Raw genomic sequence first — 144,179 nt, 5'->3', positions numbered from 1 at the left:
GATTGGGTTGCTTTATATGCTGCACTTTGACAAAATGGCACTTTGACGGTACACGGGCAAAGTGAAGCGTCATACTCATGTATACCTGTCTTGATATTCCAAGATACTGTAGTATTTTGATTTCATCAAAAACTGCATAGACACTAGCCTTTGCATCAGATGCACTGATGTCTTTGATCAAACCTTCATCATTTAGGCAGGGAAGGAAATCCAAGTCCTTAAGCAAACATGAATTTTCAATGACTCACAGTTTTTCTCTTCGCAGTGTTACTTGCAGTTTCTTATACTCTTCATGTACCTGCAAACTCTGTATGCGCATTCGATTTGAATTCTCATTAACAGCAGCAAGTTTCTCTTTCCATTTAGGTTCTGTAGAGATGCTATTTTGTAAGCTATCATCAACTCCTTGACACTTGACTTGATAGAAATGCAGTGAGTTATTCCATTGTGAGGCCAAGTGTGACCTATTTGATAATTCCCGAATTTGGCATACACCCAATCGACAACTCCAAAAACTGTCATATCAGGCCTATGCGCCACGCGCACACCCAACGTGCCGCGCACGTCCAGACTATGTGCCAAGCACCTTCATTTTACCACATTTCAACCTGTCAAACGTTGTTTCGTAACAATTACAAAACTTCATAAACCTGCTCGGAGCATAGGAAATTGGGTTGATTTGAAATTTATTAAGTGATGACAAAGTTTTGGTGTTCCGGCCCTGTGATCCGCACCCCAGCCCAACGCACCGCGCAGGCTGGATGCGCCGCGCCAGTGTAAATTTACATTGTCAAAATGTCGCTCTATGCGCCACGTCTGCTCCCAATGCGCTGCGCAACTCTGTTTCAACACAATTTCGACCTCCAAAAACTAAATTTGCTTCTCCACGTTTTTGCTTCAGTTCTCTGATGTTATTTGGCACGCAAATGAAATGCTGGAACACAAAAATGTCTCTTATGGCAGGGATTTGATTTTTGACTTGTGCACACCCACTTTCTGAACGTTGGCACTTTTTCATTTAATACAACTCTGTCTTTTGGTTTCCTCACTGATTTTCTGAGCTTGAATGATGAAATTGTTATTGAGTTTTTGCAGGGATGGTGGCATCGGATTTCAGCAAAAAATGACTAGAGGCTGCATTTGAACATTTTCAATCGAATAACCTTGAAAATATACATGGCAATTATTTCAAAAGACGAAAAGACGACTTTTTCTTCAAAACAGGGTTTTGAAGAAAAGCCATGATCAATCAGTATGACAATGAAATTTTCGAAATGAAAACATATTTTGAACCTCCCTCTGGCCTGTTGGAATTATTGGACATTTTTGAAGACCAAATCGATGAACCCGAGACCTAGTGACTGAAATGACTCTTGTTGACCTAGTCATCAAACAAGACTGTAAATGACCTTAAAATTGATTCAACAAACAGACCTAAACCAGCAAGATAAGGCATGAGGGGAATGAGTAACAAGACCCTTCCGTCAGATAATGGCATGTCCCTAGTGGAATGTAACTGAGTGAATCGAGCGAAACACCTAAAAAATGAAATGCAAAATAGAACTTTTGATCGCTGACGGAGGGCTGACAGGACTGACTCTAACAGTGCCTATGCACAATTCGTTGAAAATGAAAAAAAAAAATGAAAAAATGAAAAACAAATAAAGCGAAAGAAGAGAAAGGCTTCCTATGCAGAGAGGTGATGCAAGTAACTCTGCTGGGGTATTGTCCAGGCTCGTTGGTAGCGGAGTGATTCTTGTGTTCTTGTGTGACTCTTTCGGGATACTATCCAGGCCTGCTGGCAACAGAGCAACATCAGAGATAAAACTAAAACTCTGACAAATATATTACTTGTGTATCAATATACCCCTCATCCCAATCAAAAAAACTCAACTGACTTGGCTTGGAATTTTTGTTGACCAATTAAGAGAATGATAGGGACTACATCTTTCACACAAGCTAGTGAGAAAGACACGATGTTCAAAGAATCGAAAAATACTTTCGGACGAGTTAGACTCACTTTTCACGAGATAAGGTCCATATAGACAGTTGGAGTTCTACCAATGTGTCGCCATTGTTGTAGCAGCTACAACCACCCTCCAAAATTTTGGCTCACATGCAAATTTCGGAGCCTTCCGTGGATCCTGTGATCGATCATTCCTTGGTCACTTATTGGTAAGATTATGATCTCAAGCCCCCCTCCTTGATCTTAATAAATTTTCACGTTTTCATATTTATGCAGCATGTGTCATCTTTGGGCATAGGGATGATCGTTTTTCATGCAAAGGGACATTGTTCTCCTTCAAGGGGAAATCTTCGTGCATATGGGTTGTTCTCATCACATAGACATGTTCACACTCAGTTCACGCACTCTTGTCACGAAGGTTATTGCATCAAGAAGAGTATGTTTTATATGTTCTAGATGGTATATGTTGTATCATGAAGTGTTCATGTGTGATCATAGTCAATTTATATCACGGTTTACATCAGTTTTACTGATCTCACACTTATCAAGTTTCTTGAGCAACCTAGCCTCATCTAGCTTTCCAGAACTACACAATTTTCTTCTGCAACCCTCAAGATTTCTCCCTTGCCTATTGGGACTGCACAATGCGCAGATACCCTAGCCTCCCTTAGCATCGAAAAATGAGTAATGGTTTCGTCCAGTGTCCTTCCCCAGCTGGAACCCACTGCCTTTAGAAATTGTGCAGTGTTGTCCCTCAGCTACCCAGTCTGACTTGCAACTTGAAACTGCGTAGGGTGGTCCTCCTAGGACCCCATCCTGGAGCAGTGTATTTCATCTCAAAATTGTGCAGTATTCTCCTAGATGTCCAGTCTATCTTGCATTCAGAAACTGCGCAGATGGACCTCCAAGGGCCTCATCATGGCAATAGTCACTACCCGTTGAAACATCGCAGATCTATCTCTCAGTGACTACAAGAAAATATGACATGCAAGATCACTCTCAAGGAGTTGAGGAGGACCAAGAAACCGAGTGATGAAAAAAGATAGGGACCACATGCAACCTTTGTCGGATGCATAATCATCTCAAGGGTAAGTATGGTAAGTAAAGTACATATCTTAATGTAGCTTAAAGTATTGCTTATCATTGTTATATCATTCTGTCTTCAATAACATGCATGTTTGCAAGCACTAAAATTCATTCCATGTGTTCCCCCTACGTGTCTTGCTTCCTTTTTGCTTGTTGGACCAACTGTTGTCTTTTATCATGTTTATTGCTATATCACGCTTGTGATCCTGTTATGGCAATTTTGAAGGTTTGTCTTTGTGTGCATGAGTTTCTTTTTCTATTTGAACATTGGTCGTACTCACACACAAGTTTGTAAGCATTGTGGCACAAGTGTCAGCATGGTCATTCAAAGATCTATCTCAAGTGCCACACTTGTCACTCTTAACCTTTAGACAGTCCGACTTAGCACATGTTTGTCTTGTTGATTTGAGGTATCTTGTTGTCGAGTCATGCTAAGTGTGTAGAATTTCCCACTGTAGATCACCAGATAATGCAATATACTAAAGAAAAATACTTGATCTACTTCTACAAACAAACTTGCGGAAGCTTAATCGATTTTGAGCAAGATCAAATAGAACACATATAACGGAGAATGAAAAATCAATCACACATGAACACAAAAGAATACTCTGGGGAAAGCCTTAGCTAAAAACCCCGATCTCTGTATTATCATACAAGTGGAAATATGTCTGGGTTACACAAAGCTTTAGCTCTCAAGCTATCCATCTCTCAGTACAATCCCTCAAATGTTGCTCATAGACTGAATAAACACAACATATGCCTTCCCTCAATCCTCCAAGCCTCCCATTTCCTTGCGTAATTTCTCCTGGGTCCTCTAGCTGCAACCTGTGTGAATAATCCTCTCACACGCAACGTTGTCCTCTGAAATAACTACACAATACTGAAGGAGATAATTCCTTCTGCATGGATGAGTTTCCTATATAGGAAATATCCTCCAACTGATAGTACATTGTCCCTTCCTCTGATCTCAACTAGGTCTCTGACTGAACTGACATGCATGAGTTATTTATGAGAGAATATTCAGTTATCTAAAGTATAGTAGTTATACATGCATGCATGCATTAACTAGCTGAACTCACAATCAGTTCCACAAACTGTTGGAACTAATCTAACTAGACTTAACTCTATTAACTGAACTAACTAATTACAACTCAAAGTACAACTCATCCTGATCTCCTTAATCAAGGGATAACTTCCTCAATCAAAGGGAAAATTGTTGCATGTCTTCACATAGACTTCATGTTTGATTTTCTCCAGCTAATTAACTTAAGATTACTTAATTAATTGTTTGTCAAATAGCTGCTAAGATCAAATTCGAATTTTAATTCTAAATTTTAGTTCAGGGACTAACTAAAATTGGAATGTATCCCGAAATGCTATTTATAGTAATGCTATTTTTAGCATTTCTATTTTATCATTCCTTGTTGCTATTTCCAACATTGGAAACTGATATGTTATTTATAGCAGTGTTATTTATAGCATTTCTTGTTGCTATTTTCAACACTCCCTCTCAACAAGAAATGCATTCAACTCGAACCCAATCTTGAACCTTTGGAATGTTCTACATGCAACACTTCTCCCTAGTGTTGTTGCTCCAACAACTCTAGAAAAAAAAAAATATCCAACCTGAATCAGAATGATGCCTCTGTCATCAAAGTCTATGAATGCTATTGCCTCTGTCGACTGAAAACTCTGCACCTTTATTCTCTTCAGTATCTGACTGCTCTAGCCTCTGTCACTTTGATCTTTGACTGCATCAATCACACTGATTCCTGCTGCTGCATCTGTGTTGTTGCTGGTCCTGTTATCACTGAAAAGATTTCAAAGGAAAAGGGTAAGGTAAGGGAAAATTGGTCTTGGTTATTCTCATGCTCCTTTCATGCATATGAAGCACTTGGCAAACTCAGGGTCAGCATACATCAGAGTTCTTTGAAGGCTCAAGCAAGGCATGTAAGGTAATCCTAAATTTTGATATAGATTACATTTTGAAAGTTTTCCTTGAAGAATGGTGTTTATTATATTCAGTTTTGAACAAGCTTCATGACATGTGGAGAAAGCCATTTCAAGAAAAAGGAAAGACTCTTATGAACTCCAAAGTTTCATGTTATGAAAACAGCAGCCAACTTCCAAGGGGATTACCAAGCAATGGAAAACTCATCTCTGAAAAGTAAAAGAGGTTTTCATTCTTAAGATACTAAAGTACAAAAACCTCTTCCACTTTCTTCAAATCCATTATTATTTGAGAGAAATGAATGATCAAACTTGCGCTACGAAACTGCTGTAGGTGCAAGTTTTCCACAGGCATATTTCTCTGTTTGAAAAGGTAGTCAACTTCCAGGAGGTCTCTAAAGCAACTGAAAGCCTATTTTGGGAAATGGAAAGAGGTTTTTATTCCTAACAGACTGAACTAGAAAAACCTCCTTCAGTTTCCTCAAATCCATTACGAGCTGAGAGAAATTAATGACCAAAGTTGCGCTACGAAACTGCTGTAGGTGCAGTTTTTCATCTTCTGTTTTACACCTCTTTTTCAAAGACAGATTCTGGGCAGCTGGAGTAGTTTTTCAAAAACCCAAAAGAGGTTTTTTTTCAGCATGGATTGGTTCAAAAATGCCTCCTTCAGTTTTTCGAAATACATTTTTTATGAGAAGTTATGAGCTCTGTCCCAAGACCTATTTTTCAGCCAGAACAGAGCAAGGGACAGCCTCCTAGTTTCTAGGAACAGCAAAGGGATGAGTCATCAAGGGCCAGATGGAAGGATATGAGCACCATCAAATCCGACTTCATGGAGTGTTAGGTGTCAAAGAATGCTTTAAATGTTTAGATAAGGTTGTTTTAGTCATAATAAGGAGTTACACTCCTAGTTGTATTAGGTCTCTAGGACTACTAGTTAGTTGTCAAATGCATTTAAAGTTTTGTTTTATGGTTAGAATAGGTGTCAAGGATGGAAAATTCGAATTCCCCTCATGATGGAGGAAGGAATCTAAGCATGTAAAGAGCTCTATATATAGGAGAAGAGCTGATGTACAAAGGGTTGGAAATTTCAAGAGAAACAGTGCATATTATGTTATTGCAGAACACTGTATGTTTTATGTTAATGCAGAAGTTTGGCTTTACTACTCAGGATTCAGAGAGGGTTTTATGTGTTTTATTTCCTCATGGATTTCTTCATTTTCTCACTTGCAGTGGTATGAACACATGTTACTTAGAATTCATTGATAATGCTCTAACTTCCTTCATGTGTTCATAGACTGTGTTTCCTATATCATGTCTCTGTTTTGCTAGTAGATTAAAACTCTTTATGCCCTGACTTCCATGTAAGCTGATCTGTTGTTGTACTAAAACATACTCTGACTCCATAGCCCAATAGATGCTTGTTGATTGGCATTTCAACCATTTATACATTTTCATTTGATTTCAATCTATAGAGTTAGCCATCTTATTCATTATCCAAATCTTTAATCTTGTGAGAGAGCCCTCTCAGGTTGGGGAGGCTAAGCCTCAGCCTAAAGTAGGTTTGAAAGAGTTACACAAGGTCTACCTGATCAGCAGCCTTCCAGGGCCTGATTTTGTGATAACATTTTGGTGTGTCTGCCGGGAGCCTGAAGTCTATTCATTCCCGAAATTAAGAGGTTGAACTTCTGAAGGTAGCAGGAGCTCAGACATCTATTTGAGGCTGCAAAACTACCTTGGCGACTCCACACAACAAATAAGAAATTGGAAGGTGACTCCACTGCTAGAAGATCAGTAGCTTGATGAAGTTTCAAGATGAATTCCACTGCAAGAATGAATGCCAGGTATGCTCCTATGAATTGGTCTCATATCCCTGGTTTTCCAAATCCTATGCCAGAGGTTGATTGGTTAGAGGATCTTCCGATATTCAAAGATGAAAAGAAAGACAATGCTGCTCTTCATTTGGTTAGGTTTCATATGCATGTACGCAGTCTTAAGGTTCATTTTCCTGAGGATTGTCTCATGAGGATGTTTATGACCACTTTAGTAGGAAAAGCATGGTCTTGGTATAAAAGTTTGGAAAATGGATCATTATACTCTCTTGCTGATTTCCATGATATGTTCTGTGACATGTATAAAGAGTGTCATCCCTCCTTATTGCTGGTCAAAGATTGTTGTAAACATTCTATGAGTTTTATTCAGTACTTGGAGGATTGTTATGATGATGATGAATTTATGGATGAAGAAATTTTAGAGGCTCTTCATAACAATGCATTTCAATACCAAGAAGAAAGGATAACATCTCATGAAATGCACCATGAAGATCAGCAGGGGTTTACTTATGAAAACCATGTTCAATCCCATGACATGAATGAGAAGATGCAACAAACTTGCCAGTCTTTTGGTCATAAAGAGTATGAAATTGATTGCAAACACCAAGAAGAAGTACTGGAAGATAGCTTTTACGACCCTCAGGCAGAGGAAAAGGTTGGTTTTTTATGTCAGGTTGGTTTTTTATGTCAAACTTCTCAGCAGCTTACAACAATAAATGATCATAAGAAAGAGGAAAATTACATTGTTTGTAGGCAGCATTCAGAAAAGCAGTTTGATAGCATATCAAAAGAATCTTGTGTGGTTGAGAATCAGCTGTCTAAAGATGTAGAATGTTATGATGATCATCAACATAACCATGTATTCTATGACCCTATAAGTGAATATATGGACAAGCTTTGCACTCCGGTCTTTCATTTTCATTTGCATTATGAAGATCAAGTATATTATGAGTTGATGTGGTCATCTCACTACCATGGTTATTTTGAGGTCAGATGCAGTCAAGAGCCTCCAATATCAGATAAGACAATTGATTGGCTTTATTGGAAATATCATGTTGCTTGAGCTACAAGTGGAGCTTGCAGCTGATAGGGTAGGTAGGTAGGAAAATGAAAATAAGCTCAAGGTTGACTGAGCATTTTTCTCAGTAGATATAGATTTCTTTCTCCTACAGTCATCATCAAGCTTAAGCCCGAGGTGAAGGCCCAAGAAGCTTGAAGAAGATGTTTGTCAAATAAATTTTTGTTTATCATAAGAGGATAAGGCACTGGAACTGCAGGTTCTTAGTGTACCACAAGGGCACACTATCCCAAGTGGAGCCACTGTTATCACTGAAAATATTTCAAAGGAAAAGGGTAAGGTAAGGGAAAATTGGTCTTGGTTATTCTCATGCTCCTTTCATGCATATGAAGCACTTGGCAAACTCAGGGTCAGCATACATCAGAGTTCTTTGAAGGCTCAAGCAAGGCATGTAAGGTAATCCTAAATTTTGATATAGATTACATTTTGAAAGTTTTCCTTGAAGAATGGTGTTTATTATATTCAGTTTTGAACAAGCTTCATGACATGTGGAGAAAGCCATTTCAAGAAAAAGGAAAGACTCTTATGAACTCCAAAGTTTCATGTTATGAAAACAGCAGCCAACTTCCAAGGGGATTACCAAGCAATTGAAAACTCATCTCTGAAAAGTAAAAGAGGTTTTCATTCTTAAGATACTAAAGTACAAAAAACTCTTCCACTTTCTTCAAATCCATTATTATTTGAGAGAAATGAATGATCAAACTTGCTCTACGAAACTGCTGTAGGTGCAAGTTTTCCACAGGCATATTTCTCTGTTTGAAAAGGTAGTCAACTTCCAGGAGGTCTCTAAAGCAACTGAAAGCCTATTTTGGGAAATGGAAAGAGGTTTTTATTCCTAACAGACTGAAATAGAAAAACCTCCTTCAGTTTCCTCAAATCCATTACGAGATGAGAGAAATTAATGACCAAAGTTGCGCTACGAAACTGCTGTAGGTGCAGTTTTTCATCTTCTGTTTTACACCTCTTTTTCAAAGACAGATTCTGGGCAGCTGGAGTAGTGTTTCAAAAAACCAAAAGAGGTTTTTGTTCAGCATGGATTGGTTCAAAAAAGCCTCCTTCAGTTTTTCGAAATACATTTTTTATGAGAAGTTATGAGCTCTGTCCCAAGACCTATTTTTCAGCCAGAACAGAGCAAGGGACAGCCTCCTAGTTTCTAGGAACAGCAAAGGGATGAGTCATCAAGGGCCAGATGGAAGGATATGAGCACCATCAAATTCGACTTCATGGAGTGTTAGGTGTCAAAGAATGCTTTAAATGTTTAGATAAGGTTGTTTTAGTCATAATAAGGAGTTACACTCCTAGTTGTATTAGGTCTCTAGGACTACTAGTTAGTTGTCAAATGCATTTAAAGTTTTGTTTTATGGTTAGAATAGGTGTCAAGGATGGCAAATTCGAATTCCCCTCATGATGGAGGAAGGAATCTAAGCATGTAAAGAGCTCTATATATAGGAGAAGAGCTGATGTACAAAGGGTTGGAAATTTAAAGAGAAACAGTGCATATTATGTTATTGCAGAACACTGTATGTTTTATGTTAATGCAGAAGTTTGGCTTTACTACTCAGGATTCAGAGAGGGTTTTATGTGTTTTATTTCCTCATGGATTTCTTCATTTGCTCACTTGCAGTGGTATGAACACATGTTACTTAGAGTTCATTGATAATGCTCTAACTTCCTTCATGTGTTCATAGACTGTGTTTCCTATATCATGTCTCTGTTTTGCTAGTAGATTAAAACTCTTTATGCCCTGACTTCCATGTAAGCTGATCTGTTGTTGTACTAAAACATACTCTGACTCCATAGCCCAATAGATGCTTGTTGATTGGCATTTCAACCATTTATACATTTTCATTAGATTTCAATCTATAGAGTTAGCCATCTTATTCATTATCCAAATCTTTAATCTTGTGAGAGAACCCTCTCAGGTTGGGGAGGCTAAGCCTCAGCCTAAAGTAGGTTTGAAAGAGTTACACAAGGTCTACCTGATCAGCAGCCTTCCAGGGCCTGATTTTGTGATAACAGGTCCTATCATCACTGCATCTGCACTACACCTCCTCTCATCATGTTGCATCGTGCTACCCCTGTTGCACTGCAACTCAATTACTAAGAAGTAAGTAACTGATCTCCCAACTAACCTCCCTGTTGGGCTAGAAACATCCTCTGATGCTAAAGCTTCCTCTGCCGCTCCATCCACATCTATCTCTACCCACTTAGCCAGTCCTGCTACTCCTCATCGGGGCTCCCGTAGCAAGGTATAATCAAAGAGGTTGGGTACCTCAAGGATCCTGCCCCTATTCCAGCCTTCTTGGGACTGTCACTCCACATTGCCCCACCTCCTACCTGGAGGTATGGATGCATGTGATCCCTCTGCCCACTTGGCTCGAAATTTCCCCCTACTAGAGGTCTCTGCATGAGTGGATGCCTCCACTTGGTCTCCTCTCAGCTTCTGCAGTTGTGGCTGCTCCACAACCTCCTAAAGATGCTTCACCAATTATGGCTCCTCCACAATTGTCTGAGACTTATTCTGGCGCTGCATGTTGAGAGGTAATGTACTCTCCCTCTCAACCACCAAGTCTCCTACAGTTGTCTTGCTCCTCAAGTCTTTGCATGCATCTTGAATCTTAAGAGCATACAGGTTCTTAACTTGTGAATCGATCTAATTCACCTGTCTCGTGGTGATGTGTCTAAGGAAAACCTTTCCCTTACTGAAGACTACATCATAGCCTTTGTCTTCCAGCATCGCGATTGATACCAATTTCTTCTTCAGTCCTGGCACATACTTCACATCTGTCAAGGTAATGCGAGCTCCATTCTCCCTCTGAAAAGAAACTGTGCCCACACCTGAAACACTATACTTTTCATAATTACCCATCGCTGTGAGTATCTTGAGGTCTTTCTCCTCCAAGGTACTGAACAGACTCTTATCGTCGGTCATGTGGAATGAGGCTCCACTGTCAAGAAACCAACCACAACCTATCATCAATGAAACCATGCATGTAATGAGGGTAAAATCCAATTCGAATTGAGAGGCCAGTGCCTCACCTTCAGATTCTTCCTTGGATCCCTTCTTGGATTTCTTCAATGGAAAATTTGTTGCATAATGGCCCACCTCATGACAATGAAAGCATCACACTTTCGATTTGTCAAACTTCTTCCCACCATGGGAAGAACTCGATTTGGGATGAGAATCCTTCTCCTTCCCTTTCTTTTCCTTACTCGCTATGGCGCAATTTTCTTCATCCTCCTTGGATGAAGAACCATCTCTGGTGCTTCTCCTTATCTCCTCTTGCATCAGATCCAACCAAAGTTGTTCCCAATCTGGCAATTTCTCTCTTCCACTTACCGAGTCTTAGTAGCTATGCCAGCTCTTATGATGACGGAGGAAAGCAAGACTCACCATGTCATCATCGGCTGTCGTGATCCTTACACTTCCAAGCTCATCCCTGCAGGTGGTGAGCTTGTTCAGATATGTAGAGACTGCGTCGCCCTTTTCACACTTGATTTTCCAAAGCTTGTCTTTCATCACCAGCTTTCTCCGATCGTTGTTGTTCTGATATAGATCCTTCAATGTTTTCCACATTGAAAATGGTGTCTCCTTCCTATGGAGACTCGAGACTATGTGGTCTCGAACTCCCTCCAGAAGGATTCTCCTCACTCTAGCCACACATTTCTTCCATTCCGCTAATTCTTGGACATTAGCAACTGCTGGCTTGGGGACTTCTTGATCAATTAATTCCTTCAAACCATTGTCCTCTAATACCACTTCCATGTGATCCTTCCAGGCTATATAATTCAAGCTACCATCAAGGGCATACTCAATTCTCAAACTGTTGAACGCCATTGGTGAATTTGAGATGTGATAAGAATTCAATTTCTATAATCAGGAACTTCAAACTTCAAAACTTCTCCCTTCTTTGTATATTGTTCTTCACTTTGATCACCTTTGCTTTGATACCATGTATAATTTCCCACTGTAGATCACCAGATAATGCAATATACTAAAGCAAAATACTTGATCTACTTCTACAAACAAACTTGCGGAAGCTTAATCGATTTTGAGCAAGATCAAATAGAACACATAAGAAATCAATCACACATGAACACAGAAGAATACTCTGGGAAAGCCTTAGCTAAAAACCCTAATCTTTGTATTATCATACAAGTGGAAATATGTCTGAATTACACAAAGCTTTAGCTCACAAGCTATCCAACTCTCAGTACAATCCATCAAATGCTGCTCATAGACTGAATAGACACAACATATGCCTTCCCTCAGTTCTCCAAGCCTCCTATTTCCTTGCGCAGTTTCTCCTGGGTCCTCTAGTTGCAACCTGTGTGAATAATCCTCTCACACACAATGTTGACCCCTGAAATAACTGTGCAATCCTCAAGGAGATAATACCTTCTGCATGGATGAGTTTCCTATATAGGAAAAATCCTCCAACTGATAGTACATTTTCCCTTCCTCTGATCTCAACTGGGTCTCTGACTGAACTGACATGCATGAGTTATTTATGAGATAATATTCAGTTATTTGAAGTATAGTAGTTACATGCATGCATGCATTAACTAACTGAACTCACAATGAGTTCCATAAATTGTTGGAACTAATCTAACTGGACTTAACTTAGTTAACTGAGCTAACTAATTACAACTCAAAATAAAACTCATCCTGATCTCCTTAATCAAGGGATAACTTCCTCAATCAAAGGGAAAATTGTTGCATGTCTTCACATAGACTTCATGTTTGATTTTCTCCAGCTAATTAACTCAAGATGAATTGATTAATCATTTTTCAAACAACTGCTAAGATCAAATTCGAATTTTAATTCTCAATTTTAGTTCAGGGACTAAATAAAATTGGAATGTATCCTGAAATGCTATTTATAGCAATTCTATTTTTAGAATTTCTATTTTATCATTCCTTGTTGTTATTTCCAACACTGGTACCTGAGATGCTATTTATAGCAATGTTATTTATAGCATTTCTATTTTTAACATTTCTTGTTGCTATTTTCAACAAAGTGTGTGATCACAATGTCATGCATGTATAAGTTCACTTGCTCCCACACTTAGCCATTTTTCCTGAAAATATGTTGACCATACAACCTTCTATTAACCATACGCAATTTAGCTACACTACGCAGTCTCAGCTCTCAGTGACCCTGCTCTACTGCGCAGAGATTGAGGTTGTACTCTGGGGTAGCTTGCATTGTGAAATCCTAGAAGTGAGCAAGCTCACTGTCTCCCAGAACTGCGCAGAAGTTGTCCCTAAGTCTGATCCAATCTGCGCTTCCCGCAAGATCACTCATCAAGCCTCCCTCTAGTCTACCGGAAACCTAAACTGCATTGTGACTCTAGGCTGCACTGCTCTCCAAAACTGCATAGAAATTCCCATCTACCTGCCTGACACTACCTCCAGAAGCTATGCAAACATGTGAGTTAGGCCTCTGCTACCTCGCACTACACTATTCCAAGAAATTGTATAGATCTAACAGGGAGGTCCCCCTTGTTGGCTTGCTCTACCCCGCCTCTAAAAATTGCCCAGTTTTGACCGGAAATCTCTATGTTTCTCCACTCTCTACTCATCCTAGAAACTACACATTTGTGTCAGGAAGGCCATTGTTGCTTATCCCGCACTGTCCCTCAAAACTGTGCAGTTGTGACCAGCATCTCCCTGCAACCCGATCCTACCCTACTCTGGAAAACTGCGCAGAATTGCTTGCTAATGCTTCATGCTACCTGGTCTATCCTCCTCAGAGAAATTGCACAGATTCCCAGCTAGACCCCAGATGACCTGCCCAGTCCTTATCCAGAAAATTGTGCAGAAATGTCCATCAGTTCCCCCGGACACCTTGTCTTGTCTTCCTCCCAAGAACTACACAGTCCTGCCTAGCTAGGCTCCACCTTGCAGTTGTCATTGCTATCCCTGCTATCCCAAATTGTTTAAATCAGCCTCCCAGTGACCTCTGCATAGTTTTTCCTGACAGTCCTATGGAGCATCTCATCACGGCCTAAGATGTGCCTTGCACAGTTTCAATGTCTTGTCCTCCCTCCTGGTCACCTCGACCTGAAACATGCGAACAATGCATCATGCTAGACTAGGGGGTTTTCGATTTGATGTTTTCTCATCATGAGTGAATTGCAAGAATAGGTACACTGATGGATCATGGTTCGATGATGAACATGATGAAGAAGGAGTGCGTGCTAGAAGACTTGCCCGCAGTTGAACGTACACATGAAGCACATCAAACAGCAAGCGAAAGAAACACATGCATGGAACCATCTTGCAAAGAACAAGACCATTGAAGACCCTGCAGCACCAAGCTATGAGGAGATGAAGACAAAGTACATTCAAGGACACATCCATCACTTAACAGCACAACAACTTGACATGGACACCACATGTAGTCGGTTCATGTCAGTAGTGTCATGTTGAGTTGTCACAGCCACCTCACTACTATGAGTCGTAATTGTTATAATCTAATGTAATGTGAAGTCAAATTCCAAGTGTCATTAGTGGAATGCAAATAGTAATATGTAATGTAAATATTTATATGTAATGAAGTTGAAGAGTCATGAGGGTAGTCCAAGAGTCAAAGGGGAATGTCAATGGTCACCCTACCCTTTGCTATATATAGAACCTCATGACTCATAGAATAGGATTTTGGGAGCCAAGATTTTGCTAGGCATTGCTTATAGATGGCTTGGAGAGTATTGTGATGAGCCTTGGCTTCTCCATGGTGCAGAGTGAGTATATCTCTTTAGAGGAGCAGGCGGTGTTGACTGTAATGTTCCACTATTGGGGCTAGTGGCTGTCATGGTTGTATGTATGGATGGAAATCTCACTTTATACAATATAACAGAGGCAACACGTTTTATTGTAATTGGACTATTCCAGTTGATTTAGAAATGTAAGTTATTTAACTTACGCATTTATGTATGAACTACTTTGTATATGATTGTATGAATCTTGTTGGAATCGTGTTATTGGTTTAATCCGTCACCTTGGATTGTGGACTATTCCGCTTCCAACCTGTGATGTCATTATGATCGTGTGTTCCTTTCAGGCTGCGTACTATTACAGGCTTTTAAGGGACACACTTCCTTTCCCCCTTCGTGTGTTAGAACCTCCCCATGCATCTCCCTTGACTTGTTGCAAGGTCACACCACTTGCGTCCGACAAAGATATCTTGCTTACCTTTGCGCTCTATCACAGTCAAGGCATAGCTTTACTACCCACTACTGGGACCCCTACTCCAAACAGTCTAAGGTCTAGTTGGGACTTCTTACTAGGGAGATCCCCTGACATGTTGGTGGGTTCAACACCGTCAAAACCATAGTACCTCCTTATTTTAATCAAAAGTTGGACACACTTAATGTATTGCACTAAAACCCTTGTTGAAACCTGTCAAGAGAATTTATTGACAACCTTCCTGCGACTTGCATGACCAACTAAACATTTCATATTAATAGACATGTCATTATGAATTATTGTTCAATGTTGTCAATTTTTTAGATTATTCCTCCAGACTTGGCTTCATTCTTCATGTTTGTCAATATTTTAAACAATGTTCTACAACTAGGCACCACTGCTAGTCATGCCACTTGGATTGTTCACAAAGTTGACTTAATTTCTCCTTGAAAAACACATATACTTATGAATCCATATAATTCTTAGGCCAACACTACTTCAGGATAATGATATCAAACAAGCCATTGCATATTAGACTGAAACACTTTAAAATACTTGTCACAATACTTGAGAATTTTTCGCATTGAATGGTCATGTATTACCAACAAGTGTACGCCAAAAGAATGCGCAAGAATTATACCAAAATTCAACGCTGGGGAGAATGGATGTCATATACTACAGTGACTGCTTCAAGGTCACTAGTTTTGTTATGCAACCTACTCACAAAATAGAAGATGAGATAGATCACTGAATTCCAAATAAGCCTCTTTGAGGGAGCAACCTCCATTACATTACACAAATAAACAATTCTTGGATGATTCAAATGATAAAACCTCCTTTATATATATAGGAGTCTAAAGGGTCACAATATAATCAAAGTCGACATAACAACAATAATGTAAGTGCACAACAATAACAATAAGGGGGCTACACTAATAACAATAAGGAATACACTAGTGTTATAGGGACCTACCATGCCCCTCCTTCAAAGAAATGTTTTCCTCAACGCTTGAGTAGTTCTAGATGCTTCTGTATAAAATTATCATCCTCCCATGTGGAATCTTCTGTGGGTAAGTTCTTCCACTTGATGAGATACTCTAAAATTGATCGATTTCCTAGTTGTCAAGTTCTTGTTTCCATGACTACTTCAGGTTCCAATACGATTTTTCCTTCCTCGTCAAGTTTTGGAAATATTATTTGAACTGGGAGCTTATCACCTATAACCTTATTTAAGCATGAAACATGGAAAACTGAGTGCACTCGGGAAGATGTAGGAAGCTCCAATTTGTATGCAATAGTACTAATCTTTTGCAACACCTTGTAACAACCATAATACTTTGGTGATAATTTATTATCCTTCTTAGCTTGCTTGAGGGACATTTGTTTGTATGGTTGTAACCGTAAAAATACTCAATCGCCTACATCAAAACTTTTTTCGTTGTGATGTCGATATGCCTGTTGTTTCATTCTATTCTACGCCAAAGTGAGGATATCCTTTAAGAGTTGGAGAACTTGTTGTTTATGCTCGATGTGATCTTCCACTGCTTGAACCTTAGAATTTTCTCATAAAGATGATGTGATGGATAGTGGATGATATCCATAAAGTTCCATAAATGGGGTCATCTTTGCTGCAGTATGGAAGGAAGTGTTATACTACCATCCAGCTAGAGGTAACCACTTGACCCATTGTGTCTGTTTATCAAATACAAAGCAACGAGGATATCCTTCCAAACATTTGTTCACTATCTTAGTTTTCCCATTTGATTGAGGATGATAAGATGATCTATGAGCTAATTGAGTACCTAGACAAGAAAATAATTCCGTCCAAAGGTTTCCAGTGAAAATAGGATCTCTGTCACTTACAATAATCTTTTGGTTTCCATGTAGCTTCTAAATTGTTTCCATAAATGCAATAGCAACTGCATTGGCTTTAAATGGATGAGATAATACACAAAAGTGTGCATACTTGGTAAGTCTATCAACTACCACCATGATGATACTCTTTCCTTCAGACTTGGGTAAACATGTGATAAAATCCATTGAAACATCCTCCCAACGTTAACTTCAAATTGATAAAGGTTGTAACACACCCAGGGTCTTAATTGTCTCAACTTTATTTTGTTGGCAAACCAAAAATTCCACCACAAACTTTTGAATATTAGATTTAAGTTCATCCCAAAAAAATTCCTTCTTAACCCTCTGGTAAGTTTTTAAAATCTCGAGTGCCCTCCTAAGGGAGAGGTGTGCAATTCCCGAAGAATCTTTTGTTTGAGTTAGAAAATTTTACAAAGGTACAAGCAATCTTTGTACCATAATGAATCATTATTCTAGTTGAATGTATCAGATGTACTAGGATCTTGTTGCAATTTTGAATGAGTGCCCACACTTCTTCATCGTTCTTCCATTCATCCCTTGCTTCAGTTATCCAATCTGGTTGGATAATAGAAATGGCACAAAGCAATGCTTCCACATCCTCATCCTTTCTTGAGAGTGCATCTACAACAACATTTTGCTTCCTTTTTTTGTAGATGATTTCAAAGTCATAACCCAACATCTTTGTGACCCATTTTTGTTCCTCTTCTAAAGATAATATTTGTTCTAAAAAGTATTTAAGACTATCATAATTTGTTTTTACCTTGAAGCGCCTTCCCATTAGGTAAGGTCGCCATTTCTTAAGTGCATGTAGTATTGCCAACATTTCCTTCTCATAAATAACTTTGTAAATACATTCCTTTGATTGGATGACTTTCAAAAGAAATGGGTCTTCCTTCTTGCATTAAAACAACACCAATTCCATTCCTTGAGGCATCACATTCCACAATAAAGGTTTTTGTGAAGTTTGGCGTAGCTAAGACTGGTGCTTGGCACATTGCCTCTTTAAGATGCTCAAAGGCCTTAGTTTCAAGAAAATACATCTTTCTTCAGTAATGTTGTTAGAGGTGCTACTATTCTCCCATAATTCTTAACAAACTTGCGATAATCCCCTGTCAACCCGAGAAATCTTCGTGGATGCTTTTTAGATGTGGGTATTTTCCATTCCTTAGTGGCTTTAATTTTGTTAGGGTCTACCTTAATAGCCTCATGAGATACAATATGACCCAAATATTCCACCTCTTGTACTCCAAAGAAACATTTGGAGGTTTTTACATATAATTGTTTCTCCTCCAATAGCTTGAGCACCCTGTCAACATGTTGAACAAGATCCTTCCAAGACTTGTTGTAGATTAGTATATCATTAAAAAATACTAACAAAAATTTTCTAAGGGTGGGTTTGAAAATGGAATTCACTAAAACTTGAAATGTAGAAGGTGCATTGGTAAGGCCAAAAGGCATGACCAAAAATTCATAATGACCCTCATGAGTTCTAAATGTTGTTTTCGAAACATCTTCAGTGTTCATTCTTATTTGATGATATCCTGAACGAATATCCAACTTGGTGAAGTAAATTGCTCCTTGTAATTCTTCCAATAATTCATCAATGACGTGAATGGGAAATTTATCTTTAATAATGAGCTTGTTGAGCTCCCTATAATCTGGAAACATGCGCCATGATCCATCCTTCTTGTGCACCAATACTACTGAAGCAGAGAAAGAACTTTGACTAGGTTGAATTATATCAGCCTCTAGCATTTCGGTAACCATACATTCAATTTCACTCTTTTGGGCATAGGGATATCTATAAGGCTTGATGTTTGGAGGAATACTTCCTGGAATCAAATGAATAGCATGATCATGATCACGAATAGGTGGAGGCCTTTGGGAGTCTAAAATACCTTGGAATGATTGTCCAAGACTTTTTGGAGGTATGGAGAAATAGATGATTTCGATGTTTGAACCTCTAGTGAACATAATTGTGCAATTACGCCCCGTTGTTCTTTCTTTATAATATTTATCATGCCATTAGAGATGATTATCTTTCACGGTTTCCCTACGATACCCCTTAATTCAACTTCATTTCCTTCCCCAAAAAAATTCAAGAAAAGTTTTTGAAAATTAAAAATTATCGTACCCAAAGATTGTAACCATTGGACTCCTACTACAACATCAACACCACCCATTGGAAAGGAAAATGTTGGACTATTCAATACATATTATCCCATGGATAGCTTGATATTATGACACTTTCCCAAGTAATTTATGGTTCCTCCATTTACAACCATCACTTGACACTTGGGTGTTGGATATAAGAAGCAATTTAATTCCGTGGCTATCTTACAATGAATACAATTATGGGTACTACCCGAATCAATCAACACTATTACGTGTTTCTTCTTGATATGTCCTTTTATCTTGAGAGTTTGAGGAGTGGTAATTCCTGCCAATGCATTACAAGATATGGTCAGATTCATTTCTTCTTTCTCTAGGGTTGGTTCCTGGTGTATATCCTCTTCTTTTGGTGTTTCTTATTCTTTTTATTCCTCCTCTTCACAATCGATGTAAAATAATTTCTTCTCCTCACACTTATGACCTTTAGTGTATTTTATATCACAACTGTAACAAATTCATTTTGATCTTTTTTCTTCCAATTGTTGTGGTCTCAACCTTGTAGGTTGTGGAAAGCTAGGAGCAACCACACTTCCATCTTTATAGTTGAGTGGTAGGCTTCCTTGTTGCCATAATTTTGCTTTCAATTTTTCTTTCCAACCTGATTACCTTTTCCAATGAATTAGGTTCCCAAAGGCGAACCTCATGTTAGATATTATTATTTAGAGTCCCTATGAAGACATCAATCCTATGCTGCTTTGGAATATCATTTACCCTTATATTCAATTTTTCAAAGTCTTCAATGTGCTCCACTATTGAACCCTTTTGTTTGAGATTTATCAATTGGCTAAAGAAGGTGTTTCCCTTTGTATCGTCATAATGTGTTATCATTTCTTCTGTAAAAATTAACCAAGTGACAATTTGTTTATTAGAGCAAAGCCATCGACACCATACAAACTAATTGGGTTCTAAATATAAAGTTGCAATGTGTACCTTTTGTGTTGCACGTTATGGAGATAAAATATTTATCCATTTGTAGTATCCATGTTACAGAATCCTTGCCATCAAACTTCCTCATATCGATCTTTGGAATATGGTGGGTCTTCAATCCAATGTTAGAGTCTATGAAATCATGATTAACATTTCTTTTATTCTCATCGTGTGTTTCTTCTACTACCTTTTCGCCATTAGGGATCATTTCTTATAGAAACTTTTCCAAACATCCCTTCAAACCTTCCATGTCTTTCTTCAAATCTTCAATGTTAGCTTCTGATACTTTTTGTGAGAGTGAAATTTGTTGCATTTGGTATCGTAATTTTGATATATCATGTCACATTTCTTCCTCTTCTTCATGAGTCATAGTAGAGATTTCGAGTTGCTTACTAGGTGTTTCCATTTTCTTTATTCAGGGCATCAATTAATGAAAATCATGCTTCACTATTCCCTTTGAAGCACTTCAAAATAGTTTTTCAAACAAAACTTATTCAAATTTTTAAGAAGACTACACACTTTTTTTTCTTTGTAGGAGCTTGATATTGAATCTAATGTATCTATGAAATTTCAGATCTCCAACGTCTAAAATTGCGTCCTGTGGTAACCCTTTAAGTCCTCTTTCCAACGCCACAAGCCTAATCGAGATTGGATTCTCCAAGAAAGAGTTATGCCCAATCTCCCAATATGACCTAATTATAGACTGGTTCAGTAGAGCGAAGTTGTACAAAGTACCACCTGTCACTGTTTTTCCCTTGGGCTCTGAAAATGATACCCAACAAACTATAGTTTGTCCTATTTCCGTCACTTTTTATGAAATTTGAATCGATGCTCAGAGAGAAATTTATGACGATTTTCCCAAGGTCGCCTATTTGAGATGGAATTCGAGAGCCTGCAAAAACCCTAACTTCCTCGGATCATATCTCTAAAAATATAGCAAGACAAGATTTGAAATTCGTACACAAGGTTCACCAAGATTTCGGCTCAAATGGGTTCTAATTTCAGCGTTTGAAGCTTTGTAGAAAAAAATTATAGCGAAAATGCCACGATGACCTGTTTGGAGCATCGAAAACCTAGAATCTAAAGCTCTGATACCAAATGTTATGTAACCAGCTCACAAAATAGAAGAGATAGACCAACGACTTCAAAATAAGTCTATTCGAGGGGGAAATCTCCTTTACATTACACAAATGAACAATTCTTGGATTATTCAAATGACAAAACCTCATTTCTATATAAAAGAGTCTAAGGGGTCATAATATAATCAGTGCCGACATAACAATAATAATGTAAGGGAAAAACAATAACAATATGGGGACTACATGGGCACAACAATAATAATAAGGGGGCTACACTAATAACAATGAGGGAATACACTAGTGTTATAGGGACCTAACAAGTTCGCAAAGGTAATTGCTCCAAATTGTATCACACACTCTGTTTTGAAGGCCGAAAAGTATCACCGAGTCATATCCCAATATACAGGTTTGAAAGATCATGAGAAGGATTTGAACTGTGCCAGAACCCTTACCCTAACAGAGGGCCGAAATATTTTTAAAAGAAATGCCTCACGTTATCTCTGGAAATGTTGTAGCGGACTGGTGATTAAGCCATCAATGTTGTGAGTTATGCCCTTAAGAACCGTGGCTAGGTCTACACTAAACATAAACAAATCCCCAAAGTATATGTTAATGAACCACAGACCCTCGCTGGTCTGAAATGCCGCAGAAACAAGAGATTGAAACCAAGCTATTGCCCTAACAAGGACCGAGCCTCAGAAATAACCCCTCTTCCTTCAAGAGACTAACGAATCCCTAAGCCAAAACAAACACAAAGACCTGCCCTCTCATATGATGTATCAATGTCTCCATAGGGGCCTAGAAAATTAAAGCTCAATCACAAAGAATAAGCATTAAATTGCATGTTTTTGGAGGTAAGATGTGGCTCCCTTTTATAGATTTTGGAGGGACTCCTAAGAGGCAACCAAATAATATTTGAAATTCAAAAGTAGTGGAGGGAAAAACCATATTCAAACATTTGAATTTTAACTTTTGGAGCCCAAAATATGAGGTTGTATACCTTTAGGGATGAGATTTTTTTATTTTTTTTATTGAATTCCAACATCCTTTGTAAATTCAAAATAAATTTGAAGTCCTCCATGAGATATTTTAGCCACAAGCCTTGATGAAAACCCTACTTGATTTGAATAATTTGTTGGCTAATGATAGGGTTCCACATCATCATCCTTTGGGGTTTTTACCCATAAATTGGGTCCTTCATCTTCAAACAAGCATAACTCATAAACTGTGAGGGCTCTCAAGGCATGCGACATACCACTATAATTGGATTGACGAGGAGAATCTAAGAAGGATGATTCTGACTCGAGACACCATTATTTTCCGTGTCATTTTGGTCAACAAGAGAGGGGCATCTCCTTGTGTTGCTTGGGTTGACATCAATGGCAACCACATTTCAACGCAACCACATCATCTCATTTGGGGGCCTTGACCAGAAGAAGGGGGCTTCAATTTTTGATGCGACATATCTCCTCAACTGTGAGTAGCCTTATGGCGTGCCACATACCGTTAGAATCGACATGACAGGAACATCAATTAATGAAGGTCTCAAGAGAAAATTCATTGATTTTTATCCTTAGAAACTTCAACAAGTGTGGGACTTCTAGGGTTTCCTTCCTCCCTTCTAGGGCTTTTTGTCTATTGGAGTTTCCAACTGATGTAATTCATGACATACATTAAGAGCATTCAAGACCGATGTTGACATCAATGATAATAATATTCAACATCCAATCACATAATTGATTGATGGCCGACCAACTCTTCTCTAGTCGTATCATATACAAAATTTGTCAAGTTGTGGGTTCGATTGGCCTATAACTAAATTTTGAATTTAATCCTACTGACTTTAATATTTAATTATGTTGGGTTCCTTTCAAGGCACTCAAGCTCACCAACCCCTCAAATCGTGTGTCATTGTGGCCCTTCCTTAGGGCTGAAACAAAACTTTGTATTTTAAAAATATTTACAAGTTTTCATAGGAATTAGACTCACCCAGTCGTGGCTTTCACGCTAACATACATAGTGATAATTAATTTTACAAAAAAACGAGAGGCAGGGATGTTACAACATAGCTTAGACATCATAAAATTCCATTTGTTCATGCAACTAATAAGCTCTTAACTATTTTCAATGACAACAATATCGCCTATTTGGAAATTTTTAAGATCAAAACCCCTCTTGAGCCTTGAGCTATATATATATATATATATATAGAGAGAGAGAGAGAGAGTTGGTTCTAAACTATGTGGTTTGGGGATGAAGCACAAATTAAGGAGACCAATGAAAGTAACCAAAATCTTGAAAGAAATAGATAAACCAAGATGGAAAAAATATTTTAATTAAGATATCAAAGATTTAAAAACAAATAGTTTATAACATAATATTAATATAATTTCATAACATAACCAATGAGTGTACTTTTTATGGAGAATCAATACTAGATGGCTATTGATTTGGATAGAGGTTGTCCAAACATCACGAACACTATCAAGTGGTAACTCCCACGCCTCATTTTTTGTAGGAAATATCTAGTGGACATGTGGAATGTCCCCCATATTACTAAGGGCATCCCTTTCCAAACAAGGAACTTCTTTTTGTTGTCCCCGAGTAAAAGGAAACATAGAAAACATCTCTCCCAAGTGTGGTCAAGGGCTCTAGCACAATATCAATTACAAGGATGTACCAACATTCAACAAATTTTATTGTTATAGATAAGAGACGCATCCTTTAAGGGCCACAATAGGTTTTAGTGCAATATCAATGTCAATGGATGGGTATGCCATCATTCAATGAATCTTATTACTATACTACAAGAGATCCAAAGCTAATAATTTCCTTTTATACACAATTTATTTTTATTTCAAGAAATATTTTCTTCTTTTCATTTAATTGTTCACACATAGATTTACCAACAAAAACATCAAGATTAACTATGATCACAACCCAACCCTTATTACTTATTTTTCACTTAATCATAAAATTCAATTATAAACAAATAAATTTAATAACACAATTTCATATTCCACTTTCTTAAGTAGTATAATCAAATCTTTAAAAACTAGCCTGCAAAAATTATTTATATATAAATGTTTTCAAACAAATTTAACCATTTATCAAATTTTATAAATTATCATAGTAAACATAACTTTAAATGAATGAATAAAAATATACTTTTATGTAAAAAATACTAAAAAAAAATTCAAATCACAAATCAATATGTACTTGACAAATAAAGTGAAAATAAATCTATATTAATCATTTTATTATTATTATTTTATATTTTTATTATCATATATCTCAATTTTTTTAAATTTATTTATAATCTTAATTATTTTTCAAATTATTTATAACCCTAATTCATTTATCGATGTTAAAAATAAGCTATAGTCCGTAAAACCGTCAATCAATTATACTTACAAAAAATAAAATGGTATTTTAAGATCCACAAGACTAAAAATAGTCTATTAAACCCAACCATATCACTGACCCAACTAAAAACCTGGGTTTGCATTATTTTGCTCCGAGTGCAACTTGCGAGCACTCACACGTCATAGTTGTAAATTTTCATGGCTCGGCAAATTTAACCCTCAAACCCAACTAAATAACCCCCTTGTCTACACATTTCTTTTTGAGGTATAAATTTTGAACAGTCGAGTAAACTATTATTTTTTTGAGTATGAATTTATAAATAGTGTACTAAACTATTACATCCATCATTGTGTTTGAGGTGATGTTAAGTTTTTTTGTTTTTTTAATAAAGGAGGCGCCAGACAGAAAATTGATTTTCATCTCTAAAACGGACCAGTACCTTTTCAAAATATGTTGATAAGTGATGCTTCCATGCAATTAATCAAAATAATGTGGGAGGGATCACTGGGTGAACTATTTTGAGACCCAAAGATGACACCTCCATGAAAGAGTTTCAACTGGTTCGGAATATCCTCCTTGCCAATAACAGGAATGGTGGCATGTGTTAAGATAAACAATAAAGATAAATGAAAATGCACACTTATCCTCCTTGCCAATAACAGGAATGGTGGCATGTGTTAAGATAAACAATAAAGATAAATGAAAATGCACACCACAAGTGATCATCTGCCCTTGTTATGTTGATAGGTCTGTTTATATTGGAAAGAGAGTTTAGATTTTAGAGTTTTTTTATTACAATTATATGTATGTTCAAAATTTAATTAAAAACAAAAAAAACAAAATCATCATTTCTATTTAATGACCATTTAATGAAGAGATGTGATTAAATTTATTTACTTGCATTTTATAAATGGAGATTTGTAACTATTTGTGTTATAGAAATGTATTTTAGACACATAAGTGACTTCTAATCCTAAAATTTGAGTCCTTGCCAAACCTGTTAGCACAGTTGTCTTCTTTCCTACATACATCAGTATCCTAAGCCTATCAACATTCTTCAACCATTCAAGTATATAATATTCACCTATCAATGTTAACCATGTGATATATATTGAGGTCCCCAACCAAAAAACTTCACTTAATATAAACTCCACTTCAAATAAGTGGAAGTAGAGTTCGCCACCTATCAGTGTTAACCATGTGATATATAGTTTGGTACCCAACAAAAAACTACACTTCATATTAGCGGAAGTAGAGTTCCTAATATCAACGGTAGGAATAGGAAACATCAAGAAAAATTAAAGAAATTAAAATTGAATGAGATCCCTGGTTCAAAAGATGTCCAGGTCAAGAAGCCTGGTGATAGTGTTAACAAAGACAAGAGAATGCACTGTCAACTATTGGACAAATGCAGCTTTTACATTGCCTTTCACCTGATTACATGTTTTCTCCCTCTTAATAATATCACAGAATTTATTTCCCTGCGTGGATTGGAAATTGAATAACCTATAACTAAACTTTCTTAGGCTGACAATTTAAAATAGCATTAAAACATGAGTTCGTAAAATTGCTTTTATCCAGTTAAATCCTTAGTGATAGATTATCTCATATTGCCAGCTCCAGACTGATCGCTTCCTACTTTGAGCCTTTGGATGGTCCATGCTGCATGATGCCTCTGTGAACAGGTTAACATTATGAAATTGAAGGCAGTATACACCTCACAGACCCCAGTGAACTGTCAGACCAAATCTCATCAGCAGTTTTTTCCTAGCCTCGTTAGAAGAGCTGCTGAGTGACAATGTGAATGTCCTCGGTCCAATCTTGTTTGGCTGTTACTGTCCTAGGACATAATATGTCCTGGCACCCTCATTTTAGTTGTCACATCTTTTTATCTATTTGGGCTTTCTTGTGCTTCACGTAGTTGTACAGCTTTATTGGATCTCCTGCACACTTTCTCGTTCTGCTCTTTATCGGAGCTGCTTTAGGTACTCCCCATGTACACTCTAGTCATTGTATATTTATTGTCTAACTGGCTATCAAAGAAATAAATGAAGGATGACACTTCTTGACAAGCTATGAAAATTCACCGACTCCCCACTATAACAGATGTAAAATATACAGCTAATGTTTACTCAAGGTTCGAACTGCCTGTTCAGCAATAATGTCCACCATGTTTAGTGGACTAGCAAATAAATTCCCTTCAGCAACACGGATTCAAAGCAACTATCTCCAATCAAATAACTGCACTTGCAAGGTCCAACTTCTTCGGTTCTAACCTAGGTCATGAAAAAAAGAGCAGTGAAATATGTGGGGACTAAGTTTTTTATAATTTTCCTTTTTATGTCGCCAAAAGGAAGACACCAATTTTCCTTTTTATGTCGTCACAAGGAAGACCTCTGTTTTGTCAATATCTGTATATTTGCTTTCCTTGTGAACAGTTTTCACCTAGTAAGATCTGTCATCACAAGGAAATGTTTTGCTGTGCTATCTGCATATTGCTGTCCTTTATCATGTACTAGTTTCAACCTTCTACCACATAACATTTGACTCACTGCCAGCTTCTTTATCGATTGTTTTGATAAATCCCCACTGATATGATTCCTCTTAAAGAGTGGACAAAAATACGATGCATATGACGTGCATATGACGTTCACTTTGCCGGGACAGAAATGTCATGAAAATTTCACTGATTCATAATGTTGCACTCATAATGTTGCGTTGCAGACAGAATAAGCCTGCCAAAGCACAAACATTCCAAGTCACTATTATTTCTCTTTATATCAATAGGGTTTAACAAATGCTGATGGATGAAAGAAAGATAACTCCATAACTTAAAAACGTAAAGAGTCTGAACACTTACAATAGCATCAATTGAAAGTTTTTACAGCAGAGATACAGCATTGATTCTGACAATATCTCAAAAGAAAAAGAAAAATATATACTATACAAACTCATTTCTCCTCACCAAGGAAAAACAACATACAAAAATCACAAGGTTGCTGCAGATTTAGCTTTTAGTTTAAGGTGTCATAGACTAAAGCAATGAAACATCAACTAGCACCCGCATGATCATTTCTACATCTTTTACCTGTTTATGCAGTTAACATGCTATAAATAATCCATAAGCTGAACAGCAATTTATAATGTCAGGCCTCATCAACGCTGCGTTCCAAATGATCTGAGGAAAATAACGGAAGGAGACTTTATCAATCAACCCACAAAAATTGAATTTGTAAAACAAAAAACATTACAAATACAATCATCACAATAGCTCTGTAACCAATTTTGCAAATTCTTGAAAGTTTGTCAGGAAACAGCCATACTATGAGAGAGAAATTAAGGCACCAATCTTGAGTTCCCTTGCTAAACACTATCAACATTGCACCTCATATATTCTCTAATAATAAGGAAATTGAATAGGGTCCATTCCAAGTCACTTTCCTTTTTAAGTAAAAGGCATTGTAAAACCGAAAGAGGACATTAAAACATACTAAAACATATGCAAAAAAACAATATAATACTCAAATCAATTAGCTAGAGAACCTTTCTACAGTAAACTTCAAAGATGAGTTGATACCACACTGGTGGTTCTGGTCCCCACAAGATCACAGACTTATAAGATACAGCACAAAAGTTTAGATAGGAACTTAAGAGTGTCATAGTTAATGCCAGTTGTTCGCTTCACTTGATTTTTGTATTAAGACATGCTTCTAATTGTTGATTTTTGGGTAGCATCAGATGTGCTCTAGCTCCAAAATTTTGTGGAGTGGCTAGAAGTTAGAACACATGAGATCTCCAAGACCCACAAATCGTTTGGTGAAATTCCACCCAAATTGTATTTTATTAAAATAATTAACATTTTTAATCGGGTTCCTAAGTCTAAACTTGGGAAAATTAAAGTATTAATGGGTATTAATAAAAATATGGGTGAGAAGCTTTTAAGAGATGAGGATCAAGTACAATTTAATCTTAGCTGTTGATTAGAGATTAGATCATGGCCATTGATATCTCAACAGAAAAAGTATAAATGAAGGCTTGAGAGTCATTTGGAGACACACCGGGCAAATACTCAGTAACCCGACGGAATTCGATTCTCAAGAAGAGTTCGATTACAGAGAGAGAGTTGTTGCGTGAAAGAGGAGGAGGGTATCAGCATCAATCGGAGACTGAGGAGGAGGAGACGTAGTGCATCAGAGGGACAGCTTAGAGAGGCAACGCAGCAAGGGACGCAGTCCTCACGCAGAGATGACGCAGAGGTGACGAAGTGAAGGCTGGAGGGTCTCTTGGGTGTCAGAATTTCTCCAAAGGGTGGAGGAAAATTATCTCAGGTGTTTTCATAAAGGTTTCTCTATGTTCTGCAAAATCATTCCTTGTAAAGAGATTGTTGCTGAAGAATAATAACAAACCCTCATCTGCTGCACAGGTTTTCCCGCATTGGGTTTTTCCAGGGACTATTGTCCAAAAACAACGGTGTAAATGTGATTGATTCTTGTGCTTGTATTTCACTGTTCTTTTCTCTATGCTATTATGTGACATATGTAGTAGAATTTACTTTAATGTTTATTGAAGGGTTTTGTAAATAACTTATTGTGGAAACTAAGTAGGAGAAATAACGCAGTTACTGCAATAGAAGTTCACGTTAAAAAATTTCACATGGTATCAAATCTAAGATCGGGCAACAGGATTAGAGAATCTACAATGAGTCGTGAACATGATGCTAGAGTAGCAAGTCAAAAGGACTCACGCAGTTCTCCCAAGAGAAAGGAAAGCATGAAGAATAAAATGGATCATGACAATTCTGTGTTGGCTTCCAGACTAGAAGAAGAAGTCGCATGCTTGTCAAGTTTTGCTTCCTCTGAGGTTTGGTATATTGATAGCGGGGCTTTTGCACACATGACGAGAATACGAGAATGTTTCTCCAGCTATCAAGAAGAACAAATGAACTTCCAAATCACCATGGGAAATAAGTCAAAATGTACCCCCATAGGAAGAGATAATATATTTTTCAAACAGAAGCAGGGGATCGACTTCGAGCTACCAATGTGTTGCATGTGCCTGGATTGGGGATGAACTTACTCTCCGTATCTTAGTTACAGAACAAGGTTATGATGTTTACTTCATTGGGAAGAAAGTATATGTGATACATCTGAGTTGGAAGAAGAAGGCCCAAATTGGAGTCGGAATTAACAAACAGTATAAGTTATAGCTAGAATCTCCAATGGCACTGATAGGCAGCAGTGGTGAAAAAATTTGAATGAACTGTGGCACAAAAGGATGGGGTACTTACACCATGGGGCTCTAGGAATTCTCAGAGGAACCATCACAAGAGTTCCGAAATTAGGTACCAAACAAAACGATGTATGCAGAGGTTGCGTATTGGGCAAGTACGTCAAAGCGACTTATTCTAGAAGTAACAATAGGGCAAAGAGTGTTCAGGGATTAATACACTCAGATATCGGCGGACCCATGTCCACAAAAGCTCTTAGTGGTGCTGAATACTTTGTCACCTTCATTGATGACCATTCCAAGAAGACTTGGATCTACTTTCTAAAAACCATGGATGAGGTTTTTGATCGATTCAAAGAGTTTAAAGCTCTGGTTGAGAATCTGACAGGGAAAAGCATAAAAGTTTTGCGCTCAAACAATGGTGGAGAATATATTGATAAAGACTTCACTGAGTTCTGCGCAAGGGAAGGCATCAAAAGAGAATGGACAACTCCATAAAATTTGGAGCAGAATGGAGTAGCAGAGAGGAAGAACATAACTATTGTTGAAGTAGCGAGGGCAATGTTGTATGATCAGGGTATGCCCAAATTTTTATGGGCAGAACCATGCAACACAGCAGTATGTGTTCATAACAGGACTCCTCACAAGGCATTAGGTAAGATTCCTCCGAAGAGTGTCTTCACCATAAGAAGCCTAAAGTGAGTCATTTCAAAATATTTGGGAGCTTGGCAAACTGCCATATACCCGAAGAAAAGAGGAAAAAGTTGGATCAAACTACATAAAAATGATATCTTGTGGGATATAGCGAGAATGCTAAGGCATGTAGAATCTACCTTTCAGGCAATAGAAAGATTGTAGTACGACGGGATGCAAAGTTCATGAAGGACATAGCTTTTAGGAAATCCTAAGAAATGCCTTCCGAAGAGCAGCCAAAGGATGATCCATTGGTTCAGCCACTTCGACCAGCAGAAACGATCACTAGTATTTCTTCAAAGGACAAGAATCCAGAGGCATCACGACGGGTGGAATCTCAGGAGAAATAGCAAATAGATCTACCCACTACTAGTGGAAGAACGAGCCGAGAACTTCAACAGATACTACGGCATGCAGAGGATTTTGTAGAAATTTTCCACTTTAGATCCCCTGATAATGCAATATATTAAAGAAAAATACTTGATCTACTTCTACAAACAAACTTGCGGAAAGCCTCAGCTAAAAACCTCGATCTTTGTATTATCATACAAGTGGAAATATCTCCGGATTACACAAAGATTTAGCTCACAAGCTATCCAGCTCTCAGTACAATCCCTCAATGCTGCTCATAGACTGAATAGACACAACATATGACTTCCCTCAGTCCTCCAAGCCTCCTATTTCCTTGTGCAGTTTCTCCTGGGTCCTCTAGCTGCAACCTGTGTGAATAATCCTCTCACACACAACACTGACCTCTGAAATAACTACACAATCCTGAAAGAGATAATTCTTTCTGCATGGATGAGTTTCCTATATAGGAAAATTCCTCCAACTGATAGTACATTGTCCCTTCCTTTAATCTCAACTGGGTCTCTGTCTGAACTGGCATGCATGAGTTATTTATGAGGGAATATTCAGTTATCTGAAGTACACTAGTTGCATGCATGCACGCATTGACTAACAGAACTCACAATCAGTTCCACAAACTGTTGGAACTAATCTAACTGGACTTAACTCAGTTAACTGAGCTAACTAATTACAACTCAAAGTACAACTCATCCTGGTCTCCTTAATTAAGGAATAACTTCCTCAATCAAAGGGATAATTGTTGCATGTCTTCACATAGACTTCATATTTGATTTTCTCCAACTAATTAACTCAAGATGAATTAATTAATTATTCTACAAACATCTCCTAAGATCAAATTCGAATTTTAATTCTCAATTCTAGTTCAGGGACTAACTAAAATTGGAATGTATCCCGAAATGCTATTTATAGCAATGCTATTTTTAGCATTTCTATTTTTTTCTATTTCCAACTGAGTTGGAGTATATCCTGAAATGCTATTTATAGCAATGCTATTTTTAGCATTTCTTGTTGCTATTTTCAACAGATTTCATTGGAGCTCCTAGGAACGAGAAAAGAGAACATAGACAACCAAATAGATACCAAGCTTTGGTGGTTCAGGTTGGAGAACCCTCTAGTTTTCAAGAGGTCATTCAACATCAAGTATGGGTAGATGCTATGGTGGAGGAATATAGTTCCATAATGATCAATGATGTCTAGAAAGTGGTACCTAGACCTCAGCGCAGATCAATTGTAGGTTGGAAATGGATCTACAAAGTCAAATATGCTGCAAATAGCAGCGTGGAAAAATACAAAGCCAAGTTCGTGGACAAGGGGTATGCTCAGAAGGAAGTGATAGACTACGAAGAAATCTTTGCCCCAGTAGCCAGGTATACTTCTATTAGATATGTGATATCCCTTGCAGCACAGATGGGGTGGAAGATTCACCATATGGATGTCAAGACTGCGTTCTTGAACGAGTTGATAGAAGAAGAAGTATGCATTGAACAATCAGAGGGTTTTGAAACACGTATGTAGGTTGAAGAAAGCCTTGTATGGGCTTAAACAACCGCCTAGAGCATGGTACAGTCAAATTGATGGTTACTTGCAGAAGATGGGATTCGTCAAGGGTGACGCAAATCCCAACCTCTACTATCTAATTGTAGAGAATGAGCCTCTAATTCTGGTGTTATGTGGATGACCTTTCTTTGACAGGTTCATCTAGGCTCATCAAAGATTGCAAGGAAAACCTAGCTACGGAATTTGACATGAAGGATTTGGGACGAATGCATTATTTTCTGGGGTTGGAAGTTTGGCAGCAGAAGGGTGGAATTTTCCTTGGACAAGGGAGATACACTACAAAATTTTTAAAAAGGTTCAGAATGCAGGGTTGTAGACCCATGGCTACTCCAATGATTACCAACAAGAAGAAAATTGATGCGTCTGAAGATAAACAAGTAGATCCCACCTTGTACAGGCAGCTCATAGGGTCCTTGATGTATCTAGTCAATACCAAGCCAAACATTTGTTACGCTGTCAACACCCTCAGTGAATTCATGGTGGAACCGAAGAGGGAAAATTAGGCAGCAACCAAGCATGTTCTCAGATATATACGAGGAACAATGGAGCATGGATTAATGTACACCTGAGGCAATGACATCAAGCTGAGTGGGTTCACTGATGCAAATTGGGTTGGAAGTTCAGTAGATCGGAAAAGTACCATTGTGTATTGTTTCAACATTGGATCATGAATGACCTCCTGGTGTAGTAGGAAACAAAAGTCCGTAGCTCTGACCTCAACTAAAGCTGAATATATGGTAGCTAGCACAACATCGTGTGAAGCCATATGGCTTAGAAATTTGCTTGTGAATCTATTCAGAAGAAGGATGGAAGCAACCAACATTTTGTGTGATAATTAGAGGTGCATCAAGCTCTCTAAGAATCTAGTTTTTCATGACCGGTCAAAGCACAATGACATCAGGTGTCACTTTATCAAAGACTGTGTCCAGCGAGGTGCAGTACAGTTACAGCACACTCCGCCAGGAGAACATGTGTCAAACATTCTCACCAAGGCTCTAGGAAGAACAAAGTTTGTTTATTTCAGGGAGAAGATGGGGATGATAGATAATCCATTTCAGTAGCAAAAACGAATAGTGCAGTTCTTAAGAGGGAGTTGCAGTGTAGACGCAGCAGTGACAGTGGCAGTGTCATGCGCAGCAGTATAGTTTGCAGCAGCGCAGTGGATGAAGGGTAGCAGGCCGAGCATCAGCAGCGCATAGGACCAATGTCGTGGACCAGTGTGATACTTGTGCTAGGAAGTATTGCTAGAATGCATTCCTCACTAAGAGGGAGTGTTGATTTTTGCGTAGCATCGGATGTGCTCTAGCTCCAAAACTTTGTAGAGGGGGTAGACCACATGAGATCTCCAAGACCCAGAAATCATTTGGAGAAATTCCACCCAGAAGGTATTTTATTAAAATAATTAATATTTTTAATGGGGTTCCTAAGTCTAAACTTAGGAAAATTAAAATATTAATGGGTATTAATGAAAATATGGGTGAGAAGCTTCTAAGAGATGAGGATCAAGTCTAATTTAATCTTAGCGTTGATTAGAGATTAGATCACGACCGTTGATATCTCAACATGGAAAGTATAAATGAAGGCTTGAGAGTCATTTGGAGACACACCAGGCAAATATTCAGTAACCAAAGGGAAATTGATTCTCAAGAAGTAAGAGTTTGATTTCATAGGGAGAGTTGCAAGGTGAAGGAAGAGGAGGGTATCAATATTAGTCAGACTCTGAGGAGGAGGAGACGCAGTGCATCAGAGGGACAGCGCAGAGAGGTAGCTCAGAGAGGCAATGCAACAAGGGACGCAGTTCTCACACAGAGATGACACAGAGGTGATGCAGTGAAGGCTGGAGGGTCTCTTGGGTGTCAGAATTTCTCCAAAGGGTGGAGGAAAATTATCTCAGGTGTTTTCATAAAGGTTTCTCTATGTTCTGCAAAATCATCTTTATAAAGAGATTGTTGCTAACGAATAATAATAAACCCTCATCTATTGCACCTATTTTCCCGCATTGGGTTTTTCCGGGACTATTCTCCAAAAACAACTGTGTTGATGTGATTGATTCTTGTGCTTGTATTTCATTGTTCTTTTCTCTATGCTATTATGTGACAACTGCAGTAGAATTTACTTTAATGTTTACTGAAAGGTTTTGTAAATAACTTATTGTGGAAACTAAGTAGGAGAAATAAATAAGTTACTGCAGTAAAATTTCATATTAGAAATTTTCACATGCATGAGGAGCCATTCTAGGGGAGCCAATTGGAGGCTCATGTGGAGCCCATGACAGAGGAGGATGCGCATCCATCCTTGGGCCTACCTTATTGATGAGGTGAAAATAAGTGCAATGGCAGCCAGTAGAACTGTACTATTTTCAGGCTGCAACCCTCTCCAGGAGTACATAGACAGGGCTTGTAGCACATCTTTCCCACTTTTGCCTATTATAGAGAGAGGGGCAAGTTTCATTAGACAGATCTTGTTGATTGACCAAGTAGTGTTGAAAAGTGTAACTAGGTTCGATCTTCATAATGACATGTGTAATTGTGATTTTATGTAATTGATGTAAAGAAGAAAAACAAAATTATTTATGTAATGCTTGTTTCGTGGGTTTCATAAGCAAGGAATTTTTATTTTTTGTGATGGATCCCATTGTGAGCCTTTAAGATTTGTCATCTAGTCGTAAAAGTCAATTTGAGGCTATGTCATGTATGAAGGACCCTTCTTGGACATGTTACACATTTGTATGAGTCATTAAATAAGTATGAAAGCCCTCCGAGACAAGCACGAGACCTCTCCTTCAAGTCAGCTACAAGATGGAGTAAATAATCTACACAAAGAGACATGTCAGTTCACCCTCTTCAAGTCGGCTTATTACAGGCTCCAACGACTATAAATAGGGCAGTTTAGATTTCATTTGAAGGCAAAATTTCAGAGAGAATTTTGGTCAAGGTCTGAAATTGAAAGAAGTGTGAAAAGGTCAAGGAAGAAGCCTCCCAACCCGCGAAGTGAAGAGAAGGAAGAGCGAAGTCCTTAGGTATTTTTTAGGTCTGTTTCAGGGCTGTAAACCTCCATGCGTGTGAGAAATTTCTGTTGTCTATTGCAGGGAGAAGGCTGAAGTATTACAGTCACAGTAAGAGAATATTTTGGGTAAATATCAAAGAAGATATCAAGTCGAGTTGTCATTCTCCTCCTAAAGCAAAAGGAATCAAGGTCCCAAAGTTGATTCTTCACATGTGCTAGGGTTTCTGAAGGAAGTCAAGAAGTTGCACGTCTAAAGGAAGCCTAAAATCTGAAGTATAGCTAAGGTACAAAGGAAGGCAAGTAGTTGGACCAAGTGTTGACTTGGGCACGAAAGAGAAGCAGTGAAATGATCTTGTGTCTTGGTCTTGGAGAGGCAAATAGGTCAAGGGTCTTGATCTTGGTATTCGTCAATTGAAGTCCTATAAGAAGAAGAATTTGTTCGGGTTTTCCTCTCAAGTGGGAGAGGTTTTGGCCCTGGCTAATAACCTACATTCTATGTCTCTTGTCTCTTTATGGTTTATGCACTAGGAGCTGTTTGATGAAGAATAACACTATAATAACATAAGTAAAAGAAGATCCTAATCTAAGAAGTAAAAAGCATTCACAAGCAGTTACTAATAGAAGAGAAATCATTTAAATTTGATGTGAAAATTTATGAATCTTTACAAACAGAAATCCTATTGCAGTTATTGGTTTAGCATCTCCTACTTGTTATTTCATTCAACAAGTTATTTAATTTATAAACAGTGACGAAAAACATTACTGCAAACTACACTGACATAGAGATCATAAATTGAAACAATAGATGAGACAAACACACAAGGGACGCTGTTATTTTTGGACAAATTGTCCCCGGAAAAACCCAATGCGGGAAAACTAGTGCAGCAGATAGAGGGTTTGTATTATTAAGCAAGCAAAATCTAAGTACAATAGGTTGTCTCTCACATCAGCTAACCTTACAGAGAAATCACGGCAGCAAGAAATACATTTGAGGGTTTACCTCGCTCCCCAAGTCATAGTTGATCCAATGAGTGATCTGACACCCTCCTGGCAAACACTGCGAAGTCCCTATGCAATCACTACGTGGTCCAGAGTTTTGCCTTTGGAGAACTGTGTCTCCTCTTCTGTTAGATTGATTTGCTGGATGAAGATTGTTGGTCAACCCTCCTTGCTCAAAACCTTGCTTCTCCAACAAAATCTTGGACTATTGACGAATACTCTGCATTGCCACTACAAGAGCCCCTCTAGACTGCGTCAACTCTGCATGAGCCCCTCCTAGGCTGCGTTGCCTCTACTGATGCTCAGGTTGCCTCTCTGCTATGTACTTTTTAGCTCGAAACTTCCCCTTCGATCCAAATCTCTGCTTCTGCCCCTCACTGCAACTCAAATCACTTATTCAATTTTCTCAGCAAACCACGCCCCAGAAAAATCAAACTAACTGATCAACTTTGTATATCTCAAACTAGTCCTCAAGCCTCCTCTTATACTTTTCCTGTTGATGAATCAATGGCCGAGATTAAGTCCCTAATCAATGGCTAAGATTAAAACAGACTTGATCCTTGTCTCTTAGAAGCTTCTCACCCATACTTTTATTAATACCCATTACAATTTTTATTTTCCTAAGTTTAGACTTAGGAACCCCATTAAAAATATTAATTATTTTAATAAAGCACAAACCGGGTGGAATTTCACCAAACGATTTCTGGGTCTTGGAGATCTTATGTATTCTAGCCCCTCCACAAAATTTCGAAAGCTAGAGCACATCCAATGCTACCCAAAATCAACACTCCCTCTTAGCAAGGAATGTGCTCTAGCAATACTTCCAAATAGAAGCATCACACCGATCCACGACATCGATCCTCTATGTCGTTGATGCTTGCTTGCTGCCCTTTATCCACTGCACTACTGCAATCTGTACTGTTGCCCATGACACTGCCACTGTCACTGTTGCATCTGTACTACAACTCCCTCTCAATATGCTCCATCACGCTGCCCATAGCACTGCCACTGCTAACTGCTGCACTGCAACTCATTTGCTGAGAAGTAAGCAACTGAAAAGCCACCCAAAAGCTGACATACTGGTCAGTCTGGATACTCCGTGATCCTGAAGCTACCTTTGCTGCTAATATGTGTTGACCCTCTGATGCTACTGCGCTGTTGTTGTATCTGCATTGTGCCTCCCATGTTGCTCAACACTCTACTACGCTGCTTCAAACTTTGGCACTCTATCTCTGCCATTGTCGCTCCATCATCCCTCGCACCGACTCCCGTCATTCTGCTACTGTCATTAAGGGCTCCCATAGCCATATGTGATCCAAGAGTTTGGGCACCTCAAGGATCTCGCCCCGGTCGTGTAGTCCTCCCGACTACAGCTCAATGTCGCCCCACGTCTTCTCTAGAGGTGCATGAGCACTCATGGCGCAATCCTCATCATCATCCTCCTTGTCAGATTTCGTTGGAGCAACCTTTGGGTCAAACTTCTCTTCCTTGCCCTTTTTCCGAGGGCACTGAGTGGCGAAATGTCCCAGTTCCCCAAATTTGAAGCATCTCACTTTGGATATGTCTTTCTTTTTCCTCTTATGTTGCCCTTGTTGTCCTGCTAATGCGAGAGTTGCATCCTCCTCTTCCTCCTTCTTGATTCTGATTCCTTTGCCGCTACTTCCTACCTTGGTTAATCGTCTGATCTCTTCTTGTTAAAGAGATGCCCACATCTCTTCCCAACTAGGGAGAGAAGCCTTGCCCAAGATGCTTTGGACAAAGGTCTTCCAGTCTTCAGTGACTGCATTTAGGGTAGTCCAGACCATGAACTCGGGATCTGGTGTAGACCCCACGGAAGTCAGCTGGTCTCGAATCCCTTGTAATCTGAGAAGGAAGGGATTGATTTCTTCTCCCTTCTGCATCTGGTACTGTCTTAGCTGATTCTCAAGCAACATCTTCCGTTGAACGGAAGTTCCCTCATACAAGGTAGTCAAGGCCTCCCACATTTCCCTTGCTATGTCCTTTTCAACAATATGTGGGATCACATGATCCTTGACTCCATCCAAGATCATGCACTTTGCCTTTACTTGAGCCTCCTCGTATTTCTTGAGAGGATCAACATTGATCGGAACAGCAACCACCTTCAAGGCATAATCCTTGATGTGATTCTTGTCCAAGACTGCCAAGATCCTGGCCTTCCAAATGACAAAGTTGGATGCTCCATCCAATCTGTCCTAATCCCTCAGTCCATTAACTGCTATCTCTGCTCAAATGAGTGTCAAACAGGTTTTGTTCTCCCTCTTTCATTGATGCCCAACAAAACTCGGATCTAGATTTCTTTGGCGCTAGAAATCCCTTTGAGGCCTGATTTCCTTCATGGAAATCCTTCCACCAAACAATGTCGAATCACTCCTCTCCAATCCTCCTTTGCTGCTGCTCAGCAACCTGGACCTAGATTTCTTTGACATGAAATTTGTTAAGGCGGTAACTCCCTCTACCTCGGTTTCGTCTCCTCAGACATTGTTCTGCAACAATAGCAACAATGTCCCACCAACACCACAGATCTAATCTGCACTACTCCTACTGCCCCAGCAATTGACTAATCTAAGCCCCTCAAACTCTGCGTTGGCCCAGAGACCTAACACAGTCACTGTGTGGGCTCCTCTCAGCTACTGCGTCACCTCCTCCTGACTCAGAAAGCTGACGTAGGCACTACGTGAGCTTCTGCGTCACTCCTCTTGCACTGCGTCACCCCTTCAACTGCTCCTCTGACTCTAAAACAATGTTGTCACTCGGGACAGTTGCCTCTCTGCAGCAGATTTGCTAGATCTAACGATTGATGGCTTCAGTGTCCTATGATCTGCAATCGCTTTGATACCCTGTGAAAATTTTTGAACCTTTACAAACATAAATCCTACTGCAGTTATTGGTTTAGCATCTCCTACTTGTTATTTCATTCAACAAGTTATTTAATTTATAAATAGTGATGAAAAACACTACTACAAACTACACTGACATACAGATCATAAACTGAAACAATAGATGAGACAAACACACAAGGGACACCATTATTTTTGGACAACACGTCCCCAGAAAAACCCAATGCGGGAAAACCAGTGCAGCAGATAGAGGGTTTGTATTATTAAGCAAGCAGAATCTGAGTACAACAAGTTGCCTCTCACACCGGCTAACCTTACAAAGAAATCACGGCAACAAGAAATACATTCGAGGGTTTACCTCGCTCCCGAAGTCACAACTGATCCAATGAGTGATCTAACACCCTCCCGGTAAACACTGCGAAGTCCCTCTGCAATCACTGCGTGGGCTAGCGTCTTGCCTCTGGAGAACTACGTCTTCTCTTTTGCTGGATGAAGATTGTTGTTCAGCCTTCCCTGCTCAAAACCTTGCTTCTCCAGCAAAATCTCAGACTACTGACGAATATTTTGCACTGCCACTGCAAGAGCCCCTCTAGACTGCGTCAACTCTATGTGAGCCCCTCCTGGGCTGCGTAGACCTCTACGCTGCCTCTACTGATGCTCAAGCTGCCTCTCTACTACGTACTCTTTGGCTCGGAACTTCCCCTCCGATCCAAATCTCTGCTTCTGCCACTCTCACTGCAACTCAGATCACTTGTTCGATTTTCTCAACAAACCACGCCCCAGAAAAATCAAACTAACTAATCAACTTGGTGTATCTCAAACTAACCCTCAAGCCTCCTCTTATACTTTTCCTGTTGATGAATCAACGGCCGAGATTAAGTCCCTAATCAATGGCTAAGATTAAAACAGACTTGATCCTCGTCTCTTAGAAGCTTCTCACCCATATTTTTATTAATACCCATTAATATTTTTATTTTCCTAAGTTTAGAATTAGGAACTCCATTAAAAATATTAATTATTTTAAAAAGATACAAACCGGGTGGAATTTCACCAAACGATTTCTGGGTCTTGGAGATCTTATATATTCTAGCCCCTCCACAAAATTTTGGAGCTAGAGCACATCTGATGCTACCCAAAATCAACTTTTGATGCCCTAGATTTCTCAACATGGTATCAGAGCTAAGGTGACAAAGTCAAGGAAGGGCATCTTATCAAGAGACACACAAGGATCTCGAGAAATACATCAAAGCAAATTGAAAGATATCAAAGTGAAGTCAAGATCTACAACAAAATATCAAACCCTAGATCGAAGAAGAAGTCTACATCAGCAAAAGTCTTGGACCACAAAGACCCTCATCAAGTTGGAAAGATCTACAAAGCAAGGTAGCTTGAAGTATATACATCCAAGAGAAGCACTTCAAGAACAAAGATCACATCATCATCTTGAAGAAGAAATCTATCTTCATCAAGGAGAAGGTTTCTATCATCTATATCATCATCAAATTCTAGAAAGCAGCAAGTGGAAGAAGCATCTTAACAAGTAAGTATATGACCTTATCTGAATCTATCAAAATGTCTTTTTGCAAGGAAAGCAACAAATTGGTTGGGGCTTCAAACTATCTTGCATGGAAGAAAAGGACAGATCTGAATCTCATTGAAATGAGGTGGTGGAACATGTCAAAGGATCTATCACAAACCCAGGAAAGGAAGATGCCGAGCTCTTGCAAAGTATATGAAAGGGGAAGTTAGGGCTCAAAGGATTCTCATAGAATCCATCAAGGATCCTGTCATCCCATATGTATCAAAACTCGAAACTTCAAAAGAAATCTATGACAAACTGATAGAGTTGTATTTCGTAAGCACTGTAGGAGAAGTCATCTCATTAAGACAAGAACTCTACAAGTTGAAGATGTCAAAGGAAGGTGGTATAGCCTCATACTTTATGAGGATATCTGAAATCAGGTATCAACTTCAAGATCTGGGAGAAGTCATGTCTAATAGAGAAATGACTACAATTGTACTAAATGCACTACCTGAGGAGTGGGGTAACTTTACTTCAAGTATTTATGGGAAGAAAGAAGCTACTCCATTTCAGGATCTATGGTCACTGTGCAAGGTTGAAGAATTTAGGCTAAAGGCAAAATCTGATGTGGGATCAAGTGAGCAGAATCAAGCATACGCTGCAATGACAAAAAGAAAGGGAAGATTTGGAAAGTTTGGTCCTCAGAAAAAGAAGAAGAACATGGCTAAAATACAATGCTATGGGTGTCAAGAATATAGGCACTATAGGAGAGATTGTCCTAATCTCAAGAAGGACAATAAAGAAAGAGGAAGAGAAGAAGCCCCCATCACCAAGGAAGCTGAAAAGAAGAAGTGCAAGGAGGAAGTAATAGATCTCCACAATTGAGATAGTCTTCCTCACCTAATTATTTTCTAGTTTCTGTTTCTAAGTTTTCCTGTTGTAAAGTAGGAGCATGATAGGATGCATCATGGCATCATAGAAGAATTGAAAGCAAAGAGCTTGTGACATCATCATAGGGAAGCATGAATGGTAGTTGAATTAGATCCATGAAAGGATATAGCTCTTGGTAACCTCATTAGAAGCATAAATAGTACTTATGGGAAAAGAAGAAAAAGGAAGTCATCTAGTAGAAAGCTCATCATACATCAGCTAAAAGGGAAACATATGCTGGATGGGGATACTCTAGATCCTCAAGATTCTCTGATGGAATCTTCATCGAAAGGTTCACCAATCAAGAGAGGAAGCAAGTGTTTCATCAAGAATTCCAAACTTGTGGAATTCATGGGATGATGGTATGATGACATTAGAGGCAAAGCAAATCATGGGATTGAAGCCCTTTTCAATCAAGGAAGTTTGGATGACATAAAGAAGAATGAGGTATGTATGCTTTTATTTGATAATTTGGAGTCATGTCATTTGGTTGTTGGCAACATGGATGAATGCTATACTTTGAGAGCATGATCAAGAAAAGAGGATCTCCTCCAGTGAAAGGATACAGGAAGGCATGGGTCACACATTGATTAGATGAAGTCAACATAATGCGTCCTCATCTGAAATATGAGGTGGTTGATTTGAAGGACTATGATCAATAGTTCCTGGAAGAAAATGTGTGAAGAAAGAAAGGAAGAGATCATGGAATGTACAACTATGAAGGCAATCAACATCCAAGGACTAAAATATTTGACTATGATATCTCCGGAAAAGATATAAAGACTCTGATGGAAGTCTGAAAAAGATGGAGACCCTTGACAATGAATATCTTTTGGAGATGTGTCAAGATGCAGGATGTTAATGCAAACTAGAAGATGTCATGATGAGAGACCATCACAAAGTTCATTCTGATTTAATGTTAATTTCCTATTTTTGAATGATATCTGGATCGGCTTATGTCAGGCTGCCTAGGGAAGAGCTATGAATGTCTTCCAGCGATGATGACCATGTAGTAGGATGGAAGATCCTTAAGGAAACATGGCATGAAGAAGGCAGCATGGCATGAAATAAGGCCAGAGATGGACTGATAGATCACTCACCAATGGAAGGAATGATGACATGGCTCAAGGATGAAAGTGATGGATGGTCTATGCCCTATGTAGAAGTCCCAAACATGAAGACTCCTGAATAACACAAAGAAGTTCATGACATCGTGAGGAGAAGTTCTTCAAGCAGTTGGTTGTCCCATCATCTACCCCTGAGGAGCTGTTGTAGGTCCCTAATTAAGAGGGAGCCTAGAAACAAGTTTCTTAACTGGTAGAAACTTGGAAGGAAAATTCCTAAGCTAAGAGGGAGCTTAGGTACATTCTTTCTGTAGGAATGAGTACATTCCTTTATTTGAATAAATATGTCCTCCCTAATTAAGAGGGAGAGTTAGACACATCATTCTTGTCTTCACTTGGAAAGACAGAAGGAGGATTGGGTAAACATCTGGCATCCGATGCTCTTTGAGGATGTGTTAGGGCATCCAAGACAAGAGTAATCGTAGAGGACTGATATCCTTTGAGGACTGGGAATCCAAGATAAGAATAGTCTTGGTGGAACACACTCTGTGAACCCAGGTGGAGTATGTTCCAAGAGAGACAATGATGAGGGTGTCTATACATCATTGGTCTCGCCAGCATTGTGCTCCGAACTTGTGGAAAGATAGAGTTGTTGGTCAAGGCCTTGCTATGTGACAATGTTGGTTGGTATGATGCTATACAAATGGGTTACTAATCTGACTCTTCTTATGAAAATTCTTCAGATTGAGAATGACCAAGTACCATTATGAATAACGAGCCTGGAAACAAGTTTCTTACCTGGTAGAAACTTGGAAGCAAAATTCCTAAGCCAAGAGGGAGCTTAGGTACATTCCTTCAATAGGAATGAGTACATTCCTTTATTGGAATAAATATGTCCTCCCTAATTAGGAGAGAGAGATAAACACATCATGCTTGTCTTCACTTGGGAAGATAGAATGGAGGATTGGGTAAACATCTGGCATCCGATGCTTTTTGAGGATGTGTTAGGGCATCCAAGACAAGGGCAGTCGTAGAGGACCAATATTCTTTGAGAGTTGGGAATCCATGATAAGAATAGTCTTGGTGGAACACACTCTGAGAACCTGGGTGGAGTATGTTCCTAGAGAGACAATGATGAGGTTGTCTATACATCATTGGACTCGCCAACATTGTGCTCTGATCTTGTGGAAAGATAGAGTTGTTAGTCAAGGCCTTCCTATGTGACAATGTTGGTTGGTATGATGCTATACAGATGGGTTACCTATCCGACTCTTCTTATGAAAATTCTTCAGATTGAGAATGAACACGTACCATTATGAATACCTCCCTATTGATTTTTGGGTAGCATCGGATATGCTCTAGCTCTGAAATTTTGTGGAGGCGCTAGAACACATGAGATCTCCAAATCCCAGAAATCGTTTGGTGAAATTCCACCCGGATTGTATTTTATTAAAATAATTAATATTTTTAATGGAGTTCCTAAGTCTAAACGTAGGAAAATTAAAATATTAACGGGTATTAATGAAAATATGGGTGAGAAGTTTCTAAGAGACGAGGATCAAGTCTAATTTAATCTTAGTCGTTGATTAGAGATTAGATCACAGTCGATTTCTCAACAGGAAAAGTATAAAGGAAGGCTTGGGGTAAGTTGGAGAGAACGCACAGTGAGAGTAGCACGTGAGCTAAATCGAAATTCTGGGGCATGGTTTGCTGAGAATTTCAATGTAAGCTTCTAGTGCAGAGAGGGGAAATTTGGCAGAGGGACTTTCATCCAAGGCCGAGAATACATAGCAAAGAGGCAGAGCAGCACCAGGGAGAGACAACGCAGCTCCAAAAAGGGTGACGCAGAGGCTAAATGAGTTGACGCAGTCACTTAAGGCAGCGTTGGGGTTTCTGTGAGGCAGATCGAGCAGCAGTTCAACATATCGAATTTATGAACCTAGAAGGCTCACTGGGAGGGTGACGCAACTCCTAGAGGAGGTGACGCGGTTCCAGCGCAAAACTTGGAGCAGCCATCACTGCCCAACACTGGGGACAGTGCAGTCACCTATGGGGTTTTTTCATCCAGTTGTTGGATTCGCACAAATATCTGTCCAGATAGAGGTACTTCTGTCATGTTTATTCTTTGTTGGGTGAGCCGAATTTGGCACCCTAGTTGTATTCAGAAATTTGCTTAATAATAAAACCCTCATATCTGATGCATCGGTTTTCCCACACTAGGTTTTTTCCGGGGACATTTAGTGCAAAAATAAGTGTGTCCTTTGTGTGGTTGTCTAATTATTTTTCAATGCTTGATCTGTATATTGGTGTAGGTTGCAGTGTATTTGCATTAGTATTTTTAGAATAATTCTAAACATAACTTGTTAAAATGAAAAACACAAGTAGGTAATGCAAATCAGTTTACTGCAGTACGAATTATGGTTTGTTAGATTCAGAAATTTTCACATGGTATCAGAGGGATCGCAGATCAAGGAGGATTGAAGCCATCCGCGAAAAGATAGAGGAAAATTTGTGTTGAAGACAGTTGTCCCGAGAGACAACGCAGTTTCTGGCCGAGAGAGCAGCCGGGTGACGCAATCACCAAGGGAGGTTCACGCAGAGCCTGTGTCAGCGTGATTGGGTGACGATGTTGTTGCAGAGGGCAGCGCAACGGTTATTGGGCCAGCACAGAGACTATTGAGTTTCGTTTTTCTAGTTGTCGTGGCTAGAGGCACAGCACAAATTTCATCTGGAATTGTTGGTGGGGTGTTGATTCTGTTGGTGCAAAACAGTACCTAGTGGGGCAGAAGCAAAGTAGAGGGAATCAGTTCCTCAGAAGATTTCTTGCCAAGAAATCTAGATCTAGTGCTGAGCAGCAGCAAAGAGAGATCAGAGAGGGGTGGTTCAACAGTGGTTGGCAGAAGGATTTCCATGAAGGAAATCGAAATTCAGAGGGAGCTTATTCCTTAGAGGATTTCTAACACCAAAGAAATCCAAATCCAAGTTTTGTTGGGGCAGAAGCAAAAGAGGGAGAAGAGAACCAGTTCGACATTCATTTGAGCAGAGATGGCAGTCAACGGACTGAGGGATCAGGATAGGTTGGATGGAGCATCCAACTTTGTCATCTAGAAGGCCAGGATCCTGGCAGTTTTGGATAAAAATCGCATCAAGGATTATGCCTTGAAGACGGTTGTTGTTCCAGTTGATGTTGATCCTCTCAAGAAGTACAAGGAGGCTCAGGCTAAAGCAAAGTGCATGATCTTGGACGGGGTCAAAGATCATGTGATCCCACATATTGCTGAGAAAGACACAGCAAGGGAAATGTGGGAGGCCTTGACCACATTGTACGAGGGAACTTCCGTTCAACGGAAGATGTTGCTTGAGAGTCAGCTGAGACAGTTTCAGATGCAGAAGGGAGAAGAAATCGATCCCTTCCTTCTCAGGTTGCAAGGGATCTGTGACCAGCTAACTTTCGTAGGGGCTACACCAGATCCTGAATTTATGGTAAAGACTACCCTGAATGCAGTCACTAAAGACTGGTAAACCTTTGTCCAGAGCATCTTAGGCAGGGCTTCTCTTCCTAGTTGGGAGAAGATGTGGGCAACTCTTTGACAAGAAGAGATCAGACAATTGACCAAGGCAGGAAGCAACAGCAAAGGGATTAGTGTCAAGAAGGAGGAACGGGAGGATGCAGCTCTCACATCAGCGGGACAGCAAGGGTAGCAGAAGAGGAAGAAAAAGGACATATCCAAAGTCAGATGCTTCAGATGTGGAGAAATGGGTCGTTTTGCCACACAGTGCCCTCGGAAGAAGGGTAAGGAAGAGAAATCTGACTCAAAGGTTGCTCCAACGAAACCTGACAAAGAGGACGATGATGAGGATAGCGCCATGAGTGTTGATGCACCTCTAGAGAAAAGGCGGGGCAATACTGAGCTGTAGTCGGGAGGACTACATGCAAAAAGGGCAGGATCCTTGAGGTGCCGAAACTCTTGGATCACATACGGCTATGGGAGCCCTTAATGACAGTAGCAGAATGACGGGAGTTGGTGCGAGGGAAGATGGAGCAACAGTGGCAGAGCTAGAGTGCCAAAGTCTAAAGAAGCGTAGTGGAGTGTTGCAGCAGTGCAGGAGGCACAAAGCAGATACAACAGCGATGCAGTAGCATCAGAGGGTCATCACAGATTAGCAGTAGAGGTAGATTCAGCGTCTAGGGGCATTCAGACTGACAAGCATGTCAGCTTTTGGGTGGCCTTTTCAGTTGCTTACTTCTCAGCAACTGAGTTGTAGTGCAGCAGTTAGCAATGGCAGTGCTATGGGCAGCATGATGCAGCATATTGAGAGGGAGTTGCAGTACAGATGCAGCAATGACAGTGGCAGTGTCATGGGCAGCAATACAGATTGTAGCAGCACAGTGGATGAGGGGCAGCAGGCCAAGCATCAACAACGCAGAGGATCGATGTCGTGGATCAGTGTGATAATTCTGTTGGGAAGTATTGCTAGAGCACATTCCTCGCTAAGAAGGAGTGTTGATTTTTGGGTAGCATCGGATGTGCTCTAACTCCGAAATTTTGTGGAGGGGCTAAAACACATGAGATCTCCAAAACCCAAAAAATGTTTGGTGAAATTTCACCTGGATTGTATTTTATTAAAATAATTAATATTTTTAATGAAGTTCCTAAGTCTAAACTTAGGAAAATTAAAATATTAATGGGTATTAATGAAAATATGGGTGAGAAGCTTCTAAGAGATGACAATCAAGTCTAATTTGATCTTAGTCGTTGATTAAAGATTATATCACAGTCGTTGATTTCTCAACAGGAAAAGTATAAAGGAAGGCTTAGGGTCAATTGGAGAACACACACAATGAGAGCAACACTTGAGCTAAATCGAAATTCTGGGGCATGGTTTGCTGAGAATTTTGAAGCAAGCTTCTAGTGCAGAGAGGGGCAGATTGGCAGAGGGAATTTCGTCCAAGGCCGAGAATACATAGAAGAGAGGCAGAGCTGTTGATTTGTGGTAGCATCGGACGTGCTCAAACCATGAAAAGTGGTGGAGAGGCTAAAGCACATGAGATCTCCAAAACCTAGAAATCGTTTGGAGAAATTCTACCTGGATGAGGAGATATTAAAATAATTAATATTTTTAATGGGGTCCTAAGTATAAACTTAGGAAAATTAAAATATTAATGTGATTAATATCATTTTGGGTTAGAAGGTTCCAAGAGATGACAATCAAGCCAAATCTAATCTTAGCCATTGATTGGGGACTTAATCTCGGCCATTGAAGACTCGACAGGAAAAGTATAAGAGGAGGCTTGAGGATCAGTTGAAGACACACCAAAATTGACCATTCAGTTCGATTTTCTGGAGCAGGGTTTGCTGAGAGAATCAAACCAGAGATTTGTTGCAGCGAAGGGCAGTTCGCTAGAAGGCTGAGAATACATAGTAGAGAGGCAGAGATAGTGCCAGAGAGACAAAGCAAAGCCTAGGAAGGTTGACACAGAGGCAGTTGGGACTGATGCAGTGACTGAGGAGACCAGCATGGGTGATGCAGAGGGCCAGAGGGCAGACGCAAAGAGCCAAGTGGCTAACGCAGAGGCATCCGTAGCTACGCAAAGGCTAGCAGAGCTAACCCAGGGCCAAGAGGCAGCGCTAGAGATTTTCGTGGGGCAGACAGGAGCTGAGAGGGTGACACAGTCCCTAGAGAGTGACGCAAAGCAGAGGAGAATCTTGGAGCATCTTTCGTTGTCCAGCGAAGGAGTTGTCGTAGTTGCTGTGGGATCGATTACCCAGTGATTGATCAGCCAAAATATCTGTCTCCGAGGAGAGGTACTTATGCCAAGGAAATTCTCTGAAGGGTGAGCCATTTTTGGCGCCCTAGTTGTATTCAGAAATTGCATAATAATAAAACCCTCATATCTGTTGCACTAGTTTTCCCACATTGGGTTTTTCCGGGGACGATTGTCCAAAAATAACGGTGTTCCTTGTGTGATTATCTCAGTTATTTCAGTTGTTGATCTGTACATGTGTTGAGGCTGCATTTGTGTTTATTTCGGTATTTATATTTATAAATAACTTGATAATGGAAAAAACAAGTAGGAGATAATAAGCCAGATAATGCAGTAGGAATTTCTGACGTGTCAGACTTAGAAATTTCAACATGGTATCAAAGCATTGCAAATCACAAGAGAACTGAAGGCACCAGCAGTAATTTGAAGAATTTGCAGCAGTAGTAGCGGTCCCGAGAGACAACTTTGTTCCAGAGCAGAAGCAGCTAGATAGGAAGTGACGCAGAGCCTGCATCATCATTTTGAGCTAGGAGGAGGGTCAGCGCAAAGGCAGAGAGGGGCAGATCAGACCTACGCAGTGCCCGGTCATCTTTCTCAACCAGGAAGGATCGATGCTATGGCCAAGAGGTGTAGATTCAACCGTTGTTGGGATTGCGCTGAGCCTGAAAGGCTTAATTTCTTCGGTTGCTGGGGGTTGGGGAGTTGTGGGCAGATTATGATTTGAGGATTTCCAGGAGGGAAATCAGGACTTAGAGGGAGATTTCTAGAAGGGAAGTCGAGACTCAGAAGGAGTCCCGAAGAGGAGCTAAAATGGAAGTGAACAGACAGAGGGATCAGGACAGGTTGGACAGGGCTTCCACCTTTGTCATCTGGAAGGCCAAGATCTTGGCAGTCTTGAATTGACATCGCATCAAGGACTTTGCCTTGAGAACAAAGGCTATCCCAGTTGACCCAGCTGAGAACGAGAAGTATGAGGATGCAATGGTGAGGGCGAAGTGCATGATCCTAGACGGGGTCAAAGATCATGTCATACCCAATGTTGCACGAAGCGGGAGCGAAGCGGAAGCGGAAGCAGGAGCGCGGAAGCGTCATTTTCCAAAAATCTAGGAAGCAAAGCGTCCGCGGAAGCGTCTGCTATATATATATATATATATTTTTTATATTTTTTTGCATTTATACTCAAAACAAACATCCCAAATACCAAATTAATTGTAGAAGACATGAAAACATGCATATTTTTGCATAAATCAAGATAGATATGGCATCCATGATTCCATTGTAGTTACTAGTATGTACAACAATCATCTATATTCTAGCTATTACAAACATACATCAAATTTTTAAGCATATTATAAAACATAAAACATTTAAGCATATTATAAAACATAAAACATAGAGCATATTATGATTTATCTAGCAAGTGAGCAACTGTCAACATTTGTCATGTCCAAAATTCAAATAATAATGTTTACAAAATATGTCACTTGGTCACCGCCAAGCCAAAAAGGTTCAAAATTCAAATTCACAAGTCTACAAGTCTAATGAGTAATCTATGACAAAAAGTAGTAGATTGTGAATATATCTACTAATCTCTCCTCCTTCCACCACGAATAGAACGTGGTGGCAATGAAGAAGATGGTGCCTGTGTAAGTCGTGGCACTGAAACTGATGAAGAAAAACCCCCTGCTGTTGGTGTTGAACCATGGAACCTAGGAACCAAGGGACCAGTGGGGGTGGGGGTGGTGGCATATCAACACGGTCATCATCATCCTAGAATCGCTCAAAAAATTCATGCAAAAAAAAAAACACTAGTTAACAAAAAAATTAAAAACATGAATTAGAGAAATGCTTTATAAGGGAAAATTGGAAAATTCATACCACAATGGACATACCTGGAAAAGAGCATCCTCTAATTGCTCTAGTCGCAACACTCCATCCTCCAAATTGGGCTCCTCTGGATTCTTGTCCCAAATCAACAAGTCTTTATTAGACTTTGCATCTTCACAGTAATGGGACAACAATCGCAAGTTGTAATGAACATAAACCAAGCTCTCTGCCCGGTCTAAACTCAACCTGTTCCTTTTAACACTGTGGATGAAAGAATAAGAGCTCCAACACCTCTCTGCAGAAGAAGTGTTTACCACCTGTGATAGCACCCGCAATGCCAAACTCTGTAGAAGTGGAGTACCCCCTCCATGCATGTTCCACCACTCAAGAGCAGAAAAAGTCTCTCGATCTTTAATTGCATGCATGCTCCCAAATGGACCAGTGTTGAGCGTATAGTTGCTCACCTGTCTCCGTACCAATGCAGCGTCCTCCTCATCAGGGATTAATTTACTCAATGCAGCCATATATTTTTCGTGAACCTCTTTATCTTGGTGTGGTTTTCTCCTGCTTCCCCCCCCAGGTGCTGGTGTTGAAAGCCATGATGGATGATAGTATTTAGGTGTCAAAACATATGCTAATGCATGCAATGGAATATTTAGCATTTCCCATCGGTTTTGCACCTCTACACAAATATAATTGTACAAGGTGGTATCTCTAGGCTCAACAATGTCTTTAATCTGCCCCAACATGCTATCCATTTGCTCATACACCTCCCCAATTACTGGTCGATCTGAATCTGCAAACTTGATCATGTAATAAATTGGTTTGGTGAATTGCAAAACATATTTAACCTGTGACCAAAAGTAACTGTCAAGAACAGTGTCCTTGACTGCATTAGCACCATCTGTGTCAGTGTTAATTTCATCCCATGTTTCAGCACACACCAGATTAGTTAAAGCTTGTCTCACCCTCACTAGCCGCCTAAAGGTGAGGTAATAACTAGCAAATCTTGTCTTTGCAATTTTAAGCAATTGCAACTTGGAGTAAGTGCCATAGAAGTAGTTTACCCTTGTATGCCCTGTGATGAATTTAATGAGCTGCTTCCCTTTCCTGTAAACCTCAGCAATCCACCCACAATCTTTGTGTTTCACAATATCATGCATCAAAAGGTTCAATGTGTGAAACAGGCACCCAGACCAAAAGATGTGTGGATGAGTACGCTCAATAATTTTTCCTGCTGCCTTACAATTTGCTGCATTATCTGTGATCACTTGAACCACATTATTCGGACCAACATCTTTGATTGATTTCAATAGGAGATCTGCAATGTTTTGTGCAGATGCAGTGATGGAGGAGGAGTCATGACATGCAATAAATACTGCACCACTAGAAGAAACACCAAGAACATTTATCAAATGTTGGTTTCTAATATTTGTCCACCCATCTGATACAATGGATACCCCAGAATCTATCCACTCATTTGTAAAACGTGTCAAAGCTCTTTGAACCTTAGCTTTTTCTCTTTCTAATAACACTGTTCTAGCTTTCTCATAGTTGGGGGCCTTGTATCCTTTTGGGGCTTCATTGATGGCCTTTACCATTTCATGCCAATAGGGAGAGCGAAGCACATTGAATGGTACATCGCAAGCACAAAGAAAACGGACTATCTTTCCATCCACATCATCCCTCCCAGCAACATTAAGGAAATCCCCTATTGTTCTTCTACCTCCAGAGCTTGCAGAAGTACCATGAGGAGATGAGCAACTACCAAATTTAGAGGTTGCACTTGATTCAGAATGAGTTTTTTGTTTCTTGTTTTTTTGTTGTGCAACCATCTCTATTTGGATGTATTTTCTTCTTTCTTCAGTTGAAATGTTTGGGCAAATTTGTACCCCCACAGAACCCTTTTTTTCATCACTGTCCAGCACCCCACAAAGATGCCTCCTCAGACGGGTATATGAACCACAATATGGTTTTCCTCCATGACAACCATGAGGGCACACAAATTTGTAAGATCCACCACCCTTTCCCCCATCAAGTTTGGTCACATAGTTCCACAAGGGTGTTGATGTAGCTTTCCCATCTTGTGTTTCAGTGTCCCCTTCAAGTTCATCCCCTTCCTCTTCAAACCCTTCCTCCTCATCATACATTGGGTCACTACTATTAGGACCATCACCAATGTCCTCTTCTGTTTCTTCCCTTCTATTCCTCACCCTTGCCATCATTAAAACCAAGAGTGGAATGATACATAGAAGCCAAAAGAACACCATCTTGGAATATGGATATAGGTGGTGGACAACCTGTAAATAAAGGAGCAAGTAGAAACAATGGGAAAGAGTAGGAGAGGGAGGAGAAAAATACAAAAAAATTGTCACAAAAAATAAGGGAGTTTGGGGTTTGAACTTACCTCTTTAGCTCTTGTAGATGAAGTCCTCCAAGCTCTTGCTCCAAGCTCCTCCTCCTTCTCCTTGCTCTTCCTTCTTCACTCCTCCAAGCTCTCCTCTCTTCTCCTCTCTTTTCCTCCCTTCTCTTCTCCTCTCCTCTCTTCTCTTCTCCAACTCTCATAAACTCAAAGTGAGAAAATGAGGAATGAATGGGGGCTTTATTCTTTTCATTCCTCTCATTAACCTCACTCTAACCTCACCCTAACCCACCCCCTCAATGCTAACTTTAAAAAAAATTTAAAAAAATGATGTTTTTTTCCCTTGGGCGCGCAGTTTTGGAGGAAGCGCTCCGAAGCGCTGCGTGAAGCGCACGCTTCCTGGCCCGAAGCGCTGCGCTTCGGAGGCCCGAAGCGCGCTTCGGGGCCGGCGCTTCCTAATTTCCAGGCAGCGCATTAAAAAGGCCGAAGCGCGCTTCGCCATTTTCGGAATCGCGCTTCCGGGGGCGCTTCCGTACGGGGCGCACTTCGGGCCTAGGATCCGGGGGGGGCGCTTCCTGCAACATTGGTCATACCACATATTGTTGAAAAGAAAACAGCAAAGGAGAAGTGAGACACCCTGACCGCCTTATACCAGGGCTCTTCCATGCAACGGAAGATGCAATTGGAGAATCAGTTGCGATCATATCAAATGCAGAAGGGAGAGCAGATAGATGCATTCCTTCTCAGGTTGCAGGAGATTCACGACCAACTTACTTTCAGGAGGTCTACACCGAATCCAGAATTTATGGTCAGGACTGTCCTGAATGCAGTATCTGAGGAGTGGGAGACGTTTTCCCAAAGTATTTTGGGCAGGGCTACTCTTCCCGGTTGGGAGGAGATGTGGGCAGCTCTTCGCCAAGAAGAGATCAGGAGGATGACTAAGGCAGGGAGTAGTGGCAAGGGAGGTCGAATCAAGAAAGAGGAGGAGGATGCGGCTCTAGCATCTGCGGGACAGCAAGGGAAGAGGAAGAAGAAGGACATCTCCAAGGTAAAGTGCTTCCATTGTGGGGATCTAAGACATTATGCATCCCAATGTCCCAGGAAGAAAAACAAGGGAGAGGCTTCTGATTCAAAGGCAGCTCCAGCTAAGGCGGAGAAAGAGGTTGAGACTAATGACGATTGTGCCATGAGTGCTCATGCACCTCTAGAGAAGAGGTGGGGAGACATTGAGTTGTAGTCAGGAGGACTACATACTAGGGGCAGGATCCTTGAGGTGCCCAAACTCTTGGATCATATCCAGCTACGGGAGCCCTTAATGACAGTAGCAGGATGACAGGGGTCAGGTGGAGCAAAGTGTAGTGGAGCAACAAGGCAGTGCTTGGGTGCAGAAATATGAGGCAGCGCAGTGGAGGTTGCAGCAGTGCGAGAGGCACAGAGGTGTATGCAGCAACGCAGTGGCAACAGAGGGAGCACAAGATAGCAGCAAAGGCAGCTTCAGTTTCACGAGGCTTCCAGACTGACTGGGATGTCAATATTTGGGAGAAGTCAGTTACTTACTTCTCGGTAACTGAGTTGTAGTGCAGCAGTTAGCAGCAATGTTCCACCAAGTCTCCGGGACGGGGAGACGCGGGTGCGGGGAGACGCACAAAGGGGACGTGTGGGAGTACCCTCAAATTTTAGGGAAATTTAGGGGAGACGGGGGGAGGTCGAGGTATATATAATATAATTTTTAATTATATATTATATATATATGTATATAATTTTGAAATTTTCATGTTCATATTCATTGTTCAATAATGAAAGCATATTAAATAGACTAATTAGTAATAGTAATACCAATACATTGAAATTTCAAATTTGATCCATACATAAAATTTAAATTCATAATTGAATCAAATAATAACATATTATAGCAGCAATGCTGCCGGCCACGTGGAGGGTTTGGTGGAACTGTGAAATAAACACCCACCTAGCAAGCAGAGGTTGAACCCATGTTTTAAAGAGACAAACAGCACAGGGAAATCCGAAAAACAGTTTAATAATAATAATGCATGGCTTGAATCGGATTAAAATTTAGAAGGTAGATAAAATGTTAAGAGACTGGCATAGTAGATTGCAAAACAAAAATTACCAGCACAACAAATAGAACATAACAAATCGTTGTTTCAACTGCCGGCTGCGTGGAGGGCTGGTGGAACCGTTGAGCAGCAATGCTGCCGGCTGCGTGGAGTAGCAATGCTGCCGGCTGCGTGGAGCAGCAAGGTAACCAGTAACCACTGCAACGTAACTACTAACAGCAAGCTGCTGCGTGGAGAAGAGGGAGGATAAGGCATGAGCTGAAGCTCTGAGCCTCTTGTGGGCACAGTGGGAGCAGATTCACACTTAAACGATGGAAGAAAAAAATGCGCTCCGCTATTTTAACTTTTAACAGAGGTAAGAGCAGAATGAAAAGTAGAGTTAAACCTAACTTTTCATGTAATTTTTTATTTGTAATTGTTAGTTTAGTTTATTTTTATTTTTATTTTTTTTAATAAATTAATTTTCATTTTTATTTTTTTTTTTTTTTTAATATAAAGGATAATTAGACAAAAATGAAGGGGGGACGCCCAGAAGAACCCCATTTTCGGGGGGACGCCCAGAAGAACCCCATTTTCGGGGGGACGCCCAGAAGAACCCCATTTTTGGGGGGGACGCCCAAAAGTACCCCTTTTGGGGAGACGAGTCCCCCACCCTGGGGAAACGCACCCCCTTGCGTCTCCCCGAGTCTCCCCAAAAGGGGGACGTGGGGAAACGCACCCCCGAGAGTCTCCCCGTCCCGGGTGCGTGGGGTGCAAGGGGTGCACGCACCCCACCCTGGGGGACACGTCCTCGTGGAACACTGGTTAGCAGTGGCAGTGCTAGGGGCAGCATGTTGAGTGGGAGTTGCAGTACAGATGTAGCAGTGGTAGTGGCAGTGTCATGGGCAGCAGTACAGGAAGCAGCAGTGCAAATAATGTGAGGCAGCAAGCCAAGCATCAACACAGGTACCGGTGCGGAGGATCAATGTGATGTTTTAGTGATGGAGAATTACTAGAGCACATTCCTCACTAAGAGGGAGTGTTGATTTGTGGTAGCATCGGATGTGCTCTAGCCATGAAAATTGGTGGAGAGGCTAAAGCACATGAGATCTCCAAAACCCAGAAATCGTTTGGAGAAATTCTACCCGGATGAGGAGATATTAAAATAATTAATATTTTTAATGGGGTCCTAAGTATAAACTTAGGAAAATTAAAATATTAATGTGTATTAATATAATTTTGGGTTAGAAGGTTCCAAGAGACGAGGATCAAGCCAAATCTAATCTTAGTTGTTGATTAGGGACTTAATCTCGGTCGTTGAAGACTCAACAGGAAAAGTATAAGAGGAGGCTTGAGGATCAGTTGGAGACACACCAAAATTGATCAGTCAGTTTGAGTTTCTAGAGCGAGGTTTGTTGAGAGAATCGAACCAATGATCTATTGCAGCGAGGGGCAGTTCAGTATAAGGTTGAGAATACATAGCAAAGAGGCAGAGATAGTGCCAGAGAGATAGCGGAGAGCCTGGGAAGGCTGACACAGAGGCCGCTGGGACTGACGCAGTGGCTGAGGAGGCCAACGTGGGTGATGCAGACTCCAGAGGGCCAGAGGGTTGACGCAGAGAGCCAAATGGCTGATGCAGAGGCATCAATAGTTGCGCAGAGGCTAGCAAAGATGACACAGTGCCAAGAGGCAACGCTGGAGATTTTTGTGGGGCAAACTGGAGCTGAGAGGTGACGCAGTCCCTAAAGAGTGATGCAGAGCAGTGGAGAAGCTTGGAGCAGCTTTCGTTGTCCAGCTAAGGAGCTGTCGTCGTTGTTAGGGATCGGTCATCCGGTGACTAATCAGCTAGAATATCTGTCTCTGAGGAGAGGTACTTCTGCCAACAAAATTCTCTAAAGGGTGAGCCATTTCTGGTACCCTAGTTGTATTTAGAAACTGCATAATAATAAAACCCTCATATCTGCTTCACCGGTTTTCCTGCATTGGGTTTTTCCAGAGATGATTTTCCAAAAATAACGATGTCCCTTGTGTGATTATCTCGATTATTTCAGTTGTTGATCTGTATATGTGTTGAGGCTGCATTTGTGTTTATTTCAGTATTTATATTTATAAATAACTTGTTAATGGAAAGAACAAGTAGGAGATAATAAACCAGATAATGCAGTACGAATTTCTGAGGTGTCAGACTTAGAAATTTCAACAAGAGCAGCGTCAGGGAGAGACAGTGCAGCTCCAGAAAGGGTGATTTAGAGGCTAGAGGAGTTGACACAGTCACTTAGAGGCAGCATTGGGGTTTCTGTGAGGCAAATCTAACAGCAGTTCAGCATATCGAATTTTTGAGTTGGGAAGGCTCACTGGGAGGGTGACGTAGCTCCTAGAGGAGGTAACATAGTTCCAACACAGAGCTTGGAGCAGCCATCATTCCCAGCACTGTGGACAGTGCAGTGACCTGTAGGGTTTGTTCATCCAGTTGCTGGATTCACCCAAATATCTGTCTCCAGATAGAGATACTTCTGTCGGGTTTATTCTCTGTTGGGTGAACCGGATTTGGCACCCTAGTTGTATTCAGAAATCTGCTTAATAATAAAACCTTCATATCTGCTGCACTGGTTTTTCCACACTGGGTTTTTGCGTGGACGTTTAATCCAAAAATAAGTGTGTCCTTTGTCTGGTTGTCTCATTTATTTTTCAGTACTTGATCTGTATATTGGTGTAGGCTGCAATGTATTTGCATTAATATTTTCTAGATAATTCTGAAAATAACTTGTTAAAATGAAGAACACGAGTAGGTAATGCAAATCAGTTTATTGCAATAGGATTTTTGGTTTGTTAGATTCAGAAATTTTCACACTCCCTAGTTAAGAGGGAGTGTTGAAAAGTGTAAATAGGTTCGGTCTTCATAATGACATGTGTAATTGTTATAACCTTATTTGCCACTCCATTATAGTGAGAGAAACCCAATATCAACTTACCTTAGTTGTTTGGCTAAAATGCATCCATTTTCACCTTTTCTTTTACTTATGTTAGATTCATCCCATGATAAAAGGGTAGAATTACATGATTGAGTTATTTCTCATAATTAATTTGCCAGAATATTATAATTATGAGATAATAAGCTTTTTCACAATTATGAGTTTTTTCTCGATTATCTCAATTATGAAATTAGTAATTGTGATTTTATGTAATTGATGTAAAGAAGAAAAATAGAATTATTTTTGTAATGCTTGTCTCATGGGTTTCATGAGCAAGGAATTTTTATTTTTAATGATGGCTCCCATTGTGAGCCGTTAGGATTTGTCATCTAGTCATAAACGTCAATTTGAGTCTATGTCATGTATGAAGGACCCTTCTTGGGCATGTTACACATTTGTATGAGTCAGTAAATAAGTATGAAAGCCCTCCAAGACAAGCACAAAACCTCTCCTTCAATTCGGCTACAAGATGGAGTAAATAATCTACACAAAGAGACATGTCGATTCACCCTCTTCAAGTTGGCTTATTACAGGCTCTAATGACTATAAATAGGGCAGTTCGGATTTCATTTGAAGGCAAAATTTCAGAGAGAATTTCGGTCAAGGTCTGAAATTGAAAGAAGTGTGAAAAGGTCAAGGAAGAAGCATCCCAACCAACAAAGTGAAGAGAAGGAAGAGCGAAGTCCTTAGGGTTATTTTTGGGTTTGTTTTAAGGGTTGTAAACCTCCACACATGCGAGAAATTTCTATTGTCTATTGCAGGAAGAAGGCTGAAGTATTACAGTCACAGTAAGAGAATATTTTGGGTGAAGATCAAAGAAGATATCAAGCCGAGTTGTCAAGTAAGCAATCTCCTCCTAAAGCAAAAGGAATCAAGGTCCCAAAGTTGATTCTTCACACCTACTAGGGTTTCTGAAGGAAGCCTAGAAGTTGCAGGTCTAAAGGAAGCCGAAAATCTAATGTATAGCTAAGATACAAAGGAAGGCAAGCAGTTGGACCAAGTGTTGACTTGGGTACGAAAGAGAAGCGATGAAAGGATCTTGTGTCTTGGTCTTGGAGAGGCAAATAGGTCACGGGTTTTGGTCTTGGTATTCGTCATTGAAGTCTCTATAAGAAGAAGAATTTGTTCGGGTTTTCCTCTCAAATGGGAGATGTTTTGGCCCTGGCTATAGCCTACATTCTATGTCTCTTGTCTCTTTATGGTTTATGCATTGGTAGTTGTTTGATGAAGAATAACACTATAATACCATAAGTAAAAGAAGATCCTAATCTAAGAAGTAAAAAGCATTCACAAGAAGTTACTAATAGAAGAGAAATAACTTAACTTTGATGCCCTAGATTTCTCAACACGCAAAGCATCACGAGTTGAGCAGGGACCAATATCAACCTAGTAGACTTGTTCCTTACACGGTGTCCATGCATTGGATTGGCGAAAGATCATGAGTTGGTATCCTATTAATGGTACGATAATCTTAGTCAGGGGCATAGTAGAGCGAGGACCCTTAAACATGACGAATACTACATGCTCCAATTGGTAGTGGGATACAAGTCGACAACTCTTCAGCATTCCATCCTAGCATTAGGGGAGTGGGATTGGCATTGGATTGAGTCTAGGGTTAGACTAGAGAGAGGTGATGAGTTGGTATTTAGTTGAGGGAGCAGCAACTATTGCCAGAGACAGAGCACGACTAGAGCCATGGGATAGGGGTGTTGATGATTGGCCATGGTGGCATTGGGATCTAGGAGGATCTGTTGATGGTAGGATGAGTCAGAGTTTAGTCTGAAATCTGAGCATTAAGGGATCTGTTCTTGGTTGGGCAGCAGAGAGGTATGGTATCACCCACTGGTTTGTATGGGATCCAGGTATTGATTCTCAGTTGCACTGGACCGCTAGATTGGTTGACAAATATGGATTGCTTGAGGGCAAGCAATCTTGGGGCGAGAGGATTTGTCATGTTCCTTTTTTTGGTTTCCCTTACGGCATGGTCAGGATGGACTTCTAGGGTTGGAGGCAGCTAGGTCACAAGAGTTGGTTTACTCTATCAGCGGGCCCAGGGGATTTTGGAGGGGTTTTGAGGAGTTTTTATGAGGTTCGATGGCATTCGCTTGGTGTATTCCATCATCCACATAGTTTGCCTTTCATTTCGTTGCATTCTAACAACTTTCAAAAAATAGAGTTATTAATGGGTCTGACTCAATTAATTACGCTTAACAGTGGCATTCCAAGAAGAATACTTGACAGAACACCTTAGTGTAATAGCTTGTTGGAATAGGAATAAGAAGATCTACAAGATGGGTGGTTAGAAGTGAGTTTCAGTGGCCTGGAAGGCATGGTGGCCAATTTACCATTTTCCCATATTAAAAATATATTTTAATTGAAATAAAAAGAAATGTGCTCAATGATTAAAATAATAATAAAATAGGAGGTTCTAGAGGGGCCCATCAAATCTATAAAAAGAGGAGGAGGAGGCCATCAAAGAACATCTTGGATTTGTGGTATTGTCTTTGTGGTGAGGATGTGAGACCCTAGTTCTCTACTCAGCAGTAGCCCCGGGACGGAAACCCTCGGGTGATTCAGTGAGAGTGGGCGAGTACCCAACTCTCCCCTTGGTAAATTGATTCAGAATTCACAGGAGAGCTTAGCAGTAGCAATTCAATTCAGTTTTTGGAGGGTCAGTGCAACATTGAGCAGATTCTTGAGGCAAGCTTCTATCTCAGTTATATCAGTTGTTTCAGCATGTAAAACCCCAATTTCTATATTATAAACAAAGCTAAGATTATTTTTGCTCATTCTGTTGTTATTTTGCTGTTCTATGTTGTTGAACTTTACATGGCAATGTTCTGTTAATGAATGGAGATTTTATATGGAGCATTTGTTGAGTTAAATTTCGAGATGTTGCAAAAATTTCAGTTTGGGATATTACATATTCTAACATCATTAGGAGAGGAGTTATTTCAAGTATTATGCATTTGAAATTTCACAACATAGACATGCACAATGTTTATGTCCATATAGCAAATATTCGTTTGAGCATCTAACTATTTTCAAACAGCAGGAACATGAGGCTTTAAATCTTTTGAGAGAGAGAGTAGCTTGGGATTGAAGTCATTATTTGTGTTGAATTTTTTTGAAGTTACCCACATAAATCATTTATCCAATATAAGTGGACTGTATGCACATGAATCCTATCACACAAAAATCACTAAACTATTTATGACATCACAAAAATTCCTGGAGGAATGCAAAATAATCATATCTATTGCTATTTATAGATAGGAAAAAGAGTCCTATTCTTTGAGGGGCGTATTCCAAAATTCAACATAATTTGATTGGATGTAACCACAAAATCCTGGAAAGACAGAACAACTATCTAGATGGACAAGAGAGATAAGAAGATAAACGATTGGATTCATTGGCTCCAAAGATTGTTCCTGATAAAGTAGGGGGCAGCTCATCTATCAGTTCCAATTTCACCAATTTCGAGCATGACAATTAGAGATACTAATAACACAAACCAAATTGGCAAGTGGTATTCAGCAATAACAATAAATTCCATCGAATTGACAGACAATATATTACTAACCAAGCAAGATGTCCAAATGCGATGAGGAAAGCATCTAGAAAAGTCAGTAAGGACCTAAGGAAGTTAGACTTGCACCTAACCACCCATAGTCCCCCAACAAAGAAACAACAATTCAACATTAAAACATTATAATACTAAGGATTGACGTTCCATGTGATGATGAGGGATTGTTTACAGTTAATAATAACACATGGTAGTGAGAAAATGGTCAAAGGAGTTTATTTAAAATAGGTAATCTCTTCCTTTCTCATTGAAAAATATATTACTTTATAGCTCAACTTTGATTCACATTTTTTTCAGCTTCTGGCTTTTTCCTAGTGGAGAAAGAAATCTTGCACATTTGCTAAAAGTTAGCGCTGAGAAGGTCCAAAAGGTTTAATCTCACAACGAAGACCATTAATAATTCCCCTTGAAAATTTCTCCCCATCCATCTTAATGCCAATTACAAAAGACATTCATGACTCCAAAGGTTGTATAGAAACAAAAAATATATATTTTCCAACGCATCATTTTAATATGTTTTGCACTTTTGTCTTGTAGAATTAATATTATGCACGTATAAGTCATAGAAAGCTATACCCTAGCATGAGGCAACTCTATAGGTTAACATAACTAACAATTAAGGCCCATGAACTATGAAATGCCTGTATTTTTATGGAATTGGTTTCCCTCTATCTAAATTCATTGACATTTTTTAAGTAAATATGGGTTCGCATGTGATGTAATCCTATTCAATCAACTAATTAGGGATATGTGATCAGGAAGTTATGCATTGTCCACATAGTAGACGGACTTATATGATTCCAGAAAGTCACATGACAAATTTCCAGACTTTGAAATCATACCCCACGTATAAGCCAGCATCATATATTTATCATTGATTTCAGCCAATAAGTAGCACAACATAACTCCACCCCTACAATATAACTTCGAGCTCAAGATATCCAGTTTGGTTTTATAGTCTCACCAAAGTTGAATCCTTAAATAGGATGGTTCTGTAATTTCTGAAGTTGTCTGCAATCTGAGGAATAATCACTGAGAAAGATCAATTTATAGCTGGCTTCTATGTTATGTAATTATGAATGCAATCATGCATATCTATATAAATTTGTATATACTATTATGTTGTTTCAACTGAAATTATCTTTTTGAGCACTTGTAATAATGTATATCAATGCATGCCTTTTTGTCTAATCATGTAATACAGCATATTAAGGTTAAAAAATGAATATATGCCAGATAGACGAAATGAACATGCAAATGTTAATGAGGAAAATAACCGAAGCTGGTAACAGACCATTTATCTTCATCCCGCAGTGATATTTGCGAGTTATTGCTGCCCCAGCTTGCACACACAACTCCACGATGGCAGGTGCATGACCATAGAATCCTCTCCCTTCATCTACAAGTGGAGTTGGATCATGTTCACGTATATGCCACACATACCTTGGTGGTATGAGATCATCCAACTCAGCACGTTTCCACATGTGAAGCCCTTTCCAGGAGTCATATTTATATATCCCACACATCCTAACCTTATGTCCTGATGGACCTACGTGGACTTCAGGGCAGTGTTTGCAAACTTTTACAGGATAGACAAACATAAGTTTTTTAATCCCCAGTCTCATTGTTTCCCAAGCTTGTAGTGTCCTTTCTGCCAAAGCACAGATCTCTCCTGGCAAATGAGAGGAAGATTCTATTACCTCTGTATTTATGGAAGCTTTATTTACATTGTCAGATATATTATTTGATGATTGAACATGAGGTCTATCATTCAAGCCAAGGGACTGGTTTGTTCTGTTTGTTGGATATTCAGGGAGGTCCACTCCTGCTTGAATACAAAGCTCAACAACAGCAGGAATTCTATCGAAGTCAAACCTTTCATCATGCTTTATTACATCTTGAAACATATCATATAGATGAAAAGTCTCCACAGGAACAATAATATCATTAATGTTCCCTTCTATCCAATCATGCATCAATTTTTTTGCTCCCCATTTATGGCCTCGGCATGTCCGGATGTGATGTCCTATATGGCCAACAAATATTTCTGAACAGTGCCTGCACAAATGAAATAGGAAATTGGCATGTTTAAGCTTGGCTGTAGGATACTTAATGTTTGATAAGAATGGAAACAAAATTATGAATTCCAGCTGAGCAAAATCTCTCTCTCATATATATATATATATATATTGATATTGACACACACTGAAAGATGCACAATTAACCATAGATGACCAAGAACAATAATAGTATTTAAACAGTAAATATGTAAAGAGCAAGTTAAAGTGCATGGATGGAGAACACAAAGTGAATGTATAGTTGTAAAAAAAAAAAAACCTGTAGCTGCACATGGATAGCAGGCATGAACCAAGAATTAATTGAAAAGGAGCAAAAGTATTGCACTGAAGGTGGCCAACAAGGTCTCTAGTCTATTTAGTAGTTAGAGGTTGCATATCTCCTGTCAAATGTATAACGTATTCAAGTTAGTGTAAGCATCTGCCAGCAACTTCTCTAAGGCCAATGTGCTCCTGATAGCTAACATGGGAACAATTTCTGACGTTGTACACCTCTCTGCTCCTCTTTACTTTCTCAATCCACTGAAAATCAAGCCATCCTAGGTGATAAGAAAGAAATCAGTGAAGAGATTATGTTGCTCCATCCTAGGAGGTTCTCACCAACTCATCGGACCTGAGCTTCCAGTTAAGCAATCTCCTTGAAAGTTCAAGTTGTACCATTCAAGATTGGTAAAATGATGTCATACTTATGCTTGATCATCAACATAATTATTGTAAAACTGCTTGAGGGGTGTGGGGATGGGGTGCTAGAGGAGTATTTTTACTTGTCAAAGGTGATATTAGCCAAAAAATGTAGTAATCAGTTCCTGTGTCATATCGTGCACCTATGTATCTGATATCATCTGCAAAAAGCGCTAAGCAACAAAGCTAGATACCAATCAGGAGGGAAACTTATCTTTGTTCAATGTCTGTAGGTTGATAGTGTTCCAATTTCGAGGATCCTCTTGGAACAAATAATATGCATATCTTTAACAGTGAAAGAAACCAATCAACGAGAGAAAAAAATTATGATGGTTGCAACTTGCCTCTCAATTTCAAAATAGGAAGGACTAGAACTAGAGTTTCAATGCTCCTTTCTCCATATACAAGTCAGAAGAATTATATAGGAAGATGCTCCCCAAACTTTCTATTGAAACCAAACTCAATTGAAAGTGGAATCTTAGAGATGATAAACGTAAATGACATAAAAGGGGTGCAAGCTATTTAGGACATGAGTATTTCCTTCAAAATGAGATTCCTTGCATTGTTCATGTATATGACACTCTTGACTAAATGAAGGCTTCATGAGACAGGATTCATAGGTGGGAATTGTAGATATTATGGGAAGCCAGAGAATGGAGGCCATTTTTACTGGAGGTGCCCGTTCATTGGGGAGGTCTGGAACCTAATTAAAAGCCTATGCAGATATTCTTCTTGGGACTCCTTAGTGCTACCACAAATCTGGCTAGATTGTCTAACAGGTAATCGGGGTGGTCACACTTCAGTTCTTGTAACGAAAAACAAGTTCTAGGATGTTTGAATATTTAAACAAAATATGATTTCTAAATTTGACTAGTTTTCAGTTTTAGATTCCATGGTAATACAATATTCAACTTGTCTGATTGCCTTAAGAAAGGATTGTGGAAAGCTAGACATGTGGGGCTAGATCCCATCCACTTGCCTTACTTACAAGGATAGGTAGGTGCAGGCTTTTTTTCAAAGGGGAAACATTATTTTGATACAATGTTATTCTTGCATGTACTTTCAAAGGGATGGTAATTGCATGGCCTGAGCCACATGAGTGAGACTTGCTTTCTCTCCAAAACAACATGCAGACAAAGACTAATGGGCTTTTACCATTCACCCACCCTTAAAGTGGCTGTGAATTGGAGAGCATCCCAGGTCATTGGGACTGCTGTGACTGACATCATCGACAGGGAAAAGAAAATGATCAAAGCTTTGTAAGTGGCCAGTGTGGACCTCCCAAACTACATTGAGAACATGAGTGCCTAATAAGCATGGAGTTCTATTTGAACTCTATGCTTCACTAGCTCAAAAGCAAAATCAGTCCTTCCAATAACATATTGGCATGAATGTTAAGTTGTTTAAAAAGAATGCACATAGCTATCGGCATGGTCACTTTGAAGTCAATTGTCCCATATTTCAAAAACTAACACTCCTTTTCTTCTATAGATGGTTCCCAAAAAGATGGAAGTGGATTTCTGAAAGTAATCGTTTGGCCAAGCTACCAACATTTTGGGGACCTATTCCACCAAATTTGCCCATGGCCTGCACCTTACGCCTACCACAAGTGGCCTATTTATGCAAGTGCACTGACCCATGAAGGACAACCACAAGCAGCCTATTTATGCTTGTGCACTAATCCATGAAAGGTAAACATGCCCTTTGGGGGACTGTAACTTTGGTGAGTATTGCTATTCTAATTTCTCACACCAAGGTTCAGAGGAATCGCTCCAAAGACATGTTAGCCCCTAATGGTTCATATCAACGTTTTAAAACCCGGCCAAGTCGAACCACTACCTGGTCAAACCAGCCAATTCATTAGGCTTGAAGGTCAACCCAACCAATGACCCTGGTTTGGGCCGAGATAAACCCCAGTTTGGTACCAAACCAGCATGAACTGGTATAACCTGTCCAATTCCATCATAACCCGACTGGGTCAATGCCAGCACTCAGATGTGCGGCCACAGACCCACGCAAAGTTGTTTTGGGCAGTTGTAAGTAATTTTTTGGGAAATTAGGGGTTGTTTCCCTCCAAAAACAGCCCCTCCAAACCTATAAAATTATTCATCTCCTCTCATTTGTATCACACATCTCATTTGGAGTTTTTGTGAGCTTCGTTGTGAGCTTGGAGAATGTTGAGTTTTTGTTATAGTGTAACAATAGAGAGTTTGGGTTGTGTTTGTCATCTTGGAGCTGCTTTAGAGTTGTCTAGTGGAGTTGGCATCTTCAGGAGGATAACGCAGCTAGTTTTCATTTCCAAGTAAGGCCTTTCTCTTATGAAACCAGCTCAAGTAAAGATAGAAAAGATAGATCAACGCCATAGAATTCAGCCTCTTCGAGGGGGCAACCTCCTTTACATTACATGAATGAACAATTCTTGGATGATACAAATGATAAAACCTCCTTTCTATATATAGGAGTCTAAGGAGTCACAATATAATCCAGTCGACCTAACAATAATAATATAAAGCCACAAAAATAACAATAGAGGGATTCTATGGGGCACAGAAATAACAATATGGGGGTAATAGGGGCACAACAATATAAATAAGGGTATAACTACAATAGTAATGGGGTAATCACTAGTATTATAGGGACCCAACATGCCCCTCTCCTTCAAAAAAGTGTTGTCCTCAACGCTTGAGCAGTTCTGGATACTTCTGCATAAAATTCTCATCCTCCCATGTGGAATCTTCAGCGGATAAGTTCTTCCACTTGATAAGATACTCTGAAATTGATCGATTTCGTAGCTGTCGAGTTCTTGTTTCTGTGACTGCTTCCGGTTCCAATATAATTTTTCCTTCCTCGTCAAGTTCTGGCAATATTGTTTGAACTGGGAGCTTGTCGCCTATAACCTTCTTTAAACATGAAACATGGAAAACTGGGTGCAATCGAGAAGCTGCAAGAAGCTCCAATTTGTATGCCATAGTACCAATCTTTTCCAACACCTTGTATGGACCATAATACTTTGGTGATAATTTATTATCCTTCTTAGCTTGCTTTAGGGACATTTGCTTATATGGTTGTAGCCGTAGGAATACCCAATCACCTACATCAAAACTTCTTTCACTGCGATGTTGATCTGCCTGTTGTTTCATTCTATTTTGTGCCAACACGAGGTTATCCTTTAAGAGTTGGAGGACTTGTTGTTGATGTTCGATGTGATGTTCCACTGCCTGAACCTTAGAATTTTCTCTTAAATATGATGTGATTGATGGTGGTTGATACCCATAAAGTGCCATAAATGGGGTCATTTTTGTTGCTGTATGGAAGGAAGTGTTATACCACCATTCAGCCAGAGGCAACCATTTGACCCATTGTGTCTGTTTATCAGATACAAAGCAACGAAGATATCCTTCCAAACATTTGTTTACTATCTCAGTTTGCCCATCAGATTGAGGATGATAAGATGAGCTATGAGCTAACTGAGTACCAAGACAAGAAAATAATTCTGTCCAAAAATTTCCAGTGAAAATGGGATCTCTGTCACTTACAATAATCTTTGGGTTTCCATGTAGCTTTTGAATTGTTTCCATAAATGCAGTAGAAACTGTACTGGCTTTAAATGGATGTGATAATGCACAAAAGTGTGCATACTTGGTAAGTCTGTCAACTACCACCATGATGACACTCTTTCCCTCAGACTTGGGTAAACCTGTGATAAAATCCATTGAAACCTCCTCCCAACGTTGGCTTGGAATGGATAAAGGTTGTAATAGACCCGGTGTCTTAATTGTTTCAACTTTATTTTGTTGGCAAACCAAACATTCCGCCACAAACTTTTGAATATCTGATTTAAGGCCATCCCAAAAAAATTCCTTCTTAACCCTGTGGTAAGTTTTTAAAAATCCTGAGTGCCCTCCTAAGGGAGAAGTGTGCAATTCCATAAGAATCTTTTGTTTTAGCTTGGAATTCTTACAGAGGTATAAGCGATCTTTGTACCATAACGAATCATTTTGCCAGCTAAATGTATCAGAAGTACTGGAATCTTGTTGTAGCTTTCGAATAAGTGCCCACACTTCTTCGTCATTCTTCCATTCCTCCTTTGCTTCGTTTATCCAATCTGGTTGGATAATAGAAATGGCACACAACAATGCTTCCACATCCTCATCCTTTCTTGAGAGTGCATCTGCCACCACATTTTGCTTCCCTTTTTTGTAGATGATTTCAAAGTCATAACCCAACATCTTTGTGACCCACTTTTGTTGCTCTTCAGAGGATAATCTTTGTTCTAAAAAGTATTTAAGGCTATCATGATCCGTTTTTACCTTGAAGTGTCTTCCCATTAGGTAGGGTCGCCATTTCTTAAGTGCATGGAGTATTGCCAACATTTCCTTCTCATAAATAGCTTTGCTTAAAAACTTTCCCTTGATTGGACGACTTTCAAAAGCAATGGGTCTTTCATCTTGCATTAGAACAGCACCAATTCCATTTCCTGAAGCATCACATTCCACAATAAAGGTTTTTGTGAAGTTCGGTGTAGCTAAGACCGGTGCTTGGCACATTGCCTCTTTAAGATGTTTAAAGGCCTTTGTTGCTTCCGGAGTCCATGAAAATGAATCTTTCTTCAATAATGTTGTTAGAGGTGCTGCTATTCTCCCATAATTCTTAACAAACTTGCGATAATACCCTGTCAACCCAAGAAATCCTCGCAGATGCTTTATGGATGTGGGGATTTTCCATTCCTTAATGGCTTTAATTTTGCTAGGGTCTACCTTAACTCCTTCATGAGATACAATATGACCCAAATATTCCACCTCCTGGACTCCAAAGAAACATTTGGATCTTTTTGCATATAATTGTTTCTCCTCCAATAGTTGTAGCACCTTGTCAACATGTTCAACATGATCCTTCCAAGACTTGTTGTAGATTAGTATATCATCAAAAAATACTAACACAAATTTTCTAAGGAATGGTTTGAAAATTGAATTCATCAAACCTTGAAATGTTGAAGGTGCATTGGTAAGGCCAAAAGGCATGACCAAAAATTCATAATGACCCTCATGAGTTCTAAATGCCGTTTTCGGAATGTCTTCAATCTTCATTCTGATTTGATGATATCCCGAACGAAGATCCAACTTGGTGAAGTAAATTGATCCATGCAATTCATCCAGTAATTCATCAATGACAGGAATGGGGAACTTATCTTTAATAGTGAGCTTGTTGAGCTCCCTATAATCTGGACACATGCGCCATGATCCATCCTTCTTGTGCACCAATACTACTGGAGCTGAGAAAGAACTTTGACTCGGTTGAATTATACCAGCCTCTAGCATTTCTGCAACCATACGTTCAATTTCACTTTTTTGGACATATGGATATCTGTACGGCCTGATGTTTGGAGGAACACTTCCTGGAATCAGATGAATAGCATGATCATGATCACGCATAGGTGGGAGACCTTTGGGAGTCTCAAATACCTTGGAATGATTGTCCAGGACTTTTTGGAGATCTGGAGAAATAGATGATTCCAATGTGGAAACATCTAGCGAACATAATTGTGCAATTACACCTCTTTGCTCCTTTTTTAGAAGCTTTGTCATGCCATTAGAGCTGATTATCTTTCCTGGTTTCCCTGCAATACCCCTTAATTCAACTTCCTTTCCTTCCACAGAAAATTTCATGAAAAGTTCTTGAAAATTAAAAGCTATTGTACCCAAGGATTGTAGCCATTGGACTCCTAGTACAACATCAGCACCTCCCATTGGAATGGAAAGCATTGGGCTAGTCAATACATATTCTCCCATGGATAGCTTGATATTATGGCACTTTCCAGAACAATTTATTGTTCCTCCATTTGCAATCATCACTTGACACTCTGGTGCTGGATATAGGAAGCAATTCAATTCTTTTGCTACCCTACAATGAATAAAATTGTGGGTGCTTCCTGAATCAATCAACACTATTACCTTTTTCTTCTTGATTTGTCCTTCTATCTTGATGGTTTGAGGAGTGGTAATTCCCGCCAATGCATTACAAGATATGGTCGGATTTATTTGTTCTTCATCTAGGCTTTGTTCCTGGAATATATCCTCTTCTTTTGACCTTTCTTGCTCCTTTTCTTCTTCCTCTTCACAATCTATGTAGAATAATTTCTTCTCAGCACACTTATGACCTTTTGTGTATTTGCTATCACAATTGTAACAAAGCCCTTTTGCTCTTTTTTCTTCCAATTGTTGTGGTGTCAACCTTGTAGGTTGTGGAAGACTATGGGCAACAACACTTCCTTCTTTATAGTTGTGAACGGTATGCTTTCTAGTTGCCATAATTTTGCTTTCCATTTTTCTTGCTAACCTGAATGCCTTCTCTAATGAATCAGGTTCCCAAAGGCGCACATCATGTTGGATATTATCCTTTAAAGACCCTATGAACACATCAATCCTATGCTCCTCTGGAATATCTTTTACCCTTATGTTCAATTTTTGGAACTCCTCAATGTGCTCCATTATTGAACCCTTTTGTTTGAGACTTATCAATTGGCTAAAAAAAGTGTTGCTTTTTGTATCCTCATAATGTGCTATCAATTCTTCCGTAAAAATTGCCCAAGTGATAAATTGTTTACGAGAACAAAGCCATTGATACCATACAAACTGATTTGGTTCCAAATATAAAGTTGCCATACGTACCTTTTGTGTGTTTTGCACATTATTGAGATCGAAGAATTGCTCCATCTGTAATATCCATGTGGCGGGATCCTTGCCATCAAACTTCCTCATATCGATTTTTGGAACATGGTGAGTCTTCGATCCAACATTAGCGTCTATGGTATCATGATTAACATTTCTTTTGTTCTCATCATGAGTTTCCTTTACTACCTTTTCACCATTAGCGACCCTTTCTTGTAGCAACTTCTTCAATTCTTCCATATCTGTCTTCAAATCTGCCATGTCTCTCTTCAAATCTGTCTTCGAATCATCCATCTTAGCTTCCATGCCCTTTATCTTAGATTCCACGCCACTTATCTTAGCTTCTGTTAGCTTTTGTGAGCGTGACATTTGTTGCACTTGTTCTTGTAATTTTGATATATCATGTAGCATTTCTTCTTCTTCTTCATGAGTCATGCTAGAGCTTTCAGGTTCCTTACTAGGTGTTTGCATTTTCTTTCCTCGGGGCATCCGTTACCGATAATAATGCTTTACTATGCCCTTTGAATTCCGTTAAACCAAGCTTACACAAAAATTTAAAAAAAAACTACACACCTTTTTTCACTTTATAGAAGCCTGATATTGAATCTGATGTATCTCTGTAATTTCGGATCATCCAGTTCTGAAATTGCTACCTGCAGTAGCCTTCTGCGTCCTCTTTCCAATGCCACAAGTCTGAGCCAAATTGGATTCTCCAAGGAAGAGTTATGTGAAATCTCCCACAGTGACTTGCTTTTAGACTGGTTCAGTAGAGCGAACTTGTACGACGTGCCACGAGTCACTGTTTCAACCTTTGAATCTAAAACACACATACAAGAAACTACAGTCCGTTCTCTTTCTGTACCTTTTTACGAAATTTCAATCCGATCCTCAGAGAGAGAGTTATGACGATTTTCCCCAGGTCACCTGTTTTGAATGTAATTCAGGAGTCTGCAAAAAGGCCAACTTCCTCAGATCATATCTCCGAAAATATCGCGCGAAAAGCTCTGAAATTCGGACCCAAGGTTCAGCGCCAATTCTTCTCAAATGGGTTTTTTTTGCGACTTCTGAAACGTCACAAAGTTATAGCGAAAATGCAACGATGACCTGTTTGGAGCAGCGAAACCCTAGAATCCAAAGCTCTGATACCAAATGTTATGAAACCAGCTCAAGAAAAGATAGAAAAGATAGATCAACGCCTTAGAATTCAGCCTCTTCGAGGGGGAAACCTCCTTTACATTACATGAATGAACATTTCTTGGATGATACAAATGATAAAACCTCCTTTCTATATATAGGAGTCTAAGGAGTCACAATATAATCCAGCCGACCTAACAATAATAATATAAAGCCACAAAAATAACAATAGAGGGATTCTATGGGGCACAGAAATAACAATATGGGGGTAATAGGGGCACAACAATATAAATAAGGGTATAACTACAATAGTAATGGGGTAATCACTAGTATTATAGGGACCCAACACTTTCACATGAAAAAATCCATATTTCATTGCTGCCCATGTATTTAATTTTTTTTTGGTTTTATTAAGTTTCAACTTTCAGTTTTAAAGTTTTAAATTTCAGCCGGTTTGTAGGCTAAATCTGTCCCAATTTTTTTCGAAATTTATCTTAGGCTTTCCATTTACTTAGTTGCATTTATTTATTTTAAATTTGCGAATTTTAAATATTTCATTAGCCACTATGCCTCCTAAAGCTAAGGACACTACGTGGGCTATTGTGATATGGTTGATGCCAAAATGATCTACAAATATTGCCAAAAATCTATTGGAGGAGGGGGTCTTCCTAGGATGAAACAACACTTGGTTGGGATAAGAGGCCAAGTAAAGCCATGTAAAGCACCAAATGAAGTGATAGGCATATTAGTGCAGAATTCTTTGAGAGATTTGAGAAGTTCGAGCATAATGCTAGGGATAAGGCTATCAAAGAAACATTGCAAGGAAGAAGGAAGTTTTACAAGCCATGAGAGTAGGTGGGTGTGAAGATTTTGAGATTCAAGACTCCTCTTCTATCCCTTCCACCAATGTCCATGACCCATTTTGTTATGTTCATCCTGCTCTTGGATCTTACAATCAAGGCCAACAATCTAAAAGTAAAGAGAGGATGAACATCTAGAGTTACTTCTCAACTTCCCCCACCATTACCTCTGCTAATGCTACTTCCTCTTGGGAAAGTCTAACTCAACCCACTTTGGATAACCATTGGAAAAAGCAATGCAAAGAAGTTATTTTTCAATACATTGTTAGATGGTAGTATGATGCAGATATCCCCTTTATAATGCTACCCACTCACCTTACTAACAAGCTATGTGGAACTTTGTTATATCTGCATGAAAGGGCTTCAAAGGCCCTAGTATGCATGATTTGAAAGGAAATCATTTGCAAAAAGAGATTTTTTGCATTGAAAGAATATTTCACTTGTTAATTTGGCGGCTCAAGGACAAATCCCCTCTGTTGGACAATCTTCCTCATCAAGACCCTTTCTAGCCCTTGGAAGAATTTATTTTGGTTAAGGAAGAATATATTTTTAATATGGAAACCCACATGTGCACAAAAGGACAGGTTAGCCCTAAAAGGAAATTGGACACCCTTGGATTTGCTATAAATAAAAGTCAAGTGACCCTCATTTGGAGACCACCATCAAGCATTCTTTTTTCTTCTTTGATTTTTGGCTTGCACATGTCTGAAATTGGTATATGAGGAATTTGTTCTCATAGGTCTGAAATCGCAAGGTCCGAGCACGTGTAGATTAGGGTTTTTGCTTCACAACTACAGGGATGCCACAGGAAATTTTTGGCTAAAGTCGCACGCATGTGAGCCTCTACGTGTGACAGGAAGGCTTCAGTCGTACACATGACCTTCAGTTCTATGCAGTCGGGACATAGGGTTTTTCTGACAATTGACCGCAGATGTTGCTTATTGACCGCAGCTTCCGCAGATGTTGACCGTTGACTGCAGCTTCTAAATCATGATTTGGATTAGTATTATTGTTGGGTTCATCTCTGGGATAGTTTGGTTGGTTTTGTTGGATAGTCTTGTGAATGAAGAATTGGAATATTGTACTCTCTCTCTTTGTTGAACATTTTATGACAATCTAATAAGAAGAAGAATTTGAAAGGGTTTTCCCCCTTGTGGGGTTTTGCTCTGGTCTCTGACCAATCTTGGTGTCTCTATGCCTCAATGCCTTTCTTCTATTGTTCCTTTATGTTATGCTACATTGTTGATGATATTGTTCTTTCTCCATAATTGCATATGGTGTAATGATGTTATAATACTATGGGGTGAATTAAATGTGTAAATGATGAAAAGCATATATCTAAAGCAAAGAACAATGCAACCCTAAGAAAAATTAACATGGTTTCAGAGTCGGGCTAAAGAAAAGTCATTGAGATCACCCGTGAGAAGACACCTTTAATGGAAGCAATAGAAGACTTACGAGACCTAAAAGAATGCTAGGGCTTGAAGGAAACCCTAAGCAATCTGGTTATTAGGGTTTGATGGATTACATGAGGTTAGGGTTTGGAAGAAACCCTGGAATATGAAAAAGGTTTGAGTTATGCAGTCTTGAAACCCTAGCATGATGAGTGAGATGTTGTTCTAGCACTTGTGACAGATTCAGTGTAACCATAGATGGGATAACCTCAATTAGGCCTGGTTGTTGATGAAGTCGATGGAAATATTGAAGGCAACATTGTTACATGGATAATGGACAGTACTAACTCTTGGAGGTTGGTTCAAGAGGGAGATGATCACTTTTTGTTAAAGATAAGTACCTTTTAGATTTATGTTATTTCTTTATGATACTAGACTTATTGTTTTGATTATTGCTTATACTTCCTGCATAAATATTTGAGTATGTGAATACTCAAATCTCTAGATGAGATGTAAAAAGCATATCCTTCTTGAGGATCATCTAAGGTGCAAGAAAAGAGAGCTAGTGCAAGAAGAGAAGAGTTGGTGCTGGAAAAGGAAAAAAGTACTTGAGGAAAGTTTTCAAAGTAGCATCCAGAAATTACAATATGCAAGTACTACAGCTGCCAATAACAAATAAGTGTTACAAGTTGCAAAGGTATATGAATACTACAAGGTATGTGTAGTATATTGTTTTAGTGTTATGATTTAGCTGCAAGATTGGATGGCAAATTAAGTCCTAAGGTATGTTGAATATCACCTTCATGAATGACTCATGCATTCATATGAAAGTAAGTTTGATTTCTGGTACATGTGATATATTGGTGCTCTTGATATTTGGCAAGACATGGTGGATTTCCTGATTTTATAAAGTTGTCTAGAAACATCAATTGTGTTAACTTGATATTATTATAAATGCTTGTGATAAGCATGGTAACCCTAATGGTAAAAAATGTAACAATAAGATTGATACTCGGGATCTTCTTGTTGATCTTGGTTAGGTTTCAACAAGCTCAGTAAAGTTGAATGTGATAAAATCAGATTCCCTGACTTGATGACTGAAGCAATGCAATAAAGAAGTGATGTTGTGATTATGATCCTTGAAGTATGAAAATACATTTATATGACACTAACCTTTGATGAAGATTTGATGACATGTTCATATGTGATGATGAAGTAGCTGATGATGATTTGTTATGACCATGATGCATATATGTTTGAAAACCTGATATAGTTTGACTCCATGATCTGACAGTTTTGTTGATACATAACAGTATTATGATAGACAGGTTGATGTCGTGAATGATTATTGAAGAGGCTTTCCATTCAAAGGGAGAAACTCTCCATAAGATCCCAACACCTATTATTATTTGCAGTAAATGAATAGAAGACTCTTGATTATCGAAGCAAGGTTTATGGACATGAATAGATGATCTTGATGAAGGAAGAAGTTTTGGCAAACTATAATTTGAGCAGAAATGGTTTTCTCCTAGTCCAAGTCCCAGCCGCTGGGAGAAATTCTTAAGGGTGCGGCTACAGGCCTCTTAGCAGCACGAAAGAAGCCCTATGGGTGCGGCTGAGCCTGCAAGATACAAAAATCTAAAACCTTATGCATGAAACCAGGAGCGCATGATAGAAATTTCTATGGACAGAAAATGAACAGTAAGATCTACATAATGTTTGACTTGTTGCAGGGATTAGAATGAAGGTTGACCTCTCTAGAAAATGTGAAGTGACCTACCTTTTGGAATCTACTCTTACTTGTGTTGACAAGGCTGAATTCTAGAGAATCATTGCTAATAGAATCTTGAGGAAAATTTCAATGATTATTGTCTTATGCAAAGATCTTTATGTTGCAGAAAATGTGAATGTCTTAACTCATCTTGTGTTTGCAGGGGTCTATAATATGCATATCATTATGTTAGTTGTCTTGATTTGATCATTGGAGCTAGTATGACAATAAAGGATTGCTCCTCAGTATGCAATAATTTCTATTCTGGTTATTACAAAGATTTCACAATGAATGGATGGCAGAAACTTATATGACTTGTCCTTGGTGTATGCATTTACATTTAGTGACAGAAATGATTCATATTATGATCACGTGGATGGTTTGATGAAGTTTGGCTTGATATTGCTTGGTAAATGACAGTTGTTGTTATGACAATAGACAAGGTTGTAACCTGGTACTTGGGGACTTGGATTGAAAAGTTTAACAGTAATATTGGCAGAAACTTTCATGGTTTTGATATTAGTTTTGGTTTGGCATTTAAGGCTTGATAAGTAGACTTGGTTGATTTGATTGAATTATTTGAAGCTTGGTGTATTGTCTTGGTCAGTGTTATGTTTTCAAAAAACATTGTATGGCTTGAAGCAAGCTCCCCAAGCCTGGTATGTCCGCATTGACAGCTACCTAGTGAAGCTTGGAAGTCGTGTCGATCTAAACCTCTACTTCAAAGTGGTCCAAGGTATGCCTTTGATTTTGGTTTTATATGTTGACAATCTATTCTTGACAGGTAATGAGCCTTTGATGATTAAAGTAAGAGGGAGTTGGCCTCAGAGTTTGAGATGAAGGATCTTGGCATGGTGCATTACTTTTTGGGACATGTAATGAGCCTTTGATGATTAAAGTAAGAGGGAGTTGGCCTCAAAGTTTGAGATGAAGGATCTTGGCATGGTGCACTACTTTTTGGGATTAGAAGTTTGGAAAAAGGACAATATGACATGAAACTAGTGGAAAGATTTGGAAAGACAGAATGCAAATCCTTGGACACCCCGATGGAATTGAATTATGCAGAGATGTTGTTGGACTTAACTTGGCAAACTCCTCTGAGTACCGATAGTTGATTGAGGCATTGATGTTCCTTGAGAACACCTGTCTGGTATATGCTTTGCAGTAAACACCTTGAGTACAAATTGAGTTGCCACCAAGCACATTTTGAAATAATCTACATGGGACGATCAATCTTGGTACGAAAAATTCTGTTAGAGATATATGATTACATGGATACACTGATGCTCACTGATACATTATTGATAAAAAGAGCACATTTGGGTGTTGCTTTAGTTTGGGATCTGCCATGACATCTTGGATGAGAAGGAAATAGAAGTTTGTAGCTTTAAGCACAGCTGAGGTTGAGTACATTGATGCTAGCATGCCTATCTATGAAACAGTTTGGTTAAGAAAGCTCTTTGAAGAGTTGCTTGAACAGGCTCTAGATATGATAGTGATATATTATGACAACAAGACTGGGATTTGATTGGCAGAGAATCCCCTATATAGTTGGGATAGATATATCTTCATAGATTGAGATAGTGTTTTTGTATGAGACAAGCTTAGGCTTGTGGTTGTTGCCTCCATGAGAAGGAAGATGAATAAGGTATCCTTTTATGGCATGCATTTGCTCTAACGTAATATTTGATTTGATGTTCCATATGAACAGGGAAACAGAGGATTGCTACTCGAAAGAGCTACATAAAGTAGTATGATTGAACTCTTCAGTGAATTGTTTGAATCGGTACTGGATATGAGCACGTTGATATATTTCTGCCCTATAGAGAGCAACATGGATTGATGGATGTGACCCTCCTGATTGAGAACACTGAGCATAGCTATCCCCCCCTTGGTTGAGCTCCCAAGGCGGAAATGGAGCATTGAGGGCTCCTAGGGTTGAGGGAATTCTGGACAATAGGTGTGCGTGATCCCTACTCTTGCAATAGATCAGGTATCTCCCCTATACGTCACCCATAGGGTGTGTGTGATCCTTGTTTGTTTTGACAAGTCAAGTATCTCCCCTATCTTGGTCTAGCAGAGTATACCCCAGTTGGCATCATACCCACAAGTCGAGCTTGTTGGGATTATCCCTCCCTGTCTCGCCAACGGGTTGAGGAAGCTTGGGGGTGTGCGATCCTTACCTTTGGTAAGTTGGGTATCTGACCCAAGCTCGGATTATGATGCAGGTGTTCCACCACGTGACTCTTAAGGGTCATTGTTGGGAAGATCAACAAGCAATAGGATGGTTGTGATCCTTACCTCATATAGCAAGTGGTATTTCGCCCATTTATTGCATCATGGGATGGTTGTGATCTTTGCTTGGTAAGTGGTATCTCGCCTATTTCTCGACATGGGGTGAGAGTGTCCCATAGGACCTTCCCCACTATTGCAGACATGAGGTGAGAGTGTCCCATAGGACCTTCCTCATTTTCGTTAGTTCTCAGGTCCCTGCTAGTAGTGATTCTAGGTGGTAGGAGTGGCTCCCCGATGGATTGAGGGTGGTAGTTTAGACTCCCCTCTAATGTCAAATTCTTCTTCTTTTAGATTCGAGTGCGTTCAGTATATGAGCAAAGATGAGCAGAAATAAATAGAGATAAGCAGGGATGTGAGCAAAGACAACATTTGTTGACGAGATATTTGTGATGGGACATATGTTGCAGTCGGTAATTTCTCCCTAGCTAAGAGGGAGTGTTAATTTGGCAGCTCAGGGACAAATTCCCTCCATTGGACAATCTTCCTCATCAAGGAAGACCCCTTCTAGCCCTTGGAAGAATTTAATTTGGTTAAGGAAAAATATATTTTTAATATGGAAACCCACATGTGCACAAAAGGACAAGTCGGCCCTAAAAGGAATTGGACACCCTTGGATGGCTATAAATATTAAATACAAGTCAAGTGACCCACATTTGGAGACCACAATCAAGCATTCTTCTTTTCTCTTCTTTGATTTTTGACTCGCACAGGTTTGAAATAGGTTCACAGGGAATTTGTTCGCACAAGTCCAAAATTGCAGGGTCTGAGCTCACATGTGCGAATTAGGGTTTTTGGTTCGCGGCAACATGGATGCCACAGTAAATTTTTCGCTGCAGTCACACGCATGCGAGCTTCTGCGTGCAACCGGAAGGCTTCAGCTACACGCATGACCGTTAGCTCTGTGCAGTCAGGACTTAGGTTTTTCTAACAGTTGACCACATGCTTCAATAGATGTTGGCAGTTGATCGTGGACTTCTGAATCACGATTTGGATTAGTATTATTGACGGGTTCATCTCTGGCATATAGTTTGGTTGGTTTTGTTGGATAGTATTGTGAATGAAGAATTGGATTATTGTACTCTCTCTCTTAGCTTAACATTTTATCACAATCTAATAAGAAGAAGAATTCGAAAGGGTTTTCCTCCTTGTGGGGTTTTGCCCTGGTCTCTGACCAATCCTGGTGTCTCTATCTGTGAATGTTTTTCTTCTATTGTTCCTTTATGTTCTGCTACATTATTGATGATATTGTTTTTTCTACATAATTGCATATGATATAATGATGTTATAATATTGTGGGGTGAATTCAATGTGTAAATGATGAAATGCAATTATCTAAAGCAAAGAACAATATAGCCCTAAGAAAAATTAACATCACTGAGTATAGAGAGTCATGGACCAAAGCAAGTTGTTCCATCACGTCAGATGGATGGATCGATGGAAAGAACCACACTATCATTAATTTCCTTGTTTCTTGCCCTCAAGAAACCATGTTTTTGAAATCAGTTGATGCATCTGATAAGGTGAAGGATGCAAACCTTCTATTTTAGCTTGGATAAGACGATTAAGATAATGGGGGAGGAAAATATTGTACACTGCAGGGCATCAAAGATAATGCCTCCAGCTATGTTCTTGCTGGAAAGATGTTAGAGTCTAGATATAGGACCATATTTTGAACTCCATGTGCTACACATTGCATAAACCTCATGCTTGAGGACCTAAACAAAGTGGAGTGGGCAAAGAAAATTGTTGGAGGAAAAGGTACCAAGGAGGTGTTTCCTAGTGCATTTTCCTTTTTGCCTAGGAAAACACTTTAAAACACCTTTTTAGCATGTGACTTTATGAGTTATATTAAAGTCATGATAAAGTCACTTAATGTGGTACTTTATGTCCTATGTACTTTTACTATTAAAGTCACTTTATGATTTTAAGTTGACTTTATGTGGAGAAAAAGTACATGGTACAAATATAAAGTTATAAAGTGACTAGGAAGTCATTAATGAGGGGCTATATCACAAGGTTCGTCGAACTTTAACTTTGAGGTTCGAATTTGGCGAACCTTATAAAGATGTTGAGGTTCAGCAAACCTCATAGCCATTGACCAAGTCCATAGATGAAAACTCATAACTTCATGTCACAACTCAAGCTTGTAATTTACCCTTAGGTCTGTGATAACATTTTTGATGTTTACTAATGTTGATTTCTTACTATATTATTCTATCATTCATATTAAATAAATAAATAAATATATATATATATATATATATAGAGAGAGAGAGAGAGAGAGAGAAACCTAACAACGAACCTCATCCGAACTTCATAAAAAAATTCAAACTCAAACCGAACCTAATCATTGCCGAACCCAAACTCAAACCCGAACCATGTGACATTGATGAGGGGGACCACATGAAGAGGGGGTCAAGCGAGGGAACGATCTCCACCATTTATTTAAAGGGTTGAGATCTAATCTCAACCCTTGATCAAAAGGGTTATAGTTCTCCTACCTAATGAAGCTAAAAAGGGAGAGAAAAGGCATAAATCTCATTTGCTATTGCTTCATGAGCATTTTGGAGAAGAGAGCAAGGAGCAAAAGGAGGTTGAGATTGCCATAGCTGAGAGGAGATATCAACAACAACATACCCGAATTTCTAAGCCTAGGAGGTGCACGCAGCTTGAGGAGAAGGGTTGCACATAGTTTGAGGAGAACAACAGAGATATTTCAGTGTTGGCTAAAGCAGAGACAAGCTCGAGTTACAAGGTCTGACAATTGCTCAGAATAGGCCAAGATTTAAGGGTTAAACCAGCGCAGAAATCAAGGTAAAACCATGCCCAAAATTCTAGGAGCAGAGGCCTAAAATTCCAAGAGGTCAGTGTTGAGTCGAGGCACTAAATCCAAGGTGTTTATAGAAGTTTCCAACATATATTTCAAGGGAAAAATTTATCATTCAAATGCTTTAATTTATTGGAGCGAATTTCTAACTGAGAGGCATGAAATTCAAGTATTGATAAAATCTGTCAATGGCACGAATTTTCAGATTTGGGAAGCTAAAGCAGTGGCACAAATTTCTATGAAGTCTAGCTCCAATAGCAAGGGAGAGATGTGTTGTTTTTCCACGATCTTGGTGTCAAGGATAGAATCTTAAAACACTGGCACTACCAAACCAAGAATCACAACGAAGCTACTTTTTACAGCGGAATATAAACAGCAGTAAATCTACTAGTGCACATATTAACAATTTTGTACAATAACCCAACTTCGATATATTAATCCAATTGAATAATACAATAGAGTAGGTCTCCCGTACTAGGGATAATGGCCCTCATACATCCACTGATACAAAGATACAAAATTGGGGCTTGGTGTCAGTCCATCGACAACCAATCTACCCTCAACAAGATACTTTGACCATCTGGTTGATGTAGTGCACTCTCTCATCTCCTCTCAGTCGTACCCTAAACCTGCGTGGTCCTTTGGCTCCCAAACTGCAGCGCCTGCCTCTATCAATCCTCCAAATCCATCTAGCCACTGAATCTCAGTTATCCAATCTGCTCACTAGTTGTGCCTTAGTCCATCAAGGGCACAACACATCGAGACCCATGTCAAGTTGTTCACAGCTCCACTTGAGACCAACTCTCAACTGCCCATTGTTTCTCCTCAACTACTAAGGGACTTCAGCCCACTATAGTCTTCCTGTGTTGCTCCAATGAAGACTAACATAGGGCACAGAGGGCTGCCACCTATCATTGCAAGATGTCCATCTCCCACAATGACCATGGGCTAGGAGGACTGCCCATAATCTGTTGTAGATGTCCTTCTACATGCACAAGTCTAGGGCTGCACAAACTGCTCCTGGTTGATCAGACCCATGAGCTCAACAACTACCACTCTAGCAACCACCTAAGTCCAAGAAGATGGTGCACACCGGACTCCAACCTGGACACTATCACGCTATCCTCCAACAGACCATAAATACCCAATCCACTATCCACACTTAGTCCACTCTTACGTTGCCCTCCAACGGACCACGAGTGACCAATCCCTGTTGTAGCATCTGCTCCTGGTTAGGGTATCCAACCACCTAAGAAACCCTTCCTCTTGGCTACTAACATCCATCCAAAATACCCTCTCCTAGGACATCATCCACTAGCATCAATTCAACCTTAACACATCAATACAATACATAGCTAGCCTTGCTTAACTTCTGCGTCACCCTGGTGCCGTTTGCTACATGCTCAGCCCTCACTGGCATCACCTGCACTCGCGCAATCCTGTACTCATGTTCCTGTACTCGAGCTGCCTACACTCACATTGCCTGCTCTCGCGTTGCCTTTCTTGATGTGTAGACTATGAAAGATGCTTCTTGGATGTGTTTAAATGACTCTCCTCCATTTTATATTTATACACAATACAAGGGCTCCATCTAGTCACATGTGTGGACCTGACAACTTGTCACAAGGTCTCTAAACGCCTAGCCAACCTTGACCAAACCCACACATTAACTACAAAAATTAATATCACCACATAGACAACTTGGATTTCAATGATTTTCGTTGTGTTGGATTTGTCTCAACGTCCTCTATCATCTCCATCCATCACATGTCCAATAAGCTGTGAAAATTCTAAGTTGGAATCCCTACTGCAGCAAACTGATGTTACTTCTCCTACTTGTTAATCCATGCAAGTTATTCACTGTGCTCTATGGTAAATATCAAAGCAAATACATCTGCAGCCTTCACTTAATTAGCATATATGTGAAAACAAAATACTAAGCAAGAAAGGAAAAATACAACACATAGGACAATTATTTTTGGACAAAACTTCCCCGGAAAAACCCAACTTGGGAAAACCGGTGCAATAGCTCTGAGGGTTTATTATTATGCAAGAGAAAATTCGGAGTACAATTCTAGGATGATCAACTAGCAATCTGATACAGAGAGAAGACTAAACAAAATATTGGTGAAATGATCTCACCCTGTCACTGGAGAATCAGTGACTGATCCTTCTCCTCAGTAGGCTCTGCGTCACCCTTTGTGTGGCCTCTGCGTAGAACTGCATCACCCTGGGCAGCTTTTGCGTCACCCCTCCTGGGTATTATGCGGCCTCTCCTTTAAATCATTTGTTGGCTGAGAAATCGACTTTTTGCCTTCCAGACTCACACCCTGGCTTTCGGCAACTGAACTTCGAATTCCCTCAGCAGGAACTCAACTTCCCCTCAATGATTGCGCTGCCTCTGCGTCAGCACTACATAGGCCAACATCACCGTTTCTCTGGACGTCTTTCAATTCTCTCACTGCCTGGTACTCTCCGGAAATTCCTTCTCCCAAATTCTCACTACCCCTCTGCTACAAGATCTCCTCAATCGATTTTCCTCCTGAGAACTTCTCACTTCAGAAAATCAATTTTCTCAATCTCTCTGTGTGTTTTCCAAATGACCCTCAAGCCCCTTCTTATATCTTCCTGTTGGACAACCAACGGCCTAGATTAAATCATAATCAAAGGCTCAAATCGTTTTGACTTGATCCATGGCTTTTTCTAGAAGTTTCACCCCTAATTAGATTAATACCCATTAATATTTTAATTTTCCTAAGTTTAGACTTAGGAACCCCATTAAAAATATTTATTATTTTAGTAAAATCACTTTTGGTGGAATTTCCCAAAACGCTTTTTGGGTTCTTTGGAATACCTGTGTCCAAACCTCCCTGCAAAATTTGAGGCTTAGAGCACATCCGATGCTACCCCAAATCAACACTCCCTCTTAGTGAGGAATGTGCTCTAGCAATACACTGCCTCTCTGCATATTGCTCTGACTCTTAAGCATCATCTTTGCGCTGTTGATGTCTGACATACTATCCACCAACCACTGCACTGTTGCTGCAACTACCAATGCTACGTCTGTACTGCAACTCCCTCTCAAACATTGCATCTGCTATGCTGCTAGCACTGCCACTGCTAACACTGCATCCGCACTGCAACTCAGTTGCTTAGAGAAGCAACTGCACACACCCAATACTAGACAAGCATCTAATAGATACTCCTCGGTGTTGATATCCTAACTACTTCTAATCCCATTCTGCCTCTAAAGCCACTGCATTGTTGAAGCTTTGCACTGTGCCTCCTCGCACAGTTGCCTCTCTGCGCTGCGTTGCTCAGTGTCTGGCTCTCCTAGCCACTGCATCTATCGAAACAACACTCCATGGCACCAACTGAAACTCCACCAACCCGCTACTCCTGATCATGGGCCCCCGTAGCAAGGTGATAATCCAAGAGGTGGGCTCCTCAAGGATCCTACCCATCTGCAGCTCCATCGAACTACAGCGCTATATCAGCCCACCTCCCTCCTGGAGGTATCTCAGCTGTCATGGCAAACTCCTCCTCGTCAATCTTCGCGGTTGCAACCTTGGGATCATGCTTCTCATCCTTGTCCTTTTTCTTCAAAGAACACTAGGATGCATAATGACCCATTTTGCCACATCTAAAGTTGTTCACCTTGGAGATGTCCTTCTTTCGTCTTTGTTGCCCTTGTTGTCCCTTCGATGCAAAGGTTGTGTTATCCTCTTCCTCCACTTTGGGCTTCGACCCACTATTGTTGCTTCTCCCGTCAAGTTTTACCTTGAGCAGGTCTCTCCTCAGCTCTTCTTGTTTCGGAGCTGCCCACATCTCGTCCCAATTTGGCAATGTTGCTCTACCCGGGATACTCAAGACAAAGATTTGCCAATCATCGGAGACGGAATTTAGAGCTAGTCTCACTAACTCCGAGTCTTGAGGTGTATGTCCGCAGCTGACAGCTCATCACGGGTCTCCTTCAGTTTTGTTGAGGAACGGATCCATTCGCTCCCCCTTCTGCATCTGAGCAGATCTCAACTTCTTCTGTACATCTTCCGTTGCTCGGAAGATCCCTGATACAATGTGGCCAAGGCATCCCACATCTCCTTAGCGGTCCCTCTGCTTGCAACGTGGCACACTACGTGATCCTTGACTCCATCCGGGATCATCCTCTTCGCCTTCACCATCTCAACTCTATACTTCTTCAATGGATCTACTGGGACAGCTACCACATTATCAACATAAGTCTTGAGGGCATGCTCATCTAGAAGGAAAGTCATCCTAACCTTCCAGATGGCATAGTTGGAAGCCCCATCCAACCTGTCCTGATCCCTCAAGCCATTGGTTGCCATCTCCTCCGAAATCTGTCGAACAATTCCCTCTTTCTCCCTACTACGTAGCTCCTAAGCTGACTTATGCACTCCTTGGTAAGTTGTTGCTCCTCTGCTACTCAGCAATTGAGAAATGTTGATTTCCTCGGCAAGAAATCACTGAGGAAGTATTCCTTCACTATGCTCTTCTTCTCTCTTCTGACATCTTTTCAACCCAGGAAAGATGCCCATTGAAAAATCTGCGTCCACCAACTGCTCCTCACGCTAAGGCTTAGCGTTGCTCCCTCTGCTACGGCAAATCCGAACTGGAAGCTCTTTTTCCCCGTCAACTCACTCAGAGAGAGACTACCTCGAATTTTCGACCCTTTAGCTAGAACTGCGCAAAACCTTCTGGGTTTCGACTTGCTGCCTCCTGCAACTTTTCGATTTCCCCTTCTGCTCACCATTGGGGTTTCTGGTTCTGCTCTTCTTATCTCTCCTACACTAGCTCTGGTACCATGTGAAATATCCCAAGCTGGAATCCCTACTACAGCAAACTGATGTTACTTATCCTACTTGTTAATTCATGGAAGTTATTTGTTGTGCTCTACAGTAAATATCGAAGTGAATACATCTGCAGCCTTCAATTCATTAACATATATGCAGAAACAAAATACTGAGCAAGAAAGAAAAAATACAACACATAGGACACAATTATGTTTGGACAAAACATCCCCAGAAAACCCAACTTGGGAAAACCGGTGCAGCAACTCTAAGGGTTTATTATTATGCAGGAGAAAATTCTGAGTAGAATTCTAGGATGCTCAACTAGCAATCTGATACAGAGAATACTGAACAAAAGGTTGGTGAAATGATATCAACCTATCACTGGAGAATCAATGATTGATCCTTCTCCTCAGGAGGCCCTGCGTCACCCTTTGCATGGCTTCTGCGCAGAACTGCGTCACCCTGGGCAGCTTCTGCGTCACCCCTCCTGGGTATTATGTTGCCTCTCCTCTGGATCCTCTACTGGCTAAGAAATTGACTTTCTGCCTTCCAGACTCACACCCTGGCTTCTGGCAACTAAACTTCGACTTCCCCTCAATCACTGCGCTGCCTCTGAATAAGCCATCGCCAGCCTTCCTCTGGACGTCTTTTTGTTCTCTCACTGCCTGGTACTCTCCGTAAATTCCTTCTCCCATATTCTCACTGTCCCTCTACTGCAAGATCTCCTCAATCGATTTTTCTCCTAAGAACTTCTCACTTCAAAAAATCGATTTTCTCAATCTCTCTGTGTTTTCTAAATGACCCTCAAGCCCCTTCTTATATCTTCTTGTTGGACAACCAACGACCTAGATTAAATCATAATCAAAGGCTCATATCATTTTGACTTAATCCATGGCTTTTTCTAGAAGTTTCACCACTGATTAGATTAATACCCATTAATATTTTAATTTTCCGAAGTTTAGACTTAGGAACCCCATTAAAAATATTAATTATTTTAATAAAATCACTTCTGGGTGGAATTTTCCAAAGCGCTTTCTGGGTTCTTTGGAATTCCTGTGTCCAAGCCTCCCTACAAAATTTGAGGCTTAGAGCACATCCAATGCTACCCCAAAACAACAAAAGCCTCATGGATTCACACCCACAAGCTCGGGCGCAAAACCCACATGCTTGGGTTCCATACCCACAAGCCACACTCGTGTGACAATTCCTCCACAACCCTCAAACCTAGGGTTTGGAGTACCTCCCAGCTACAAATCTCAACACTTCCAATACTAGGAAGTCTCCATTATCATCGGTGACACTAGCCCATCTGGCGTCCATCACTGCAACATACTTTGTCGAATGAACCCTACAATCTCACTAGTGCCCCTGCCTCATCACATCTAAACCTAAAGATCTCAAAACTCCATAGGGTTTCTCCCTCTGAGGCTAGACTCCCTTTGATCCTACACGATCTCCACTGGCTCAGTCCTGCAAGCACTCATCCTCCTAGATCAAATACCACTCGTGCAAATCCCTCCAATATTAGATATGCAACATCACGATTTGATGAAGACTCTAGCCTGCCAATCTGTAGTCCATCACATCAAGCAATCTCGATCATCCTGATCTCATCCATGCCAAAACAATCCTCGAGTTGTCCCAACCATCTATGACAAGTCATGGGAATTCCATGATCAACAACCTGTTGTTTACCAGGCTCACCACCAATCCACCAGAACTCCCAACCAATCTCGTTGCCAAGCCAGTCAAGACCACATCGCCATGTCTTCAGCTAAACCCTCTAATCCATGATATAGATACCCACAACTCCCTTTGAGTTGCTTCGTTGAGCACTCTCCAATTCACTGTCCCTCAAAGTAGCTCAGACACGTTCTGATACCATGTTGTTTTTCCACGATCTTGGTGACAGTGATAGAATCTTAAATCACTGACGCTACCAAAACAAGAATCACAACGAAGCTACTTTGCACAGCGGAATATAAATAGCAGTAAATCTACTAGTGCACAAAATATACACAAGTTTTTACACAACTTTGTACGATAACCCAACTTCGCCAACTAAATAATACAACAGTCTAGGGCTCCCGTACTAGGGATAATGGCCCTCATATATCCATTGATACAAAGATACAAAAATGGGGTTTGGTGTTAGTGCATCGACAACCAGTCTACCCTAAACAAGATACTCTGACCATCTGGCTGATGTAGCACACTCTCTCAACTCCTCTCGGTTGTACCCTGTACCTGCTTTGTCCTTCGGCTCCCGATTTGCAACACCTGCCTCTATCAATGCTCCAAGTCCATCTGGCCACTAAATCTCAACTATCCAAGATACTCACTAGGTTGTGCCTTAGTCCATCAAGGGCACAACACATCGAAACTCACGTCGAGTTTTCACAACTCCACTTGAGAACAACTCTCAATTGTCCACTATTACTCCTCAGCTACTTAGGGACTTTAGCCCACTATAGTCTTCTTGTGTTGCTCCAATGAAGACTAACATAGGGCACGGAGGGGTGCCACTTATCACTGCAAGATGTCCATCTCCCACAATGAAAACAGCCTAGGAGGATTGCCCATCATCTGTTGTAGATGTCCTCCACACACAAGTCTAGGGTTGCACAAACTGCTCCTAGTTGATCAGACCCATGAGCTCAACAACTACCACTCTAGCAACCACCTAAGTCCATGAAGATGGTGAAGATGGTGCACACCAAGCTCCAACTTGGACACTATCACGTTGTCCTCCAACAAACCATAAATGCCCAATCCACTATCCACACTTGGTCCACTCTCACGCTACCCTCCAACAGACCACGAGTGACCAATCCTTGTTGTAGCATCTGCTCCTGGTTAGGGAATCCAACCACCTAGGAAACCCTTCCTCTTGGCTACTAACAAACTTCCAAACTATCCTCTCCTAGGACATCATCCACTAGCATCAATTCAACCTTAACACATCAATACAATACATACCTAGCCCTGGTCAGATTCTGCGTCACCTTGGTGCAGTTTGCTACATGCTCAGCCCTCACTCGCGTTGCATGCACTCGCGCTACTTGCAGTCATGTTCCTGCACTCGCGCATTCCTGCACTCGTGTGTTCCTACACTCACGTTCCTGCATTGGCGTGTTCTTGCACTCGCACGTTCCTACACTTGTGCATTCTTGCACTCACACATTCCTACACTCGTGTGTTCCTGCACTAGCGAGTTCTTGTACTCGCGTTGCATGCACTCGAGCTGCCTGCACTCACGCTGCCCACACTCACGCTACCTTTCTTGATGTTTAGACTATGAAAGATGTTTCTTGGATGTGTTTAAATCACTCTCCTCCACCTTATATTTATACACAATACAAGGACTCCATCAAGTCACATGTGTGGGCTTGACAACTTGTAACAAGGTTCGTGAACGCCTAGCCGACATTGACCAAACCCACACATTAACTTCAAAACTTAATATCACCACATGGACAACTCAAATTTCGATGATTTTCATTGTGTTGGATTTGTCTCAACATCCTCTATCATCTCCATCCATCACATGTCCAATAAGCCTTATGGATTCACACCCACAAGCTCGGGTGCAAATCCCACATGCTTGGGTTCCATGCCCACAAGCCACACTTGTGTGCCAATTCCTCCACAACCCTCAAGCCTAGGGTTTGGAGTACCTCCCAAGCTACAAATCTCAACAAGATAAGTACCCTTGTGTGATGTTTTAATGTTGTACTTAAAAATTCAGAGATAAGCTAATAAATCCTCCTTAGTATTGATTTTCCCCATTGTGGGGTTTTTCCAGGGTCACTATTAGACCAAAAATTAGTGTGTAAAAAGTGTGTGTGTTTATATGTTTTATTTTCTTATTAGCAGGAAAAAATGAAAGTGTAGAAGTAGCTTGAAGTGTTTCAAAATAATTTGCAAATAGTTTTTATATCAACTAACATTTGGGGTTGTAGGCATTAAACTACATATAAAAACCTTTGAAACTGGGAAGGGCTATAGATCTCTAAATTTCTACGTGGTATCAGAGCTATGAACCTACAGTGAAAACCTTGGTTGACAAGAAAACCTACAACAAGCAACCTTTTGCAAGGTGAACAGTGAACTAAAACCTGCGTACATATCCCACAGTACAATGGTTGAGAGGGAGGCTAGTTGTTCATACTCGGATCTGAAAATTTCTATTGGTTGTGGAAGTCAAATGGCAATTGGTTTGAGGGTGGAAGATAGGTTGAGTGGGGCTAAAAATTTTGGCTCTTGGAAAGACAAAATGATGTTACTGCTTGAGGAAGTTGAGGTGTGGGACACTGTGGAGAGTCCAGTGCAACCTCCCACTGATCTAGCTCAGTTGGTTGACTTCAACAAGCGGAATGTGAAGGCAAGGAGAATCATTCTTGATGTTATTAAAGACCATCTATTCCCTCATGTGACAAGGAAGAAGTTTGCCTACGAGATGTGGGATTCCCTAGTCACACTACACCAAAGTTCCAATGAGAATAGGAAAATGGTGTTACGACAGAAGCTAAGAAACACCAAGATGACCAAGACCGACACGGTGACCTCATACCTCAACAAGATCACACAGGTGAGAGATGAGTTGGCTACGGTGGGAGAGGCTATCCCTGAGGACCAGTTGGTCAAGACGGCACTAGATGGTTTTCCCAAGCAATGGGATGGATTCATAAATGGCATTGTTGAGAGCATTTTCTAGGTTAGAGGAGGATGTGGGATGATTTCATCCAGGAGGAGTGCTAAGAGTGGCAGCCAACGTGGTGGGGGCCGATGAGGAGGAGAATGTTTCCCTCACTGCTATGGGCAAGAATAAGGCCAATAAGGGGTCTTCTAGTGGGGCCAAGCAGTAGAAGGGGAAGCAGAAGACCAAGGAGAAGGACATGAGCAAAGTGAAATGTTTTGCTTGTGGGAAGTTGGGTCACTATGTTGTTCAGAGTCCCAACAAGAAGGGTAAGAAGAAAGGTGTTGCAGCTTCGGCAAAGGTGGACGAGTTTTCTACCAGGTTTGACACAAAGTTTGCCTTGATGGTGAGTCTTGCCACTAGTGTCATGTCTTCTAGTGTGTGGTTTGTAGATAGTGGAGCATTTTTCCATATGAATAGAGCGAGAGAGCACTTCACAAGTCTCACACAGGATGATATTGACTAGGAGGTTGTCCTTGGAGATAACCCCAATGTCAGAGTAGCAGAAGTGCGGACAGTATCCTTTCAAAGGGTGTCATCACCTCCTTTGAAAGTGACAGATGTTCTTTATGTTCCAAGGCTGAGGAAGGACTTGATTTTAGTCTCCAATATTAAGGACAGGGGGTATGTAGTGGTGTTCCAAGGAGGACAAGTGCTTATATATCCAAGGGGATCCAATATCGAGTCTACTAGAGTGGTTGGAATTTGTAGTGGGATACTTTACAGGCTTGCCTTTCAGCGTACTAGAACCTTAGTAGCGCAAATCAACAGTAGTGAGTTGTGCAAGATATAGCACAGGAGGATAGCCCCCTTGCACCATGGAGCATTCAAGATGTTAAGGGAGATGGTTACAAGTTTACCTGAGTTCAGCGCTGAGCATCATGATGTGTGCAGGGAGTGTGCTTTGGGAAAGTACACTAAGACACCTTTCCCGAGTAGTGACAGCAGGGTAGCAAGTATCCTATACTTGGTACACTCTGATGTGTGTGGCCCTACGTCTCATGTATCATTGAGTGGATGTGAATACTATGTTATTTTCATTTGATGAATACTCTAGGAAGACTTGGATTTTCTTTCTGAAAACCAAGGATCAAGTCTTCAAGAGGTTCCAAGAGTTTAAGGCTCTTGTGGAGAACCAGACAGGGAAGAAGATCAAGGTGTTGAGATCAGACAATGGGGGCGAGTATACCTCCAAGGAGATGAAGGAGTTTTGTAGGAGCGTTGGCATCAAAAGGGAGTACATAGTGCTTTATAACCCCCAACAAAATGAGGTGGCGGAGAGGAAGAACGGGGCCATAGTGGGTGTTGCGAGAGTTATGTTGCATGATCAGAGGCAACCTTTTTTTTTATGGGCCGAGGCATGTAACATCGTAGTGTACTTGCAAAACAGGAGTCTGCACAGAGTCTTGGGGAGTAAGACTCCTGAGGAGGCTTTTTCTGGGAAGAAGCCTGAGATTGGGCACATCAGGATTTTTGGGTGCCTTACATATTCACACGTCCCTGAGGAGAAGAGGACAAAGTTGGAACCCACCGTAGAGAAGGGTATCTTTGTGGGTTACAGTGAGACCAGCAAGGCCTACTGTATATACATTCCTGCGCATAGGAAAGTTGTCCTGAGGCGAGATGTGAGATTTGAGGAGGTCTCGGGAGGTTGATTGGGTAGAGCAGCAAGCTCCTCATTGCCTCAACAGGGGCCACACCACAGGTATCAAGACCTTCGAGTGGTACACCAAGGTCAGGAGGATCACCTACTTCTAGGGTGACAGGTTCACAGAGCCCAGGATCACCGGGCATGGGATCTCGAAGTACAGGTTTACCACAAACCACAGGAGGGGCTTCCTCATCAGGAGGAGAGGCTCCAGGGGAGGATTTTCCCATACCAGTTGAGGAGGCTACTACAGGGAAGAGGAAGCCAAGATGGCTTTGTGAGACCCTGAAGGAAGCACAAGAGAGAGTGGGGAGACCCAAGTGATCAGTTAAGGAGAAAAGATCAGCAGAGAGGTTAGGTGGCTATGTGGTGGATGTCGTGGAGACTGAGCCAACTAGCTACGAGGAGGCTATGAGTCAACAGATCTGGAGGGATGCCATGGTGGAGGAGTATGCCTCCATCATGAAGAATAATGTGTAGGAGATAGTGCCAAGACATAGGGGAAGTCAGTGGTGACTTCCAAGTGGCTCTACAAGATCAAACATCTTGCGGATGGCAGCATGCAGAAGTTCAAAGCTCGTATTGTGGCACGGGAATTCTTACAAGTAGAGGGAGTTGACGATGAGGAGACCTTTGCACTAGTTGCTCGTTATACCTCTATTAGAATAGTGAACTCCATAGCAACAGAGATGGGTTGGAATATTCACCGGATGGATGTGAATACCACCTTTCTCAATGGGGTCATACAGGAGGAGGTGTACATTGAGCAGCCACAGGGCTTTGAGGTGCATGGGAGAGAGTCTCATGTGTGTAGGCTTAAGAAAGCCTTATATGGACTGAAGCAGGCACCGAGAGCATGGTACAAGAGGATTGATGCTTACTTGCAGCAGATGGGTTTCCAGAAGAGTGATGCAAATCCGAACCTATATTTCATCATGGTTGGTGAGGATCCACTCATTTTGGTTTTGTATGTGGATGATTTATTTATTACAAGAGAGGAGACTCATCCAACACTGCAATAGGGACCTTGCTTCAAAGTTTGATATGATCAATATGGGATTGATGCATTACTTTTTGGGGTTGGAGGTTTGGCAGGAGGATGGGCATATCTTCGTGGGCCAAGGCAGATATGCAGGAGACATACTGAGGAGATTTTGTATGGAGGATTGCAGGCCTATGGCTACTCCGATGATCACCAACTAGAAGAAGTTGCATGCTTCAGATTTCGAGTTGGTGAACCCCACATTGTATCGTTAGTTGATTGGTTCGTTGATGTATTTGGTCAACACTAGACCAGATATTTGTTTCGCAGTCAACACATTGAGTTAGTTAACAGGTTGTATAGACTCAAACTAGGCAGGTAGTGCTAGTGACCAGAAAGAGTACTTCCAAATGCTGTTTCATGTTGGGTTCAGCAGTGGTGTCGTGGTTCAACAGGTAGTAGAGATCAGTGGCACTAAGCTCAACAAAAGTTGAGTATATTGCAACTAGTCAAGCCAGTTGCAAGGCTATTTTGCTTCGCAAGATGATATGTGGCTTATTCAGTCAAAGGCTGAGACCAACTATGATATACTGCGATAATCAGAGTTGTATTAAACTCACGGATAATCCAGTATTTCATGACTAGTCAAAGCGCATAGAGATCAAGTACCACTTCATCGGGGATTGGGTTCAAAGAGGAGCAGTGAGGCTTCAGTATATATCCATTGATGAATAGGTAACGGATATTCTCACCAAGTCATTGCTAAGGGAAAAATATGTGTACATGTGTATTTCAAAGACAGGATGGGAGTGGTGAGAAGCACCTTCCTCGGTAAGGAGTTTTGAAGAAAAAGGTACCCAGGAGGTGTTTCCTAGTGCATTTGCCTTTTTGACTAGGAAAACACTTTAAAACGACTTTTTAGCATGTGACTTTACGAGTTATGTTAAAGACGTGATAAAGTCACTTTATGTGATACTTTATGTACTATGTACTTTTAATATTAAAGTCACTTTATAATTTTAAGTTGACTTTAAGTGGAGAAAAAGTACATGGTACAAATATAAAGTTATAAAGTGACTAGGGAGTCATTAATGAGGGGGGCCACATGAAAAGGGAGTCAAGTGAGGGAATGATCTCCACCATTGATCTAGATGGCTGAGATCTAATCTTAGCCCTTGATCAAAAGGGTTAGGGTTCTCCTACCTAATGAAGCTAAAAAGGGATACAAAAGGCATAGAGCTCATTCATTTTTTCTTCATGAGCATTTTGGATAAGAGAGCAAAGAGCAAAAGGAGGAGACTGAGACTACCATAGCTGTGAGGAGATATCTACAGCAATAGACCCGAATTTCTAAGCCTGGGAGGAGCATGCAGCTTGAGGAGAAGGGCTGCACTCAGTTTGAGGAGAACAACAGAGGTATTTCAGCACTGGCTAAGGTAGAGACAGGCCCAAGTTACAAGGTCTGATAGCTGCTCAGAATACGCTGAGATTTAAGGGCTAAATCAGCACAAAAATCAAGGTAAAACCATGCCCGAAATTTTAAGAGCAGAGGCCCAAAATTCCAGGAGGCCAGTGCTGAACAAAGGCACTAAATCCAAGGTGTTTGCAGAAGTTTCCAACATATATTTCAAGGGAAAAAATTATCAGTCAGAGAACCGAATTTATTGGAGCGAATCGTTGGCTGAGAGGCATAAAATTTGAGTACTGACAGGTCTATCAGTGGCACAAATTTCCAGATTTAGGAAGCTGAAGCAGTGGCACGAATTTCTATGAAGTATGGCTCAAATATCAAAGGAGAGATGAGTATCCTTGTGTAATTTTGATGTTGTAATAAAAATCTCTGAGATAAGCTAACAAATCTTCCTTAGTACTAATTCTCCCCATTGTGGGGTTTTTCCAGGGTCACTGTTAGACCAAAAATCAGTGCATAAAAAGTGTGCTTGTCTATTTTATTTTCTTATCAGCTGGAAGAAATAAAAAGTGTAGAAGTAGCCTAAAGTGTTTCAAAATAATTTGCAAATAGTTTTTATATCAGCTAACATTTGGGGTTGTGGGCATTAAACTACATGCAAAAACCTTTGAAACTGGGGGGGGGGGGGCTATAGATCTCTAAATTTCTATAAAAACTGTAGAGTATGCCAAGTGTATCACAAAATGGGTCTACAACCACTCATGGGTATTGAGCCTGTTGTCGCGCGGATTGACACGACAACCCTCAGACCGGGGGCTGTCACTCTGATCCCCGATCCCTCCGTTTAAGCCTGTCTCCCGCGGCTAAGGGGGGTAGTCCCTGTGAGATGATGAGACCAACTGTCGACCAGTTGGTTGGGAGACACGAGACACGATCAAGATAAGCACTAAAATGATTTAATTAATTGAGCAGACCAGTGCCTTAAAAGATTGTTATTAAAATGATTACTTGTTAAATGATATAAAAAACATAAACCGTGAACAACAATCATTTGTCATCAGCTAAATCACATGACCAAAACGATATCCGGTAACTGAAAATTTCGAAAAGATGAATGCTTTAAAACCACCACAAGAATCATAAATCATTAATCAGATATCATATTTCGTATCTCGATTTGAAAATTCAGCATGAAAGATAGAACATGATAATTCCCGAAAATAACTGGATCTGACAAGAAAATTTCCACAATATTTTTTAAATTTTTTTTTTTTAAATATTAAAACTAAAAATCTAAACTAAGAAAATTTAAAACTATATTAAAAAATAAAATAAAACCTAACTAAAACAAATTAAAAATCCTAACAAAACAAAATTGAATTTTAACCAAGCCTAAATTTTTATTTATATTTTTTTTATTTTTTTTATTTTTATTTTTTTTAAATAGAAATTTTTATTTTATTTTTTTATCATTAAACAAAAACCAAAAGAACAAGTCTATATTAAAATTTATAAATCTAAAACTTAAATAAAAATATAAAACTAAATCTAAACAGTTTTTACAAATAAATCTTTTTATTTTTTATTATTTTTTTTTATTTTTTTAATTGAAATTATTTAAAATCTAAACAAATATAAAGTCCTAAACTAAAATAATAAATATTAAATCAAATACTTAAATGATTAAAACCTAACAAAAAAAAAACCTTAACGCATTTCCCTTTTTTTATTTTTATGTATATTTTAAAGGAAACAGAACCAAAACAAAACTATAAAGCAAATAAAAATGAAATCGAATTTAAAAAAAAAGAACTAATACTAAACCCTGTCTAAAACTAACCTACATAACCACTGAGACAGCGTTTAGATAATCGAATAAGCGGTAAATGAAACGATACCTGACCCAATAACGAGCCCTTTGCTGCGATTCCTCACCGTCAAACCCTGATTTACCTGGACAGTTGATAGCAGACGGCGGTGGCGTTGTAAATTGATTTTGAGATTGAACGCGGGCGTGAAAAAATTACCTGAGCCAGTGGTGAGTATCCTGAACGTTTTTTCTTGCGCAAAAAACCGTGGGATATTTGGCCTTCGTTCAATGGTGACGAATGTGATTTGGAGCGGCTTCAATACCAGATACGCAGTTTGCAATTTCCAGCACCAGACGGAGGCATTCAGAGGAAACACGCTGATCAATCCGCATTGATCGATTTCGATTTTAAATCTAGCTTTGTTGTTCACTCATGGAACGATTTTGATTTATCTTTGTGCTGGATTAGAATGCAGATATGCCTGGTTTGTGTGGCTGCTTGCAGGCGCGACGGAAGCAGGCGGACGTTGAAAAATTTGAGGGACAGAGCTGATGGACAATGCGTGCTTGTTCCACGCAGCACGATGATGCATGCAGCCTCCAGTATCTAGACGGCGATTGGAAGAACTCGTGGGTAGCTCAGCGTTGTTATTTGAGTTGAAATATCTGCGGGTGCTGGTTGACAATGAAGAATTGGGAACGACTTTTCCCTTTCATGCACAGATTGAAGCAGTTGGCGTAATGAAAATCAAATGGCCTGAAGTGATGGACGGATCTGCACGCTCTTGCTATCGACAGCCCAAAAAAAATTTGAACTTCTTGAAGCGCAGGTCGATGAGGCTGGCTCAGAATTTGCTTAATGAAACCCCGAAAATTTCTAGACTGACCACATGTACCTGTTATCTGCAAGAGAAAAGAGAACCTAAAATGATGTATGCCAGAAACTAACCTAAAAAAAAAAAAAAAAAAAAAAAAACCCTAAACCCTAATAAAAACTGCATAAAGCAAAAAATCTGAAATTGAAGCCCTAGATCAGCTTAATAATTTACAGATTTGGCCCCTTAACAGCCAGATTCAGCAATAAGAACAGAAATATTTTAAAGAAACAAAGATTTCAGATTTGTCACTGTGAAGAACTTCAGAAAATCTCTCATGCAAATTAGAAAAATAAAACTGAATGATAGACCCAGGATCAAATCCAACTGGGCTCAGCAAAAAATGCTTGTGGGAGTTGGCTGGTTCAGCCGAGAACTTCCCCAAACGCCCACAAATCTTCTTCGATAAGGGTTTCCTGCACAGCTCAGAAACAACCATCAGTAAAGAGGGCAAAAATGCTGTTAGATCTCAAAAAGTAATGGAGATACCTGCCATTACTTCAGAAACCCTAACAGCACTCAAACCCTAGCAAGTGAACAAGATACCTGTGCTCACAATACTCTACAAAAAAGCTATTATTAATGGCTGAAAATAAAATATGCAGAAAATGAAACAATCTCACAACATTTCAAGAGAGTAACACCAGCAAGATATGGACCCCAAAGTCTTCTTTTATTAACCAGAAACAGATTTACAAGAGAGCTTCTTCAGTACCAGACTCACAGATCGAATTCCCGTTGATCTGAAATGACCCCTAGCACCCTATTTAAAGGAAATGACTCCAACGGCTAGTTCGAGTGATCCATGGCGAAATGATCTCGACCATTGATGAGGATCAAGACATCTCTTAATCTCATCCGTCGAATTATTAAAAAATAATATTTTGCATGCATTCACTTAAAAAATTATTATTTTATTATTTTAGGGTTTTTGCTCTATTTTATAATTTTTTATTATTTTTTATTTATTTCATTTTTTTTAATTTTTTAATTTTTTAATTTTTATTTATTTTATTATTTTTTAATTTTTATTTATTCTTTTAATTTTAATTCATTTTTTAAATGGATCATCGAACTAAGCCTTTGGAAACATCACCTAGGACCTAGGACTTAGGACTCATGAGGGGACTTAAAACATTTTTCAACCCTCAAGACACATTACATCATGATTTTTACAATTTACATCTTAAGGGGACAAACCCACTTAACATAGACCCTCATAAACCACCCAGTTTCTGCGACACAACTATAATCTAGCAGATTAACACACTAGGATTCTCCTAAAGTTCTAATGACAAAATCCATCCCGGCTTTGGGGTCAGGTTTGAAGGAAAACTCTGCCGATCATGGATCGGTGAGACGAAAAACCTTCCGGGACGTAGATTACCACTAGAAAGTTAGGTCCACCTAGGCAATTTACATACATAACTCATGTCTGCTAAGATTATTTACAATTCATATATGCAGACTGGGTTTACAATCAAAATGATTAAGCTGCTGATGACTGCAGGATGGCACGGACACGCTGATCAGGTGCTACCCCTTTCTGCCAAGAAAAGAGGGTGTACTGCATGGGAAGTTGACCAGTAGTGGTCAACAGAGCCTAATGAGGAAAAACATTTGGGGTAAGGAGTTTGTTAGGACTGCAACGATAATATTTGTTAGTTTTTGGTAGCATCGGATGTGCTCTAGCCATGAAAATTGGTGGGGAGGCTAAGGCACATGAGTTCTAAAGAACCCAGAACCCAGAAACCGTTTAGTGAAATTCCACCCAGATTGTATTTTATTAAATAATTAATATTTTTAATGGGATTCTTAAGTTTAAACTTAAAAATATTAAAGTATTAATGGGTATTAATCAAAATATGAGTGAGAATACTCTAGAAAGCGGATCAAGTCAAGTTTTTAATCTTAGTCGTTGATTAGAGACTTAATCTCAGCCGTTTAAGTCTCAACGAGCAAAGTATAAAAAGAAGGCTTGGGGCTCATTTCGAAACGCACATGGAGAGAGCAAATTGATCTAGAGTTCGATTTCTGGGGCTAGAAAGTTGAGAATTCGAACTGAGTGATCATTCTTCAGCAGAAAGGCAGGGATAGTTCGGGAATACTGGACAGAGAGGCGGAGAGCCACTAGCGGAGGCAGTGCAGCAACTAGAAGCACTGACACTAGGCCAATCTGGGCCCACGCAGGCCTGACGCAGAGCCAGAAGGGCCAATGCAGAAGTGAGGTTGCCCTCACGCAAAAAGCTAGAATCTGTCAGGGAGTTGTTAGAACCGCCAGGAGAGGTTAACGCAAAAGTCCCAGGAGGCAGAAGAGACTACGCAGAGCCTGTAAGACTGACGCAGGGCCAGCGCAGAGATAGCCAGGGTTAGCCAGTTCTGTTGTCGGATCAGTCGGAATCTGCCGGGTGAAGTGAGGTAATCTCAATTAGTTTTCCGCCATTATAGTTTTCTCTATCACTAGATTGTTGAGAGGGCAACCAATATTGTATTCAGAACTACTGCTTAATAATATAAAACTCTTAGAATTGTTGCACCGGTTTTCCCGCAGTGGGTTTTTCTAGGGACTATTTTGTCCAAAAATAATTGTGTCTTATGTATCTTGTTCTTTGCTCAGTTTCTTGTTTCATGTAACCAAATTAAATTGGTGTAGGCTGCAGAAGTAATTTACTTCAGTATTATTCAAAAAATAACTTGATAATGTATATTAAAATCAAGTAGTTGAAGTAAATTCAGTTTTGTTGAGTAGGGGTTCCTTGAGGATAGGAATTTCACAAGATTTGCAACTCACTTCCTTACATTGTGTTGACCACTACGTGTCAACGACCCATAGCAGTACACCCCCTTTTTTCGCAAAAGGGATAGCGCTTGATCGACATGTCTGTGTCGTTCAACTATCATCATCAGCCTGATCATCATGTTATATTGTAAACCCTTTCTGCATGTGTAAATTGTAAATAATCTCAGCAGATCCGTGTTGTGTATGTAATTGCCTAGGTAAACCTAATTTTCTGGTGACGATCTACATTCCAGGAGGTTTTTTGTCTCACCGATCCATTCTCGGATGGTCGGCAGAGTTTTCCTTCAGCCTTACCCCAAAGCCGAAGTGGATTTTGTCACTGGGATCTTAGGGGAGTCCTAGTGTTCTAGATCGAATCTATGTAAAAATGATTTGGGAATAATCCTAACTATTTGGTTAGGTTATTTTATTACAAATTGTTTGATCTGCTAGATTATATTTGTGTCGCAGAACTGGGTAGTCTGTGAGGGCCTTTGCAAATGGGTTTTCCCCCTTGAGATGTAAAAAATGTGAAAATCATGATGTAAAGGGTCTTGAGAGTTGGAAAAATAATTTATCCCCTCATAGGTTAATTAATTAAATTTTTCTGGCCAAAATTAATTAAAATCTTAAGCCAGAAATTTAATTAATTATAGATCTTAGGTAAATTTAAATTTTCTAAAGGCAAAATTCGTGGGTCCTTTAAAATTCAAATTTTAAAAAGTCTCAGAACTAAGGTAGATTAATTATTTTGTTAAATTTTAAGCCTTTGGTCCCTCGGGTTTAAGTCAAAGTCAAATTTTTGAAGAGATTAACTCAAAATTTTTATTTTTGAGTTAATCAAAATTCATTTAATTGAAAAATTCGAATTTCCTCAATAATTTAAAATTTCAATGGATGAGATTAAAAGAAATTTTGATACTCATCAACGGTCGAAATTGCTTTGACATAGATCACTCGAACTAGCCGTTGGAGGATTTATCTTTAAATAGGAGGTCATTTTGTCAGTCAAGATCATCCGATCTCTAGATTGTGTACTAAGCTCTCAAGCTCAAGCCTTTGGGGTTTCAACGTGTTGTAGTGTTCCTCTTCATGAATTTATGGTAACATTGTTGTAATTTCTGCTTAATATTATGTGAAAATTATCAATCAATAGCTCTCTTAGAATAATCTAAATACAGGTGTCTTATTCACTTTGTTGGATCTAGGGTAACATTTTTAATTTTGATTGAAGTAGCAGGTATCTCTATTTCTTCGTAATTTTATTATTGTTCTATTTCTCTATTTGATTTGATGGTTGATCTAGTGTTTGCAGAAGATCTCTTAAGTTCTCATTGAACGTTTGGAGATAGTCTTCAGTTGGACCAACCAACTCTCAACACATATTTTCTGAAGAGCTTACTTCATATAAGCCTCAGGATTTATCTAACGATAATCTTTTTTTTTGCATGGTGTTTTTGGGCTAGTACCTCTCTGAAATTTCAAAATCTTTTAAATATTTTGTGGAAATTCTGATAGATCTGGCTATCAAGAGCCTTAGATTATCAAATCTGGGAGCGAAGTTGGACTCATACTCCTCAGATCTAATAGATCTGTAAATTATTTGTATAGATCTGTAAATTATTTGTGTAGATCTGTTATTTACTTGTGTAGATCTGAAATTTGGTAACATAATTTTAAATTTTAACACTTGGGTTTTTTGGATTTTCTCTATTTTTGTACATATTGGGTATTGAGTTTTTCTCTTTTCACTTTTACAGGAATAGATCTGAGAAATTGGTCAATAAAATCTTCAGATCTTAGCTAGATCTAGACCTTGGAGGCAAGATCTGGGCTCAAAGATTGTGTGCAGGAATAGATCTGAGAAATCAGCCAATAAAACCTTCAGATCTGAGCTAGATCTATATCCTGGAGGGCAAAATTTGGGCTCAAAGATTGTTTGCAGGAATAGATCTGATAAATCAACCAAGTAAATCTTCTGATCTGAGCTAGATCTAGACCCTGGAGGGTAAGATCTGGGCTCAAAGATTGTTTGCAGGAATAGATCTGAGAAATCAGCCAAGTAAATCTTTAGATCTGAGCTAGATCTAGACCCTGGAGGGCAAGATCTGGGCTCAAAGATTGTTTGCAGGAATAGATCTGAGAAATCAACCAAGTAAATCTTCAGATCTGAGATTTTTCAAGCAGATCTGGGGGTTTTGAGACAGATCTAGGCCCTGGAGGGCAATATCTTGTCCCAAATATTTTTGCAAGGCCAGCCATTAAAGATTTTGCAATAAATCTGAAGATCTGAAGCAAAATAATTTTTTCAGAGCAAGGGTTTCAAGTTTTGGGGCTCCTAAGCCCAGATCTGCCTTCTCCTAGCCCAAGTGCTAGCTCTCATTGGCCCTAGATTCCCTTGCTCCATTTCTGATTTGAATATTTGATTTTCTGAAGCTAATCATTGGTGGGTTTTTGCAGAAAATTTGGTAAAAAATTGTGTTTCAGATATTGAAATTTTTTTGGCAACTTGGGCAAGTGATCTTCAAGGCCTAGGGCCTAAGGGTTTGATCTCTAAACCATCTTTTTCCCTACTGTTTGCTACAACAGTCATATACATTTGTAATAGTGGTAAAAAACACATCTAAATGGTTTGAAATTAGCTAAAAAATTGCTAAATACATTAATAAGTCATTTATGTTTGATGTGTATCAAGAATTTGGCCTAGATCTACATTTTGGGTCACTATTATCTCTGAATAATTATGTTTCTGAAGTCTTAAATATAACAGTGGAAAAATTTCATGTGCATTAGCCTAAAACCAGTTCCTAAGTTGTCTAATACATTAAGGAATTAATTTCTTGAGTTGGGCATTCATCATTAGGTGTATTTCATGTTTTCATTGTTGGCTGTAATAAGTATAACAGATCTAATATAATTCCGGAAATCACATTACAACAGGCTGAAAATTTTTTATAATTCATGTTGGTAAGTTTGGAAAAATTTCGGTAAATTTTTTGCATAAAGGTATCATTGATAGCTTACTGTTTTCATTGTCATATTGTTGTTGTCATAAAGTTTTTCTTACTGCTGTCCTAAAAACTAATTTCTGAAAATTAAGTAATCTGTCATGGAATTGTGATAAAATGCATATCCTTTGTTTCATAAACTGGGTATTTTTTTGAGCATCCGTTGACATTGATATCGAATTGCAAAGTTGTTTTTGTTCTCTTTGAACTAAATTGTATCAAGAAGATTTGAAATAAGCTGGTGTTTTATCTATAGTATCTTCAAGAGTTTATTTTCTAAGTCTTCATCTAAAAGAAGGCGAGCATTTCATTTGGGTAATTGAGGGCTTTTGCGGCATAAGTTTTTTCCCATTCTCGAGTCTAACTTCATCTCATCTTCCGATGAATTTGCATATAAGTTAACTTTGGATAGATAAAATTTACTTCCAAGCATAAGCTTGGTCAATAGACAAATAGATCTCCATCTATCTTTTCTTGAGAAGCTTGTTTTAATAGTACTTAAACGGTGACCTTGCAATCGTCAGAGCCACAGTTCTCTGCAGTTCCGGAGGCACCGTGTATGTTAGGATTTCAGGAGAGGTATCGTTAATCACACCTTAGTGTGCTTCTCCTGATCTTCTCTCTGCCAATTACTACGAAATCAGGCTAAACACAGAAAGGATTGAAGGGTTCACATTTAAATAGGCATTTAAGTAAAATTAACCAAGATTCTTGCATCTCACATTAGTTTTAGGATTTGCATTTCATATAAAATAGTCATTCGTCTAAGCAGCAATTGCTAATCGATTACTTGGTCTGAATTTCCCTAGAAAGATTGTTGACTCCATAAGACACTGGTATCAATCGTTTAAAATCTAATCAAATCCTATACGTCTTTCTAAATCTTAATCAAGTACTTGATCGCTTCACTGTGTCTCCTGAATTGGTTGGTTCCCAACTAGTTCTTCTACATTCCACTTTTCCACAAGGTCTACCCCCCTTAGCCTGTTGTAGAGAGACAGCTTAAATGTAGAGATTGGAGATCAGGGTGACAGCCCCCGATCTAAAGCGTTGTCGCAGTGCCTAGACATTCTGTGAGACAACATTTTTGGCGTCATTGCAGAGGATAAAGTTTTTCTGTCCTTGGTTTCCATGACATCATTTTAATCATCTCATCTTTTCCACCATTCATTAACCCGTCAAGCGGCAGAACATTTTTTAGCGCCGTTGCCAGGGATATTTTATTCTCGACGCTTCAACGACATTTTATCTTCATTCTCCTCATATCATCTTTATCATTTTTACCAGCAACAGCAACATTTTTGGCTCCGTTCCCGAGGATATTTTATTCTCGGCGCTTCAACGACATTTTATCTTCATTCTCCTCATATCATCTTTATCATTTTTTCCGGCAACGCCAACATTTTTTGGCGCCATTGCCGGGGATATTTTATTCTCAACGCTTCAACGACATTTTATTTTCATTCTCCTTATATCATCTTTATCATTTTTATCGGCAATGCCAAACATTTTTGGCACCGTTGCCGGGGACCGATTTATTGGGCCTTGGCTCTTCGACATTCATCTTTCATCTTTCTCATCTCTCATTCGAGCCAGCAAAGTCAACACTCTTTGGCATTGCCACCAGGGACAGAGTTTTTTATGTCCTTGGTTTCTTTGACATCATTTTAATCATCTCATATTTTCCGCCATTCATTAGCTTGTCAAGCGGCACAACATTTCCTAGCATCATTTGATCTTTTCATCACCGTATTTTTCGTCATCTCGTTAATCGTTTCATCTGCACCTTTAGCACTTGGACAATTCGGTTCATTTCTTGTTTGGGTGGCGACTCCACTTCTTCCATTTATTATTTCTCAGACAAGAAGCCCTCCCTTATATTCAGTTGTTTATTGCCTTTTGGATCCTAGAGTTAGATTCATGTTCAAGTGGTGACTCCACTTCTTTCATTTCTTACAAGAATTTCTACTAGAAGCTCGCTTCTTATGGATCTCTTGATTTTCTTGAACAGGGGTCTCTCTCTATCATCCATTTGGTCCCTCATTATTCCTTCAGGCAATTCATCATGGATGATTTGTTTACCCCGTGTCATTTTACTGATGTTCTCCATGATATTCCAGAAGTGGTCATTCATAAATAGTCTTTGTTCTTGGGTGGTGATTCAGTCGCTGTTAGAAAGCATCTATGCAGGTTTACTCATACAATGCTCATATATTGTAGTTCTCCCCAATATGATCATGAAGATGTCAAAATGCGTCTATTTGCCTTTTCTTTAGAGGGTGATACTTTGAATTGGTTTAGTAATTGTCTTGAAGATTCTTTCGCTTCTTTACAAAACATCGTCAATGCTTTTAAAGATAGATATGGTTATCAAGGTAGCTCGCCTTGTGCCCCTAAAATTATGCAACAGAATGAAAGTGATCTTGTGAAGGATCCAGCTGTCGATGAAAGATTTCAAGACAATTCTCCATATCAGAATGTGCCATCCACTTGTACCATTGCAGATCAAATCCATGACAGTGGGAAAACAAGGACAAGTTGTCAAATCAGTGTCGACAATGAAAGGGAAAATGATAAGCAAATTATAGAAGAACTAATGCAGCTGGTAAAAAATATGGAGCTTAATCAAGAAAAATTTGTAACTGATTACGTCAAGGATATGAGAACTTTATACACCCACCTGGAAAAACGTGATAAGGAGATGGAAATCATGAAAATTAAACACTCTGATCACATAACCAACATGCAAAGTCAACATGCTAAGGAAATGGAAACCATGAAAGCTAATCATGACAAGGAAATTAATTCTATGCAAAACAAGTTATTAGCCCTAGAGGAAAATATGACGATCATGGAATTCAATCATTCAAATCAAGTGACTGCCATGGAAGCAAGTTATCAGGAAGAAATAAGTGTGATTCAGAACAAGTTGTCAACTATGGATGAAGAAATGACCATCATGAGATTCGATTATAATAATCAGCAGAGAAATCATTAAAAAGAGATAAACTATATGGGAAATCATAAGAAAGAGATACACTATATGCAAAACTATTTCATGGGCATGAAAGCAAAAAATTATAAAATTATAAAGGACATGGAAGTTGGTCAAATATCTCTTCAAAATAGATTATTGGCCATAGAAGAAAAGCAGGTACCATGTGTCACAAATACAGATGGAATACATATCATCGAGAACAGATTAAAAATAGTGGAAGTTAATCATTCTAATCAGATGTCCATTATTCAGAATCAAATAAAGGCTATGCAAGCTAATCATGTCACTCTGCAAGAAAGATTTTTGAAAACTGAACTCAATCAAGCGAAGTTAATAGTAAGACATGCCAGAGAAATGGGTTCATTACATAAGAGGCTAGAAGAGAGGAAATCACAGGTCTCGTCTTGTTGTGAATATCCCGAGAAAGAGGCTAACTCCATTAACGAAGATTTAACTAAGAATGACATGATCAAAGAAGAAAATAAAAAAGGTCAAGTTATTACTCATGACACTTGTGCGACTAATCCATCATTCTTGACAGAGCAGATGCAAAATGAAGAAAGACATGTCATGCGTATCTTACATACTTCATTTGAGAGTTTTGAAGCAGAATGTTCCACATCATCAGTGATACAGCCTGCCACAAAGAAAAAGCGCAAGAGAAAGAGAATGAGAAAGCGATTTGCTGCATCAGATGGTCGTGAACAGCTTAATTTTCGGATAGGAAAAAGTCCTACTGTATGCATAATTGGACATGGCACATTTGAGAAACAGCCGACAGATTTACCTGAAAGTAGGCAAATGCTCAGTATGCACTATATTGAACACATCTGATGCCATGGAGCATCTTTTTATTGTATTTCTAACCTTATGCCTTGTTATTTCCATATTTCATTTTGTAGTTAGATTTGTGTTTTTCATGTTAATAAATTAGTTAATAAATGAAGAGCTTATATATTTCCTATGCTTAACATTATATGATGATTTCTTGGATGGACGCTACTTATGTTATATTGTGTGTTGTGTGGATGCAGATTCTGGATTCTCACATTCCTCCATTGTAGCAACGTGTCCCCAAGTAGAGCCAGATGTTGACCACTACGTGTCAATGACCCATAGCAGTACACCCCATTTTTTCGCAAAAGGGATAGCGCCTGATCGACGTGTCTGTGCCGTTCAACTATCATCATCAACCTGATCATCATGTTATGTTGTAAACCCTTTTTGCATGTGTAAATTGTAAATAATCTCAACAGATCTGTGTCGTGTATGTAATTGCCTAGGTAAACCTAATTTTCTAGTGACGATCTACATTCCGGGAGGTTTTTTGTCTCACCGATCCATTCTCGGATGGTCGGCAGAGTTTTCCTTCAGCCTTACCCCAAAGTCGGAGTGGATTTTGTCACTGGGATCTTAGGGGAGTCCTAGTGTTCTAGATCGAGTCTATGTAAAAGCAATTTGAGAATAATCCTAACTGTTTGGTTAGATATTTTATTACAAATTGCTTGATATGCTAGATTATATTTGTGTCACAGCACTAGGTAGTCTGTGAGGGTCTTTTGCAAAGGGGTTTTCCCCCTTGAGATGTAAAAAATGTGAAAATCATGATGTAAAGGATCTTGAGAGTTGGAAAAATAATTTATCCACTCATAGGTTAATTAATTAGATTTTTATGGCCAAAATTAATTAAAATCTTAAGCCAAAATTTTAATTAATTATAGACCTAGGTAAATTTAAATTTTCTAAAGGCAAAATTCGTGGGTCCTTTAAAATTCAAATTTTAAAAGGTCTCGGAACTAAGGTAAATTAATTATTTTGCTAAATTTTAAGCCTTTGGTCTCCAGGGTTTAAGTCAAAGTCAAATTTTTGAGGAGATTAACTCAAAATTTCGAATTTCCTAAATAATTTAAAATTTCAATGGATGAGATTAAAAGAAATTTTGTCAACAGTCGAGATTGCTTTGACGTGGATCACTCGAACTAGCCGTTGGAGGATTTATCTTTAGATAGGAAGTCATTTTGTTAGTCAAGATCATCCGATCTTTGGATCGTGTAGTAAGCTCTCAAGCTCTCTTGTATACTTTTTTGAATTAATGCAAAAGTATTTGGGGTTCCAACGTGTTGTAGCTCTGATACCACTTGTTGTAGATCTGATCCAAAGATATTATAGCTCTGATACCACTTGTTATGCTCTTAACCTGCAAAGCAATACCCAAGCGAAGAAAAGATACCGAGAACACAGAATATGCGAAGAAAATATACCCAGAACACAGAATAGCAATGATTTTATTATTCAGAGAGAAATGTTCACAGGCCTCTTCGAGGGGGCAACCTCCAATAGAGCAGAGCTCGATTACAAAACAAGACACGATGCTCCTCGCAGGGAGTCTCTATCCTTTATATATGACTCATACATGCAATACCACGGGCCAATATCGTGGGTTTTATTAATACCATCTATCTAATACTACCGCCCATTTACCATCTATCTAATACTACCGCCCATTTGCAACTAACTGTGGTCCCATCATTAATTGCGGGTTAACCACTTACAAATATTAATATGGGCTTTATTGACTCTTGACTATGACGTGATCCCATGACATAAATAAGGGGGTTAGGGTGGGACCCTAACATGCCCTCCCCCTTAAGACTAGCCTTGTCCTCAAGGCTGAAGCTGCGGAAACTGCTGAAGAATAGTGGTTGGTTCCCAAGTTGCATCTTCCGGAGAGGTGTCTTTCCATTTGACGAGGACCTCCTTAAGCATGTGGCCGCGCAGGTGCTTCTCTCGTGTGTCTAGAACCTGTTCAGGTTGAAGCCAGATTGACCCTTCTTCGTCCAATTCAGGTAGACTGGTTTGAACTCGGCAATTGTTCCCAATCACTTTCTTGAGGCACGATACATGGAAAACTGGGTGGATTTTTGCTGTAGGTGGCAAAGCCAACTTGTAAGCCACTTCTCCAATGCGCTGAAGTACTTGGTATGGTCCGTAGAATTTTGGAGAGAGCTTTTGACAACCCTTGTCTTTGAGTGATGTTTGCTTATATGGTTGCAGCCTCAAAAAGACCTGATCCCCTTCTTGAAATTGGCGCTCTGAGCGATGTTGGTCAGCTTGTTGCTTCGTACGGTTCTGAGCTTGATGAAGATTCTTGCGCAGATGGGCAAGCATGGTTGCGCGGTGTTGTAGGAGTTGATCCACGGCTTGTACTTTGGAGCACCCCGTGAGATAAGAAGTAGGGGAAGGCGGAAGTTGTCCATAGACTGCTTCATAGGGAGTCATTTTGGTAGTGGCATGATAGTTGGTGTTATACCACCATTCCGCCAGAGGTAACCACTGTACCCAAAGGTGTTGTTTTTCTGAAGTGAAACACCTAAGGTAGGTTTCTAGACATTTGTTGACGGCTTCGGTTTGACCATCTGTTTGCGGATGATATGAAGTACTGAGTTTGAGTTGAGTGCCTTGTATTCTGAAGAGCTCCTGCCAAAAATTACTGGTGAAGATTGGGTCGCGGTCGGACACAATAGAAGTGGGCATGCCATGCAATTTGAAGATCTGATCCATGAAAGTTTGAGCAACCAAAGTGGGTGTGAATGGTTGGGGTAGGGCGCAGAAATGAGCATACTTCGACAGTCGGTCCACAACCACCATGATGACTGACTTGTTCCCAGACTTTGGAAGACCTGTAATGAAATCCATGGAGACCTCCGTCCAAATTGACGCCGGAATGGGCAATGGTTGTAATGTGCCTGGTGTGTTGACGGTTTCCCCTTTGTGGCGTTGACAGACGTCACATTCTACTACGAAAGTAAGGATGTCCTGTTTCATGCCGGCCCAAAAAATGATCTTCTGGTGCGAGCATATGTCTTCTGAAAGCCCGAATGTCCTGCAATGGGAGATGAGTGCAATTCTGCTAAAATGCGACTTTTGAGGGTGGATGTTGGTGATATTACGACTCTGTCCTTGTAGCGAAGAATATCATTTTGCCACGAGTAGCCCTTGCTAGAATTAGGATCTACCTGCAATTGAGAAATGAGTTGAGAGCCCGGGATGTGAAAACCATTCCGTGCGAGCCTCTTCAATCCAGTCTGGAATGGGGAGTGAAATTGCGAGCAGAGTACTTTCCTCCTCAAATTGGCGCGACAATGCATCTGCTACCCTGTTGTCTTTCCCTTTCTTGTAAATGATCTCATAATCATATCCCAGCATTTTGGCTAACCATTTATTTTGTTGTGGGGAAGATAGGCGTTGCTCCAAAAAATATTTAAGACTGTGATGATCTGTGCGGATTTGGAAACGTCGCCCCAACAAGTAAGGTCGCCAGGTCTCGACTGCATGTAAGATGGCCATCATTTCCTTCTCGTAGGTAGATTGGCCCAGATTCCTCCCACTTAGTTGTTGGCTGGTGAAGGCCAATGGTCGCCCTTCCTGCATTAAGACTGCTCCAATACCTGTTCCCGAAGCATCAGATTCAATGACAAATGATTTGGTGAAGTCCGGTAGTGCTAAGACAGGAGTGGAACACATGGCGGTTTTGAGAGCGGTAAATGCCTGTTGTGCTTCTTCGTTCCAGAAGAAGGAATTTTTCTTTAGGAGTTGCGTTAAGGGCTTCGCTATGCGGCCATAGTTGCGGACAAATTTACGATAATAGCCTGTGAGACCCAAAAATCCTCTCAAGCTTTTCAAGGTCTTAGGTTGAGGCCATTCTTGCATTGCCTGGATCTTTTTTGGGTCCACCTTGACACCTTCACGCCCCACAATGTGGCCCAAATACTCAACTTCTTCCATGCCAAACGAACACTTAGACATCTTGACAAATAATTTATGCGTGCGGAGCAGTTGCAAGAGTAGATCTACATGCTGAAGATGTGTCGCCCAAGTGCCACTATAGATGAGGATGTCATCGAAGAAGACAAGGACGAATTTTCTGAGATATGGTTTGAGGAGGTGATTCATAAGGCTCTGAAACGTAGAGGGGGCATTACAGAGACCAAATGGCATGACCAGGAACTCATAATGACCTTCATGAGTTCTGAAAGCTGTCTTGGGAATGTCGACTTCCTTCATGCGAATTTGGTGGTAGCCTGAGTGAAGATCCAACTTAGTGAAGAATTGAGCCCCATTGAGTTCGTCCAGCAAATCGTCAACCACTGGGATGGGAAATTTATCTTTGACTGTTAACTTATTGAGGGCCCTGAAGTCTGGACACATCCGCCACTCCCCATCTTTCTTGAGGACCATGACCACTGGAGATGAATAAGGACTAATGCTGGGACGAATGACACCTGCTTCCAACAATTCCTTGATGATTTTTTCTATTTCATTCTTTTGGGTGAACGGATATCTGTATGGCCGCACATTTGGGGGTTGGGCCCCTGGAACCAATGTGATGCTATGATCATGTTCCCCTCGCGAGGGTGGAAGCTCATGAGGCTTGTCAAAGACAGTCCGATGTTTATTTAAAATCTGTTGCATCTCAGGATGAATTGGCGGGGGCATGGTGTCGACTACCTGGATGGCATTAAATTGAGCTACCACTCCATGATGGCCCTTTTTTAACAATTTTTCCAACCTATGCGAGCTGATGATAGAGGGGGCTCCCGCCTGTAGTCCACGGAGGGTATGTGTGGAGTTGTTCTGCTTAAAACTCATATATAACTCCTGGAAATCCATTGTGATTGGCCCAAGGGTGCGGAGCCATTCCGCGCCGAGGACAATGTCGCAACCCCCCATGTGTATTGCAAACATGTGGGTTTTCAATTGATAATCCCCCATTTGAATTTTGACATTTTCACAGCGACCTTCACATTTCATTGTGCCCCCATCTGCAATCTGGACTTGGAAGTTAGAAACTGCCCGGACGAAACAATGTGCTGCTTCAGCGATCTTTTGGTGGATGAAATTATGGGTACTTCCACTATCAATCAAGACTACTACTGGGCGATGTTTAAGAAAACCCCTGATTTTGAGAGTTTGAGGGGAAGAAATTCCTGCCAATGCATTCAGCGAAATAATTGGTTCATCAGATACAATCTCTTGTTGGTTATCTTCTTCGATCGCCTCCGGTTCCTCAAGTGGTGGATCTTCCTCTGTGGAGCTGTAGTCAGTGGCATCTATTTGAAAAAACTTGTGCTCTTTGCATTTATGACCCGGGGAATATTTTTCATCATAGTAGTAACATAGTCCTTGCTTCCTTCTTTCTGCCATTTCCGCAGGTGACACCTTTTGAATCTTAAGTGTCTGAGTCATATTGGGAGCCTGTGAGGGACGACCTTTAGCGGGGAAGTTGGGGCGGCTGGATTGGGCTGTTAATGCACGTTCCACCTTACGGGCTACCTGGCAAGCCTCTGTCCATGTGGGAGGGTGGTGGAGTAGAACCTGAGCTTTGATGGCTTCTTTAAGACCGCTGATAAAGCATTCCATGTAGAACTCATCTGTGAGACCCTTAGTGTGGAAGGCTAAGGCTTCAAAAGCAGTAATATATTCCTCCACTGTACCCGTCTGTCGGAGCTTAGTGAGACGCCCCAAAAAAGAGTCTTCCTGTTCAAAGCGACTGCGAAGAGTTTTGGCAAATTGGGCCCAATTCTGAAAATGTCCATTGCAACGCTGATGCCATTCCTTCCATTGCCATCGTTCATTGTCCAAGTACATGGTGCCAACCATAAGCTTAGTCCCCTCATCTGTGATATGATTCAATTGGAAATACTGCTCCATTTGTGCTAGCCATGCGGACGTGTGAGAACCGTCAAATTTCTGCATATCCAACTTGGGAGGTCGTTGACTGGGTGGTGGATGGGAGTGCCAAACGTGAGGAGAGTGGCTAGACTCACCCTCATGGTATTCATGGCCATTATACGCCTCCTCATGGGCTGGCTTCTTGCCCTTTGGGAATGCCTCCTGTAACTGGTTACTTATTCCTTTAAGCTCAAGTTCTATGTGGTTACTCATTCCTTGAAGGTCAAGTTCGATCTTGTTCACCGCAGTTTGGAGGGAGTTCACATAGTTTTCAATTTTGTCGATCCTTTCATTGGCCATCGCTTGAGCGCGAGTTTCTACCATACACCAACCTGATGAAAAATTGGGACCGCCTAAAAATTTTTACTAAGAAATTGAATGGTACCACCTTGCTCAGATCGTCGTCTTGATACTGATGGGCTAGGTCACCAATAAGCGCCCCGGAAGATCTCAGACACTGTTTTTTTTTTTTTTTTTTTTTTTTTGGAAAACTCCTAACGGAGTTTTACTCCTTCCTGATCAATACTGCAGTCGCCAAATCCTCAAAATGTCAATGCCGCCAAAAGTCCTGCGAAAATTATATCCAAGTACAGGAACCCTTCACAACTACTCCGATCTAGTGGATCTGAGAGATCTGAATGGTGGAACAACTGCTGCTGCTGATCTGGAATATCCGATCTGGTGGATCTGAGAGATCTGAATGGTGGAACAACTGCTGCTGCTGATCTGGAATATCCGATCCGGTGGATCTGAGAGATCTGAATGGTGGAACAACTGCTGCTGCTGATCTGGAATAGATGATGTGTGATCCCCCGATAGAAAGGGAACTATGGTCTTGGGGAGTGTCAGGTGCTACAGATCGCAATATACATAAGGGTCTGACAGTAGTACTCGGCCCAATGTTTCAGGGCTCTAACTAAGGAGGATCGACCGTACCCTTAGCCGTACAACCTGACTACCCTATCGTACGGGCGAGTAATCTCTCCGAGTGCTGTTCTCGGTGTACTGTAGCCACAAGACGGCCGAAGGTTTATCTATGGCGAGGTTTCAAGGGAGCTAGGGGGCTTCCTATATACCCAGAGGGTACGTGGAAGACAGTCCGTGCGCGGTTCTGTCTAATGCGCTACTACTCGAAGGGGTACCCACAGGGGTTACAAGGGAGTCCAACAAACGTGACCACCTCTTGTATTTCCTGCGTGCATGCCTCCCCAAATCCGCAGATTTATGCGCTTAACGACAGATCCCGTGGTTTAAAGACGCCGGAACACGTCTCTAGCCAAAAAAAAATTTGCTAAAATTTGGAGATCCCACCGAGCCCTGGAAAGTGCTCTGATACCACTTGTTGTAGCTCTGATACCACTTGTTGTAGATCTGATCCAAAGATATTATAGCTCTGATACCACTTGTTATGCTCTTAACCTGCAAAGCAATACCCAAGCGAAGAAAAGATACCGAGAACACAGAATATGCGAAGAAAATATACCCAGAACACAGAATAGCAATGATTTTATTATTCAGAGAGAAATGTTCACAGGCCTCTTCGAGGGGGCAACCTCCAATAGAGCAGAGCTCGATTACAAAACAAGACACGATGCTCCTCGCAGGGAGTCTCTATCCTTTATATATGACTCATACATGCAATACCACGGGCCAATATCGTGGGTTTTATTAATACCATCTATCTAATACTACCACCCATTTACCATCTATCTAATACTACCGCCCATTTGCAACTAACTGTGGTCCCGTCATTAATTGCGGGTTAACCACTTACAAATATTAATATGGGCTTTATTGACTCTTGACTATGACGTGATCCCATGACATAAATAAGGGGGTTAGGGTGGGACCCTAACACAACGTGTTGTAGTGTTCCTCTTCATGAATTTCAATTTATGGTAACATTGTTTTAATTCCTGCTTAATATTATGTGAAAACTATCAATCAATAGCTCTCTTAATATAATCTGAATACAGGTATCTTATTCAGTTTGTTGGATCTAGGGTAACATTTTTAATTTGATTGAAGTAGCGAGTATCTCTATTTCTTCGTAATTTTATTGTTGTTCCATTTCTCTACTTGATTTGATAGTTGATCTAGTGTTTGCAAAAGATCTCTCAGGTTCTCATTGAGCGTTTGGGGATGGTCTTCGTTTGGACGAGCCAAATTCTCAACACATATTTTCTGAAAAGCCTACTTCATATAAGCCTCAAGATTTACCTAACGATAATCTTTTTTTTTCAGGGTGTTTTGGGGCTAGTACCTCTCTAAAATTTCAAAATCTTTTAAATATTTTGTGGAATGTCTATCAAGAGCCTTAGATTATCAGATCTAGGAGCAGAGTTGGACTCATACTCCTCAGATCTGATAGATATGTAAACTATTTGTATAGATCTGTAAATTATTTGTGTAGCTCTGTTATTTACTTGTGTAAATCTGAAATTTTGTAACATAATTTTGAATTTTAACACTTGGATTTTTTGGATTTTCTCTATTTTTGTACATATTGAGTATTGGGTTTTTCTCTTTTCACTTGTGTGGGAATAAATCTAAGAAATCAGCCAAGAAAATCTTCAGATCTAAGCTAGATCTAGACCTTGGAGGGCAAGATCTAGGCTCAAAGATTTTATGCAGGAATAGATCTGAGAAATCAGCCAAGAAAATCTTCAGATCTGAGCTAGATCTAGACCTTGGAGGGCAACATCTGGGCTCAAAGATTGTTTGCAGGAATAGATATGAGAAATCAACCAAGTAAATCTTCAGATCTGAGATTTTTCAAGCAGATCTGTGAGTTTTGAGATAGATCTAGGTCCTAGAGGGCAATATCTTGTCCCAAATATTCTTGCAAGGCCAGCCATTAAAGATTTTGCAATAAATCTGAAGATCTGAAGCAAAATAATTTTTTCAGAGCAAGGATTTCAAGTTTTGGGGCTCCTAAGCCCAGATCTGCCTTCTCCTAGCCCAAGTGCTAGCTCTCATTGGCCCTAGATTCCCTTGCTCCATTTCTGATTTGAATATTTGATTTTCTGAAACTAATCATTAGTGGGTTTTTGCAGAAAATTTGGTAAAAATTTCTGTTTCAGATATTGAAATTTTTTTGGCAACTTGTGCAAGTGACCTTCAAGGCCTAAGGCCTGAGGGTTTGATCTCTAAACCATCTTTTTCCCCACTGTTTACTACAGCAGTCATATACCTTTCTAATAGTGGTGAAAAACACATCTAAATGGTTTGAAATTAACTAAAAAATTGCTGGATATATTAATAAGTCATTTATGTTTGATGTGTATCAAGAATTTGGCCTAGATCTACATTTTGGGTCACTGTTATCTCTGAATAATTCTGTTTCTGAAGTCTGAAATATGACAGTGGAGAAATTTCATGTGGGTTAACCTAAAATCAGTTCCTAAGTTGTTTAATACATTAAGGAATTAATTTCTTGAGTTGGACATTCATCATTAGGCGTATTTCATGTTTTATTTGTTGGCTGTAATAAGTATATCAGATCTTATATAATTCCAGAAATCACATCACAATAGGCTAAAAAATTTTGATAATTCATGTGGGCAAGTTTGGAAAAATTTCGGTAAATTTTTGGCATAAAGATATCATTGATAGCTTACTATTTTCATTGTCATATTGCTGCTGTCATAAAGTTTTTCTTACTGCTGTCCTAAAAACTAATTTCTGAAAATTAAGTACTCTGTCATGGAATTGTGATAAAATGCATATCCTTTGTTTCATAAACTGAGTATTTTTTTGAGCATCTGTTGACATTGATATCGAATTGCAAAGTTGTTTTTGTTCTCTTTGAGCTAAATTGTATCAAGAAGATTTGAAATAAGCTGGTGTTTTAACTATAGTATCTTCAAGAGTTTATTTTCTAAGTCTTCATCTAAAAAAAGGCGAGCATTTCATTTGGGTAATTGAGGGCTTTTGCGGCATAAGTGTTTTCCCATTCTCGAGTCTAACTTCATTTCATCTTCCGGTGCATTTGCATATAAGTTAACTTTGCATAGATAAAATTTACTTCCAAGCATAAGCTTGCTCGATAGACAGATAGATCTTCGTCCGTCTTTTCTTGAGAAGCCTGTTTTAATAGTACTTAAAGCGGTGGCCTTGCAGTCGTCAAAGCCACAGTTTTCTGCAACGTCGGAGCCACCGGGTATGTTAGAATTTCAAGGGAGGTATCATTAATCACACTTTAATGTGTTTCTCCCAATCTTCTCTCTGCTAATTACTACAAAATCAGGCTCAACACTGAAAGGATTGAAGGGTTCACATTTAAATAGGCATTTAAGTAAAATTAACCAAGATTCTTGCATCTCACATTAGTTTTAGGATCTGCATTTCATATAAAATAGTCATTCATCTAAGCAGCAGTTGCTAATTGATTACTTGGTCTTAATTTCCCTAGAAAGATCGTTGACTCCATAAGGCACTGGTATCAATCGTTTAAAATCTAATTAAATCCTATAATTCTTGCTAAATCTAAATCAAGTACTTGATCGCTTCACTGTGTCTCTCAAACTGGTTGGTTCCCAACTAGTTCTTCTTCATTCCACTTTTCCATAGGGTCTACCCCCCTTAGCTTGCTGTAGGGAGACAACTTAAACGGAGAGATTGGGGATCAAGGTGACAGCCCCCGATCTAAGGCGTTGTCACAGTGCCCAGACATTCTGTGCGACAACACATTGCAATCTCTCAATTCTCAACAACGAAACTTGCAAAAAATGTTTTCTTCCGATGAATGGAGTTCATCTTGGTGGGCTTGTAGACAATATGGCAAAGACACCAAAAAGAAAGTTTTTGACAACTCTTTTTGGAAAAAGTTTGCAGAGTTTGTGAAAATTGGCAAGCCCCTTGTTAAGGTGTTACAGCTAGTGGATGGAGAAAAATTGGCCATGCGCTACATCTATGAGGCTATGGATCAGGCAAAATAGATATGGGCAGCTTACAACGATAGAGTAGGTAAATATGGGCCTATTTGGGAGATCATTAATAACAGATGGAACAATCAACTCCATCGTCTCATACATGTAGGCGAGTATTTCCTGAACCCAAAGTATCATTATAAAGCTCAGCTAGGAGAAGATCACATTGGGGAGGTCAAAGATAGTTGTATGATTGCTTTAAGCGCATGGTCCTGAAGCAATCCAGCCAGGAAATACATAAACAAATCTGTGTTTTCCGTAAGGCCTCAAGCACCTTTAGCAAAATCATGGCAAAGATGGCAAGATAAGTGGATCAACAAAGTAAGCAATTCCTATTTGCCATATTTTTAAAGTTCAATTGTTTACAATTTAAACTGTAAACACTTGTCTTTTTAGCCAAACTCAGAATCTAAATTGTTGTACAATGAACTAACTGATGTCTTCGTATTTGCAGCGCAATGGGTGGAGTCATTTGGCAGCCAATGTCCTCAATTGCAAAAGTTTGCAATGTGGTGCTTCTAGTTGTGAGCGCAATAGGTCTATTTTTTAGCGTATACACATGAAGAAGAAAAATCGTTTGGAACAAAAATGGTTAAATGGTATCATCTTTGTGCGGTAAAACCTTCAACTAAGGCACAACTAGTTGATGAACAGAAGACCCGATTTAGATCACATTGTGTTGGGTGATATTGAGCCAACATCAGAATGGGTGAAGGAGACTCAACCAGCTGAGTTTGATGTTGATTTTGATATTGATGCCATGGAGTTAGGGGCAATGTTGCACAAAGCACGGACATTTTTTGGGAGTGAAGCAACGGAAGCGTCATTTTCCAAAAATCTAGGAAGGTAAGCGTCTACTAGATATATATATATATATATATATATATATTTGCATTTATATTAAAAAAACACCCAAAATACCAAATTAGTTGTAAAAGATATGAAAACATGCATATTTGTACATAAATCAAGATAAGATGGCACTATTGTACATCAATGATTAATTATTCGAGCATCAATCATCTAGAATCTAGATTCCTCTCCTCTTGTCTATCCTTTGCCTCTACCTCAATTGTCTAGGGATATTAGTCAACATTGCCCAATTTTGATCAAACTACCTGATCCAACCCTTAAAATATGGCAGAAAAACCTTAACATGTTTGATCAATGATTTTGACTTCATTGAAAGGTAATTTTTGCTAAGGCCATGACAAAAGAGTTCAACAGCTAATACTACCAACACTAGGGTACATATAGGGCTCGGTGCTTTTGATTAAATGTCAATTACATACCCTCATACATGATATAATCTAATGAAATGTCACAATCCTATTGAACCTGAATTCTTGAAAATTGTTAAGTGTGTTGAATTTTAAATAGGATATGAAATTTTGTTTTCTCCATATGAGGTCCGATGAGGCTAGAACCACTCTCAAACATCCTGAGTCATTTCATGGTAATGTTAAAAATTTAAGTAAAAGGATGAAAATGAAAGATAAAAGAGAAAGTCACTTTTGCTTTAAATTAAACATTACCATGAGGAAGCATCTAGGAAGCATCTAAGGAGCGTCAAGGGAGCCCCTTCCAAGTGTCCAAGAAGCCTCAACCCAACTTAAGTCAAAGAAAAAAAAAATTAGAAATCGAGCACCCATGGAACTGCCCGTCTCCCTCTAGATATGCGCACGATCCCCGTGGATCCGTGCTCGAACCTCCACAAATCCATGATTTTCAAATCCGCAATTCCATCGGATGATCACCCAAGGATCCGTATGGGGCACGGTTCTAGCCTTGGATCCTTCAGGGGGGAGGATTGTGTACAAGCTTACTTGGAAGCAGGAGCGAGGAGCGACATTTTCAAAAGACCCTGGTTCGAGAAGGAATCAGGAGCGAATTTTTATATAATATATATTTTTATATATTTTGATGCATATAACATCAATAATATAGAAGTTATAATCTTCATCAACCACATCCACAAGTTACTAACATACAACATATCGAGTCTCATGATTCATCAATCTTAAAGTTTTAAGCTTTCAAAATTCAATACATAACATTTATCATCATTGATCACCAAAATTATATAAAAATTCTAAGATGAAATGAAATGTTATTAAATGAAATGAAATGAAACAACTTTCATGAAGCATCATATTGATAATTCACTACGAATGAATTATAATTGCCAACTTCAAACTTCAAACTTAAATTGTCATGTATTGTTTACAAAAAATATCATAATAAATATGAAAGATTCAACAGTTATAAAAACTACTAGAAACTAGAAAAGACAAGTAAATCTATTATCTATTGCTAATGCTTGGGCCTCTTGCCGCCACGAGAAACGTCTAATTTTTTAGTCTTGTTGGGAAATCAAGATCTTTGTCATTAATATCACCCTCTAAGCATTAATATCCAAAGGTATCTTTGTCATTACCTCTGGATTTGTATAGGGATCTTTGTCATTAGTATCACACTCTAAGCATTAACATAAGATAGAAAAAACATAACATGTCAAGTCAAGATTTTGTTTCAGTGATGGGAACATTTTTAGTATAGTCATGATAGAGGAGTTCGACAACCAATGTCACTAACATCAAGGTACATAGACGGATTGGTGCTCTTGATTAAATACGAGTTTCATACCCTAATACATGACAAAATCCAATGGAAACATTGCAATCCCCCCAATCCTAAAATCCTAAAAAACTGATAAGTCTGTTGGATTTTGAATGAGATCTAAAAGTCTACTTTCTCCATATGAAATTCAATGAGGTCGAAACCACTCTCAAACATCTTGAGTCATTTCATGGTAATGTTAAAAATTTTAAGTAAAAGTGACAACATTCTCCTTAATCTTCATTTTCATCCTTTTACTTTAAGAATTTAACATTACCATGAATCGCATATCAATACTAGGGCCATAGGCTTGATCATTAGGCTGCCCCACTCAAAAATTATTGTTTCTTTGAAAAAAAATTGCATTTGGAATGTTTTTGCAAAAAAGATTAGGAAGCAAAAAGTTCACTCCCGGGGTCGCTCCCAAAATTCGCTCCCTGTGGGAGCGAATTTTGGGAACGCGCTCCAGGAGCGGGTTTGAAGGGGGGGAGTCGCTCCCCCGCAACCCTGATCGTGCAACACTGGTTAGGGGGGGTTGATCCCAATGCAGATTTGGTAGTGCCAATGGAACCAGAACTGGTAGTTGAATCAAGCAAAAGCAAACAACCAATGGAAGGCACTAGTCGTGCAGCGCGACCAACTCATGCTTCCATTAGGTCTACTTTCGTTGTTGTTGATACTATTACTGAGATTGCAAAGGAGTTAAGGAGTCCTCAGACTCCAAGCTAGATGATGTTTATGTAGCTCCTGTTGATGATTCCATGTCTAGTAGTGATGACGAGTTTGATTATTGATATGTACACTTGTAGTACTAGTAGGTCAGAGACCCATAGCTTGTAGCATTGTTTTTGGACTCTAGAGGCCATATAGAGCCTCATTGATTATGTATTTTGTTGCTGAAATGTATTGCACTTGGTGCCATTTTGATATTTCCCTTACATGGTATATAGACGAGCAAACTTTGCATCTTTTGTCTTTAATGGTTTGGAATGGTGGTTTTAAATCTTAAAAATATTTTTTTTCATTAAAAAATAATTATTTCGTGTAATTTTTTCAAAACCAGTTCATTGAGATCTGATCAGTTATGTTTGATAGGTGGACCGGGTTGGTCACCAATTCCTGTTTTTAAAACTATGGTTCAGATCCCTCTAAAGACATGTTAGCCCCTAATGGACCAGCATGCCTGTGTAAATAAAGTGCAAGGGAAAATTGCTTCTTGCAGTTGGGGCCAAGTGCAAATAGTGGGCAACTTTGGTGGATGAGATACCATTCACAACGGTTTAGCCAAAGGATAGATACTGTGACCTTGTGAAACATACTTCATTGTCATAAATTTCCATTAGGGAAAAAGTTCCTGCTTGTGCTGAGCTTAATCTTCGATTGAATTAAATAAAGAAAGAATACAGAACATAAACTTTAAAATAAATAAAGCATACAAAAATTAAATTTGAAAATGATAATATGATTTCAAAGTCGGCAGGCTAAAAAGAAGAAGGGGAGTATTATTCTGGAATGAAGGCTTACAAGGCCTGACAACATAACCAACACCATTTTGGAATTAGAGGGAGGGCAGATGCTAACACACCAACCGGAGTAGTCCAGAGTATTCTTCTGGATTGACAAGGAATCCATGTTAGAAGGATTCATGACTTTGATAATACAACGCTCTTAAACAATGGCTTCTTAATACAAAAAAAGGGATAATTTGACAAAAAAATACTTGTATCACACAAGTACAAATTCAAACTTTCAAAGAAGTTACACCCACGATAATGCCCCAAGAAATTCTTATAAAACTAGAAGTTACAGATGTATACTTTGATTGAGGACAATGCCAAATAGTTGAAACATTTTTCTATTACAGAAACTGTACAAAATGGTAAACATAGTAAACATAGAATTTAATAAAAAATTGCACGTACAAGAAATGCGTAGCTGCACACCTTTACAGGCATCAGATTCAAATGCTTGTTGTATCTATCCAATTTAAAGAAGGAATTGAATGTACAAGAAATGTGTACCTGCAGGTCTTTACAGGCATAATTGTCATAAGCTTCGAGACTCCTTCAAGGAGGACAGCTCTTGCTTTCATGACCTCGCGTGCCACCGGAACCATATACGGAACAGGGTAATATTTTGCCCGATTCTTTGTTCTTTCAACTATCATGAATCGGAGCTTTTTCCACTCTTTTTTTGATTTGCAGGGCCTTGTATGCACAAGGCAATTCTGAATCTTGCTGTGAAAACACAGCCAAGGGCTTTTTATTTGTGAAGCCATCATCATCTGAAGAGTGAAAAAAGCATTCATATTCACATGACCCTCTATAATGTGATGTTTTAGACAAATGTGTTGTTCTTGCTCCCAGCAATGACAGAGAAATCACTCCAACGTGCAGAGGCCATCAGAGAAAGTTTGGGATTTATTATCAAGAAGAACTCGATCTCGGCCGTATATGGATCGTTTAACACCAGAAGTGTTACATGTAAAACTAGTCTCGCGATGTTATGTTTTTTTAATACGCTTAAAACACAACCATATTATCCTCCACTACAATATTTTTTCATACATATATACACTCTTCTGGTTATTCGTAGGAATCATGGAAGAGTCATACTCTGCTCTAAAATGGACCTCACTTCCATACTCTGCTCTAAAATGGACCTCAGGACTTATGGGACCAAAACCACCACAGTCATTGGACAATGAGCCTAAAATTTAATAAATGTATTGTACAAATTTCATAATTTAAAATTACCTTTGAATATAAAACTTCTGTGCACATGATTTATTAGTAATTATATCATAAAATAAGGGATTATGTGGCAATTAATATAAAACCCATGGAAACAAGTACAAATTTCATAATTTAAAATGACTTTTGAATATAAAACTTCTGTGCACGTGATTTATTAGTAATTATATCATAAAATAAGGGATTATGTGGCAATTAATATAAAACCCATGGTAACAAGTTCATGACAAAATGTTAGTGTGTGAGTTTGTTATTTAGTGTTTTATGCATCTTCAAATCTTATCTTACCCATGACATGTTGGTTGATAAAGGTTATTTTCGCTTAAAATTTAAGTAAAGAGCGAGTACTTTATATTGGGATGTTTTGAATCCACGTTGATTCATAAGATTTTGATATATAGTTTATGTGTTATTGTATATAGTTTGAATGGTATGGTGGTAATTAGCTAATTTGAGATGTAGTTTAAGAGTTATTTTATTTTTTTAGTTAAAATATATATATGGATTGTCTTTCTCATTATTTTTTAGTATGATCTAGATTTATAAAGGAACAAAATAAATTACAAATATGAACATAAACACAGAGATGCAGCAAAAACAAAATTTCAATTCGTTAATAACAAAGTATTGGAAATTGTTTACGTATATAATGAAAATAAATTAGCTTAGGCAATGGTAGTTTATCTCTGAGAAGAGATGTGGCAGTTACATGTCTTCTGAATTGTGTTACAATGAGGTTCGAAGGCTTATTTATTATTGAGAAACAATGGAAAACCCTAAACATCCCAAAACCTAACCTTAGAAGATGAAGCATCAAAAGTCTATGGGCCTCATTGGGGTAAATTGGTACATCAACTTCCTGAGCTCATATCTTTGGCATATGATCTTCGTTTAACACGTACAATACCTTGTTAGAAATATCTATTCGAGTGTTGACAGGCAGAAGAATTCCTCCTGCAACAGTGAGTATTGGCCTAATCAGGTTCCCAATTAGACCCCTTTCCGTTTGGTGTCGTTATATACTCTCTGGAATAAAGGCTCAGTTGCCTATATTATTCTAACTTTAAAATATATACATAAAAACCAATTAAAAAACGCTAATCTAATATAATCATTCTAAATACTTACAAATAAATATAAACAAATATACAAATTGTTGTGTATGAGTGGATCTGCTTGAACAATCTTAACAACAGGGGATGGGGAAATCATCCAAATGCAGCACTTAAAGAAAATATTACAGATGTCTCAATTAGTGATAACCCTGACTGGAATGTGGGTCCAGTCAACCACTTAAATTGATTTTTGGGCTCTGCTTTAAAGAGCTTATGAAAAACTGATTATATCTTTTATGCTTTTTAATGTTTATTTGTGTATAATAAAATTAATGTAAATGACAAAAAATAAACCTATCTCGGTAACAAGAGCAAGATTAATAAACTATCTTTTTGAATATCAAAAATGAATGTCGACACCAAGCTTTCCTTCACGACAAATTTACTTCAACAAGTGGTGTGCAACCTCATTCCAAGGGGCTGTTAAGATTTCTTTTTGATTCCATTCTTATCCTCCTCAAATTCTTCATTTCCCAAGAAAAAGTTATTTTTGGCAAGAGCGTCCTCCTGCCTTTCTTTTTGTGCCATGGGAAGCCTTGAGGGATGATTGTTATTCTACTAATTGATTCTTCATTGTTGCAAAGTTTCCAATCTTCTTATTGTTATCACATACTCTTGTTCCTTGTAGTTTTGAAAGTTTAAGGAAAACTCAAGGGCAACATCATTGTCATATCCTCTCAACTTCTAAAAGTATCCTAGCCATTAACTCCTCTGAATGATCTTCACAACTCCATGGTTTTGATAGATTTTGGCAGGGTCTATGGGTTCTCTCCTATTAAACCATGTTCCCATCCTGTAGAAGAGCACATAGGGTATGTTTACTAAAAGAGGGGTTTTCTTATCTATGGGCTTGTCTTTGAAACTCAACCAATGGACTAAAATTTTCACCAACATACCTTTTAGACTATAATTTTGACTCAATAAACTATATGAATTCACCTAACAGACTGTAAAAAAATCACCCTATAAACTATATAAATTCACTTGATAGATTGTCAAAGTTTACCCAACAAGACATGTAACACTTCACTCAAGAAGATATGTAACAACAAGTTATGGTTGCAACTCAACATAATATAATTCTAATAAGCGAATTTTATAAATTCAACCAACAAACTATAATTCCACACAACAAATTGTGTTTTCATTCAAGAACCCATCTGAACTTGACCCAAAAATCATATGAATTTGACTCAACAATTATATACCAACTTTATAAACTATATAAACCTAGCCTAGGAAACTATAGTTCTATTCATGGAAACTCTTGTAGGAGGGATTTTGGGTTATCAACCAGTGAATGTATACTTTTTAACAATGGGTGTAATAACAAAAATGTTCTAAGAATAGAGCTCACGCAAACAAGATCAAACTGATTCCCAAAATGGATGTTGTTTCGTGGTTGAGATTGTTCATGCTGCCACCTTGGAGTTTCCTATTGGAGTGCCATGTTCTTGTAGATTAATGTTGTGGTTGTTCCTATACTGACTCCTATAGAGGGTTATTTCTTTGAGGAAGTTGTCAAGGAGAAAATGAAGCGCATTCAAAGGTGGTGCAACAAAAAAGGTAGTAGGAAATTTCAAATAGTTTATAATGCAATGTGATGACATCCTATAGTTATTTCTTGTCCATCATCTTTCTCCTGGTTTACTTTATGGTTACTTTAGTTAAACTCCACCCTTTTAGCTATCACCCCCCTTAACTAATGATGTGACATTGTGAAACTTTTGAGATAACTATTGTAAACCTCACCTATGATTGTAGTTTTCATAGATTAAAAGGGGAACTATAATCTCATGTCCCTATTCTTTCCTTCCACATAGGATCTAGACCCACTCGACTCCAACTGAATGGTTGATTTATCCTCATCCTCTTCTATATATACACACACACACATACATATATATACATGTATGTATGTTTTTACATAGATATATGCATATACATGTATATATGTTTGTATATGTGTGTGTATACACACACACATGTACAAACAAAATATACTTGATGGTTCCTAATGAATAAACAATCATGTGAGTATTGTTGGTATGTGATGTTGCCACTATATTGTTTATGCCGATTGCTTGGTTGTACAAGGGTTCTTGTAGGAATACATGGTATCCTATAGAAGTCTAGGAAACTCAATTTTTCTTTCTTTTGAGTGTGGATCGCGTTCTAGGTGAAATTCCAAAGCTTGAGTGTAAAAACTTTATCAACATGTATATTTTTCTTGAATCTGGTACTTTCGTGTCCCCCACTCAGGCTTCTCACACACTTGTATGTAGGCAATGGGATGGCATCACCACCACCCCATCCCTTCTACAATTAATTTAGTGAACATGTGGATACATCACTGCACTCAATGCATGCAACACTTAATGTTGTGCTCACTCCAATTCATTTGATATTTAAGCTTGCATTTTGTTATGGTACTCATCCCTCCACCTAAATATGTCGCTACAATGGTCCTTCTTACCCATCTTTGTGAGTTGTGCTTTCGATGGGTATTTGCAATTTTCAATTTTGTTTTTGGGGTTGGTCCAGGTCCTCATGACCTGTCCACCCCTTCCCCCTCCCTTTGTCATAGAATTTTAAATTCCCATCATTGTCTATTTGTTTGGTCGAGAGTTGGGTCCCCCTTTCATCCTTGGTGCATCACAATCCTAGACTCTAGTGGCATGCTTTGCGGATGAAAACAACGATTCCTTAATTACTGGCTAGTCTTAATGCCCTCCATCTAGTACAACTCAAGTAATCAACCTCCTCAATAGGAATTTCATTTTTTTGGCTTTAGCATGTCTGGAACATACTAGCTATATGAGGCCTAGCTCCAAGTAGCCACTTGCTATAGTTTTTATAGCATTGGCTCTCTCAATTTGTTTCACATTGTTTGGCACCCTCCATGACTTTGGCCCTTGGGACTTCTCCCTGCTTGGTTTTCCTTGTCCTCTTAGTCGACGTCTTAAGATTTTCTCTTATATGCCTTTGCTCCGAGTTCATAATATCATACCCTTTCTTGCTCTATTGCCCCATCCCATCATGCCCTGAGAGTGCATATGGTGTCACAGAGGCTCTGCAAATCAAGGCATTGGAAATTTCAAATCTTGATATAGAGCCTTCACTGTGGCAAGGATGTTTCATGCCAGCACTTTTGACCCTATCTAAAGGGACTTAAATTGTGATAGCCATGGAAAACCATAGTGATTCCACAGATTCTAATATTCTTGCCTTAGTTGTTGAATGGCTCCCTATCTTGGGATAGACCAATAACAAGCATAATCAATACCTTTGTACAAAGAGCTTTATTGGCACATGAAATCCCTCTTGATCCAAGTGCTAGTAGATAACCATGAAGCCCATAGGGAGATCTTTATGCAGCTCAATGACATTATAGCAAAGAATCAAGACATGGCTATGTAGTATTGTGATTTGGCCATGTGATTGGAACCTATTGAAGCCATCCTCTGTAGAGGAAAAAGACCTTCTTCACTAGGAACAAATATGGCTATGATTGATGTCTCCACGTTAACATGACTTTTCTATTAGCTTCAAAAATATTGTGGTATTTCCTTTAGCGGCTTCTTTTCATGTTTTTTGTCTTTTTCTTCTATACGCAACACCACTACTTCTATAGTATTTATAGGAATCTTATGAAACAATAAGAAAAACTTGTTATTTTTTTTCTCAAAAATCATTTTCTTACGCCATCGGTCTACTTTCCCAAATGACAGAATGTGGAGGAAAACAAATGTTCATGGTTGTAACCGGTGAATTATTTTGAAAGATCAATAAAATTTAGAAACTTACCAAAATAAAAATAATGATCTTGGACTCTCTAGTAGAAATACAAGAATGTTGTAGAGTTTCTTGTAGGTATACTTTCAGATGGGAATAATGATGATGGAATGGATGGAAATTAATGGAAATTGACTAGAAATCGATAGTGATGGGTGTGAAATTTAATGAGAGTGAAATGAGATGAAAATGGAAATAATTACTAGGAAAAAAAAATTAAAAAAAAATGACATGTGAGAGTATAAAAAAGTTATGTTGCAAGGTTTCCAAAATAATTTTCTTTGATGACCTTGCATTGAGTTTCCTCTTGAAGTTGTTCCTTAGAGATCTGTATTCTAATTTTCATGTGAATAATGTTCTTCCTATTGTTGGTTTGCCACATTTATCTACAAACAATAAAGCATAAAAAAATAAAGACAAAATATCCAAAGTATGTGAAATCTTCCATATTTTTTCTACATGGGAATGGTGTGATTTCTAGTTTTCACCATTGTTCTATGCTACCAAGCCTATAAAGGTTTTCCTAGAAGGGGGTTTTACTTTGCAAACTCAAAGCTACTTCAGAGAGGTTTTAACCTAAGATTTGGTCGCATGTGCTACAAAAGATGCTTTCACCTAGTTTTTTTTTTTTTCTTGTTCTTCAAGATTTGGATGTTCTCATTCGCATTCAGATCCTATCTTTTGATTGATTTTGTGAATTCATTTCTTGTCGATTTTTTGTAAACTTTGAGTTTGAATCCATTCCCCAAGAGGGGGATTTAATGTTCATCAATGGTAATGATTTTGACATAACCATTATCATAACATTTCTCTACTACATATGGACCTACCCATATGATCATAAAATTTCCTTTAAATAATCAAATTTAGGGTCACAAAGTAAGGCCCAATCACCTTCCTTGAAGTATCTAGTCTTGATGAACTTGTCATGCCATATTTTTCTTTGAATTTGGATAATTTCAATATGTAAGAGAGTTTGCATCCTCTATTCATCTAATTCATTCAATTGTTGTCTCCTCCCTTTTTTTGCACCAAACATATCCATTTCTAATGCATTCAATTCTTGTCTCCTCTCTTTTTGTGCACCAAACATATCCATTTCTAGCTATGAGGTAATTCTTAATGTGCTCAAATCAAATTCAATGGGAATCATAACCTTCTTACCATAGGCTAGCTCATTAGGAGTGAATCATGTGGTGTTGTAATCCCATGTTGCCTTAGTGAGTCATCAACCTAACCCCTTTTCATGTTGATCACTTTGGTTAGAATATTTTCTAGCTCTTTATTTGTTACTTCAACCTTCCCATTAGCTTGGGGAGGTATGGAGTGGATTTTCTATGATGAACGTGATGTTGCTCCATGATCCTTTCAATGAGATTGGAACTAAAAATCCAAACTTGTGAAATATGTTCTCTCTTAGAAATCATGCTACCTTTTGCTTTGTGGTTGTCTTAACTACTTTAACTTCAACCCACTTGGTCAAATAATTAGTACACACAATGATGTACTTCTTTTGTCCTGATGGAGGATTAATAGGTCGAATGAAGTCCATACTAGATTTTTCAAAGGGTTCCAATGATACTTGTGGTCGTAATGGAATTCTATTTTCTTGGCAGGCTTCTCCATCCTTTGGAATTCATCACATTGGGAGTATACTGATGAGCATCTTTGTAAAGAATAGGCCAAAAATAACTAGCATACAAGATCTTGTAAGTTGCCCTCCTGGATGCAAAATTTCCTCTACATGGCCCATCACGGTAGACTTATAGTATATCATGTACTTCATTTTGTCTTACAAATCTTTGCACTATCTCATCATGTCTCAATTTGAATAAGCATACTATAACCCAAGTGTAGGAGGCACTCTGCCTGATAATCTTGTATTTCTCCCTATAAGATACATGAGGGGAAGATTCCTAATGTTTAGAAGATTAGCTATGTTAGCGAACCAAGTAGTGTATGTTGATATGGAAAAGAGATGCTCATTTGGAAAATGATCATGAACAATGCCTTTATTTGCAAAAAAGTTAGTCTTGACAAGAAATTGTCAACAATATTTTGCTTCGTGGGCTTGTCAACTAGTATTAGATTAAACTAATGTAATAATAATAGTCATTTGATCATCCTAGCAGTATCATCATGTTTATTTATCAAATACTTAATAACAACATGATCGATGTTCATAAAAACTTGGTAGCTAGTAACATAATGCCTAAATTTATTGTGAACATGAGCAACAACACGAAATTCCTTCTTAGTTATTATATAGTTAAATTTTGCATTTGATTTTTTATTATTATAAAATAAATAGCATAAGGAATCTTATCTTGTTGTTTACCAAGCATTGCCCCTATTTCCTTATTTGAAGCATTATTGTGAATGTGAAAAGATAGGGTCCAATTAGAACCTTGTGAGACAAGTGTTGATGTGAGTTTCTCCTTAATACAATCAGAAGCTTCTTGACATTTAGGTGACTAACAAAAACCTAAGTCCTTAACCAACAAGGAAAATAAAGGAGAATAAATCTTGCTAAAGTCTTTAATTAACCTCTTATAGTTCCCTACATGACCACGAAAACTATTTACATTTTTTTCTTTTAAGGAATACAAAGGCTTTTGATGAATTTAAGCTTACTCAGATTTAATCTTCCTTTCGACTCTTTGGCTTCTACATGACTTTTCACATTCTATAGGTGACTCTCAAACTTCCACTTTACATTAAATTTCTCATATTATTGTAAATTACATGATTACATCCACAAATGATGTGGCAAATGATGAATCATATGACATCTTGACAAGATATAACATGACATTGATGACATAGACTTAATGATGATGAGACAATGTCAAGTCACTCTTTTTGTTGCTATCTTGTGTCTTCTTGAAAGATGGTACATGCTCTTCTTCTTCCTCCTCCATAAGGCTTGAAGGTAGGGAGTCTTCACTATGATCTTGATCTTTATCTGTTATCGCAATCTAGTGCCCCTTCATCTTCTCGTTCAATGATCATCTTGTCCTCACAGCTTCATAAGTCTCATCTAGTATAATATCATTCTCCTTCTCCTAGATCATCACCCTCTCATGTGAAAATGTAGTACCTACAACTAGAAATCACTCATGACAAGATGACATCAACCCAAAAAATTCATAATCTAACATGCCTAATGAAAATCATTGATGGAGCTGGATTTGGGCACTTGATTGGGAGGACAACTGAGGGATTGCACAAAGTGCAGTTCCAGAGGCTAAGAGTGGAGGATTGGTGCTTGTGACTACGTAGTGCGCAATTTTGGAGGCCTAGGCAGGAAGACTGCACAATTGAGGAGCTTAGTGAGGCAGGATTTCCCAATGAGACTATGCAATGCATAGTTTAGGGGGGAGAGAGGCCAAGGGATTGCGTAACTCAGGAATGCAAGTTGGTAGCTTGTTTCTTGCTACTACATAATGCATAGAAGGAGGCTGATAGGGAGGCTTGATTGCACAGTTGTGAAGGTAAGGGGGCAAGGATGAGCATCATGATTGCATAATGCAGAGTCCTGAGAGGAAATCACTATGCATTACGTAGTTCCAGGAGGAAAGGGGGCATGCTTGAGTCTTACCATTGCGCAATGCGCAATTCCTGAGGGGCAGAATGAGGCCAAGTTGGTTAGGAAGGAAAATTTCCAGAATTTGGCTAAGTGTGGATCGGTAAAGAACATATGAAGTTAAGGTTGGACTTGAAGATGATCACACACTCTGAACAATCGACTATAAAACATTGAACATTCAACACTTAAAAACAACATGGTCCCCTTATTGTGACGACAAAAAAACATACTCCTCCAAGTGCGACACTTAAGATACACTTTGTGACGATGGTGACAACACTAATGTGACAATGCATAAAACTTTGGGAATGAGTCTAATACATGTCTATAGGATGAATAAGACCCATTGACACCAAAGTTACCCCTTGAAATAACCATAACTATGTTTTTGTGATGCATGACACTTCCCATGCCAAAAGACGACACTTGAGTTTTCTTCACAAAGGGACTAGAAAACTTATAGAATATACATGGGATGACTCTTACTACTAGAAATGACAACTTGCAAGGTCAAATTAGGCTCCGAAATTTGAATGTAGGCCAAAATTTTGGAGGGTGTTGTAGTAGCGACAACACTTGGAGACACACTGGTAGAATTCCAGGTTCTTTGCCTTGGTCTAACTCGGTATACAGGGTCTAGTTCTTCAGGAATTATTGATTCATCATGTGGATTACTCTGGTTTTCCCACTTAGCTCAGTTACAGATATAGTCCCCTCCATTCCTTTCTCGGTTAAAACACATTCGTAGAGATAGCTATATCACAATTTTTTCGACTTAGGAGAAGGGTAATATAATTCATGAGTTTAAGATAATCAGAATATGATTTTTCATCTCTGATGTTTCTTCATTGCCAACAGGACTGAAAAATACCCTGGTGGAGTCACTACAAGGACACAAGCATTGCTTTGGTGCCAACAATCCTAGTCAATACCTTGATGAAGTTACTTGCTTCACCTCTCTGTGCAGGAAGCATTTCTCCTCTTTCACCCTTTATTTATTTTATTTATAGAATTGTGCAAAGGCACTTATTTATTACAATTAGGCAAAAGAGGGATCTCAACTTATTTAGAGCAAGAGAGGTTGCTCCTTCATAGAAGCATATATATAACCTTTGATATAAGTTTTCTCGTTAAATATCTTCCCCTTTTCCTTCTCTACTTTATTGGATAAGCATTTAAAACACCGAAACATTACAGAACCGAGCTTAAAAACGAGGTTCCTAAAATGGATACAAGTATCATGGTTCTACAAAGCTCTCCTCATGAAAGGATCACATTTTCCATCAAAATGTCATTGACCGAAATATATAGACCAAGATAAGAAAGAAGAACTAAAGGTTAGCCCAATTTTCCACATGCATTGGAACCAAACACAACACTTTCACACAAGGCTTATTCACAAGAATGAAAATACAAAGGAAATAACTGAACATGATAAGTAAACAAACAAAGATGAAGAAATATATACATAGGGTAAGGCACATTACTAGACTGCTATTGAAAATATTGTTTTAAATCTTGGCCATTGACGTAAAGAGTGTCTACGTTCCCATCCAAACACTGGAGATGATAAGTGTTGTGGCAAAGCTTATCACGAACAACAAATGGTCTAATCCACAGGGACTGGATTTTAGTGTTTTTCCCTTTCTCTTCATGGGCTTTGTCCCACTTCAATACTAAGTCTCCCACATTGAACTCCTTTTTCCTACTTCTTATCAAAATATTGCTTGATACGACTATGATGAATGGAAAAAAATATTTTGCTTTCCTCCTTTCTTCTTGTAACTTCAAGGGAGTGACTATCCTATTCTGAACCATAAGACAACGCTTACCCTGCAACTCTTGAGAAAGTTGAAGGGCTAGGAGATATTATATGTTCAGAGGTAGGATGGATTCTTTTCCATACACCGAAATTAGGGGGAGGTGTTCAGAGAAGGTTTAGGCATAACACGGTCAACCCATAGAGCGTTCACCAAAGCATTGTGTCAGTTCCTTTGTTCAGAGTGAACGATTTTCTTGATAATACAGATTAGGTTTTTATTGGTTGACTCAACAAGACCATTACCATGTGGATAATAGTTAGATGGATGTTTCAATGCAATTCCATTTTCTAGTGCAAAGTCATAGAGCTAAAGCGATGAGAAATAATTTGCATTATCGAAAACAAGTGATGTAGGAATGTTGAACCTAGTAATGATATTTTGTCTGAGGAAATTGACGACTTCCTGGTCATCCACTTGTTTGAGAGGAACTTGTTATGTCCACTGTGTAAAGTATTCTGTAGCAGTGAGAATATAGTGATGTTTCTTTGACGAGTGTGGAAATATTTCACCTATGGTGTCCAATCCCCATTGTTGGTAAGGTTCTTCTACAATAAGAGGTTGAAATGGGGCAATTGATTTTCAATCTTGGCAAGTGCATATCAGACAAGTTAGAGATTTGCAAGAATAAGCATGAGAATCCTTGAAAAGTGTGGGACAATAATAATCAACCCACATAATCTTGTGCGCAGTAGTGTCACCCGTGTAATTTCCACAAGCTAAACTGTCATGAAGATTGCACAATACCCTTTCTAAATTAGGTGCTTCCAGACATCTGAGTAGGACCTCGTTATGGCACTTTCAAAAAATCACTCCATGTACCAAATGATATGATAAAGCTCTAAGTTAAGTAGCCCTCTTATGTCTTGTCGATAAGTACGAGGGTAGGGTACCATGCTCAAGATAATGATGCACATCTGTGTAGAAAGAGGTGGATGCACTAGTGGGGGTAGCTTGTTCAATATTATACATTTTAATTTCTTGCTCCCATTTAGAAGAGTCATCTTCCGGTGAATTGGTTGCTTCTGCTGCTAGCTGGCATAGACCATGGCTTTTTATTGTGTGAACTAGATTTAACTCAAGATTGTACTCTTGCAAGTTTGTCATCCAGTTCAATATTCTTTCACCTAGCTCTTGTTGAATAAACAACAATCTAACCGTCGGGTGAGGCACAAAGATGATAACAAGACTTTTCAGAAGATAAGGCCCAGAACGTTTCACCGCCTTGTACACTGTATAAGCTTGTTTGTTAATGGTAGTATAATTTAATTAAGTTCCTTGCGATCCATCACTCATGAATGATACATGTCATTCATTACCTTGATCATCCTTTTGCGTGAGAATGAAAGCAAGAGAAGTATCAGAAGCAAAAGTATACAATAGGAAATCCTTGTCAAAATTTGGATTGTGTAGTGCTAGATCTTTTGCGGTTGCTTGCTTAATATGAGCAAAGGTATCATTTTCCCTTTAATCCCATTTGTATATTGCATTCTTATTTATCATATCCTATAACAGTTTCACTATATGTGCGTATTCTAAGATGAACTTGAGAAGGAAATTGATCTTCCCTAAGAAGGACTAAATAGATTTCTTGTTTACTGGGAAGGGGATTTAAGTGATAGATTTGACCCATTCTATGTCTACTTTAATCCAACTCTTTGTGATGATATGGCCCAAGACGTTTCCCTAAGACAGTGTAAAAATGCTCTTCTTAGGAAAAGATATATCCTGTATTTGTGACATCGCTAAAAAATTTTCCTTATATGACGTAAGTGATCATATCTCCTTTTCGAAAACGTTGTCACATCATCTAAGTAAGCCACAACACTTTGTCCAATCAAACCATGAAATGCAATGTACATAGCACATTGAAAAGTAGCACCTAAGTTAACCAATCCAAAAGGCATTCTTTTGAAGGCAAACGTACCCCACTTTGTTCTAAATGTGGTTTCTTGTCTATCAGGTTCCGCCACCAGAACCTGGTTATATCCCAAGAAACCGTCCAACAACGAGAACATTTCAGACCCTAATATTATTTGTAAGATCTAAACCATTTTCGACACTTGGTAATTATCCTTGTCCGAGGCGGGATTCAAATTGTAAAAATCAATGCACAGGCATATCTCCCCGGAAATCTTCCTTACGGGAACCAGATTGGAGACCCATGTTGAATGACGAAATTTATATATGATCCGAGTGTCCAATGATTTTCTTAATTCTTTCTGAATGAGTGGTTCAAGTGTGGGATGAAGTGTTCTCAATTTTTGTTGGAAAGGATTGACCCCTTCTTTGATGGGAATTACATGTTGGATTATTTGCATATCGTAAGTCTCAAGATCATCGTATGTCCACGTGAAGACATCTCAATACTATGTAAAAAGGTGGATGAAATATTTCTACTCTTTAGGTGTACAACAAGTGTCGATATTTACATACTTCGTATCTTCTTCTATATCAAGATTTACTTGTTCATGCGATAGAGTGGAACTATGAGTCTTTGTGTTAATTGGTCCCTTGAAGCGATTTTGTAGATCATACATCTTCTCTAATGACACCACACCTTTGGTCATGGGGTTTCCTCTACTTTCTTGAGCGGAATCCTGCAAAGCTTTCTCATGCTCGTCTTCATTGATAACTGTGTCCTTGAATGCGTCAACATTCACCATGAAATCCAGTATCTATTGGTTGTCATTAAAAACATGAAAGTTAGTAATGTTATTAGGAACGGATGGCCTATAAATAATCTCAACTGAAAAGCCATCCCTTAAAGGTGACAACCTAGCAACAACATTTGCTAATGTATCAACAACAACATTGCAAATTTGAGGAACACAAATAATATTAAAATCTTGGAATTGCAAAATTAAATTCCATAGCTCTTGTTGATGATTTTTTAGATTAGGTGACACACAATATATCGTATTTTGTACCTATCGTGCGAAGATTTCAGAGTCACCTATTGCTTTGAGCACTTTGACTTTGAGGTCGATTGTTATGCAATCATATCACAAAAGAGAAGAAAAGATAGATCAACGACTTGAAAATTATCCTTTTCAAGGGAGAAAGCTCCTTTACATCACATAAATGAACAATTCTTAGATGATACAAATAACAAGACCTCCTTAATATATAGGAGTCTAAGGGGTCACAATATAATTAAATCCTACATAAAAATAATAATGTAAGTGCATACCAATAACAATAGTGGGCTTCTACGGGGCACAACAATAACAATAAGGGGGCTACTCTAACAATAACAATAAGGGGGCTACACTAATAATAACAATAAGGGGGCTACACTAGTATTATAGGGACCTAAGATGCCCATCTCCTTCAAAAAAACTATTGTTCTCAATGCTTGAGTAGTTTTTGATGCTTCTTTATAAAATTCTCATCCTCCCATGTGGAATCTTTAGTGGGTAAGTTCTTCCACTTAATGAGATACTCTTAAATTGATCAATTCCATTAATACCAAGTTCTTGTTTCCATGACTGCTTCAGGCTCCAACATGATTTTTCCTTCTTCGTCTAGTTCTGGAAATATTGTTTGAATTGGGAGCTTGTCACCGATAACCTTCTTTAAGCATGAAACATGGAAAACTGGGTGTATCCAGGAAGATGCAGGTAGTTCCAATTTGTATGACATAGTACCAATATTTTGAAACACTTTGTAAGGACCATAGTACTTGGGTGATAATTTATCATCCCTCTTAGCTTGCTTGAGGGACATTTGTTTGTATGGTTGTAGCCGTAAAAATACCCAGTCGCCTACATAAAAAAATATTTCACTATGATGTTGATATGCCTGTTGTTTCATTCGATTCTGTGCAAGAGGGGGCTTATCCTTTAAGAGTTGGAGAACTTGTTGTTGATGCTCGATGTGATCTTCCACTGTTTGAACATTAGAATTTTCTCTTAAAGATGATGTGATGGAAGGTGGATGATATCCATAAAGTGCAATAAATGGGGTCATTTTTGTTGCAATATGGAAGGAAGTGTTATACCACCATTCAGCAAGAGGTAATAACTTGACCCATTGTGTTTGTTTATTGTATACAAAGAAAAAAGGTATCCTTCCAAACATTTGTTCACTATCTCAATTTTCCCGTCAAATTGAGGATGATAAGATGAACTATGAGTTAATTGAGTACCAAGACAAGAAAATAATTCCGTTCAAAAATTTCCAGTGAAAATGGGATCTTTGTCACTTACAATAATCTTGGGGTTTCCATGTAGCTTTTGAATTGTTTCCATAAATGCAGTAGCAACTGTACTGGATTTAAAAGGATGAGATAATGTACAAAAGTGTGCATACTGGGTAAGTCTATCAATTACCACCACGATGACACTCTTTCCTTCGGTCTTGGGTAAACCTATGATAAAATCCATTGAGACCTCCTTTCAACATTGTCTTGGAATGGATAAAGGTTGTAACAGACCCAGGGTCATAATTGTCTCAACTTTATTTTGTTGGCAAACCAAACATTTAGCCACAAACTTCTGAATATCAAATTTAAGCCCATCCCAAAAAAAATCATTATTGAACTTGTGGTAAGTTTTTAAAAATCTAGAGTGCCCTTCAAAGGGGGAGGTGTGCAATTCAAAAGGAATTTTTTCTTTGAGTTTGGAATTCTTACATAAATATAAGCGATCTTTGTACCATAATGAATCATTTTTCCAGATAAATGTATTAGATAAACTGGGATCTTGTTGCATGTTTTGGATGAGTGTCCACACCTCTTCATCATTCTTCCATTCCTCCCTTGCTTCAGTTATCCAATCAAGTTGGATAATAGAAATAGCATAAAGCAATGCTTCCACATCGTCATGCTTGCTTGAGAGTGCATTTGTAACAACATTTTGCTTCCCCTTTTTGTAGATGATTTCAAAGTGATAATCCAACATATTTGTGAGTCATTTTTGTTGCTCTTCTGAAGAACATCTTTGTTCCAAAAATTATTTAAGACTATCAAGATATGCTTTTACCTTGAAGTGTCTTCCCATTAGGTAGGTCACCATTGCATTATTGCATGTAGTATTGCCAACATTTCCTTCTCATAAATAGGTTTGTGTAAATACTTCCCTTGATTGGATGACTTTCAAAATCAATGGGTCTTCCTTCTTCTATTAAAACAACACCAATTCTATTTTATGAGGCATCACGTTCCACAATAAAGGTTTTTGTGAAGTCTGGTGTAGCTAAGACGGGTGCTTGGCACATTTCCCCTTTAATATGTTCAAAGCCCTTAGTTGCTTCCAAAGTACAAAGCACAAAGCAATGCTTCCACATCGTCATGCTTGCTTGAGAGTGCATTTGTAACAACATTTTGCTTCCCCTTTTTGTAGATGATTTCAAAGTGATAATCCAACATATTTGTGAGTCATTTTTGTTGCTCTTCTGAAGAACATCTTTGTTCCAAAAATTATTTAAGACTATCAAGATATGCTTTTACCTTGAAGTGTCTTCCCATTAGGTAGGTAGCCATTGCATTATTGCATGTAGTATTGCCAACATTTCCTTCTCATAAATAGGTTTGTGTAAATACTTCCCTTGATTGGATGACTTTCAAAATCAATGGGTCTTCCTTCTTCTATTAAAACAACACCAATTCTATTTTATGAGGCATCACGTTCCACAATAAAGGTTTTTCTGAAGTCTGGTGTAGCTAAGACGAGTGCTTGGCACATTTCCCCTTTAATATGTTCAAAGCCCTTAGTTGCTTCCAAAGTACAATAAAATGCATCTTTCTTTAGTAATGTTGTTAGAGGCATTACTATTCTCCCATAATCCTTAAGAAAATTGTGATAATACCTTGTCACCCCGAGAAATCCTCAAACATGCTTTAGGCTTATGGGGATTTTCCATTCCTTAATGGCTTCAATTTTGTTAGGGTCTACCTTAACACCCTCATGAGATACAATATGACCCAAATACTCCACCTCTTATACTCCAAAGAAACATTTGGAGGCTTTTGCATATAATTGTTTCTCCTCCAATAGTTTGAGCACCTTGTCAACATGTTGAAGATGATCCTTCCAAGACTTGCTATAAATTAGTATATCATCAAAAAATACTAACATAATTTTTCTAATGAAGGGTTTGAAAATGGAATTCGTCAAACCTTGAAATTTGGAAGGTGCATTAGTAAGGCCAAAAGGCATGACCAAAAATTCATGATGACCTTCATGCATTCTAAATGTTGTTTTCAGAATGTCTTTAGTCTTCATTCTAATTTGATGATATCCAGAATGAAGATCCATCTTGGTGAAGTATATTGCTCCATGTAAGTCGTCCAACAATTCATCAATGACCTGAATGGAAAATTTATCTTTAATAGTGAGTTTGTTGAGTTATCTATAATTCGAACACATACGCCATGATCCATCCTTCTTGTGAACCAATATTACTGGAGTAGAGAAAGAATTTTGGCTAGTTTGAATTATACCATCCTCTAGCATTTCTGCAACCATACATTTAATTTCACTCTTTTGGGCATAGGAATATCTGTAAGTCTTGATGTTTGGAGGAACACTTCCTGGAATCAAGTAGATATCATGATCGTAATCACAAATAGGTGTGAGGCCTTTGGGAGTATCAAATACCTTGGAATGATTGTCCAAGGCTTTTTGGAGATCTAAAGAAATGGATGATTTTGATATTTGAACCTCTAGTGAGCATATATGTGCATTTACGCCCCGTTGTTCTTTCTTAAAAAGCTTTGTCATGCCATTAGAGTTGATTATCTTCCATGGTTTCCCTGTGATACCTCTTAATTCAGTTTCATTTTCTTCCGAAAAAAATAAAAAATTTCAAGGAAAGTTCTTTCTTGAAAAAGAAAATTTATTGTCCCCAAAGATTGTAGCCATTGGACTCCTTGTACAACATCAGCACCACCCATTGGGATGGAAAGCATTGGACTATTTAATACATATTCCCCCATGGTTAACTTGATATTATGACGATTTCTAGAGCAATTTATAGTTCCTCCATTTGGAACCATCACTTGACACTCTGTTGGTAGATATAGAAAGCAATTCAACTCCTTGGCTATCTTACAATGAATAAAATTATGGGTACTATCTGAATCAATGAGCACTATTACCTTTTTCTTCATGATATATCCTTTTATCATGAGAGTTTGAGGAGTGGTAATTCCTACTAATGCATTACAAGATATGGTCAGATTCATTTCTTCTTTCTATGGGGTTAGTTCTTGGGGTATATCCTCATATTTTGATGTTTCTTGTTCCTTTTATTCCTCCTCTTCACAATCTATATCTTCATCTTTAAAATTTTCTTGTTCCTTTTCTTCCTCCTCTTCACAATCTATGTAAAACAATTTCTTCTCAACACACTTATGGCCTTTAGTGTATTTGCTATCACAACTGTAAAAAATCCATTTTGCTCTTTTTTCCTCTAATTTTTGTGGTGTCAACCTTGTAGGTTGTGGAAGGCTAGGAGTAGCAACACTTCCATCTTTATAGTTGTGAGTGGTATACTTCCTTGTTGCCATAATTTTTCTTTCAACTTTTCTAACCGCCCTCAATGCCTTCTCTAATGAATCAAGCTCCCAAAGGTGAACCTCATGTTGGATGTCCTTTAAAGTCCATATGAAGACATTAAACATATGCTCCTATGGAATATCAGTTACCCTGATATTCAATTTTTGGAAGTCCTCAATGTCCTCTGCCATTGAACCCTTTTGTTTGAGATTTATCAATTGGATAAAGAAGGTGTTACTCTTTGTATCCCCATAATGTGTTATCATTTCCTCCATAAAAATTGGCCAAGTGAAAAGTGGTTTACAAGAATAAACCCATTTATACCATACAAACTAATTGGGTTCTAAATATAAAGATGCAATGCATACCTTTTGTGTGTGTTGCACATCATGTAGATCAAAATATTGCTCCATCTGTAGTATCCATGTTACAAGATCCTGTTACACTAAAAAATGTCACCATGACTACTTACAGTTAGTATGGCTCAAATCAACAGTCATGCTACCCTCTTAGGCAAGTCTTATGCCTCTGCTATCCATCTCAAACTCAAAGAAGAGAGAAAGTCTTGTAAAAAATGTGTTTATCTCTGGGGTCGCAGGTTCTCTCTAGCCTTACCTGCGGGGACGCTTACAATGTTCACAAAAGTTGCGTCCTTGGACGCTCTGTATGTTAAGGGACAGGTGCGTCCTTTTGTAAAAGGCAAAATGCGCGAGTTTCATCTTAAAAAAGTTACTTGTGGTTACTTCTAGAACTTTCTAGAGGTCGGTTTGATGAAATGGATGCGCCTCCAGTTGGTTCATGTATCCCTATTAAGGAGGAACTTATCCCATCAATAAGGGAGCTATCCCACCCAAAGAGGGGGATTATCCCATTGATGGTGGACCTGAATAACCTCTTTACAGCACTATAAATAAAGACATTGAGCCAGAGGGAGGAGAGGTTGGAGCTATACATTTTCTTTGGGTAAATGCTGCAGGAATTAGGACTCCCATTTAGAACCTTGTGAGGAGAGATTGTCTTTGCTTGATTCTACTTGGAAGTGGGTGAGCTTTGTCAAAGTAGAGGAAAACCCTTGATGGACCCTGGGAGGAACTTGCACAACACCAAGGCCAGGTTGTAAGAGTTTCTTTGTTTCGTTATTAATACAAACTGGTTTATTTTTCTCAATAGCTTGTGTTAATGAGTTATTTCATGTGTTCCTTGGTCTGCATGTTGAATATATGTTTTATTATATGAAATGCAAGTGCTTGGTAATTGTTTGATTGTTTGTGGTTGCAGGAATTGACTTGAAGGAGGAGCTCATCCGGATCGGCAAGGACGGACTACAACAACAACGTTTTGGAATAAGGTAAGCCTAAACACTTGTAGTTTTCATGTTTTAAAAGGTATATTTAGAGAAAGATCACTCCATTTTGTCTTGTTTGTCGCTAGAGAGTTTAGACTCCTAGGGAGGTCAGTTGTGTCCGCACAAACGACTTTTTCCGCCACGACAAATTGGCGACTCCACTGGGGAATCCATTAATGAGAAAGTCTTTTCCTTTGTGTGAACTTTGCTCTGAGAAAATCATTTTTATTTTCTGGTTTTTGACTGTGAGAATTAGTATTTGGGTGGCTTAGCTTTAGATTTAGTTAGATTTGGTTTTTCTTAACTTTTCCAGAAGGACGCACCCTCTGAGTACTGCACAGTGCGTCTTTGGACGCACTGTTGCCGTTTGCACAGAGCGGGCCCGCACCTGTTATAACGGGTTGCCTGCGTCTTCCTGTAAAATTTAGGAAAATTCCATTTTTTGCTTTAATTGCTTTTAGATTTTGATTTTTCTTAGTGTTTTCTGCCCAGATCCTTTAGTACCCTGTCAAAAATTTTCACCTGAACTTGTTTTGTGAGCTTTGAGTGTTTTAGTGGATTTCAACGAAGTTTAGGCCTAGGGTTTGATTTTTCAATAGGTCCTGTAGTGACTTTGACGGTAGAAAGTTGTCCAGCCTTAGATCTCTCTGGTTAGTCAGCCTTCTTAGAAGTCGGGCCTGTCGTAAAGTCTCCTTGTGTGAGCAGCTTGCCATTTAAGTTGTTTTGGGTCAAATTTCGAATTACTTGTTTATAAAGTGTTGATTTCCATTTTACAAAAGAACAAAAAGATTAGAGTTTTGTTTTGACTAGTTTTTGGTTCTGCAATAAGCTAGTCCTTGATTTGATTGTGATCAAGTAAAACACCTTAGAATAATCATTGTTGGTTTTGGCCTCGTTAAGATTGCTTAGAGTAAATTTACCTTTTAGTTTGCTTATGAGTGAATTTTCGTAGATTTTAATAGTTGTTAAGATTGATTTTTGGTTATATTAGATTTATTTGCTTTATTAAAAGAAAAATACAAAAACATCTTCTTTAAAAGTCTTGTTTCAAGTAGCTTTTTGTTTTTTGAAAGAGAAAAAGAGTTTTTTCGTGCATGTAAAGAGCGGTCATGTTTTTATGCTTAGAAAAGACAAACGAATTGTTTCTTTGATTGTCTTCAATTAAGAAGTTGCTTTTATAAAGATTGCATTCTCTCAACTTTTTAGTTAAGCAATTCATCGAAAAAGTAAAGTAGTGGGTAAATCATCCTAGGTGCATTTTGTAGTGGTTTCGAGTCGAGTCAACACACCACTGGTTTCACTTCCATCACCTTTTGACTTAAGAAACAACCTTAAAAGTAACGCTTAAATTAAAATCAATCTAGTAATTTTTATTTTTCTAGGGCTCTGAAACACCAACATAGCTTAGGCTAGGGTCTTGGAGTAGGTGAGTACTTAACTCTCCAAGACTACAAAACCAAACAGATAGTTTATCTTGAGTAGATTAAATCCAATTGTTTCAGTTGCACTCTGGGAAAGCTCCTCTTAAAGGAGAAGCACGAGCTCGTGTCCGAACCAGTGAGGGGATCATTCCCCCCTCGTTGGGAACGACGCCAGACAGTACGTATTACAAACGGTAAACCTCGGATTAACCATTGTCGAGGAGCCAGGGGTCACTTATCGGTAAACCTTGGATTATTGTCAAGAAGCCGGTAAGGGGATTGAGCTTGTTACTCTGCCCTTGCGTGCTGTCGGAGTTTAGACTGTTCCCCCAGGTGTAATTGTTGTGATTGGTAACTTTAGTGACCATAATCTTTAGGGTTCTACCGAGGTGACGGTGGAGGGAAGGTCCCACTGTACCTGGAGCAGACGTCGGTTATACTCACTTGGATTTTCCGGGGGGTTCACTTCACTTCGAGACGGTTAAAGTGGAGGAACTTGTGCCGGTCTATTCA

The 144,179-nt window shown here is 39.2% G+C and overlaps 1 protein-coding gene across 3 annotated transcripts; it reads right to left on the bottom strand.

Moving 5' to 3' along the window:
- Positions 1-25,816: 25,816 nt before the first annotated feature.
- On the bottom strand, positions 25,817-123,013 carry LOC149185423 (APO protein 4, mitochondrial-like). Of its 3 annotated transcripts, XM_089417940.1 has the most exons (6): positions 122,348-123,013; positions 121,851-121,937; positions 62,613-63,376; positions 62,283-62,336; positions 27,612-27,701; positions 25,817-27,258 (listed from the first exon to the last, which is right to left on the bottom strand). In XM_089417940.1, exons 1-4 carry the CDS (start codon positions 122,632-122,634, stop codon positions 62,296-62,298), a joined length of 1,179 nt encoding a protein of 392 aa, XP_089274066.1. In that variant the 5' UTR covers positions 122,635-123,013; the 3' UTR covers positions 25,817-27,258; positions 27,612-27,701; positions 62,283-62,295. The 3 variants fall into 3 exon arrangements, with proteins under 3 accessions (XP_089274066.1, XP_089274067.1, XP_089274068.1); XM_089417941.1 differs by lacking the exon at positions 62,283-62,336; XM_089417942.1 differs by lacking the exon at positions 121,851-121,937.
- Between the last annotated feature and the right edge of the window lie 21,166 nt (positions 123,014-144,179).

Source organism: Pinus tabuliformis, chromosome 3_2, assembly GCF_031772625.1.
Source record: "Pinus tabuliformis cultivar Carrire ecotype Pingquan chromosome 3_2, CPIR1, whole genome shotgun sequence".
Lineage (NCBI taxonomy): Eukaryota > Viridiplantae > Streptophyta > Pinopsida > Pinales > Pinaceae > Pinus > Pinus tabuliformis.
This window is presented reverse-complemented; position numbering and strand designations above follow the sequence as displayed.

Excerpts from the sequence above, each read along its gene's own strand:
- LOC149185423 (XM_089417940.1), bottom strand. The coding sequence starts at position 122,634 with ATGAATGCTTTTTTCACTCTTCAGATGATGATGGCTTCACAAATAAAA. Across the intron at positions 121,938-122,347 it reads ATGCCTGTAAAGACCTGCAG|AAGAATACTCTGGACTACTC; the intron begins GTACACATTTCT and ends TTGTCAATCCAG. Across the intron at positions 63,377-121,850 it reads TGGTTATGTTGTCAGGCCTT|GCACTGTTCAGAAATATTTG; the intron begins GTAAGCCTTCAT and ends TCATTTGTGCAG.